Here is a 144,179-nt window from a genome sequence, read left to right on the forward strand (position 1 = left end):
CTGGCTCCCCCACCCCCATGCCCCCCAAAAATAAACTCCCACATTTTGTCTGTCTTGTTCTCACTGTATCCCCAGACCAGGCACTGTGGCTGAATGGATGGATGAGTGAGTGAATGAATGAATGAACGAATGAGCGAACGCCTGAGGAATGGGCTGTCTGTCATTGAGACTGATCCAGTAGGGGGGCATCTTTTACCAGACTGCTAAGTTCCCAGGCCTTTGGAATTACAGCATCTGGCTCTGCACATTCAGGAGAATTGTAGATGGCCTCTTGCTTTCTGGGAGAAAGCAGTGGAAAGAAAGAAAAGAGAAAGAGACAAAAGGAGAGAGAGAGAGAAGGAAATGGTTGCTGGATTTGAATGTGCACTGGGCCACCTGAAAGGCAAAGGAGGCTTCAGCCACTGTTCTTCTCCCCAGCTTCTCCCACTCCTGGAAAGAAAGGAGGCTGGGAAAGTGTCCCTTCCGGTGGCCATATTTGCTGAAAAACAATAAGCCACGTTTCACAGCTGATGCACCAGAAAGGAACAAATACCCCTCTGAGCCTAGGACTTGAGAATCCCCTGAAGATGTTAAGGGAGTTTAATATTTCCCAGCCGAAAGTGCTTTTGGAGAAAGGAAACAGGGAGGGAGGGAAGCATTTTCCTGTATCCTTTTTGGTCTTAACAAACCAGGACTGTTCCTCCGGAGAATGCTTTGCTTTTTTTTCTGCAGTTTATTCTCAAAACCTGTTCAGTGTTGCTCAAAGGCCGTCTTTCCTCCAGAACCAGGCAGAGAACTTATTAACCTGAGATAGCTGTTTGTTTCTAATATTTTTTACTGTGATAAGTTTGGAAAATACCAAAAAGCAGAATTTTAAGGAAATTAAAACAATCTATATTCCCAGCAGTCAGAGGCAAACCTCCAGGCTTTTGCTTCTCTCATATATGCTTATGAAATTTGGGAACATGTCATATATACTGCTTTCTCATTTGACAATATGTCATAAACCATCATGAACATTCTTACTGAAGAGAAATTGTTTTTGCTTTCTTATTACAAAATAATACACTTTTGCTATAGAGATCTAAAAAAATAAAATGAAATGAACAAAAAAACCCAGATAGCACAGAGACATTGTAAAAATCTGTAATTTCACAATTCAGAGGTAATCACTATACAATATGTACCTAACTATTCTTTAAAAGCATATTCCTAATATATATAAAATATAATTATATCTAAAAGTTATTCTTAAAAGGATAAAAATTGAGCCATGTTGTACGTTCAGTGAGGTCAGGGAAATAGTCTCTCATAATATGACCATTTAAAATCAAGTACATTTCATATACAACATGATTATTATGTGATGGAATATGGCAGTAGCTCCAGTGAAACTTAGTTAAGTCACCTTCTCCCTTGCTTTTCTCTACTATGGAGCCTAAAAAGTGAAAAATACTCAGTTTTCCTTGTTGCTGAGGGTGGTCATGTTATTTATTCTGATCAATAGGACAAAGGCAGTTACCTGAGAAAGACTTCTCTTCCCCAATAAAAAGACAATAACTTAAGAAGAGAAGACTTTTTGCCATTTACACTACCATTTCTTTTTTTCTTTTTACACTACCATTTCTTTTTCCTTCTTGGAATGTCGATGTGATGCCTAGAATGCAGCAGCCATTTTGAAAATACGAGGACAAAATCCACAAGCAAAGGACAGTATAGCAGGAAAATAGTAGAAACTGTTGATGATTTTCCTGATAACTTCTCTAGCTCTGAACTGGAGTGAGAAAAATATGCTCCATACTTGTTTAAACCACTATTTGTGAGTTTTACTGTTAACTATCTGTGATTGCTCTCCTAACTGATTTGAGATGTGTATAAAATCCAGCATTATACAAGTCTGCCCTTTATCTCTCCATGCTCCATGCAAAATGACCAACTCTCATATTCGAACTTGGTGGGGCCATGTTCACAATAATATGCTTAATCCAGGAAGGTACCTATTTCAACTGTTCATTTCAGTGGGAGTTCATAACATCTGGCTATCTTCACTCAATTATTTTTATGTAGCTTTGTAATTTTTCTGTCTTCAAACCCCCTTCAGTGACCAACTTACCAACCCAAGTCAAGAGCTGAGCTGTATATTTCTGTGTACCAACCCATAGCACAGTGCTTTGTGAAAGGGAGGTACTCAATAAATGAGTGGTTTGATTGTCTGATTTTAATTCTCTGATTTCTTGGTTATAGAATGTGTAAGGATTGCTAAGACTATTGATTTAGACATCTTTACAGAATGCAGGAACACAAAACGATGCTTGTTTTTTAAAATGCTAAGCAGAGTGGTCAAAATGACCCTACTGTACTCTTTTGTTTAAGGAATATTTCCAGCTGCCCATCATCCATCATTTAATTATTGTTACCAGCAATATATCTCAGTCCAGTGGTAAGATTAACCTTTTGAACGAAAGGTTCTGTTTGAAAAGATCTGGAACTGATTGGTGAGGCAGCTATGGCACTGCTCATGTCTTCTCCTGATAACAGATGGGAGGTGGTCAATTAGTTGAGCTACGCTCGGTCATATGGTCTCTTGTAATTGAGGGTCTGGTGTTCTTGCCTGTCTGAGCAGGCGGTGGGGTCAGCAGGGAGCCTCACGGCAAGGCAGACAAAGAGGGAAGAGGGTAGTGTGGTTGCCCAATAAGTCTTCAGGACAAATTGATCCGAGCTGTTTGTGGTTCCAAAAGTCACCATGTAGCTGTCTTTGGTGTGTCATTGGGCAATGGTTGGGGGTGGGGTGGGAACCTTGACCTCTGCCTGTCCGCTTGCAGCAGAGGATGAGTGCCAACTGTTCAATGAGTATCTTCAGTTCATGTCTTGTTTGCCTGGCTCAATCCATCTTCTTCAGCCATGGGGACCAGCACAACAAGGAAGAAATCACTTGAGAGGTTAGTCTTGTTGGCTTCTCCCTGGTGGGAGGCCAGAGAGCTAAAAGCCAAGGCCACCTGGGGACTGTAGGAGCCGAAGGGGCTTTGGCCTCACAGCCCATTAGGTGAATCAATTGAGCAAGAGAAGAACAAGGACAGCCAATGGCTGGGATCCAGGAAGGCGAGGTGCCAGGGGAGGGTGAAGCAGGAGAGAGGCCTCAGGGCTTAGTTGGAAAGCACAGAACAGAGAAACAAATTCTGTTATGCTCCTTCATCCCCCGAACCAGTTGTCCTTAAGAAGTAAAAGTTCATGTTTAACGGACTCTCCTTCATGCAGAGACCACATTTACGGAAACACCCTAAGTCATTTTCTTATAGAGGCATCAGGAGAGGGTCCACAAGAAGTGAAGGAGGAAGATGCTGGCTGGGTTAGAAAGGATCATGGATGTCTGCACATAGAGGGATTTGGAGGTCATTTAGGCTTCCAACTGCCTTTTATGGAAACGCTCAAGGGAGGGAGAGTGGCGTGCCCAAGGTCATATGGGTTCAGGGTGCAACCTGGTTTTTTTATGCCGGGCCTGGTAATCCTTTTCCACATATCTTCCAAGCCTTCTTTTATATTTCCAGTGGGAAACGGCTCCCCACTCCCCTTCAGCCTCTGGGTTCTAATTCCTGCGCTCTGCAAATCCCTTTTCCTTCCCCTCCCATCCTCTGCCCATTGATGACCTTCATTAATAAGGGAAAAGGAAATAAGTATAGAGCCCAGAGGTGGCTTGGTGCCTGGGGATTGGGTGAGTGGTTATACAAGCAGAGCATTTACAGGGAAATGAACATCATCTAAGATTCAGTTTGCTGACCATGACACCCCAGACAGGAGTGTCTCCATCTTGGGCCTAGAAATTTATTTCAACATAAGGAAGATCTTATTAGCCTCATTTAAAGAATAAAGAAAATAAGGCACCATGAAGGAAAACGCTTTGCTCAAGGTCACAATGGTCATATGTAACTGAACAGGGGGCCCTGATTGACTCTACTGTAGCTTGGGGCTTCAGCATAGAAGAGAACAGCTTAGTGTGGTGCAGAATTTATTTACATTGCTTCCAATGTAAACTGGGAGATCAGTAGCATCTTTTTCATGTGTAAGGAAGTATGGAAGTCCCTGGGCGTTGGTGGAGCTCAGGCACTTTAATTGTTGGGGTCCTCGGAGAAACAGGTGCTAAAGGAGTAGATGTGGACGAGATTTATCGGGGGTGATGCTTCCGAAGGATAAAGGGAGAGTGAGCAGAAGTGTAGGCAGGCCTTGGACCAGGATGCAGGTCTGAATCCTGTGAAAGGAGAGAGGGAAGGGAGCATTGGGTAGGAAGAGCCTCAGACCACAGTGCAGCTCTGGAACGTCTCTGCTGGACTGATGGAAGAATGTCCCGGGGGGCAGGAAAGGACTGGCTCTAGGGCCCCCGTTGTGCCCAGCCACTAGCCAGCAGCAGCCTGGGGGAAGTGTGGCCTTGGTGGGAATGTGCAGTGGTCCAAAGGGGCGCACCTAGAGGCTGTCAGTCAACCATGCTCCTGCAGCAGGTTCTCTTGAAGGTGAAGCTGAGCTGTGCACCTCTGTGGCTGCCACAACGTGCAATGTTTGCCTGCACACCCTGTGTCAGGTTCCATGCTCGGCCTGGAGGCTACAGAGGTCTGAGGAACATTGTTCCCATCCCTCAGGGAGCTCATGATCTAGCTGGGAAGACCAAACATGCACACCTGAGTGAGGGAATGTGTGTTAAATAATGACAAAGGTAATAATAACAGGTGAGTGATGGAGCAGTTTGAAATTGAGGGGAGCGATGTGTGCTGGTGGTTCAAAGAGGGATCCCTGGAGGAAAGCTTGGGATGTTCCCATTAGGCAATATGATAGGCGTGTGTGCCAGGTGTTCTGCATCATTTCAGCCTTCCCCATGCCCATGTGATGCCTCCATCCATTCGACATTCACCAAGTACCTACCAACCATGAAGCTCCATGTCAGGAACAGTAATCATGTGGGTCATCAACAAGCTTACAGTATTGAAGGGCCTTGTAGTCTGATGAGTCATTTCAAAAAACAAACCTGTAGAAGTATGTGTGACTTTGTGTGGGGCTCCTAACAACGGAAGTCCTGCTTATATCCATGGTGAGGCACAACAACGGCAAAGCCATTCACTTCATTACCATATATCTGTTAAGCTCTGTAAAGCACGATGTGGTAGTAGGAAGTCTTTTCTTTCCATTCATCATAAAAAAAATAGAAAAAACATGAAAAAAATAGAAAAACAAATCATATAATAGACCATGAACACACACATCAACCAGCTTCAACAATTATCGGCTCACGGCAAATATTGTTTCACCTTTAGCCTCATCTAGCTCCACCATCTTGTATTATTTTGGAGCAAATCCCCAACATCACATAATTTCACTGGTGAGTATTTTAGTATATGTCTCTGAAGAACAAGGATGCTGTTCTTCTTTTAAAACATATCCACAATACTAGTATCATGCATTTAAATTTCCTGAACCTCAATTTTCTTATCTGTCAAATGGGCATAATGATATCTATCCTGCAGGGCTGTTAGAGTTTTATATAGAGTGCTTAGTCTAGTAGCTAACCACAGTCATGTTCATATTATAATGTGTATGATCTTTGCTAGGCAATGTGGAGGAAAATAAAAGAACCCCAAAGCATGATTTCTGACCCCAGACTTTCCAGTCTAATTAGAAAAACTAAGAAACATATTAGTTGTGTGTGTTAGTTCTGCTTTCATAGGACACTTTGCACGGGAAATGATATTTAGTGATTTGGTTTTCTGCCATGAAATGCAGTGACATTTTCATATGTTCAGGATCTATATCAAGGGAGAAATGCTTACTTAAATAATTAGTCTCGGTGACAAAGGACCAAACAGAATCCCAATTCTTGAATTGCCCAATTATTCTTCTTTTGAATAGAATTAAATTACATTACCTGAATTTTTTAACACTTAACACATATATTCTTTCTTTCTTACACAATCTACACATAACATCACACAAACATATAAAATCTGTCTTGCACACACACAGGTCTTGCATCTTTTTTTATACACTTTTGACTTGGTGGTGTGGTAGCTTTTATAATTTCCAATTACTGACCTTTTGAGTTGAATTTCGTCAGTCTTATCAGTTCATATTATTACTAATGGTCTTTATGTCTCAAGATCTGTATTAATTCCCTCAGAGTACTGGCCATTCATATAAATTACCTGGACGATTATTCAGCAGCAGGGAGTGTTTTTATTCTGGTCGCAAACACTATTTCATGCTAATCCCCTTGTGTCCCAGGGTTTGTACAAGTGCAAAGAAGAAAAGGCACTGAATTCAATAGCTTGGCCTTTCCTTTTATTTTCTGTCAGCAATTTTCAGTTGGTTTTTTCCTTGTAAGCCATTTGGAAAATGAGCAATTTTTATTTTCTGAATGATACCAAGCTCCAAATAATATAAATTACAGGGGTCAGTGCTTAGGAATCGTGATGAAAACTCAACAACAAAAAAACAAACAACCTGATTTTAAAATGGGCAAAGGGCTTGAATAGACATTTCTCCCAAGAAGATGTACAAATGGCCAATAAGCACATGAATGGATGCCCAGCATTGCTAATCGTTAGGACAATGCAAATCAAAACCACAATGAGACACCATCTCTTACCCATCAGGATGGCTACTATGAAAAAAATCAAAACAAAACAGACAAACAAAAAAATCCCAGAAAATAACAAGTGTTTGGGAGAATGTAGAGAAATTGGAACCCTTGAACGCTGTTAGTGGGGATGTAAAATGGTACGGAAAACAGTATGGTAGTTCCTCGAAAAATTAAACACAGAATTATGACATGATCCAGCAATTCCACTTCTGGGTATATTCCCAAAAGAACTGAAATCAGGGACTCAGTGAGATGTTGTATGCCCATGTTCATAGCAACATTATTCACAACAGCCAAAAGATGGAAGCAATCCAAGTGTCCATGGATGGATAAATGTATAAACACAATGTGGTATATACATACAATATTGTACAGCCTTAAAAAGGAAGGAAATTCTGACACAGGCTACAACATGAATGCACCTTGAAGACATTAAAGGTAAGGGAAATAAGCCAGTTACAAAAGAACAAATACTGTACAATTCCACTTACATGAGGTACCTAGAGTAGTCAAACTCACAGAGACAGAAAGTAGCACAATGGTTTCTAGGGCCTGGGAGGCGGGGAAATGAGGAGCTGTTGTTTAATGGGTACAGAGTTTGAATTTTGCAAGATGGAAAATGTTCTGTGGAGGGATGGTGGTGATGTTTGCACAATAATGTGAATGTACGTAATGCCACTGAACTGTACACTTAAAAATGATGATGATGATAAATGCTGGAGAGGGTGTGGAGAAAAGGGAACCCTCCTGCACTGTTGGTGGGAATGTAAATTGATACAGCAACTATGGAGAACAGTATGGAGGTTCCTTAAAAAACTAAAAATAGAACTACCATATGACCCAGCAATCCCACTACTGGGCAAATACCCTGAGAAAATCATAATTCAAAAAGAGACATGTTCATTGCAGCACTATTTACAATAGCCAGGACGTGGAAGCAGCCTAAATGTCCATTGACAGATGAATGGATAAAGAAGATGTGGCACATATATTCAATGGAATATTACTCAGCCATAAAAAGGAATGAAATTGAGTTATTTGTAGTGAGGTGGATGTCTGTCACACAGAGTGAAGTAAGTCAGAAAGAGAAAAACAAATACCAGATGCTAACACATATATATGGAATCTAGAAAAATAGTACTGATGAACCAAGTGGCAGGGTAGGAATAAAGACGCAGATGTAGAGAACGGACTTGAGGACACAGTGGGGGGAAGGGGAGGCTGGGACAAAGAGAGAGAGAGTAGCATTGACATATATACACTACCAAATGTAAAATAGATAGCTAGTGGGAAGCAGCTACATAGCACAGGAAGATCAGCTCTGTGCTTTGTGACCACCTAGAGGGGTGGGATGGGGGGTTGGGAGGGAGATGCAAGAGGGAGGGGATATGGGGATGTATGTATACATATAGCTGATTCACTTTGTTATACAGCAGAAACTAACACAATATTGTAAAGCAATTATACTTCAACAAAGATGTAAAAAAACCAACAAAAAACCCCTCCCAAAAAAACAAATAAACAAAAAAATGATGATGATGAAGGGAAAGGGGGAGGGGCAATATAAGGGTAGGAGATTAAGAGGTACAAACTATTATGTTTAAAATAAGCTATAAGGATATATTGTACAATGCAGGGAATATAGCCAATATTTTATAATAACTATAAATTGTGAATTATATATGGTATACCTATAACTTATGTAATATTGTGCATCAACTATATTTCAATAAAATTTTTTTTAAACAGTAATAATGGTAAATGTTATACTATATGTATTTTACCGTAATTAAAATTTTTAAAAATCTGTAGTAAAAATGAGTCATGATGATAATACTAATATAGACTTTAATATACCAGGATCTGGTTTTTAGTTTTGGGTTTTTTTGTTTGTTCGTTTGTTTTATTGGGTCTTAGTTGTGGCACTCAGGATCTTACTTGTGGCATGCAGGCTCCTTAGTCGCGGCATGCATGCGGGATCTAGTTCCCAGACCAGGGATGGAACCCAGGCCTCCTGCATTGGGAGCATGGAGTCTTACTCACTGGACCACCAGGGAAGTCCCATCCAGGAGCTGTTTTTAGAACTTTACGTAAGTTAACTCATTTGATCCTCACAATGACCGTATGAGCACCATTATTATCCCCATTTTACAGATGAGAAAGCTAAGGCACAAAACGGTAGAGTGATGTGACCATGGTCACATAGCCTATAAGTGGCAGAGCTGCGATTTGAAGACAGGCCATCTGGCTCCAGAGTCTGTGGTTTCAGGGACCTAATCCCAGTACACAGACACACTGAGGAGGCACTGAAAGTTCATATTCAAGGGAGGATTGCCTTGAATATTCAACGATCAACTGTTGAAATGAGAAGAGGCTAAGATCATACAGCACACTCGCTTGTGTGAACAAAAAGCCTGGACCGACCACTACTAGATGGATCGTCTTGAGAAGCGGGGAGGCAGGGCTTGAAGCTCTGTGGGCCGCAGGGTTGTCGGGCACCCCCAGTGGACACCAGGACTGAGAGGGTATATTGCCAACATTTATTGTGAGCTTGGCATGTGCCGCGCTCTGTTCTAAGAGTTTACATATCTTAACACAGCCAATGCTTAGAGCAACCCTACGGAGCACTTCTGTTTTAACGACGAGGAGATAGGGGAATTCTCTGGTGGTCCAGTGGTAAGGACCCTGCACTTTCACTGCTGTGGGCCCAGGTTCGATCCCTGGTTGGGAAACTAAGATTTCGCAAGCCGCACCATGCAGGCCAAAAATAAATAAACAAATAAAGATGAGTAGAAGGGTGGAGTGCTTAAGGGACCGGCCCAAGACCACACAGCTGATGGTGGTACAGAAATCAGGAGCGTCATATCCAAGCAAGATTGCTGGAGTTTTAATCCCTTTATGTGAAATGGAGTTGACGATTGCTGGCTCTGAAAGGTTTGTCACGATGAAAATAAATATGAGAGGACTTTGGAAAGCAGGTAGAACCATTCCAAAGTGCACCAGCATTTGCCTTTTGCTGGTTCTAGGTTTGGGCCACAATTCTCTGATCTCCTCTTACTTGTTGAAAATTCTATTTTTGAGAATCTTAAGCCTGAGCGTCCCGTTCAGGGACACTTAGGAAAGCCCCCTTCCAGGACCAGGTCCTCAGAAGATGCCTGCAGTAGGGAAATAACCCTGGTCACAGGAGCCAAATTCTCTGCTCAGTAGCTGACACACAATCGATGCCATCAACCATCTCAGGACAGACAGCCTCAAGGAAGTTAAAAGCAACGGCACTTGTACCCTTCTTTGAAGGCAACAGAACACACGTACATAAAAGCAAGGAGGCTTACATGTGAATATATGTAAACAGATATGTATTCTCACAGATATGTAGGAGCACGAACCTAGATGCATACATGTTATATATGCACACATGCACACAAATGATTTTGGGAGTGCTAGAAAAATCACTGAAGGAAGAATGGGAATAAGTGGCAGCTTGTCAGAAACAGAAAAAAATGAATCTAAGAAGAAAGTGGTAACGTGAAATAACAGAAAGGTCATGGGCTTTGGAGTCAGATGATCTTAGCCTCAAGTTCCTGCTCTGCCACATATTAACTGCGTGACCTCAAACGAGCTGGTTAACCTCTCTGACTTCTACTCTTTCATCCCGTGAAATGGGTATAAGTATTCCTACCCTACAGGTTTTTGTGAAGAGAAAATGTGACAGGGAAGGCAACTGTCCGGGACCTGGTCACCTATCTGGTAGGTGCCAAAAAATATTGTATTTTTTTCCACTAAGATGAACGTACTGATAAGTGCTTGCCTTGTTCTGTATCCTGGTGCCCAATCCCTGGTGCTCTGATGCAGGAGGAGATCTAAAGAGAGCCTTTCATTTTCCAGAAGTGGATCTTATAGATGGCTCAGATCTTATAGATGGCCTAACCTTAGAGAGATTTTCTAACTGAATTTTTCTGACAGTGTTTTGCCTGCTGTGTACTGAATTCTACAAGTAACGGGCCCAAGGAAACCCAATAAAGTTGGCATGGTCTTGGTGCAATGAATCAAGAGCCATGAGACACCTGGCTGGTTCCAGATCTCCGGCATGCCCACACTCCTGCTGTTCACGCTGTGATCCCTACTCCCAGGTAAGAAGTACTTTGCCCTGGAATCTCCACCTGGGAGGTGAGCTGTGTCTGTGCCCATCTCCTGTGCTCACCTGGCCTGCTTGGCCTCATCTCCCCCCATGGAGATCTTTGTCCTCCTGCTTCTGGGAGGATCCCTCTCCCGTGGTACAGGACTGTGCTCTTTGGTTGGGTCTGGACAGGTGATAAGAAGCTGGATGGATTCTCTAGCTCTGTCTCTGGTTGATATCTTTCCCACACCATTCCACTCAGAACATCTGTTCATATTGTTTGTCAAGTGACCGTAAGGGTTTCGATGAAACATTCCTGGCCACGGGACAACCTGGGGACTTGGCCAGCCTTTCAGCTGGACTCTCCCCACATTCTCTGTTTCTTTCCTCCTGCTCTTGTCTTCATAGCTGTCTCTGCATCTTCAGACTCACATGTTCCCTTATCCCCTTCCACACCCCATGCTGTGGGTGGCATCTTCTTCACCCAGGCCCACCCTCATCTGCAGTGCCCCCTCCAAAGCTACCCTTCCTTCCATCTGAACAGCCATGTTACTGCTCTTGGTTAGATATTAGGAAGAAAGCAAGGTGATCTAGCCTGTGTTTGGGGATCACCTAGCTGCCTTTAAGTCAGCAATGACTGGCTCACTAGCTCTGTGCCTTATAAGATATTTAACCTTTCTGAGCCTTAAGTACAAATTTTTAAATTGCAGACAGTAACAACTATTTGTTGGCCTAATTGCCACTTTCTCCATAAATAATGTCAAATCTCTTTTTCTTTCTTTCTTCTTCTTCTTTTTCTTTCCCTTGGACTACGCTTCCTGGAAGCCAAGTCTGAGTATGTAAGAGAAGAATAAAGCCGTTTTGTGTGTGAAGAGCTGCAGTACAAAGAACGCAGAACCTAATTCTGGCTCAGTTCTTGGCTGGGTGACTTCTGGCCAGTTACCCAAACTTTCTTATTCTTTATGATCTTATCTTTAAAATGGCAATAAAAATAATACCTCCCTCATCCCTAGGCTTGAGGGGAGGATTACACGAGAGGGAATGTATGACAGTGCTTTACGTGTTGTGAAAATTTGTGCAAATATCACGCGCAGCTACTGTTGTGATATTCTCTCTTCTGGCTAGAGAGATGTCCTTCAAAAGCTACTTCTCTCACCTGCTTTGTTTCCTTCTTATTTCCCTGCTATGAGATTGTGAATTTGTGGATAAAAGGGAGTGGAGAATGTCCATAGCAGCATTATTTGTAACAGCAAAAAAGTGGAAACCATCCAAATGTCCATCAGTGGATGAATGGAAAAACAAATTGTTGTATATTCTTACAGTGGAATATTATTGAGCAATAAAAAGCAATGAATGAACCTTGAAAACATTATGGCAAGTGAAAGAAGCCAGTCACAAAAGTCAAATAGTGTATGATTCCATTTATGTGAAATGTTCAGAGCAGGCAAGTCGTGGGAGACAAAGTAGATTGGTGGTTGCCAAGAGCTGGCAGAGGTGGGAATGGAGGGCAGGGGATGCGGAATGACTGCTAATGAGAAGGAGTTTCTTTGTGGGGTGATGAAATGTTCTGGAATTCATTCTGTACAGCTGTGTGAATACACTAGCAATCACTGAGTGGTGTACTTTCAATGGGAGAATTGTATGGTATGGGAATTAATCTTCATGAGGCTGTTACATTTTTTTTTAAAAGGAGTGGTGATACAAGTCTGCTTTTCCTCTTTTATCCCCTGGTCTGATACCCGTAGGGAGTTCCCTTGGGGAAAGTTTGGCTACACTTGGCCCCCCGACTTGAGTCCATTTCCCGCGCGCCGTTGCTGGTTTCTCCCTTGTCCCCTTTGGACGGGACCAAATCCCCCGTGACAAAGCCCCCTTCACTGTCCTGCCTCCATGCACTGAGGACTCTAATAAAACTCCTGCCTCCTGTGCTGTAACATTGTTTCGTGAGGGTGGGGAACTCACCTTGGTGCTCCCCCAGTGAGAGACGCCAAATAAATATTGTTGAGTGAATGGCTGATGGGGAGGTTGGGGTATGGGGAGGGGGAATGACTGCTAACAGGCGGGGGTGATGAAATGCCCTAAAATGGATTCTGCCGATGCTTAGTGCTATTCACCTAACAAAGGGGTTCTCCTTAAGTTCCTTCAGATATTGACCTCTAATATATCAATACCTCTTAAGGGTTTGTTTACACCTCCTCAGGGCCCGTAACAACCTCACGGGAAGTGGCAGAGTTCTCTCATTTAATCCTTGCAGCAACGAGGGAGGGGCTAAGAGGCGTGTTCAGGGCTGGAGAGATGGAGGGTCATTATTCACTCCCAGGCCTGCTAAGCTTCCAGAACCCACCCTCTTTATGATACCTCTGTGGCCTAATAGAGCACTGATAGCGTTGGAAGGGGAGGGTGATTGGGAAGGCTGAAGAATAAAGAAAAGCTCGAAGTCACCGCTAATCAAGGACCCCTAGGAAATGCATGAGAAGCATCTCCAACATGTGAGGGCGAGTCACTGGGGCCTCCACCACCTCTTCAGGGTCACAGTCAATGAGTTGCACAGCTGGTGTCAAATATGCTCACCCCCTGCTGACCCAAGCCTGCTTCCCAGCAGCAGCAAGGGTCCTCTTGGTGATGTGGAAGCATCTGTGGAGCTGGGCGCCACGTGATCGCTCAGGGTCCTCAGCTGCAGCCCCTGGGCCAGGTGCTTCCACTGACAACGAGGTTCCTGAGCTTGGGGCTTCACTTCCCAGTCAGAAAATCCCGCCAGGCAAAGCCAAGAAGACACCAGCGGCAGCATCATTAAATTATAACAAGCCCTGAAACTCAGACTCAGCCCTGGGTCTGTTTGCCTTTGCGGGTCAGGAGGAAGCGTGTGATTGGCTGGCTGAGCTCGGCCTAGAAGGCCTTATCTCTGACTGGTTATTATTTGATTAAAGAGGGCTTCCTCCTCCTGTGGTGTTTCGAAACTGTGCTGGGAGAGTTGCTGCTGCCTGGGGACTTTTTCTGAGGTTACTACCGAGCACCCAAAGTCCTTCAGTCTTTGGCCGTACAAACAAGCACCCCGAAGAGATTTTCATTCAGCCCCACACTCAGGCTGGGGCTGTTTTCTCCAGAGTCTCCATCAGCTTTGCTAATCAACTGGTTGGAAATAATTCCTCAAACAGCACAAAGTCAAGGATACAGGTATTAAAAAAATTTGTTTTTCTGGGGCTGTTGGTCTAATTTCTTAGGATGTCAAGACATTAGAAATGGGGGTGGGGAAAGGGCTGGGGCAGTAAAATGGAAAGCGGGAAAGGCAGAGAAAGTGGAGGAAGGGAGTGGAAGGAAAGAGAACTCAGAGCCTTGGAATTCTACAGAACGGCAGAGCCAAGGAATGAGCTGTCTGCAGCTGGAGAGAGCTGTAAGCGCGATCGTGAGGTATCGTTCGGGTCTGCGTGTTTTGCCCCCATGAAATCCTTCCCCAGGTCTAGCTGCCCCCTTGGCCTCCTTGTCATCCTTCCCGCTGGCTCAGAACCCCGAAGTCCTGAGAGGGTTCTGCACACTTTATGAGAAATCCAGTTACTTCAGCTTGAAACGTTGTCACATCTGATCCTCAAAGTCCTACTTGGTGGTACCAATCCTCGTGATGTTGGCATCAGAGAAGGAAGAGTGGGACCAAGCTCCTTGTTTAGGAGAATTTGTCTCCCACGTTGTCTGGGATCTGCACCTGATGTGTCTTGTCCATTCTCATCCTCATTATAGTCCCACCTCGGTGGTGTTTCTTGAGCTTGAGGTGGGCAGACAGAGCTTGACGTCAAAGGACGTCCTTGCTACGGATGGAAGCTGGGCTCCTTGCAGTGCCAGCAGGGACTTAGTCACTTGGAATGAAGGTGAAAGGGAGATGACAGTATGGATTCCGTCCTCTCTAATTGTTAGGTTTAGCTGGAGGTGGTTGAGGAGGGGAGGATATGATACAAAAATAAGAAAAACGATTTTATTTTGGCATTAACTGGAAAAGAATACTTTTATGCTGAATGGCTATGCTTAAAACTGATTTTTCCCTATGCATTTTAGGTTAAGAGATAGCCATGCCAACTGCGTTTCCTTTCTCTAGTCTTGGTGGCTGTCTTAATCTCCAAATGTTTCCATCTGTGTTGTCTTAACTCTTGAGTGTTTGTATACGGATTGTCCCTGCTTTGTTAGCTGCGGCAGGATGCTGTCAAGGCTTGGTCTCAAAACTGCTCCACAGGATGGAAGGTGGTTCTTCTTGCTGACTGCTTCGTGGTTCCCAGGGAGTTTTCTCTACTGAGGCCCTATGGTATTTCTTGAGACTCTTCAGAGTAATTGGTCTGAGAAGTTCATCAAAGTGAATCCTGCTTCCCCCTCATAATTTCAAGAGAAATATCAAGAGGTAGAGGATAAGCCCAGTACACAGGGTTATGCTTCCTGGACCCTGATCGAGCACCAGGCTTGGTAAGACCGGGCACCTGCCCGGGGACACAGCTCTGAGCTGTCCTCTGTTCTAGAGCCATCCCTCTCCTGTTCCTCCTCTCTCCCAGATGTCTTGGGCATCTGGTTCTAGAACATCACAGCCCCCAAAACCTAAGCCAAAGCCCGCAGGTTAAGGGGATCTCCCCAGTCTGCTAATCTTGGTTAGAAGAGTAGTGCAGCATGGGGGAAGGGTCATTCAGATCCATTGCTGGAGTTTGGTTTTTCAACTTGTTATTTAAATTGTCTAAGCCCCAAGTTCCTCATCTGTAAAATAGGTATAATACTTCTCTCATGGGGTTACTTTGCGAATAGAGATTCTGCTTTCATTAATAGCGGTGTGTGCCTACTGTGCGCGAGGCGTTGGGATATAGTGGAGAATGAGGCAGAGAAAGCTCCCTGCTCTCCTGGAGGTTACAGGTAAACGGGGTGGGAGGTGATAGGCAGTAAAAATATCACACAAATAAATAGGTCATCCCCATCTGTGATGAGAAAAAGAACAAAGGACCTGATCTGGATGGGGGTGGAAAGCTAGTCAAGAAAGCCCTCTTTGAAGAACTGAATGATTCCTAAGACTGAGTCGCTGCTCGCTGGTGTTTTATGATTCCTTGACCCACCGCAGGATAGAGCCAGGTCAAACGGGAGCCTCCTGACTCCCTGTCCAGTGCTCTTCTACCCAGAGGCCTCCACTGCTGGAGAGAGGCTGGGCCCAAACTCAGGGAGAGTAGGAGGAAGAATTGGCCGATTCTGTCTCCTAGAATCCCTTTTCTGCAGCACCTCCTTCCTACTCCCCAGCTGGAGCCCAGTATCCTCACTCCCCTGGGAACTTTTCTATCAGATGAAAATCCCTAACCCCTTCCCAGGGATGCTGGGGTGGGAGGGGCCAGATAAGAGGCTCTCTGTGTCTTTCTCCCCCAGGTTCCTACACGTCCATCCTGGATGACTAACCCACCTGGGGTGGTCATCTCTGGTGGTGAAATTCCATGCACAAGCAGGCTGGGAGGAGAGCAGGGAGCTGAGGATTTGGGGGTGGGCCCATCATCTTCTCTGGCTGCCCATGAGTGTGCCCAAGGCTGCCCCCTTCCTCACCCACTCAGCCTCCGAGGAGCACCGTGTTCCTTTCGCGCTGTACACGGTGTCTATTGTGAGCCTTCTGGCAGGGGCTTCAGTGACGGCTCTTGTAAGGAGCTGGTTAGCATTTTTTCCAGACAAAGCCAGTTCTGGGAGGTGCTGGGGAGGCTAAACCTGCAGAGAGTGATGAAAGGAAATGGTCAGTCTCAGGCTCCTGAAAGAACAGCGTCAGCATCTTCAATTCTCTCCCACCTTCCCCGTGGGGAACCCTGTCCCCGTGACCCTCAGAGGCATATCAATTCTCCCTTCGTCTCCTCTTCCTTAGCTGGGGCCTCACTCTTTTGCCTTCAGCTGTCTGCTAGCCAGCCCCCACCTGTTGCTTGCTTGCCACAGTAAGGCTTAGTAGGACCTCCCAGGGTCATCGGTGTTTTAGCCAGTGATGCCTGAAGGGAGCAGTCATGGTGGGAAGACAGGCAGTAGGATTGATACCTCAAGGCACGTAACTGTCTTCAGCTGAATTCAGGATTTAAAATCCTCTGTTTGGTGGGAGAGTCACAGAGGATTGGATGGTGAGAAAGGAACAGAGATGCCATGCCGTAAATAATACGCTACACAAGACCATTTCCAACAAGACTTTTTTTTTTGCGGTACGCGGGCCTCTCGCATTGCAGAGCACAGGCTCCAGACGCGCAGGCTCAGTGGCCGTGGCTCACGGGCCCAGCTGCTCCGCGGCATGTGGGATCTTCCCGGACCGGGGCACGAACCCGCGTCCCCTGTATTGGCAGGCGGACTCTCAACCGCTGCGCCACCAGGGAAGCCCTCCAACAAGACTTTGAATAGTGAGTAGTACCCCAAAGCAAATTCTCCCCAATAGGTCGTAAGAGGAAAATGGCAGGATATTTGCAATGGGAAACTCACTCTCACCGTTCAGTTCCCAGAACCCACAGCCTTGCTAATCCCACCAAGGTGGAGCTCAGTTCTCCACCTGCCGAGCTGCATTTCAGATGTTTAGTGGGGCTCTGGTTGTCACACTGAGCTGGCTAATGGAAACGCTCCATCATCACCCCTGGGCTCCCGAGTCCTCTCCCCACCCCATCCTCCCCTTGCCTCAGCGCACCTGCTTGGTAAGCTTTGCATTTGGCCTCCACCCAGTGCCCGGTGGGGATGGCAGGATGTCTAGCTGAGGTTTGCTCTGTCTATTGTGCTTCAACATCCTGCCAAAAATCAGATTGGCTCAAGAAAAAAAAAAGACACCCAAAATGAGTCTTGAAAGAAAGCAACATCCAGTTCCCCGTGGGCTGGACTTTCTCTGCAGGGAAGGGGTACTTGTTGTGGAACTGAAGCCTGGTGTCTCCTGGTAACTGTGTCGGTGATGTTTTCTTTGAGTCAATTCCAGAAAGTGATTATAAGGAACGAGGGCCTGGGGAAAGTGAAAACCTCGGGACTGAGAACTCTCCTCAGACTTGGCAATGGGGAAACGGGAAGATCAGGCAGCAGGCGGGCCGGAGGCTGGCTGCCCCACACCCTCGGCCCTGCTTCTGTTCAGACAGCTGCTCAGACGCAGGCAGCAGAGCTGAGCCTTCGCTCAGCGGTCCCCTGACACCTTCCTGGGGCAGCAACAGTCCGAGCTCCCATCAAGCTCCCCTTGGGGCGCATTTTAATTATCTTGTGGGCTGATGCTCAGGGTGAGCCTGCCAGGTAGGATGGAGGTGGCCCCCTTCCACTACACTAGGCAGAAACTGCATGCGTGATTAGAGAATAGAAAATGTGCCTTCTAATCCTCAGATCATGTGGGTCCTGGAAGCAGCACCGTGTGTCCCTTGTGCTTTGCCATTGCTCCTTCAAAGGCCCGCTTGCTATACTACCACATCTAATTAGCTCTGTGACTCAGGGCAACGAGGTACAGACACTACTCTCAAGGAACTTAAAGCACAGTGGAAGAGACGGGTGATTAAACAAGCAACGTCCTGTAGCATTACAGCGTGGAGGGTGCCTCCACAGAGCGGTAGTTTATTCTCAGGGCAACTCCTGTGCCCCCATTTCTACCCCTCCCCCGTCCCTATCCTTGGCCTGGGATATCTTCTCCATTCAAGCTGGGTCTCAAGTCTCATTCTTCTCCACACAACTCCAGTGGCTACTCACAGTACCCAGATTCCACACCGCAGAGTGGTGCTGGTCTATGAGGTTTTTCCAGTCTCTGGTGACATACGAACTAAGGACAAAGCAGCACGTCTTTAAGATGGCTGTGGGTATTCAACTTGAGAAACTTCCCCTTGCTCTGAGAGTCTGTCCATCCTGCTTGTTGGGTTGTTAAAACATTCTTTCTTTATTAAATGATGTTGTTTGTAGATTGTCAACTTCTGTTCAGTTTAATTTTAATATTATGACTGGGCAGAATAAAAAAGTGATAGCTCAAGGTCTGGGAATCATTGCCCTTCAAGCTGCTCCTCCCTGAAATTAGCACCCATGTCCAGACCCAAGCAGGAGCCCCTGGGGTGTCTTTCTTAGTATCTGATTTTCCAGTCTGCAGCAGAGTGGCAGAGCTGATATATTCAAATTCCACTCACTTCCCCAAGACACTTAACTGCCTGTGGCAGCCAAATCGTTAAATAGACACTACTGTTTTCTTGGCATCCCAGGCTCCTGTATGTTTAATGCCTTGAATATCCGATTTCTGGGCCAAACTCATGAAAATCTAAAGGGGAATTATCTGTCTCAGAAAGCAGTTGCAATGGAAATAAAAGCCATTAGTACTCAGTGTAACCAGGATGTTTAATTTTTCATTGAAATTTCAAGATAAAAGTCCATCTTCAGAGTTGTGTTAACTGAGATCTCCAGCTTCCACTGAGAGGCAGCTTAGAGACTGCTGGAGAAGATGCCAGTACCCTGGCTCAGGGTAGCCTTTTGGGGGCCCTCTGTCTACCTTCCTAGGTTAGGGGACCTCGAGGTCAAAGCATCTCCTCTGGTTAAGTGAAGTCCATATTGCATCTGGCTACCCTGTCATTCTAGGTGTGATCTAGGGCATTGGAAGTTCCCCATGAAGCTTGATGGATAGAAGAAAATGTCCCCCAGGCAAACCAAATCCCGATGACACAAGTGGTAAAGTCCAAATTCTTGGGCTGAAGTTGAGTGTTTGTGTTAAAAGTTGTTTAAAATGAGGGAATCATACTGGGCTTCGCTATTTAGCTGTAAGTAGGGTTTTGTTTTACCCATTTTGCAATGTTGGCTTTGCTCTGTGAAGGCGGTTGCAAAGGAGACCCTCATGTTTGCACTGAGTACTTCTTGGGGTCAAGGATATAACTTACGTGTGATGTTAGTGGACACCTCTTCTCCTTCTGCCCATCTCTCCCCTGGGACCCAACACATCTCTTGGCACATAAGAGGCCAAAAAATTGTTGGTGGCGACAATGACAATGCAAAGGACTCATATGTTTTAGAGAGAATCAGTTTCTGGCAATATCTACTTGACCTCATACGACCACCCAATCATTAATATTTTTATCTTGCCTATTTAATTATTAAAAGAAAATTCTTTCTTGGACTTGATCCTTGTGTTTGGTTTGCAACCCTAAGGAAAGGAGGGAGTGGGAGTGTGACGCTGGTGGCAGCAAAGGCCTCTAGGTGAGCACTCTGTGTTCTGAGTCTTGGTCTCCTAGTTCCAGAACCTCCCTTGGCTGCTTATTCAGGGGATGATCCAGACGGAAGAGCGACAGTCTTGGTCCTTTTGAACCTGTGGAATTGTGTTTGGTTTGCCTGAGCCATTATGCCAACATGGTCTTTCCTTCCCACTGAACCCATCCCTCTTATGGCAGGCAGCCTTCTGGCTGGCTAGCCTTGAGGTCTGGCAAGAACCGTTGTAGAAGGCTCCAGGGGATGTCATCAACCAGTTGTTGATGTGTGAACCTGGGCAAGTCTCCTTATCTCTCTGGGTCATGGCTTCCTCGTGAAACATGCTGGATTAGATCAGAATTTCTCGACCTCAGCACATTGTGGCTCATAATTCTTTGTTGTGGTGCTGTCCTGTGCATCGTACAATGATTAACAGCATCCTGGCCTCTACCCACTGGATACCAGTGGCACTCCTCCCCTTTTGTGACAACAAAGCATTTCTCCAGACATTTCCAAATGTCCCCCGGGGAGCAAAATCACCCCCAGTTGAGAGCTGTTGGATCCGAGGATATCTATGTTTGAGAAACCACATTAGGAGTTGTTCGTTTATCCTGTTTTATTGCGCTCCCACTATGCGTGGTGCACTATATTAGGTTTTACAGCCTAAATATTTTTTACAGATATTCTATTGAGAAAGTACCATCTACTTCATGAAAAGCTGAATTAGAGCAGGACGGTATCTACACAGGCATTGAGGCAAAGCGTGGAAAGAAGAGCTAGAATTCCTGTTTGGCTTCTCGCTGGCGTCATCTGTAAAACAGCAACGTTATACATTGTTGTGAGGACCTAATGCTCAGTGTATATAAAAGCGCATAGATCATAGTAGACACTCAGTAATTAAACTCATTCCCCCTTTCTCTCCCCCAACCCTGAGAGAATCAGATCTGCACAAACCAGTTACTTTGCCAGCCTTGCTCTGCTGTGTCTGGGAATCTAACCTTATCCCACCATGTGCCCACAACCTCCTCCCTGTCAAGCCAACACTGATATGTCATCTCAAAAACAAATCTTCAACTGTTTGTTTCGAGGAGAGCCCCAAATCTCTTGTACCACCAGATTGTTGAATTGGTCCATCCTTAAAGGGACTGTCTCTCGCTAGCAAAGAAAAAGATTCTCCAATAAGCAGAGATTTGTAGATGCCACTGTTTCATGTTGGCTTGAGCACAAAAATGACAATAAGGAATTGAGGCTGAGGGAACCCCCACTTTGTGTGTTCTCAGCACTGCTCCTCCTGGGGCATGGATTGGGCTGTGGGTTTTATCATCTCTCCTGGGTTCTAAGTGTCTCAAGGGCAAAGACCATGCATTGAACATCCATGGCAGGTCCTACACTATCTCCTCCAGGCAAAACATCTTGGTATTTTGTAGCCTGACCCAGTGAAAACCATAATGGTATAGTAATAAAAAGATAGGGCAGGGACTTCCCTGGTGGCACAGTGGTTAAGAATCCGCCTGCCAGGGCTTCCCTGGTGGCGCAGTGGTTGAGCGTCCGCCTGCCGATGCAGGGGACACGGGTTCATGCCCTGGTCCAGGAGGATCCCACATGCCGCAGAGCGGCTGGGCCCGTGAGTCATGGCCGCTGAGCCTGCGCATCCGGAGCCTGCGCTCCGCAACGGGAGAGGCCACAACAGTGAGAGGCCCGCGTATCACAAAAAAAAAAAAAAAAAAAAGAATACGCCTGCCAATGCAGGGAACCCAGGTTCGAGCCCTGGTCCACGGAGATCCCACATGCCGTGGAGCAACTAAGCCTGCGAGCCACAACTACTGAAGCCTGCGTGCCACAACTACTGAAGCCCACGTGCCTAGAGACTGTGGTCCGCAACAAGAGAAGCCACCACAATGAGAAGCCTGAACACTGCAACGAAGAGTAGCCCCTGCTGACAGCAACTAGAGAAATCCTGCATGTAGCAATGAAGACCCGACACAGCCAAAAATAAATAAATAAATAAATATTAAAAAAAGAAGTTAGGGCAAGGGAGTTTGTTTGTTTGTTTGTTTTTTGCGGTATGCAGGCCTCTCACTGTTGTGGCCTCTCCCGTTGCGGCGCGCAGGCTCAGTGGCCATGGCTCACGGGCCCAGCCGCTCCGTGGCATGTGGGATCTTCCCGGACCGGGGAACAAACCCATGTCCCCTACATAGGAAGGCAGACTCTCAACCACTGTGCCACCAGGGAAGCCCAGGGCAAGGGAGTTTGAATCTGTATTTTCCTCTCTGGTCAGACTCTGACCAGGGGCTACAGGGCTCATGAAGGCAGTGTAGTTCTCAGAAAAAAAAAAAAAAAGAAAAAAAGGTTCAGGCTCAAATCCCAGCTTTGCCATTTACTCTCTGATTGACCTTGGGAAATATATGTCACCTCCCTGAACTTCAGCTGTCATATCTGTGAGTCTGCAATCACAAGGGTTCCTCCTCATGAGGAATTAAATATTAGAACACATGGAAAGCACATGGCACAATTCTGGTAAATACTAAATGTTCCATAGAAATCAATTTTTATTAATATAAATGATCTGAAATAGTGGCTATTAAAAACAATAAATATAGTAGATGTTAAACAGACAACAAAAAGATGGACTTCTGGGTGGATGAAAAGGTATGAAATTGACTCATTGTGTTACTGATAGGAAAATAGGCTCAGAAAAAGGAAGCGAGTGGCAAGGGGTACCCAGGACATCATTGCTGGTTGATGCAGAGCTGGGTCAGATGTTGCATCTCTAGATGCTGGTTCTACCATGCTGGGGCTGCCTTCCTGTGTTAGAGGGGAAAAAAATAACACTTGTTAAAGGTAGCAAGGCAGGCTTTACTTGGGACCACTGAGATAAATATAGGGACCACTGCAATGGGATTTTACAGTGGGGGTGAGAGATTGGGCTCAACTCCAAGTACAGCCTGGGCAAGTGAGGATTTACGGCTAAGGGGCAGGTTGGGGGTCAGTGGGTGGAAAATTACCAAGAAGAAACATCATGGGTGAGGGGGATTCTCGGTAAACTGACCCAACAGGATTCTTTGCTGTAGTCTCGGGTGTCAGATATCACCTGGGGGATGGCAGAGGATAAGGAACCCAATCAGATATCAAAGATGGGGGCTCTGGTGAAACTGACTTAGCAGCGTTCTTAGAAAAACTGGATTTTACAAGAAAGTGCACACACGGGCCTCGGAAAAGCTTCAGGAGCCTGACTAAGGTTTGAGTGTTTGTCACTATTCAAACATTTAAAGCCCATGTTCAGAAAATTGCATACAGATTGAGGAAAATGCACCTCTTGGTTTAAGAGCCACGTGCTGTTTCTAGAGGGACACTTCTTCAGGGTAAGAGAGAAATGAGTATTTTGTCTACAGTGTTTCTAATGCCCTAGGGCTGCCTGAGAGAAAAACAGGGCAGAGAGGAGGCCTTGCCCCCAAGGCTCCGGCATAGCCAAGCGCTATAGAAACCACCTTTGTCCCTACCTCCCATCTTCCCAAGTTCAGCCCTTACCCTGCAGCCCAGGCTCAAGGGACTGGTGAGTTGGTCTTTCGCGTTAATGCTGATATTCAGTCTCGAGAGCCACTCTGATTAAACCCCTGGGCACCAATATGTTCACCTTCTCAATGAGGCTGCGGGAGATTTCTCTGGGCTGGCTCTGACCTGTGATTCATATCTTGTCTTTCACCTTTTGCCAACAAACTCATACCTTTGCTTGAGAAGAAAAGACTGAAGTTTTCAGGCTCAGTGGTTGAGAGAGGAAGAGTTTTAATCGTCACAGTGCCTCGGGATACTTTATCCTTCAATCTTGCCTATCTTGGGCCTGCTTGGGATGGAGGGTATGTGTGGTCTATTAGGGTGCTGGCCGGTGAAATCACGGATAATTACAATATGAATGGAAACTTGGTGCAAACAGAATACCGTATTTGCGTCAAACTCTCCTGTGGTCTCAGTGATGGTTATAAGTTAGTTGAGAAGTTGAAGTAGAGTCATAACTCTTACCAGAACTCCATCGCCTATTTTGCCTTTTTAAACTTAGTTTATCCACCTGCTGTCTTTCTTATTTGAAGGGCACGCATTTTAATGCTTTTCTTTTACTTCCCTCCTCCTCTTTTGTTTAACCCCCTTCTAGCAAAGCACAGATAGAATGATGATTTAAAGGCGGGATCTGTAAATCATGGTCCCTGGGCCAAATCCTGCCCACGGCTTGTAAATAGAGTTGTACTGGCACACTGCCACGCCCCTTTGTATATGTATAGTCCTGGTTGCTTTCTGCAATGGAGGTGAGGAGTTGCAACGGAGACCATATGGCTCAGAAAGCCTTAAATATTTACTCTCTGGCCCTTTATGGAAAAAAGCGCGCTGACTCCTGATTTAGAGTGTAACGCGGGAGTTAAACATACCTCGGTTCAAATCAGGTCTTAGTTACTTGCTTGCTTTGACATTGGAAAAGCCACATAAACTCTCTGAAACCTAATCTGTACCGTGGGGTAAGAAATACGTACCTTGGAGGGTTGCTGTGAGAATTCAGTGAGAGAGTATTTGCTGCCCTGTGCCTGGTACAGAGGAAAAGCTCAATAAATGTAGCTATTACGATGATCATTCATTCCTTTAACCACCAAATGTATTTCTAGTGCTTTCTCTCTGCTAAGCCTGGGGGGCTGCAGCAGTGATCAAGACATAGACGATCCCCGCTCTCATGGAGCTCACAGTCTAATGGGGAAGACTGACAATATGAAGAAAATAAATCGAGAGATTACTTTCAGACAGTGATAAGCGCTATAAATAAAATAGGACAGTATGAAGGAAAGTGCCAAAGCAGGGGACAGAAAGTTGCTAACTGAGCTCAGACTGAAACATGAGAATGAGTCAGCCATGCAAATATCTAGAGAAGGAATGTCCCTGGCAGAGAGGACAATAAATACAGAAGCCCTGAGCCAGGGGTGAGCTTGGGATGGTCCAAGAACAAAGAGATGGCCTTGGGGACTGGGGCAAAGTGGAGGTTTTGGGGTAAGGGAGACGTAGAAGACAAGGCAACAGAGGTCAGCACAGGTAAGAGCATGTCATCACTCACAGGTCCTGAGAAGATGCTTTCAGAGGCAGGGATGCAATCTAAGGTCATAATGGGGCAGAAATGTAAGTGGGTCCTTGGCCTCATTCTATGACCTTTGTTGTAAATATATGATTCTTCCTCTTTGGTCTCTGGCATTCATCACTGTCAGAAATAGGAGATGAGTAGGGGCTCTAGTGAGCCCTAGTCAAAGTGCCAAGCCCATCACGTGGCCCCAGCAGGACACATCCACCTCACTTGGGCTTTCTCCTTACAGTACCCCTGACTCACCAAAAACAAAGTCTTCTGGCCAATGCCATCACCTCTTTGAAATCATTCCTTATCAGGAGACTTTAATGCTTCTACAGGTGGAGCACTTAAGGTAAAAATCAGTTAATGTAATCTTAAAACCCCCTAATAAATTTCCCCGCAACTTAAGACAACCAGATAATCATTTTGTCCCTAGGGTCACTCAAAATTCACAGCTCAATTCCCATAATTAGCATTTCTTTTGTATCTCAGTCACTGAACAGGGGGTGAAGAGCCCCAGTGGTAATATTTTACCTGTTTGAGGTTTAAAAGAAAGCTCTGATACAATCAGATAAACTGCCTCCAGAGTTGCCAATAATTACAGCCATACAGTAGTTCCAGTTCCAAGCGGTGTGCATACTTGGCTCGCTTAAAGGTAGAAGTGTACATTTAGTTTATCAACTTTGATCCATTTGGGGTGACTCTCCCTCCCCCTCGTGTTCTCCTCTTCATTCTCCTCCTCTTTCATCACCTTTATCCTCACCAGAACCCCTTATTTATCAACCCCCTTGGCTAACAGTAGTTAATACTTCCTTTACAATGTGCAAGTATGTGTTTCTGTCTCATTTTGTTTCAGACATCCCTAAAAGAACAAGATCCAAAGGTGGCTCTCTTCCAAGCCATGCTTTCGGACACTGATTCTTAATCTGGGGTCCATGAATGATCATGGCGGGGGGCGGTTATGAGCCCCCTGAAATGGAATGCAAACTTTTACATGTCCTTTTTTTTTAAATCAGGAGGAAGTCTAGAGTTTCATTACACTCTCAAAGTGTTCCCTGATTCTAAAAAGTTAGGAAATACTGCTTTAAAGACTTTACTGACTCAATCTATAACATGGTTATCAAAGGAAAATTCTAGAAATTTTCTATCTGCAAAAGGAACATTTGTTGAGTTGGAGCTGGGCAAGCCTGCGATTCTCAAAGACCACATTTATCACTTATGACCTGTGGAAGCAAGGGAGATTGATGGTTGTTGGGTCAAATGCAGCCTTCCTTTTAGAGGACTACACATTCTCCTGGGGATTCTTAGCATGACTGCAAACATTATATAGTTCCCACTGTGCACCAGGCACTGTCCTAGAGCCTTATATATTTTAACTCTTAATCCTCACATTAACCCTATAAAGTATGTACTATTATTAGACTTGTTTTGCAGATGAGGAAAATAGGGCACACACAGATTAAAACCATAGAATGAGCTTTATACTCAACATTCCAAGACCCTTCACAGGTCTGCATAATACAGTTTGCCCAGCTGTAATTAATGGCTCAGAATAATGATCATTTTGGATGTGTCTGAATGGCAGCCATGTTGTAAAACTATGAAGCACATGCCTGATTAATAACAGGATTCCTATTTGTGCCACCTTTGGTTTTGTGAATAAGAACCGATTGCATGTCACATGCAGAGGAGAGCCAGCTGACTACTCTGCTTAATTTGAATTTGGCTAAGAGTCACCGTGGTTTATAAAGTGAGGTTATTGACCAAGTAGATAATTTTATTATTGTAATTATTATTTTTTTAACATCTTTATTGGAGTATAATTGCTTTACAATGGTGTGTTACTTTCTGCTTTATAACAAAGTGAATCAGCTATACATATACATATATCCCCATATCTCCTCCCTCTTGCGTCTCCCTCCCCCCCTCCCTATCCCACCCCTCTAGGTGGACACAAAGCACCAAGCTGATCTCCCTGTGCGATGCGGCTGCTTCCCACTAGCTATCTATTTTACGTTTGGTAGTGTATATATGTTCATGCCACTCTCTCACTTCATTCCAGCTTACCCTTCCCCCTCCCCATGTCCTCAAGTCCATTCTCTACATCTGCATCTTTATTTCTGTCCTGCCCCTAGGTTCTTCAGAACCATTTTTTTGTTTGTTGTTTTTTAGATTCCATATATATGTGTTAGCATACGTTGTTTTTCTCTTTCTGACTTACTTCACTCTGTATGACAGACTCTAGGTCCATCCACACAATTTCTTTTAAGAGTATTTTTTGGGGGGGCTGGCTGGGTAGGAGGCTTTATTCTTTTGGCAGATCCTCTCAGTCATTATAGATATTGCTGCACTGTTAATAAAAAATATGTGCTTCTCTGTAAAGCATTAAAAAAAAGAAATCCAAGGATGAGATGGCTGAGGTCTCAGCTCAAGTATCTCCAAATACATTGTTGTCCATTCCCTGACCTTTCCATGTGTTATAGCTGATTCACTTTGTTATAAAGCAGAAACTAACACACCATTGTAAAGCAATTATACTCCAATAAAGATGTTAAACCAAATAAACAAACAAAAAATCAAATTGTGACGGGCAATGAAAAGTGGATACTGTACAATAATGTGGAACGGAAGAGATTGTGGGGCAAGCAAAATGAACCACCACCAACCATACCAAAGGCTCGTCTTCATCCACAAATGGTGATGTTGTGTATATGTTGGGACGGAAAGGGAGTCCTCTATTATGAGCTCCTTCCAGAAAACCAAACGATTAATTCCAACAAGTAGCACTCCCAATTAGACCAACTGAAAGCGGCACTCGATGAAAAGCATCCAGAATTAGTCAACAGAAAACGCACGATCTTCCATCAGGATAATGCAAGACCGCATTTTTCTTTGATGACCAGGCAATAGCTGTTACAGCTTGCCTGGGAAGTTCTGATTCATCTGCCGTATTCACCAGACATTGTACCTTTGGATTTCCATTTATTTCAGTCTTTACCAAATTCTCTTAATGGAAAAAAATTCCATTCCCTGGAAGACTGTAAAAGGTACCTGGAACAGTTCTTTGCTCAAAAAAGATAAAAAATTTTGGGAAGGTGGAATTATGAAGTTGCCTGAAAAGTGGCAGAAGGTGGTGGAACAAAAGGGTGAATATGTTGTTCAATAAAGTTCTTGGTGAAAAGGAAAAATGTGTCTTTTATTTTTACTTAAAAACCGAAGGCACTTTTTGGACAACCCAATATCATCAGCAGTTAGTGAGCAGGTGGCCTAGAAATTTAGACAGACTATTCTCGAAGAAAATCACTTATAAATAATCTATAGAAAAACCAACATTGTGGGTATTAAGGTTTGTGTAATCCCACCCGTAGCCTATACTGGTTACTAGGAATTCTACAATTCATGTATGTGGGCTAAATTTATAGATAGAGGTGAAGTAGGAACCCTGGACCGGAACTGAAAGCCTCTGGAAAAAGTAACCGTAAAATAATTTGATGAAGGGGAAGATGTTTTGCCATCTCCTAAGCAGATTGGATATGCAACAGGTACAGGTGAGGTGTCAGTCATCCTAACTGAGTGAAGGGTCAGACTTAATCCCCTCCCAAGACAGCGGAATAACAAAGCGGGGCTGGGAGAGAGGATTGCACCCTGTGACCCTCAGTTATGGAAAGCCTGTTTTCTAATATCTTACCTTCATGTTGGAGGTCATCCTTGTAATAAATTTCAAATATTTTAAGGAATAATATGATGATGACCGTCAGAGAATATCTGGTTAAAACCGCAGTCAGCTGCATCATGCTTATTCAGGTTTCACTTTATATCAGGCAATTTAGATCATTGGAAACTGGGTTGATAACACTCTTTACTTTGGAAAAATGTTCTTTTGGGAAATCTGTAAGTTAAAAGCCAGACACAGTTTTAAGGAGTATGTTTAGAATACCCAGGAGAATAATTTTCCAGAAGAAAATCTTAGAGCTTCTATGTCCCCAAAAGTAATGAAAGTAAATTTATTTAAAAGTATTCTAAAAATGAGCCTCAGCTGAACTTCAATTGATCTTCCTTTCAATTAGACTTAATAAGTAAGTTTCTAGCTTACTTTGAACTCATTAGAAAAAGAATAAACGCAGAGTAGTCCTGTTTCTCCTTGTCCCCTTCATGAAAATTTTTTTCTTTTTTGACAAAGACTGATTCTGAGGGAAGAAAAATAAAAATTAGTCTGTCTCCAGCCACGTCTAGCTTTCCTCTCAAGTATTTTCAAATTCCTTCCTTCAAGTGTATTGGGCACTAGTGTGCTTTGCCTTGTTCTTTCTTTCTTTCTTTTTTTTTTTTTGTGGTACGCGGGGCTCTCACTGTTGTGGCCTCTCCCGTTGCGGAGCACAGGCTCTGGACGCGCAGGCTCAGCGGCCATGGCTCACAGGCCCAGCCGCACCGCGGTATATGGGATCCTCCCGGACCGGGTCACGAACCCGTGTCCCCCGCATCGGCAGGCGGACTCCCAACGACTGCGCCATCAGGGAAGCCCTGCCCTGTACTTAATTGTGGTGTTCTTATCCATTGTGGACCACCTCCCACTGTGTTGCTGGTTACCACTGGAGAGTTGGGCCCCTGTTCTCCCTTGTATTATGTTCTTCCGCCTACTCTGGCTCAGGAAGTTGGGGTGGGAGAGGAATGGGAAATCTGCTTCCTATCTCCCTGTCAAGCTTGGATACATGCCTTCCCCAAGACCCGTGAGTCCTGAGCCCCCAAAATTCTAGGTTCATATATCTCTCCTTGAATACTCCTGTTCCTAGAGCTACCCTTGTCTAGGACTCTTGACAGTTGTCATAGCCATTCACACCTTCCTTTGTTAGTAGGTAATTAACCATGTTGTATTTAGATATTTGACAAATAGATCTTAAGAATCTGTATTGTACAAGGTACTGTTAGGTGCTAGGAATACAAAGGAAAGGAATGGGAGAAATCAAGACGGACATTCAAGAGGGAGAGACAGATCTTAAATGGCTAATTCTACAATTAATTAATATTCAATTATAATTGTGATAAGTCCCTTGGGGAAGAAGCATATGATATGGGGCCTGCCTTAGTCTGAGGGTCAAAAAGTTTTTCATGAGGAGGTGAGATCTGAGCTATGTTATGAAGCATGAGTTGGAGAGAAAAAAGGGTTGTGCTCTCTCTGCCGGCAGAGAAAGCAGTTTGTGCAATGGAAGAGTAAAGCCCGTTTTTCCTGGGAACTGAAAGAAAGAAAGGGTGACTGAAGTTGGAGAAAAAGAGGGCAAGTGGGAGGAGATGAGGGTGGTGAGATTAACAACGGTGTAATGTGCCAGGCATTGGCAGTTCTAAAAACTATAAGGAATAATTGAAAAGATTTTAATCAGTTGGAGTGGGGATCAGGCAGAGAAATGGGGGTGTTTGACATCGTCAGTGTTGTACTTTCAAATGTTCATCCTGGCTGATATGTGGGGTGTTTGGGAGGGTGGTGTATAGAAAGCAGACATGAGGAGTCCAGGTAGTAAGCTGCTGTGCCGCCCAGGGAAGATGGTGGTGGCCTGGAATAAGACAGTTCCAGTAGAGAGGAAGATAAAAAGATGATGAGCTTAAAGCTATCTAGAAGGTAAAGTTGCCAGAAGTTAGTATTCGATTGGATGTGGGAAGCAGTTAAGAATGACTCCTAGGTTCCTGGTCTGCTAAGGACAGAGTGTGGAATGAGAGTGAAGGAGGGCTTTGAACCAGCAAAAGATGCCAAGAAAGAACACTCAGGCAGGTAGAAAGAAATCCAGCAGGACATGGGGTTGTGAAAGCTGAGGAAAGGCTTACACCCAGAGCTTGAACTTGCTCCACGAGCCATCAGTACGCAATAATCTGACATCAGGTTATACAACAGTGGAAGAAAGGTCCCGGGTAAGTCTGGGCATGAAGAATCTAGCCTACATTAGGCTCCCTCTCCCAGAAGACAAGATGCTTTGCTTACAGTCAGCATCTCAGCTCCACAAACCATGTTGGATCATATGTTCCAAGAACCAACAATGGTTTTCAGAGAAGTGGTTTTAAGCAATATTTAGGAAGAAAAGTTTTTCCTAAAAGACAACGTCTTCGGAGATGCAATTCTAGGCACAACAAGGACAAACTTTTGTGATGTCATCTAGGGTAGTCTGGCCTGTTAGAGGCTCCTGAATCCCTTCATTCCAGATTGGGGCCTTTGCTTTATCCAGCCCAACCAGAAGTTTCACTGAGGCTGTTCTGATAGTCATTAGGGTTGTTCATAAATGTTTAGTTACCTTGTTTTGGGCACATGGTGGGATTACACCACCTCTTGCTTCACGTGATGTTTTAGCTAATGAAATGGGAACAGAAGTGATGTGTGGATTAAGAGCCAGTGCATGGTTCCCTATACTCTCTGGTCCCAGCCCCAGCAATCAAGGAAGCAAGTGTCAAGGTGGAGCCTCCCTTAGTGACCTTATAAGCAGAGCCCCTGTAATAACCTGCAGTCTCCATGTAGCATAGGCAAATAAACTTTGTTGTCTCAAGACTCTGAGACATTTGTTACTGAATCATAACCTAGCCCATCCTGACTGATACAGAGACATTCTTCCCAGAACAAAGTAAACTTAATGGTCGATATGAGTTCCAAAGATTTTAGGATAAATTCTTCACTAGGATTCAAGCTCAAAGGAATAGGACCTCTCTTTTGTCTTCAGAGTCTATGCAAGAGGAGACTAACAACAATCATAATAATAGCTACTATCTAGTAAATCTCACCATCTGGCAGGCAATATGCTAATTATCTGTATACATTATTCCATTTTACCTTAAAATAACCCAGTAAGTGAACATTAGCAAATCCACTTTTAAAATGAGAGAATTTGGGGGCTCAGAGAGGTTAAATAACTTTCTCAGGGTCACACAGCTGGTAGATGGCAGACCACGATTGGAACCCAGGTTGTCAGGCTCCAAAGCCCTGTCACAAACTCTCGGACATTCTGCTGGAAGGACTCAGGGTTAGTCCACTTATGTCCCAACTAGCAGCAGCTCAGTTTTTAAGCCAACCACCTCTTAGTATCACTACCCTCAGCTCCTTCATGGAGTGGGGTTTAACATAAAGATAAGCTTTTCAGACCTGGGATCTGGTGGCCCAGTCCTAACTCCCAGGCTCTCACCTATGCTGGCTGAGTAGTGCTATCAGTTACATGTTTGGGCTCTAGAATCAGATGGATCTGAATTCAAATCAGGGTTCTTCCACATACCAAATTCACCTAACCTCTCCCTGTGCCTCAGTTTTCCCATATGGAAAATCAGGGTAATAACAGTTCCTAGCTCATGGGGCTGCTGGGACGATGGGTACCTTATTTGCCTATTTGCTCTCAGATCCAATCCCCATCCTTCTCTGCTCTACTTTATGTCTGGGGAGGGGCTGGGTGGGTGGGTGAGGTAGCCCCCTGCAAATTCATTCCTTAGATTCCCCTGCAGTTTGCTTCAGCCAGTAGGAGGGCTGGCAGACGAGGCCAGAAAGAGGTAAAAGCCAGGGAGGGTATCCCCCTCTTTCTCAGGGGGCATCTCCAGCGGTGGCAGCTCTGTGATTTCGGCTCCCCCTAGGCAGCCCCTCTCTCCTTGGTCCCAGCTGTTGCCTAGGGGCTGTGTTAGCACCTGGCTTTGTCACTCCAGCCCTAGGGAGGGTAGTGATCTTCCATTGTTGCTAATCTCTAGGCTGCCTCACTATCCCCTTTTGTCCTTTCAGTTCTTCTAAGACCTTTCTAAGTAGAATTCTGTATTAAAGTCCACTAGCGGCTGTCTAGCACGGGCTATTTTTCACACAGCACCATGCCTGATACAAAGGATTGCTTGAGATAATGCCTATGGAGTGCTAGAACAGTGCCTGGCACATAGTAAGTGCCCAATAAGTGGTAGCTTACAAAATGTACTTACCTCTTGCCTAGGTTCTCTGAGGCCAGTTTGCAGCAGGTAGGCCCCTGCCCACATCATAGCTCCTGAACCAATGCCCATTTCTCCTCCTTCTGGGCTGTCCAGGTCCACAGACCTGGGTTTGTTTTGATGCATTCTTTTCTAATCTTTATAAGGTAAAGGGCATGTGGATTCCGCCACGACATGTATGACATGTCACCATTTTATTTCTCATTTTTCAAACTTCTTACTACGGCTTAAAAAGCCCTGCTCTATCTGGCCCCTTCTGTCTTCCCAACCCCTCCCTCTGCCACATCCCCTTCACTCCCTCCAGCCTGCACTGGCCTTTGTTCACTTCTGTCTGCCAAGCTCTGTCCTCCTTCAGGGCTTTGGCAGGTATAGTTCCCTCTTTTTGGAAAGATCTTTTCTGGTCTCCTTTCATATCCTTCTCACACCCCAGCCTCAAGGTAGCTGCTCCCCCCTTAGAGAGGCCCTTCCCATCACCTTACCTAATGTTGGTCACCTCTGTTATTCTCTGTGACAGATGCTGTTGGATCTTCATTGCAGTTTCCAAAACTTGTCATGATTTTATTTGTTTGCTTGTTTATTACTCTCCCTACTGTCTCCCTCCCAACGTTCCATAGGCTGTTAGACTATTAATTCCATGAGGGCAGGATCTATGTGTGACAGCCTCATCTGTGTATCCTCGGTGCCTGAAAAAGATGCTTGGCACACAGTGGGCTCTCAGTCAATGTGTTATGCATGAATTGATGTTGAATTAATCTGTCTCCAAACTGCTCGTGTCAACAGTCCCTAGAAGTCCAATGGTGATCAGTGTTGGGACTCCCCTCCTCTCCCTTTCCCTGGCACATGTGTTGTGAGCCAGAGGCCCTGGTTCTGTTCAGGCTGGCCCTCTTCACCACTGTTCCCTGCCTACACCCTGCACGGTGCATGGAGCTCTGTTTTCCCAACGTGCTCAGCCACCGGGACCTTCACCGAGGCTCCCAAGACTCTCTATTCTCTCCATAGTGCTTCCACTTTCACCCTCCTTCTGAAGATCTGCCACCTCTAGGGCCTACATTGGAGCCATCTCCAATCAGATCCATGAGCGGAGTCCTCCATCCTGAGCCCCTTCTCAGCACCTGGGCCTTCCTGGCCTCTACTGCCTCAGATAACCTCTCCCTGTCACACAGTCCAGCTTGATTCCACAGAGGAAGTGAAGGCCCGTTCAGGTTTTGTCGCCTCTGGTGACCAAAGACAGTCAATAGTTTCTCATTTTTTGTCTTTCAGTAACAAAAAGGCTGCTAATGGCCATGACTTAGCCTCTTTCAACAGAACCTCAGGACTTAAACCACAGAGCCTGGCTACACTCCTGGGAGAAGGAAAAATAACTTTCCTTTTTAAGAATAAATTAACAGTTGTAAACAAAAGAAATTGACTTGGAAGCTAATTTCTTAATTACTGCTCTAGTAGTTACTGATTCAGTGCCCTGCTTCCAACTCTAGAGCTGGTGCCCTGCCCTGAGGCCCTGCTTGTGGCTGAAAGCCTGGAACCCTACCTAGTTCCCACTGGCCTTGTTTCCTGGGGTGGGTGCATCAGCTTCGTCATGCAGCCCACACAGTAGAAGATGCCAAGCCAGCTCTCCCAGAAGCATGACTGCCTCCTGCTTGGCTTATTTGAAGTTTTTGGCTTAATCTACTATGAAGCAGTTTTCAGTCAAATTGAAGTACCTGTTCTGTCACACACGTGGTAAAAGTGAGTCAGAGGGGATGCCATTCTCTTCTGACCTAAGGTACGTTCTAAATGGCAGGCTCCCAGGTCACGTCCATTGCCATCCCCCAGCGTGATATACTGGCAGGGACTATTTCTCAATGCTCTTTTCCTCCCATATGTTTGAGTTATTCTAGCAGCTGGAATCAGTGTGCTTAAAAATTAAATATGAGTCAGGAATGCAATTTGTCTGTGAGTAACAGAAAAAACGATTTCAGTGGCTTAAAATCCAGAGGTGTGTGATTCGTAATGTGGGGTTTGGACATTAAATTACACAGCAAATGGGGGAAAAAAGTGAAAAAGAAGCAGGGCCAGCTGTATCTGTTCCCTTTTACTAGGAAAGAAACACTTCTCCAGAAATCCTCAAGTTTGATTTTCTCTTAGGTGTCACTGCCCAGAACTGGGTCATAAGACCATCTTGGCTGCAGGGGACAGTTAGACTATTAGAGAACAAGATTATCATAATTAACTCAGATACTTTGATTCACTCTTTTCTCGGGGCTGGGCAAGAGATCACTCCGAATAAAATCAGGCTTCTAATAGCCAGGACCCCACAAGGAATGGGTATTGGACAGACAGTTCTCATTGCCTGCCCCAAATCAACTGAGTTGTAGAAGCCACAGGCTACTGAACTTGAGGCTGAGTTTTGAATCTTTTGGGACACAATTATCAAACAGTTGTGTGTAAGTCTCCTAGGCTATCTTATCCTATGCTGCCTGGTGGGCGGTAGGTGTTCTATACATATTTATTAAATAAATGAATGAAGAAAACAAATCTAGAGGAAAGTGGATGATGAGAACAGCATAGATTCAGTAAGAGTAAGTCAGGCCAAACTTTATATCCTTTAAAAGTTTTTGATGGAGTAATTGTTGTATTTGAGATCAGGGCGTGTCACAGATATTTTGTCATTGGATTTCGGCAAGTCAGTTGACACTGTTCCTCATAACATTCTTGCAGAGAAAAAAGCGCACACGTCACAATTTGACGGATGTAGCTGAAGCAAAACTTAGTGAGAAGTTTATAGCACTAATATATTTGTATTAGAAAAGAAGACAGGTCTCAACTCAAATCACTGATCTCAGGGTGGTATTTCAAGGTGTTGAGTCCCAGCCTTTATAAGGTGTGTTTTCACCATCATTCAGTTCAGAGTACTTTCTAATTTTCATTCCGATTTATTTATTCTTTAAACGGTGGGGTGTTTATTCTGTTTGTTTTTGTTTTTTAGAAGCATGTTAGTTTCCAAATATTTGGGGATTTTCCAGATACCTCTAAGTTAATGATTTCTAATTTCCATTGTAGTCAGAGTATGTTTTATGTGATTTGAATCCTTATAAATCTATTGAGACTTGTTTTATGGCAGGTTTTACCAAGACACGTTCCGTATTCACTTGAAAAAATGATATTCTATCTATGCGTGTAGTGTTCTATAAATGTCAATTAGGCCACGTTGGTTGACAGTATTGTACAAGCCTTGTATATCTTTACTGATTTTTCTGCCTAATTGCTCAGTTATGGAAACAGAGGTGCTGAAATTACTGTTTATAATCATGGATTTTTCTATTTCTCCTTGAAAGTCTGTCCGTTTTTGATTCATATATTTGGAAGCTTTGTACTAGATGCATGAATATTTAGAATTGTTTCTTCCCCTTGATGGATTGACTCCTTTATCATTATGAAATGATCCTCTTTATTTCTGGTAATATTCTTTGTATTGAAATCTACTTTGTATGATATTAATATAACCACCCATATTTCTTCTGATTATCATTAGCATGGTACATTGTTTTTCAATCGTTTAACTTATTTGTCTTTATATTTAGAGTGATTTTTTTTTCTTTTTATAGATGGCATACAGTTGGTTCTTGCTTTTTTCTCCAGTCTGACAATCTTTGCCTTTTAACTGGGGTGATTACTTATATGCATGAATTTAAATCTACCATCTTGCTATGTGTTTCTTCTTTCTCAATCCATTTTCCTTTCCTTTCTCCTCATTTACTGCCTTCTTTTGGATTCGAGTGACTTTTTTTTTTTTAATGATTCTGCTTTATTTTCTTCGTTGATGTATTAGCTACAACTCTTTGTTTTACTTTTACGGCAGTTGTTTTAAGAGTTGGAGTATACATCTTTACCTTCAAGTATATTACACCACGTTATGCTTCGTATAAGAATATTACAACAACAGATACTTCCCCCTTTCTGGATGTTGTGCTGTCATCATACATTTTATTTCTACATATATTATAACTCCCCCAAATATTGTTTTTATTTTTGCATTAAGCTATTATCTTTTAAAAGAGTTTTAAAAGGGAAAAAAATTATTTACCTACAGATTTATGATTTCTTGAGCTCTTAATTCCTTTATGTAGATGCAAATTTCCATCTGGCTGTATTTTCTACCTGAAGGAGTTTCTTTTAACATTGCTTGTAGTGTCTGCTGGTGGTGAATTCTTTCAGCTTTTGTGTGTCAGATATGTCTTTATTTTGTCTTGTGTCTGAGATACATGTTTGGGGAAAGAATCCTAAACTGACAGTTTTCTTTCTGAGTACTTTAAAAATGCTGCTTCACTATCTTCTCATTTGCATATTCCTGATGAGAAGTCTCCTGACATTCTGATCTTTGTTCCTCTGCACTGTAATGTGTCTTTTTTCCTCTGTTTTTAAGATTTTTCACTTTATCACTGGTTGTAAGCAATTTAATTGAGATGTTCTTTGGTATAGTTTTCTTCTTGTTTCTACTTAGAGTTTGCTGAGCTTCTTGGATTTGTGAATTTATAGTTTTAATCAAATATGGTAAGTTTTCAGCCATTATTTTTTCAAATATGTATTTCTGATATTTCTCCTTTTCTTCAGGGATGCCAGTTGCATATATATTAAGCTCACTGATACTCTGTTCATTTCTAGTTTCAGTCTTTACTTTTTTCTATTTGTGTTTCATTTTGGATAGTTTCTATTGCAACATTTTCTGGTTCTTTTTTTTTTTTCCAGTAACGTCTAACCTGCTGTTCATCCTGTACAAGTGATGTGTGCATGTGTGTGTGTTAAAAATCTCAGACAATGGTTTTATAATATCTAATGTTTGATTTGGGTCTTTTTTAAGTTTTCCACATCTCTGCTTAACTCAATCTTGCCTCTACTTTCTTGGACTTACAGAATATAGTTGTAAGTATGTTTTAGTGTCCTTATTTACCAATTCTATCATCTCTGTCATTTCTGGGACTCTTTCAGTTAATTAATTTTTCTCCTCATTGTGGTTCATTCTTTCCTGCTTCCTTTTGCATCCCTGATGATTTTTTTTTTTTTTTTTTTTTTGCGGTATGCACACCTCTCACTGTTGTGGCCTCTCCTGTTGTGGAGCACAAGCTCCAGACGCGCAGGCTCAGCGGCCATGGCTCACGGGCCCAGCCGCTCTGCGGCATGTGGGATCTTCCCGGACCAGGGCACGAACCCGTGTCCCCTGCATCGGCAGGCAGACTCTCAACCACTGTGCCACCAGGGAAGCCCATCCCTGATGATTTTTGATTGGAAGAGTAACATTGTGAATTTTACATTGTTGGGTGCTAGATATTTTTGATATCCTTTAAGTATTCTTGTACTTTGTTTTGGGATATTTTGTTCTTGTGAAGTTTGATCCTTTGGGGGCTGCCTTTTAAGATTTGTTAGGTAGGTCCAGAGAAGTTTTACTCTACAGTTAATTTTACCCCACTACTGAGGCAAGACTTTTTGAGTTGCGAATTATGGGATTTTCCAGGCCTTATTCCTGGTCCCATATGTTCACTGGTTATCTTTTCACTCTGCCTTGTGGGAAGAGGCACACCTCTCTGGTACTCTACTCCCAATTCCAGCTGTTTTGGCCTTCCTGGTCTCCCAGTTCTAGCTTCTCAACTCAGAAAGTCTACCTAGCTCTCCCTGGATTACCCCTGTCTGCACTATAGCCTGGCAACTCTTTCTAGACAGTAGGCTGAGGCAATCATAGTGCTTAACCTCATTCACTTCCTTTCCCTTATGGACCACAGTCCTGCACTGCTTGCTGTTTTATATATTTTGCTTTTTAAAAAAAATTTTTTTTATTGTTGTTGTCATCTTAGCAGGAGAGTAAATTCAATCCTTCAGTCCTTGTTGCTCCACCTTGGCTGACTAGATTGGATCTGGATTACTATAAGTTATTGTGGTTCTGTGGATAAAAGACTGCCAAGGGTGTCACTTGCTTCCAAAACAGTTCTCATTTAGTAATCTGTGCACTGCAGTCCACATCTCCTCCAAGTACTGTAAACTCTTGTGCAGTGGGTGTTGCAGAAGAGTTGCCTACAAATGAAGTTTATATAAGAACCTAATTTTCCCCTCTGGCTTACACTTTAATTCCTGTGGTGCTCTACATCATTTCTCATTACTTTCTCTTTAACAGTGACTTCAAATCCTGTGACTTTCCTGTATTTTCTCCCCTCCTTTTCTTTTTCTTTCTTTCTTTCTTTCTTTTTTTTTTAATGTCAGGGGTCAGTAATCTGTACACAAATTTCATGATATTTTGGGATGAGAATTCATCTTATTCTAGTCATCATAGGCCTTAAATACTTAGGTGTGTGCTTAGAGCTAAGGTGTGTGAGGGGGCGTTGAATAAAGACAGGGTCCTTGACTTCAAGAAGCTCAAAATCTTTTTTTAAATGAATAACAATTCCTGCTGTTTTGAATTGTCTTGGGATGGATTTACAAACAGAAGTAGGAAGTGCCAGAGAAAGAACTCTTGTTTTACTTCTTGTTCCTTAGCTTCAACAAGTAGTTACTGTGTTTACTGTTATGTATTTACTATAACAAAGTATCATAGTGTTACCTAAGAAACAGGCACTGGGACTTCTCTGGCCGTCCAGTGGTTAAGGTTTTGCCTTCCAATGCAGGGGGTGTGGGTTGGATCCCTGGTGGGGGAGCTAAGATCCCATGTGCCTTGTGGTCCCAAACCCAAAATGTAAAACAGAAGCGATATTGTAACAAATTTAGTAAAGACTTAAATGACAGTGTGTTTATGGAGGGCTGGAGACATCAGGGAAGGCTCGGAGTCCTAGTTCAACACAGAACTTGTCAAATTTAGCTGAGAGAGGTGTGAGCACAGTTAGGAGTATGAGGGCCCAGGGCTTGACAAGGGACGATGGGAGAGGCTGAAGCAGGGGCTCTTGATGGAGAACAGTGGGAAAAGTAGAGGCCTCTCTGTGTAAGCCTTAGATGCCAGGCTCAGGCATTTGGACTGTGGGAGCTGTGGATGGTTTTTGATGGATGGACATGGGCAGAGATTGTTTGGAAGAGAGGGTTAGGGTTCATGTGTGCAGAGGAGATGAGGACTGGTGGCAGAGGCGTGACGGCAGGGATTATGCCTTAACGATCTTTGTACCGTCTGCTAGTTCATAGTTAATGCTTGTTGCTTAAGTGCATGTAAAAGGTTATCTTTTCCCTTCTAAATTGCTAATCTCTTGATAACCACTGGCCTTGTCAATGGTACGACAAATACTGTGAAAGAAACTCTTTGTGCCCCTTGTTAATTTGTTTCAAGGACCAAAGGCAGAGAAATTTGGACTCGGGCTCGTCCAAGCCTTATTTCTCTCTCTTTTAATTCCTTATATTCTTCCTTTAGGAAAAGGCACTCAGCCACTGTTTGGAAAACTACACAACAGGGTCATTCCCAATCCCTACCTCCCTCATGCCCAATAAATTCTGCAGTCTTACAAATCTCATAAAAAGACAGCCCACGTGCAGGCTCCCAGGAAAGCCGGGCGGAGATACAAACTTCTAGAGGAACAGAGCTCACGCAACGCAGATGCACCCACACTCACGTGACTCAGCGCCCAGGCAGAATCACCGCGCGTTTAGGCAGCACACGCCGTACCTGGCCACACAAACACACTCGCGGGCACACCTTCTACTCTCGGACCTATCCCCAGTGCCCGAGGCCACGAGCCCCGCAGAGCCCCGGCCGCTGGGCCCTGGCGCCTAGCCCCAGCCCTGGCCCTCCCGGAAGTGGCTGGCCCTCGGCTGCGCTCGTCACCCCAGGCGCCGGTTGCGTCATCATGGCGCGACGTTGCTGCAGCGCCGGCGGAGGCTTGAAGTGCGGGCGGCTTTAGAGGAGAAGCCGGCGGAGCCGAGGGTGCGAGCGGCCAGGGCGGGAGCGGGCTGCGGGAGGCTGCTCGCGCCGGGAGCGCCGGGACAGGTGCGTGGTCGCCCTCTCACCGGGCCCGGCGCTACTCCAGCAAGCTGCCGGGCGGTCCGCTCCCCCCGGCCCTCTCCCTCGAGCTCCCGGCTTCCCCCTGAGAGATGGGCCCGGCTCGTGCCGGCGTGGGGGTCGGGCTTTTTCTCTCCCCGGGAGACCGGGCTGCGGCAGGTTTCCCCTGGGCGAGAGGGAAGTCCCTGTGAGCTCAGTCCCCCGCGCACCCGAAGGGCACGTGGAGTCATTGGCTTTGGCGTTGAGGCAGCAAGGGTGCTCTGGGAGCAGCTGGTGCTGGGGACAGTCCGTTGACAGATGACCACTGATTGAACTGAGCACTCACTGTGCGTCAGACACTGTGCCAGGCGTCTTAGGGGTATTATCCAGTCCTCCCAGCAACCCAGGAGGTAAGATTTATCAGATCATGCCCATTTTCCAGATGGGGAAACCAAGGCATGGAAGTTAACCAACTCGTCCAAAGTCACACAGATGGTAAGCAGGGGGGATTCGAACTCTGATCTGTTTGGCTTCAGAGCTGGCCCTCCTGCCTCTGTCGCTTTTAAAACCCACAGTTGGCTCCCCTCAGCCCACAGCCTGGCGCCTCCAGGATTCTCTTTTTTTTTTTACGGGGGGGTGGTGTACTTTTCAACCTTGGACAAACGTGGGGGGGGGGGTGTGAAGCGTGGACTTCCTATTGGCACAAGACTGTTTCCACCTCTCATCCTGCCCTCGTCACAGGGGCCAGACGAGTCTTCATTTTCCCAGGCAGCAGCTGGCTCCGCCGGTTGTAGTTACATTCTGCACCTGAAACTGATAGCTGAGTTTTATATTATAATACAGAAGAGCTTTCATGCCAGGTGCATTGCTTTACTATTCCCTCCCCTCGCCTGTTATGGTAGATTGTTACTCACATAAAATTGTTAAGACTGTGTATAGTCATGCTGAGGATAACAGTTACCACTGTAAATCCACATGGGGATTGTAAAGAAACCGGCATCTGCCCTCCAAGGAACACTGTTAACTTGGACATGACCTTTCAAGGTTTTAAAGGACTAATTTAAGGTCAGGTGAGAAATAGTCAAATGCTAAAATAATTTGGGAATTACGTTAGAAAATTCTTATATTTTAAGTTAATATCTATTTTCTTTAGCAGGTCACTGTTAGTGAACATTTTTTCCTAGGGTAGGAAAAGGCTTATTGAAAAGATATGAAAACTTATAAATCAGATATTTTGGAACAGTGTACTTTTGTCTTAGAGCTGTGTAGATGTATTAAAATTGCAAACATCATTTCATTTAAGGCAGCACAAGAAAATTCAGAGCTTAATTCAGTTGAAGTGGGAAACTTGAGAGGTGCTCTCATTACCGTTACCCATTTTACATTGCACAGTGTGTATGACGAAGAATTCCCAGCACATAATTTTTCAAAATTATCTACTTGTGTGCATACATGTAACTTTAATTTAATAAATGCGTATCTTCATACTTCCAGGAACTATTCAGTTACACAGGTGAAATAATTATTTGTCACATACCTGAAATCAGCTGTTATTTACCCTCGTGAATTCATAGCTGTTTTGTTCATGAAGTCCAAAGATAAAGAATGTTGTTTTTTGTTTTTTTTTAAAATCAGGATGGCCTGGATTCATATATACACATCAAAGTCCTTTTTTACACATTGACTAAACACGGGGAAGTCCTCCATAGTTCATTTGACATCCTATCATGGGGCAAAATAATACAGAAATCAGAATTTTGAGTTCTAGTATTTGCTCTCTGGATCCCTCATTAACTTATATGGTATACATTTTTTTTATAGCGCATGATTTGGGAGTTACGCTTTGTGACATGGATGAATCTGCACTGACCCTTGGCATGATAGATGTTTCTTATTTGCCAAATTCATCTGAATACAGTATTGGTCGATGTAAGCATGCAAGCGAGGAATGGGTAAGTTTAAGATACAGGTTAAAAGCATTCAGCCTAAAGATGTTCATTTCAGTGTGTATGAAGGTGGAAACACTGGAAGCAACAGAAATTGAAATAGAGGTTAATAGCTACAGAAACTACCTCCAGCTGTTAGAAGATTTGTTTATGAAGTCTAATATTTAAAACTTCTTATGGTATTATGTTATTGGGAAGAGAAAATTGGGTAGGAAATTTAAGTACAGTGATTATGTTAAAAAGCAATAGGAAAAAAAACCTATTAGTTGTTTTGGGTGGTGTAATTATAAAGAGATTTTTTTTTTTCTTTTCGTATCTGTTTTCCATGATTGCATTTCACAAGTGTGAATTTTGTAATGGAAGTAAACTTTATTTCAAAAATTGAAAATAGGAGATTTTAGTATGTGTCTCAATCCAAAGGGCATGCCTTTTTTTTTTTTTGTATTTTCCCTATGTCAATATAACATGGCATGTTTTAAATGTTTCCCGAGCACTATCTGCTTTAGATAAAAAATGATGTTGGAGTTTTGGGTGGTTTTTTGGTTTATTTTTGAGAATGTGATATCAGTGGGATTTGAGCAACTGATGAACTCAAAGTTAAGAGAAAATTATTTAAAACAGAAGAGCAGAGTTTGACCCTAATTGGATAGTATGGCTATAATTTAAATTCCAGACTTTAAACTCTATTGTTAGGATGAAGGAATATTATATAAGTTTACCTTGGTTTTCATTTAAAGTAAAATATTTTAAACCGTATTATAACAAGTTGTTTACTCTCTGAGTAAGGCCTTTGTCGTTCTTTTGTGGGAGCGTGTGATTTAAGAGGGAGTGAGGTGAATTGTTAGCATAGGGCTCCCGGAGTCTGACTTTATTCCTTCTGCGACTGTCAGAAGGCTAGCTGACCTTTTATAACTTAGTTTTTAAACCTTTGAATGCTGCTTTGAGTGTTGCCAGCTATTGCTGTTCTTAGGTGCTCAATTTTTGCTTATGTTTGCAGTGTTGGTCATAGAGGGAGCACCTTGAATGAAAAATCACTCTGAGAAACACATGCCACCAAAAAGAAGATATGTCAGAAGTTTCTCTTCTATCTGAAATAGCTTAGAGATCAAGTGGACAAGTATAATTTTCTTGTTACTGACACACTATTTTTTCTTAATATTTATTAGGGTGAGTGTCGTTTCAGACCGACTGTCTTCAGATCTGCAACCTTGAAGTGGAAAGAAAGCCTAATGAGCCGGAAAAGGCCCTTTGTAGGAAGATGTTGTTATTCCTGTACTCCCCAGAGCTGGGTAAGAATGCTGCCTTTAATACCTTTGTTGACCTTTAATAAACAGAGTGAAATATGTGACACAGGTTTCCAACTTTGTGTGAATTTTATTATTGTGTAGTCTTAATGGACTTAATGCATTTTTAGAACTTAGGCCCATCTTTATAAACCAAATATTCCAAGTAAAGATGTTGACTCAGTTTTTCTTTCCATTCATTTATTCAGTGAATGTTGGTCTAACAGTTGATGCCAGGCTATATTTTGTTTTGTTTTTTCATTTTAATATGACTTTAGAGGGAGAGTAGATCTTACTTTAAGATAACCCTTCCAAAGAGTTGGTGGGAACCTTCATGTAACTTCAAGATGTTGCAATTTAGCACTGAAAGTTAAAATCCTAGCAAGATGGATGAGAGAGAGAGAGAGAGAGAGTGCGCGCGCCCGCGAGAGAGAGCTCACACATGAGCGTGGAGCAGGACAGAATAAGAAATTAAAGCAGTGGCTTTGCCCTTTTGCTAAGTGTCTGTTCCTGCGGTGGAGGGAGTGAGGGGTTTCGGTTGACTCTGTCATAGGGAAGGATGGTTACTAGAATGTTATGATGAAGATTTAAGAAGGAGTGTGCATGCGCTTGTTGTTCGTATTTGATGGAAAAAACAAGCCATACAAAATCTTCCACATTAGAGTGCAGTGTTTGGGAAGAGTCGATTGGATGAGAAGTATGCTTCTGAGGGCATTTTGCCAGAGGGATGAGTTAGCACAGGAATGTAGACTCTAATGTGGCTGTGTTCTAAGGCAGTAGACTTACCTTTTAAAACGTATAACTGGATGGTAAGCTCTCTCTGGGATGGGCCAGTTACCAGGACATTTAAGTGCCATTTATTAACCCTGCAATTTATAGAAGTTGCTTATAACCTGTGTGAATAGCTAACAGTGCTGTGAGAATTCTCCACTCAGGTTTGGCTTGGCAGAAAGTCTTGTATAAGGAATTTACTAATCTGAGAGAGATTTGTGTGATACCCAAGCAGTTTATGTTAAATATTCAGGTCTGCTCAAGAGTATCCTGATAGAAATATTGTTCCTCTTAAATCACAAGTGCCTTGTTGCAAGATTATGGTGGAAGTGAAGGATCATGGACATTTTCTAGTCTAGGAGTAAGGCCACTTCAGATTAATAGGCCAGTAGAAATAAAGATTTAAATAGATCATGTGGCTTTTCTTTTTAGATCTGGCATCTCATCTAATTCTAATTTTGAATGCTTAAAAGATCAAAACAATACCTTAACTCTAATGTGTTCTTCAGTCAGAAGAGAGTGTAAGAAATTATTTGGTGGTGGTGATGGTCTGGGGTGGGGATAGGTGAGTAGTATAACAGATAATTGATTTTTGCCTACGTATAGTACCTGATAGAGCTAAACTTGATCTTATATTCTTCCATGGCATGTTTTTCTAAAATAATTTTTGTTTGACAGTATTTTTGTAGTAATTTTTTGACATTTGCTACCCTTTCTATGAAATCCTATTTTCCTTTTCTCTAAGGAGATATCACTTAAGTATTTTGACATCTTTTATTGAGGGTACATTGTGCTTTCTCAGCATTTATTTGTGGAAAGTTTACCTTTTTGCCCCCATTGTTAAAGTTATGGCCTTTCTCTTTTTAGCAGAGCTATTTCTGGATTATCTTTCAAGATTACCTGTAAAGAGGGTGACCTTTAGCCATATGTTGTCTCATTAAGTAGACAGTCATTTTAGGGGAATAGACCACATTCTTTGAAGCAAGATCTGGGATTGAATCCTAAACTTCTGCAAGCCTCAGTTTTCCTATCTATAAAATGGGGATAATAATTCTTATGTGTCAGGATTATTGGGAGATTTAGTAATCTCACAATAACTACATGATACTTAGCATAGTATTTTTGTATTTTGAAAACACTGAAATCTCCAGTATTCCTGTCAATGACTTAAGCTGTCTCTGGCTTTAACTCTTTTTGGTTGGGGGTGGGGAGTAGGGCAGGAAAGTGAGAAACAGTAGTTCCTTTGAAAGCTGCTGATGATTAGTTTTGAGTTTGTGACCTTCTTAGAAGGCTAAAAAGTAGTTTTCAATAAAACACCATTTTTCTTCATCTCAGATTTTTGAAGCAATGCCTTACTTTATGCTTGAATTATAAAAGTCCTCAAGAACTAATAATGTGAGTCCTTCACCAGCAATCCAGTCATATATTTATGTCTAATTTTATTTTGTTTTATGTAGGATAAATTTTTCAACCCCAGTATCCCATCTTTGGGTTTGCGGAATGTTATTTATATCAATGAAACTCACACAAGGTAAAAAGACATTTCTTATACTTCTAATGCATGTCAAGAGAAAAATTCCATAATAACCAGTTAACACACTTTAAGATGAATCTCTTTATTTATTTTTTTTAGAGTTAATAAGATACTAACTTCTGACACAAAAGGCTTTATCTAAAAATTAGAACCTGAGAAGACCTATTGCTATTTCCTGCTGTAATTATATAATATTTTCATGAGTATGTATATATCACTTCTGGCTTTCTTTACCTTATTCAGATATTGATGCTGCAGCTGAAATGTGCCAAAATGTGACAGAGATATGTGTGAGGAGAGGTGTAGGTTTGAATGTCTTATGATCTATTATTATTTTATACCTCAAAGAAAGTGTAACTTTTTGAAATCTGCCTATCTACAGAGATTTAGAAGATATTTTTCTCTATTGAACAGATGTTCTTTGATTTATTATTAGCTTAAGACTTTTCTTAGAATTCTTACTTCTAAATTCCAGGCATATGGGGATAGGCTGTTAGGCATCAGAGTGGGAGAAAAGAGGCTTTGTTCTAAGTGAATTTAGTCTAGGGGATGAGGAAAGAGAGGGAATGTCTGCGAGACAAGAGAGAAACGGCAGCCAAAAATGCTACCAGTCCTTATAATTCTAAGATTAAATGCCTGTAGTAGGTAAGTAGTAGGCTCAGGTGATGAGAAATACACAAAATTCCATAAAAAAAACTGATCCAAGAAGTCAAATACTTAAATTTTAAGTCTTTCTGATTTTACTACTCATATTTTGATGATGATATTATAAATGAGCATGATAATATTTGGGTATAAAGTTTTTTTTAAAATAGAACTAAAGTCAAGGGATGTGTTTTTTCCAATTTCCATGCTACCCTTTCTTCTCTCTCTCTCTTGCTCTCAAGTTTAAAGGAAAGAGGAGAAATTTTTTTTTCCTTTGGTTGACATGATTAAGATCCTAAGCAAAAGAATCCCATTGAGTCTTTTCTTTATGTAAGTAGATATTTTACATACAAAACCGAGGAGTTCATTTGTGGTCCTCAGTTGGAGGCAGTTAAGAAAAAAAAGCATATGAGATACACATACACACACACACACATTTTTTAGCGTATGTTGTATTGACCAGGCAGTGTGGAACTATTCAGTGTAATAAGCTACCTGTGCAAGTGAGTTGGCTATTTAGCTCTTCTGTGTGTTGCATGAAGCATAGCCTAAACATTTTTACACACACACACACACACACACACACACACACACACACACACACACTCTGCTTTCAGTCCATTGTGAAGGGATTTCATCAAGAGTTTGGACTTTGTACATTCCAGTAATAATTTTGAAAATATTCACTGATAGAAGAGTTTAGAATTAAACACTTAACATATTGGGCTAAGTTTTCAGAGAAATGAGACAAAGGAAAGGAGGAAGAAAAAGAATGTCAGGAAGGAGAGATGAAGGAACTTTTTTTTTTTTTTGCGGTACACGGGCCTCTCACCACCGTGGCCTTTGCCGTTGCGGAGCACAGGCTCCGGACGCGCAGGCTCAGCGGCCATGGCTCATGGGTCCAGCCGCTCCGTGGCATGTGGGATCTTCCCGGACCAGGGCACAAACCCGTGTCCCCTGCATCAGCAGGCGGACTCTCAACCACTGCGCCACAAGGGAAGCCCCCTCAAATTACTTTTCCTCAATTGAAGCCTTTTTGGATCTTTCCAGAATTACTTTATTATTGAAATCTTCTAGTGTTTATATGCTTATCATTATGGAGGACATGATAATGAGGCATTATATAATCATTACAAATGGTTTCAAATCACCACATAATGGAAGTTTGTAGCATTCTTATTCTAGATCCCTGTCCTTAACCCCCATACACATAACACATAGTCACTGTCCCTGATGGGAGTATGTCCTGTTCCCTAGGTATGCTGAATGTGTTTTCAAAAAAGCTACCCAAACAGTAAGAACTCCTGGCTTCATAAGCGCAGAGCACAAATATTCAGACCACTGTCTAGTTTCCTTGACTTCTCTCAACTGATCAACTTTGTCAATTCAATTTGACAGTCAGTGATCACCTTAGAAGAATTACTGTAATAACAACAAAAAAAGTAGCCCTTCATGGTAGGAAAAGACTCCCAAATTATTTTTTATGGCCCACAGCTATAGATATAAGCTATATAGCTTATATATAAGGCATTCAACATATTTGGTTTTTCAAATGGTGTTAAAGTAAGATGCTTGTATTTCTTTTGTTTTTATATTTGGATTATTAGTTTGCGGAGTAACACTATTCAAGCATTAATACATAAATTCCAAGTTTAAGTTTTAGCTGAGAGTACATGAAGGAAATTAGAAATAAAACTGTCTGCATAGCATCCTGAACTACTTACTAAGGAGAATTTGCTACAGGAGAACCCTAAATCTCTGGAATAGATGAAATGAGGATTTGTTTTTACAGGAGGAGAACCTGTGTAGTTTAAGCAACTTGTTTTAGGTATTCCTAGAGTACTTCTCTGCTAAATCATTTTCACGTTGCAGGCATCGAGGATGGCTTGCAAGACGTCTTTCTTACGTGCTTTTTGTTCAAGAGCGAGATGTCCATAAAGGCATGTTTGCCACCAACGTGACTGAAAACGTACTGAACAGCAGTAGGTAAGGGTGGGACGCTGCTGTAAAGGGGAAATGTAGGGATGGGCAGTGGGTGTGGGGAAGTAATTTCCTTTATCAACCTTTAGTTTCTCTGGGACTCTGTCTCAAGAGGTGTTTGTGTTTCCAAACGTTCAATGTTCAAGCTCCAGAAGAAAGCAAGGAAAGGCAAGAGAACAGATGGTTTTGGTGCCATGTGGGAATAGCAGTCTTGTTTCATGCATTAATAATTGAATGGGCTTCTAATAAATGAAAGGCGAGTTGGAGTTCAGATATGCACATATTTCCAGAGTTCTCTGTTAAGTGTTCTGTAATATGAATGTTTGGGATGATGCATTTCCTATTTTATAGCCAGAAGAGAAGCGAGTTTGATATTTCTGTCAAATAATTGTTAAGTACCTGGGCACAAATTCTTGTATTAGAAAGTCATTATTAGAAATTTTAAGAGAATGGGATAAGTGTCCTTGCCCTCAGAGGATCTTGCTTAAAAATGAAAGAGACTGACTTGAACTCAAAAGGATTGGGGAAATCGTTATGAAGCTCAGCCATTAGACTATGGGAGTTTGGGTGAAGGTTGGTTTCTATTCCACCTCATTGTTGTGGCCTGTGTTAGACACCTACCTGGATTTGGGAAGCTGGAGACCAGAGTGGATTGAAAGATGCTTAGAAATGCAAGCCCAGTGGTATGGTTGTTCAGGGCTGAACAGTAGTGGCGCGTAGTAGGTACTTTTATATTTATTGGATAAATGAGTGAATAGTTGATAATGGAGATATAATAATTACATGAATTACTTGCGAAAACATTCCTGGCTGTATTGAAATAAATGCTATTCATGGAATAGAATTAGGGATGGTGCATAAGTGTCATGTGGAATTGATCTTTCTGTAGTAACGAATGATGGGGCTCTGTGGAGTTTTGCTGTACGCTAGCCTAAAATCAGCAACACTGGGAGAAAAAACAATTACTTGAAACTCCCTTGGATTATTATATATTCTGTTTTCTAGGTAAAGCCCCTCAAGTATGTTTCATTCCATCCAGATATTTTGAGTAATAACTAGGATTTTAGAAGTGATTTAAGGAGGTTTAAACCTCATTCGTTCTTCCCTAAGTCATGTGGAAGATTTACAAGACTGGGTTAAATCTTCCCTTTTACCTTACTGCTTACTGGTCTGTGATATTTAAATCTAGAGCTGTGCCTTTTTAAAATTACTGGTTTGATTTGGAAAATACTTGTAAATATTTATGTCCACCTTTGATCCCTCCTAGAGAGTTTTACAAGTAGTTCCACTAATAAGCCACAATGTAAATGAATAATAAGTTTGGTATTCAAAAGAAAAATCACTCATTACTTGGGCAAGTGGGCTTGGGATACCTCTGAATTATATGCCTAAAGGGATAATCTTCCTTTTCTTCCTTTCTGCCACAGTGTAACTTTGTGCCCCTCACAGCATAACTGGAACATTCAAATTCACATAGTTGCTACCCAGTGAATTTGAATTAAATTTTCAAATCTGCCTTCCAGCTTCCTCAGGAATTCATTGATTTAGGAATATAATATCCTTAATATTTAATAGACAGCCAAGGAAAGCACTTCTAACTTGAGCTTATTCTCTTGTGTTATCACATAAAAGAGAAAGTATATTTTGTTTTGTGATTTGTTATCTGTAGTTTAGAAAATAATACAGAATGTAGCATAGAGCCAGTTACATTGTCTGTCTTTCCACTTTGAAATCAGAGTACAAGAGGCAATTGCCGAAGTGGCTGCTGAATTAAACCCTGATGGTTCTGCTCAGCAGCAATCAAAAGCTGTCAATAAAGTGAAAAAGAAAGCCAGAAAGATCCTTCAAGAAATGGTTGCCACTGTCTCACCGGCCCTGATCAGGTATAAAAAGCAAAGCAGAAAACTTTCAGCAAGAGTCATCCTGTTTTGAGCAGACAGGACTGAACCGTTGCACTTTCCTAGCACAATGCTCTTGGTCCAAAAGAGGTTTTATCATATTCTGATGTTAAAAACCAACTCCTCTTTTTATTCTTTTTTTTTTTTTTTTTTTTTTTTTGCGGTGCACGGGCCTCTCACTGCTGTGGCCTCTCCCGTTGCGGAGCACAGGCTCCAGACGCGCAGGCTCAGCGGCCATGGCTCACGGGCCCAGCCGCTCCGCGGCATGTGGGATCTTCCCGGGCCGGGGCACGAACCCGTGTCCCCTGCATCGGCAGGTGGACTCTCAACCACTGCGCCACCAGGGAAGCCCTTTTTATTCTTTAACTGTCATGAGAAGTAGCACTTGGGAGGCTTCAAGGTGCATTAATCTCTGTCAGCTGTTACCAGCCATTGTAGTACTGCTGACATCTTCTAGCCTAGTTGTGAGCTGGGTTTCACGTGCCCATGTCTTTTTGTTTTCTTTCAGTTTTATTGAGATATAACTGACATACAGCACTGTATAAATTGAAGGTGTACAGCATAATGATTTGACTTACATATGTCATGAAATGATTACCACAATGAGTTTACTGAACATTCATCATCTCATATAGATACAAAATCAAAGATATAGAATGAAATTTTTTTTTTCTTGTGGTGAGAACTCTTAGGATTTACTCTTAACAGTTTTCATATATAACATACAGCAGTGTTAATTATATTTATTGTGTTGTATGTTACATCCCTAGCACTTATTTATCTTATAACTGGAAGTCTGTATCTTTTGACTACCTTCATCCAATTCCCCCTTCCCCCACCACCTCTGGTAACCACAAATCTGATCTCTTTTTTTGAGTTTGTTTGTTTTAGAAGTATAATTGATCTACAACACTATGTTAGTTCCTGTTATATGACATAGTGATTCAATATTTCTGTACATTTCAAAATGATCACCACTATAAGTTTAGTTATGATCTGTCAACATACGAAGATATTACATAGTTATGAACTGTATTCCCCATGTTACATTTCATACTTGTGACTCATTTATTTTACAACTGAAGTTTGTACCTCTTAATCTCCCTCACCTATTTCTTACATTCCCACCTGCCTCTCCTCTAGCGACCACCTGTTTTTTTTCTGTATCTATAACTGTTTTATTATTTATTGTTTTGATTTTTTATTTATTTTTAATTATTTATTTTATTTTGATTGTTTATTTATTGTTTTGATTTTTAGATTCCATACTGTATAAGTGAAATCATACAGTATTTGTCTTTCTCTGTCTGACTTTTTTCACTTAGCATAATGTCCTCTAGGTCCATCCATGTTGTCACATATGGCAAAATTTCATTCTTTTTTTATGGCTGAGTAATATTCCATTGTGTGTTTTTGGGTATATGTGTGTACATACCACATCTTCTTTATCCATTCATCTATTGATGGGCACTTAGGTTGCTTCCATATCTTAGCTATTATAAATCATGCTGCAGTGAACATAGGGGTGCATATATGGCTTCTAATTAGTGTTTTCATTTTCTTCAGATAAATACCCAGGAGTGGAATTGTTGCATTATATGGTAGTTGTATTTTTAATTTTTTGAGGAATCTCCATATTCTTTTCCATAGTGGTTACCCTAATGTACATTCCCACCAACAATGTACAAGGGTTCCCTTTCCTCTACACTCTCCGCAACACTTGTTATTTGTTGTCTTTTTGATAATAGCTATTCTGAGATCATATCTCAGGGGTGAGATCATATCTCATTATGGTTTTTCTTTAATACAGCAGGTTTTTATAGTTATCCATTTTATACATATTAGTGTATACATGTCAATCCCAATCTCCCAATTCATCACACCACCACCCCCCCGCCACTTTCCCCCCTTGGTGTCCATACGTTTGTTCTCTACATCTGTGTCTCAATTTCTGCCCTGCAGACCAGTTCATCTCTACCATTTTTCTAGGTTCCACATATATGCGTTAATATACGATATTTGTTTTTCTCTTTCTGACTGACTTCACTCTGTGTGACAGTCTCTAGATCCATCTACATCTCCACAGATTACCCAATTTCATTCCTTTTTATGGCTGAGTAACATTCCATTGTATATATGTACCATATCTTCTTTATCCATTCATCTGTCGATGGGCATTTAGGTTGCTTCCATTTCCTGGCTATTGTAAATAGTGCTGCAGTTCACATTGGGGTGCATGTCTCTTTTTGAATTATGGTTTTCTCAGGGTATATGCCCTGTAATGGGATTGCTGGATCATATGGTAATTCTATTTTTAGTTCTTTAAAGAACCTCCATACTGTTCTCCGTAGTGGCTGTATCAATTTACATTCCCACCAACAGTGCAGGAGGGTTCGCTTTTCTCAATACCCTCTCCAGCATTTGTTGTTTGTAGATTTTCTGATGATGGCCATTCTAACTGGTGTGAGGTGATACCTCATTGTAGTTTTGATTTGCATTTCTCTAACAGTTAGTGATGTTGACCAGCTTTTCATGTGCTGCTTGGCCATCTGTATGTTTTCTTTGGAGAAATGTTTATTTAGGTCTTCTGCCCATTTTTGGATTGGGTTTTTCTTTTTTTTAATATTGAGCTGCATGAGCTGTTTATATATTTTGAAGATTAATCCTTTGTCCATTGATTCATTTGCAAATATTTTATCCCATTCTGAGGGTAGTCTTTTCATCTTGTTTGTAGTTTACTTTGCTTTGCAAAAGCTTTTAAGTTTCATTAGGTCCCATTTGTTCATTTTTGTTTTTATTTCCATTTCTCTAGGAGGTGGGTCAAAAACGATCTGGCTGTGATTTATGTCATAGAGTGTTCTGCCTGTGTTTTCCTCTAAGAGTTTTATAGTGTCTGGTCTTAGATTTAGGTCTGTAATCCATTTTGAGGTTATTTTTGTGTATGGTGTTAGGGAATGTTCTACTTTCATTCTTTTACATGTAGCTGTCCAGTTTTCCCAGCACCACTTATTGAAGAGACTGTCTTTTCTCCATTGTATATCCTTGCCTCCTTTGTCATAGATTAGTTGACCATAGGTGTGTGGGTTTATCTCTGGGCTTTCTGTCCTGTTCTGTTGATCTATATTTCTCTTTTTATGCAAGTACCATGTTGTCTTGATTACTGTAGCTTTGTAGTATAGTCTGAAGTCTGGGAGCCTGATTCCTCCAGCTCCATTTTTTTCCCTCAAGACCGCTTTGGCTATTCGGGGTCTTTTGTGTCTCCATACAAATCTTAAGATTTTTTGTTCTAGTTCTGTAAAAAATGCCATTGGTAAGTATTGCACTGAATAGATTGCTTTGGATACTATAGTCATTTTCACAATATTGATTCTTCCAATCCAAAAACATGCTATATCTCTCCATCTGTTTATATCATCTTTAATTTCTTTCAGCAGTGTCTTATAGTTTTCTGTATACAGGTCTTTTGTCTCCCTAGGTAGGTTTATTCCTAGGTATTTTATTCTTTTTGTTGCAGTGGTAAATGGGAGTGTTTCCTTAATTTCTCTTCCAGATTTTTCATCATTAGGGTATAGGAATTCAAGAGAGTTCTGTGCATTAATTTTGTATCCTGCAACTTTACCAAATTCATTGATTAGCTCTAGTAGTTTTCTGGTGGCATCTTTAGGATTCTCTATGTATAGTATGATGTCGTCTGCAAACAGTGATAGTTTTACTTCTTGTCTATTTGGATTCCTTTTATTTCTTTTTCTTCTTTGATTGCTGTGGCTACAACTTCCAAAACTATGTTGAATAAGAGTGGTGAGAGTCGACATCCTTGTCTTGTTCCTGATCTTAGAGGAAATGCTTTCAGCTTTTCAACATTGAGAATGATGTTTGCTCTGGGCTTGTCGTATATGGCCTTTATTATGTTGAGGTAGGTTCCCTCTATGCCCACTGTCTGAGAGTTTTTATAATAAATGGGTGTTGAATTTTGTCAAAAACTTTTTCTGCATTTATTGAGATGATCATATGGTTTTTCTTCTTCTATTTGTTAATATGGTGTACACATTGATTTGTGTATATTGAAGAATCCTTGCATCACTGGGATAAATCCCACTTGATCATGGTATATGATCCTTTCAATGTGTTGGATTCTGTTTGCTACTATTTTGTTGAGGATTTTTGCATCTATATTCATCAGTGATATTGGTCTGTAATTTTCTTTTTTCGTAGTATCTTTGTCTGGTTTTGGTATCAGGGTTATGGTGGCCTCATAGAATGAGTTTGGGAGTGTTCCTTCCTCTGCAATTTTTTGGAAGAGTTTGAGAAGGATGGGTGTTCGCTCTTCCCTAAATGTTTGATAGAATTTGTTAGAATTCATCCGTGAAGCCATCTGGTCCTGGACTTTTGTTTGTTGGAAGATTTTTAATCACAGTTTCAATTTCATTACTTGTGATTGGTCTGTTCATATTTTCTATTTCTTCCTGGTTCAGTCTTGGAAGGTTATACCTTTCTAAGAGTTTGTCCATTTCTTCCAGGTTGTCCATTTTATTGGCATAGAGTTGCTTGTAGTAATCTCTTAGGATACTTTGTACTTCTGTGGTGTCTGTTGTAACTTCTCCTTTTTCATTTCTAATTTTATTGATTTGAGTCCTCTCCCTCTTTTTCTTGATGAGTCTGGCTAATGGTTTATCAATTTTGTTTATCTTCTCAAAGAACCAGCTTTTAGTTTTAATGATCTTTGCTATTGTGTTCTTTGCTTCTATTTCATTTATTTCTGCTCTTATCTTTATGATTGCTTTCCTTCTACTAACTTTGGGTTTTGTTCTTCTTTCTGTAGTTCCTTTAGGTGTAAGGTTAGGTTGTTTATTTGAGATGTTTGTTGTTTCTTGAGATAGGATTGTATTGCTATAAACTTCCCTCTTAGAGCTGCTTTTGCTGCATCCCATAGGTTTTGGATTGTTGTGTTTTCATTGTCATTTGTCTCTAGGTATTTTTTGATTTCCTTAGTGATCTCTTGGTTATTTAGTAACGTATTGTTTAGCCTCCATGTGTTTGTGTTTTTTACGTTTTTTTCCCTGTAATAGATTTCTAATCTCATAGTGTTGTGGTCAGAAAAGATCCTTGATATGATTTCAGTTTTCTTAAGTTTACTGAGGCTTGATTTGTGACCCAAGATGTGATCTATCCTGTGCGCATTTGAGCAGAAAGTGTAATCTGCTGGTTTTGAATGGAATGTCCTATAAATATCAATTGAATCTACTTGGTCTATTGTGTCATTTAAAGCTTGTCTTTCTTAATTTTCTGTTTGGATGATCTGTCCATTGGTGTAAGTGAGGTGTTAAAGTCCCCCACTATTATTGTGTTACTGTGGATTTCATCTTTTATAGCTGTTAGCAGTTGCCTTATGTATTGAGGTGCTCCTATGTTGGGTGCATATATATTTATAATTGTTATATCTTCTTCTTGGATTGATCCCTTGATCATTATGTAGTGTCCTTCCTTGTCTCTTGTAACATTCTTTATTTTAAAGTCTATTTTATCTGATATGAGTATTGCTACTCCAGCTTTCTTTTGATTTCCATTTGCATGGAATATCTTTTTCCATCCCCTCACTTTCAGTTTGTATGTGTCCCTAGGTCTGAAGTGGGTCTCTTGTAGACAGCATATATATGGGTCTTGTTTTTGTATCCATTCAGTGAGTCTGTGTCTTTTGGTTGGAGCATTTAATCCATTTATGTTTAAGGTAATCATCTATATGTATGTTCCTATTATCATTTTCTTAATTGTTTTGGGTTTGTTTTTGTAGGTCCTTTTCTTCTCTTATGTTTCCCAGTTAGAGAAGTTCCTTTAACATTTGTTGTAGAACTGGTTTGGTGGTGCTGAATTCTCTTAGCTTTTGCTTGTCTGTAAAGGTTTTGATTTCTCCATCAAATCTGAATGAGATCCTTGCCAGGTAGATCTTGGCTGTAGATTTTCCCCTGGCATCACTTTAAATATGTCATGCCACTCCCTTCCAGCTTGTAGTTTCTGCTGAGAAATCAGCTGTTAACCTTATGGGAGTTGCCTTGTACATTATCTGTCGTTTTTCCCTTGCTGATTTCAATAATTTTTCTTTGTCTTTAATTTTTGCCAATTTGATTACTATGTGTCTCGGTGTGTTTCTCCTTCGTTTTATCCTGTATGGGACTCTCTGTGCTTCCTGGACTTGGGTGGCTATTTCCTTTCTCATGTTAGGGAAGTTTTCGACTATAATCTCTTCACATATTTTCTCGGGTCCTTTCTCTCTTCTCTTTCTGGGACCCCTATAATGCGAATACTGTTGTGTTTAATGTTGTCCCAGAGGTCTCTTAGGCTGTCTATATTTCTTTTCATTCTTCTTTCTTTATTCTGTTCTGCAGCAGTGAATTCCACCATTCTGTCTTCCAGGTCACTTATCCGTTCCTCTGCCTCAGTTATTCTGCTATTGATTCCTTCTAGTGTAGTTTTCATTTCAGTGATTGTATTGTTCAGCTCTGTTTGTTTGTAGTTTAATTCTTCAAGGTCTTTGTTAAACATTTCTTGCATCTTCTCGATCTTTGCCTCCATTCTTTTTCCGAGGTCTTGGATCATCTTCACTATCATTATTCTGAATTCTTTTTCTGGAAGGTCACCTATTTCCACTTCATTTAGTTGCTTTTCCTGGGGTTTTATCTTGTTTCTTCATCTGGTACATAGCTCTCTGCCTTTTCATCTTGTCTGTCTTTCCGTGAATGTGGTTTTTGTTCCACAGGCTGCAGGATTGTATTTCTTCTTGCTTCTGCTGTCTGCCGTCTGGTGGATGAGGCTATCTAAGAGGCTTGTGCAAGTTTCCTGATGGGAGGGACTGGTGGTGGGTAGAGCGGGCTGTTGCTCTGGTGGGCAGAGCTCAGTAAAACTTTAATCCACTTGTCTGCTGATGGGCGGGGCTGGGTTCCCTCCCTGTTGGTTGTTTGGCCTGAGGCGACCCAACACTGGAACCTACCTGGGCTCTTTGGTGGGGGTAATGGCAGACTCTTCCCAGAACTTCTGCTGCCAGTGTCCTTGTCCTCATTGGTGAGACACAGCCACCCCCCGCCTCTGCAGTAGACCCTCCAACACTAGCAGGTAGGTCTGGTTCAGTCTCCCATGGGGTCACTGTTCCTTCCCCTGCATCCTGATGTGCACACTACTTTGTGTGTGCCCTCCAAGAGTGGAGTCTCTGTTTCCCCCAGTCCTGTCAAAGTCCTGCAATCAAATCCCGCTAGCCTCCATGTCTGATTCTCTAGGAATTCCTCCTCCCATTGCCGGACTCCCAGGTAGGGAAACCTGACGTGGGGCTCAGAACCTTCACTCCAGTCGGTGGACTTCTGTGGTGTAAGTGTTCTCCAGTTTGTGAGTCACCCACCCAGCAGTCATGGGGTTTGATTTTATTGTGATTGCACCCCTCCTACCGTCTCATTGTGGCTTTTCCTTTGTCTTTGGATGTGGGGTATCTTTTTTGGTGAACTCCAGTGTCTTCCTGTCGATGATCGTTCAGCAGTTAGTTGTGATTCCTGGGCTCTCGCAAGAGGGAGTGAGAGCATGTCCTTCTACTCTGTCATCTTGAACCAGTGCAGTCATTGTGGTTTTGATTTGTGTTCCCACAATGATTTGTGATGTGGAGCATCTTTTCATGTGCCTGTTGGCCATCTGTATGTCTTCTTTGGAAAAAATGTCTATTCAGATACTCTGCGCATTTTTTTTTTTTTTTTTTTTTTTTGCTGTACAGGGGCCTCTCACTGTTGTGGCCTCTCCATTGCGGAGCACAGGCTCCGGACGCGCAGGCTCAGCGGCCATGGCTCACGGGCCTAGCTGCTCCGCGGCATGTGGGATCTTCCCAGACTGGGGCATGAACCCGTGTTCCCTGCATCAGCAGGCGGACTCTCAACCACTGCGCCACCAGGGAAGCCCCCTCTGCGCATTTTTTAATTGGATTGTTTGTTTTTTGATGTTGACTTGTTTGAGTTTTTTGTATATTTAGGGTATAAGCCCCTTATCAGATATATCCTTTTCAAACATCTTCTCCCATTCAGTAGGTGGCCTTTTTGTTTTGTTGATAGTTTCTTCAGTCTGAAAAAGCTTTTTAATTTGATTTAGTCCCATTTGTTTATTTTTGCTCTTGTTTCCCTTACCTGAGGAGACATATCCAAAAAAAATATTACTAAGACTGATGTCAAAGTGTATATTGCCCATGTTTTCTTCTAGAAGTTTTATGGTTTCAGGTCTTAGATTTAAGTCTTTAATCCATTTTGAATTTATTTTCATGCATGGTGTGAGAGAGTAGTCCAGTTTGAGTTTTTTGCATATAGCTGTCCAGTTTTCTCAGCACCATTTATTATAGAGACTCTTTTCCCCATGTGTATACTTGCCTCCATTGTCATAGATTAATTGCCCTTATAAGTGTGGGTTCCTTTCTGGGTTCTCTGTTCCGTTCCACTGATCTATGTGTCTGTTTTTGTGCCAGTACATGCTGTCTTGATTACTGTAGCTTTGTAAGATAATTTGAAATTGGGGAGCGTGATACCTCCACCTTTGTTCTTCTTAAGATTGTTTTGGCTATTTGGGGTCTTGTGTTTCCATACAAATTTTAGAATTATTTATTCTAATTCTGTGAAAAATGCCATTGGTATTTTATAGGGATTACATTGAATCTGTAGATTATCTTGGGTATATGGTCATTTTAACAATATTAATTCTTCCAGTTCATGAACACAGTATATCCTTCCATCTGCTTGTGTCATCTTCAGTTTCTTTCATGAGTGTCTTAACATTTTTCCAAGTACAGGTATTTTACTTGCTTATGTAGATTTATTCCTAGGTATTTTATTCTTTTTGATGCATTTATAAATGAAATTCTTTTCTTAATTTCCCTTCAGATAGTTCATTGTTAGTGTATAGAAATGCATCTGATTTCTGTATATTAATTTTGTATCTTGCAACTTTACCAGATTCATTGATGAGTTCTAGTAGTTTTTGATGACCTCTTTAGGATTTTCTAAGTATAGTATCATGTCATGTATATACAGTGACAGTTTCACTTTTTCATTTCCACTTTGGATTCTTCTTATTTCTTTTTCTTGTCTGTTTGCTGTGGTGAGGACTTTCAATTCTGTGTTTAATAAAAGTGGCAAGAAAGGGCATCCTTGACATGTTCCTGATCTTAGAGGAAATGCTTTTAGCTTTTCACCATTGAGTCTGATGTTAGCTGTGGGTTTGTCATTTATGGCCTTTCTTATGTTTAGGTATGTTCCCTCTATATTCACTTTGTTGAGAGTTTTTATCATAAATGGATGTTGGATTTTGTCAAGAGCTTTTCCTGCATCTTTTGAGAGGATCATATCATTTTTATTCTTCAATTTGTTAATGTGATGTATCACATTGATTGATTTATGGATATTGAACTATCTTTGCATCCTGGGATAAATTCCACTTGATCATGGTGCATGATACTTTTAATGTACTGTATTGTTGAATTTGGTTTGCTAATATTTTGTTAAGGATTTTTGCATCTATGTTCAACAATGATACTGGCTTGTGATTTTCTTTTTTTGTGATGTCTTTGGTTTTGCTATCAGGGTGATGCTGGCCTCGTAAGATGAGCAGAATGCAGAAGTGTTCCCTCCTCTGCAATTTTTTGGAATGGTTTGAGAAGATATGTGTTAACTCTTCGCCAAATATTTGGTAGAGTTCACCTGTGAAGCCATCTGGTTCTGGACTTTGTTTGCTAGGAGTTTATTTTTTTTATTACTGACTCAGTTTCATTACTGGTAATTGGTCTGTTCATATTTTCTATTTCTTCCTGGTTCAGTCTTGGGAGATTGTACATTTCTAGGAATTTGTCCATTTCTTCTAGGTTATCCATTTTATTTGCATGTAATTGTTTGTAGTAATCTCGTATGAACCTTTGTATTTCTGTAGTATTGGCTGTAACTTCTCCTTTTCGTTTCTGATTTTATCTATTTGGGCCCTCTCTCTCTCTCTCTTTTTCTTGATGAATCTGCACATGCCCGTGTCGTGGAGTGATTTGTATGCAGGAGAGGGATCACTACTCACCTAAATATTTGCTCGATCATTAGCTTCTGAAGTGTAAAGTGTGCAGTTAGAATGAAATGTAAGATTTTAGTACATCATAAATGGATGCTTCTATAAGTAGTATGTGTAAGGTCAGTTATTTAAGTTCACAATTCAGATGTACACATACACACACATACATGCACACGTGCTCATAAAAAGTCAATTACAATCACTCACGTTGTAGGTTCAAAACTTTAGGTAGACAAATGTCAAATATATATGTTTATATATATAAATATATGTATATACATTAAAAAATTTTTTTAACTTCCTTTCAGACTGACCGGATGGGTGCTGCTAAAACTGTTCAACAGCTTCTTTTGGAATATTCAGATTCACAAGGGTCAACTTGAGATGGTCAAAGCTGCAGCTGAGGCAAGAGCTGTGTGAATCTGTCGTTCTGTGTTCTCCACATTTGCAGAGTGATTTTGGAATTCTTTTTCAAATGTGTTCTTGTATACTGTTGTGCATTCCTACACATTTGCAAGATTTCCCCCCGTGTGAGATAACTACAGTAGTTATGTATTTGTGGGAGATAAGTGGGGTAAAGGAGCACCTTCCAGCAATATGCAGGATTCCTTCTGTAAGTTATCTTGCAATAACTCTGAAAACCAGGTAGAACAATCCTTATTTTATACATGAGGAAGTAAAGGCACATGTAGATTAAGAAATTGTCCCAAGTCACAGCCAGTGAGTCACTTGCCCAGGATTTCAAACCAAACCAAGCTTGTGGCCAAAAACTATGTTCTTTTTATATGATTAGGGCTTCCTTTCAGAAGATATATAGTCAACTTGAACTCTTGATTGTTCTCCTCCTTCCCTGATTCTTTTCTGTTGGTGTAGTTGTTTTTAGCTAGATGATATTAAATTGAAAGAAGTTCTTATTACAGAAAAATGTTTTTAAAGAATGAGTCACTAAGTAGCTAGTGTTTGAATGACTTTAACCAAATGTGAAGTTGCAAACTGTAATTGAACTTTCCATCTGAATTTTAAATTTGGTGTTTTTCCTTTTGCTAGATGAATTTGCCACTTATATTTCTACCAGTTCATAGATCACATATTGACTATCTCCTGCTCACTTTCATTCTCTTCTGCCATAACATCAAAGCGCCATACATTGCTTCAGGCAATAATCTCAACATCCCCATCTTCAGGTAAGATCAGCTTATTTTGAAAGTTAAGGTATGAAGATTATATTTTGAATTTTTCTTTTTTTATTATACCTTTTGATACATTTATTGTAATGAGGACATTAACTTTTTTATTTTTATTATAAAAGTAATGCATGCTTATTGCAGAAAATTTGGAAAGTACAAAAAAGCATTAAGACCATCATCATTTGAACTTATTTGCAAAGCAGAAATAGAGACACAGAGGTAGAGAACAGACGGGGGAAGGGGTGGGTGGGATGAATTGGGATGAATTGGGATGAATTGGGATTGACATATATACACTGCTATGTATAAAATAGATAACTAATGAGAACTGACTGTATAGCACAGGGAACTCCACCCAGTGCTCTGTCGTGACCTAAATGGGAAGGAAATACAAAGGGGATATATTTATACATGTGGCTGATTCACCCTGCTGTACAGCAGAAACTAACACAAGATTGTAAAGCAACCATACTCCAATAAAACAACAACAACAAAAGACTATCATCATCATTTCTGTGTTTTATATGGGATATATGGTGAACTGTGAATAGCTAAACTTATCAGCAGTATTTATCAAACATATAAAAGGCAATTAGAAAGATAAGATAGCAAATTACTGTATCTGACTTGGCAGTGCGCAGGTGGGGTCAGGGTGGTGGTAGGCAGGTGGTAGTGGTATAAAGGTAAGAAAGAACCTTACCTGTTACTTTGACCTCATAATTTAGTAGAGCTAGAAACATAATAATTACAGCATAACATAAAAGGTATGTTTTAGAGGTTTTCAGGGGAATGCAGTGCATTCCATTCAGAGGGAATAGTATGTGAAAAGACAGAGTGATTTAAAAGCATGATATGGTCATGAACCAGCAGACAATTCTTAGTCTCTAGGGTTAGAATGTAGGGTGCGTTAGCAGGGTTCAGAGGCTGGAGGTGGTGACTGCATAGGTGGTGAGAGTTAGGTCAAAACAATTTCTAAGCCAAGAGTTTAGAGTGTATCCCATACTTGAGAAATGATACGTTCAGATTCGCATTTTGAAAAGTCATTCTGGATTAGAGGGAGTTAGATCAATTCTGACTCTATTGCAGTAGTTCAGATAAAAGATAATGAAGGCTTAAATAAAAGTATAATAGTGCTCTTGGAGAAGAGGTCACAGATTTGAAAAGTATTTAGTTTCATACTTCAAAGTACAAAGCATCTCTCAGGTCAGCTCTGTGAGTAGTAGAGAGCACGAGGAGGACGAATGTGGAGCGACTGGAAGGGAAGCAGGCTGTGCAGGTGGCGCTTCACAAGGGGGCAGTCACTGCTTTGCGTGCCATGAAACCTGATCCTCAGCCTCGCAGTACGAGGAGCTCCTTCCTAATCCCTTGGCTCAGAGTTCTGTAGCTAATCTGATGCATGTGGATGACTGAAGAGGAGCCATTCATTCATGCAGTAAGCCAGTACTTACCCAAATGTGCTCTAGACAAGGGAGAACAAGATACATAGTCCTTACTTTCAAATAGCTCATAAAATAATGGGGAATGTAGGCAAACAGCTAGCTCTAATCCAGCGTGATTTGACCCTACAGGGCAGACATGCTTTTCCAAGTATCAGAATATCTATGTTTTCTCTCATGGGTACCTCTTCCCAGTGTCAAGGAACCTGGAAAGTTGAATTAGAAAGTCATCAGAAAGGTACTTAGGCGTGAAGAAGACTGTTTCAGCTGGGCTCTTAGAGAAGCCTTGCCCCATAATAGTTTGCCTCTTCTGTAATCAGAACAACTCATGTACTCATTCCCTCCAGGTTGGATTGGTTCTCAAGGTGGATCTCTGGGGAAGTACTTAATAAACATGGATAACTTCTCATAAGCCAACTTCCCTTTTCACCACCTCTATGCCAGTCATTGCTCAGCTTATCACTCCTTCAGACACGACAGACTCTCGATAGCCTGGCCTGTTTATTTGCAGTGTTCTTTTGTTACATGCCAGTCTGTACATTCACAAACCACTTTTCAAGGGGGCTTATTTTTGTGGATGGTTCATCTCATTTATTAAGAATTTATTCTGCAGAGTTTTACTTTCAAAGAGTGACATTAAGTTCTGGATATATCTTACTGTGGCCTCCTTATGCTGACTGTAGAAGATTCCAAAACTATAAATTAATATTTATATTAATATCACTCTGTTTGAACAGAATAGGAGGAGGCTCTGAGTTTGGAAAAGTTGACTTAAGTTTTGGAAAGTTTCAACCTCATATCAAAGTAATTCATCAGTGCTGTAGACAGAGGTGTGGGGTTGTGCAAATTGTTTTATTCTATGTATGTGTAAATGAAGCAAATTTTGGTTTCATGTTTTGGGAGGATGGTTATGCTTGGTTCCAGTTTGATAAAGTTACTCTTGTCTTACTGGGATACTCTCTAAGAAATACTTACTTGAGAAGGTTTCCCCAAAGGAGCTTTTGTAACATCACATTCATCTTGTAGTAAATGTGCCGTAGGAAAATTTTGGTATGTCTAAAGGTCAGTGTCTTAAGACCCTGGACAGGGTTTTTAAATTTAGCAGTATTCTATAATCCTCTTAAAGTCTGTACCAGCACCTTTGCGGGATAATATATCATGTAAACTCCTTTTGGCTTAGAACAGATGTAACAGAGCTTCATTATACACAGTGATATTCTGAAGGCTAATGAATGATGTAAATGACTGAAACACGTCAATATATGGAAAATGGAAAAATGTCCACATTTTCACAATCAGCAACTCAAACAATACATGAGGTTTATATCCAAATGACACGTTTCGAATAACTTGGAATTTGAGTACTCTTTTTAAATTTTTCTTTTTAAAAAATTAATGCGTTCTTAAATTTATAGTACCCTGATCCATAAGCTTGGGGGCTTTTTCATACGACGGAGGCTAGATGAGACGCCAGACGGACGGAAAGATATTCTCTATAGAGCTTTGCTCCACGGGGTACGTGTGATCTCTAATTACTCTTAAAGTCGTTATGGTAGCTATCACAGTAGAAGAAAATGAGACTTGATTCAGACTTTTTTTTTTTTTCGGTACGCGGGCCTCTCACTGTTGTGGCCTCTCCCGTTGCGGAGCACAGGCTCCGGACGCGCAGGCTCAACAGCCATGGCTCAAGGGCCCAGCCGCTCCGCGGCATGTGGGATCTTCCTGGACCGGGGCACAAACCCGTGTCCCCTGCATCGGCAGGCAGACTCTCAACCCCTGCGCTGCCAGGGAAGCCCCTTGATTGAGATTGTTAGAAAACAGTTGTCTGAGTAATTATTTTAGTGATTATTGCTTGGATATGGGTTTGATGATTACTTTTTATTATCACCAAAATATAACATTGGAGAAGCTCTTTTGATACCATCTGTGTGAGCAAAATATTTTGTCAGAAGTTATAGGTTTTGTTTGTTTGTTTGTTTTGTTTTTTTAGGTTTAACTTTGCTGAGCTTATTCTAAGTTGGGTGATCTTGAGTTCATGAGTTCATATTTTACTTTCTCCTTATATTCCAGCATATAGTTGAACTACTTCGACAGCAGCAGTTCTTGGAGATTTTTCTGGAAGGCACACGCTCTAGGAGTGGAAAAATCTCCTGTGCTCGGGCAGGACTTTTGTCAGTTGTAGTAGATACTCTGTCTACCAATACCATCCCAGACATCTTGATAATACCTGTTGGGATCTCCTACGATCGTATTATTGAGGGTCATTACAATGGCGAACAACTGGTAAGAGGACCACCTGCACAAAAGTCATCTTTGCTTTTCCAGTCTTTTGCTTTTAGATAAGTGCTTTTAGAATTAGTTGAGAATATTTTTGTTACTCTCTAATTTTATAACACTGTAGGAGACTTGGTAGGGTGGGCTTTCATCCCGTATGGCAGCCTGATTGGTAGTGATGATGTGGTAATTTCCTGCATTTGGAGGAAGTGGCATGATTAGATTAATCATGCCTTGGTCGTGGGGTCGGGAAGTGGAAGAATACTTGGTACTGAGTTGCCACCTCTGCCCTGGGGAGGGTATACATGGCTCGGTCTCCCCAGGGCCTATTGCTTATGTGTAGAGTTTAAGTTACACCTGAAGAACTGGTGGGATCATGTTGGCAAAGCAACTGCAAATTAATTTTGAGATGGCAGTAATTTTTTTAGTGAACTTTTTTACTGAAGTAAATAGTTACAGAAGAATGCACCTATCATACGCATATAGCTTGAATTAGCACAAAATGAATACACCTACATAACCAGGACCCAGGTCAAGGACCCTAGAAACCTCCCTTATCCCTCTCATTGTTTTCCCCTCAAGGGTAACCACCTATCTTGACTTCTTACCGAATAGATTAGTTTGCCCATTTTTGAACATGATATAAAATGGAATAATGTAGTGTGTGGACTTTTTATCTCTGGTTTCCTTTGCACAAGCAGCACCTGTTTGTTGTTACAGGTAGTTACAATTTGTTCATTGTCATAGTTGTACAGTATTGCAGTGTATGAATATACAGTTTGTCTATTCTACTGCTGAAAAAAAGTTTGGTTTCCTGGTTTCAGCTGTGATCATTCTTGTACATTTCTCTTGATGACCATATGTGTGCATTTTGTTGGGTATGTGCCTGGGAGTGGAATCAGTGGATCATAAAGTATATGTACGTTCAGCTTTGTAGATGCTGCCAAACAGTCCTCCAAAATGGTTTTACCAACTTGCTCTTCCTCCCAGCAGTGTGCCAGTTCCAGAGGAGTTTAGTTTTGTTCTTATTTAGTGTGGAAGTCTTGGTCATGGTACTTGTTTCAAGCTTATTGCCCAAAACATATCAGAAGCTCAAGGACTCCTAATAATTGGAGGCTTTAGAAATAAAGTGATAGACCTGGATTATTATTATTATCTCTTGTGAGACCCCTCCTTGTGTTGCCTGTGTCAATTCTGAACATATGCTCCACTCACCCTGACTGCGTCTTATGACGTCATATCTGAGTCCTGTGTCCCTTATACAGCTGACATTGTGCCTTATGTGTATTAAATATTCAGGAAACACTTACTGAATGGATAATTGGCTCAAAGGCCACTCTGGGGCTGAATTTGGCATTTGGTTGCCTAATGTTACATACTTGGACCATCGTGTTCATCAGACCACAATAAGGTGGCTTCTTCGACATCTTACTTTTATCTGAGAACTGCAGAACAGTTTTTCAGGCTGTTACATCATTTTTGTCCTTCAGTAGTTTGCAGTTCTATTTTTGTGAATGATGTAAACAATGCACTAAATGAAGCTGTGTTAAATGTTTCCTTTTTCAATGGCCAAATTACCTCCCCGGTGACGTGATTACATCTTTTAGCATCTTGGAGTGCTAAACATTTTCTGACAGGTCTCAGTCAATGAATACTTATTTTCCTTCATTCGTTATTATCTTTTTCCAGACAAATCATCGGTTTCCATAAAAAAATTAATAAACTTTATTCTTTGGATAATGATGTTTGTGTATTTGTTAGCTTTATTTCTTACCATGCTATTCTTTCAAAATTGCAAATTAGGGAAAACCTAAGAAGAATGAGAGCCTCTGGAGCATAGCAAGAGGTGTTATCAGAATGTTACGAAAAAACTATGGATGTGTCAGAGTGGATTTTGCACAACCATTTTCCTTAAAGGTGAGTGTCTGTTGAAATGAAGCTGTGTCAGCCTTGGTGTAGCTCAGTGTCACAAGATTTGGGCTCTAGTCCGGCCTCTGATGCCTCCTCTCCATGTGAGTTTGGGCCTCACTTTCTTCCCTTATAGAATGGGGACTCTGACAAGGATAGTGTTTCCTAAATTATTCCACCGAAATGTGCCTGTTGACAAAGGAGCCTAAATGTCTATGTTTGGGAGATATCAGTCTCAAAATATATTGCTATTTTTTTTAATTCATGAGAATTTTGCATGTTGCTTTATCTATATCAGTATTTTATATGATTTTATTTTTCTTTTTTTTTTTTTGTGGTACGCGGGCCTCTCACTGTTGTGGCCTCTCCCATTGCGGAGCACAGGCTCCAGACACGCAGCCTCAGCGGCCATGGCTCACGGGCCCAGCTGCTTCGCAGCATGTGGGATCTTCCCGGACCGGGGCACGAACCCGCGTCCTCTGCGTTGGCAGGCAGACTCTCAACCACTGTGCCACCAGGGAAGCCCTATATGATGTTTTAAAATTGCCCTTAAGAGAAATTTTTCAAAACGTATCTCACAGCTGGGTAACATTGATACTCTAGGATGATGCCGTATTCTACTGAGTGGAGTCTAATACCTACAGAGTCAGAGGAATAGTGCCATCCTCATGGAGAAGCCTGGGGCTGGTGGGTCCCTGAGGTCCTGCAGTTTTAAATTCTTAAGATTTTCAGATTGGTAAAGGAGAAGAGAAGGATAGGGACTTGGGAACCTAAATATAAGGTGCAAAGATGTCCTGCTTCTCCTTCTGTTCCACGTTTTGGTTTTACTTTGAAAGAGTCAAACTGCTATGCTAGGTGCATGCTTTCTGGCCTTAAGTGCTTTTGACTTTTAGGGACCTCATCATTTCTTATCACTTTTTTTGTTGTTGTTGTTAATATTGCACAGCTTCTCTTGTTTATGATTTGCTTTTGAATTGAGGTTCTTTTGAGTATAACGTGACCTTCAGGTTGTCAGATTTCCTTTAGAAGGTATGGTTGATGACTTACCACTATTAGTAATACTGGGAATGCCAAATAATTTCATGAAGATATGAGAAAAGTTAAATTTTCCCCTTAATTTTTAAATGATTTTACTTAAGCATCATCCGTTTTTTGGAGTTTCTGTTCTTAGATTTCATGCTTAACAACATTCTATGAGTTATTCTGCAGTTCTGAAGACAGTTTAGGATATAGAAAGTATTTCTCATGTTATACGGCTCATTTTATTAACATCTCCCTTTTTACTTTTTGAAGGTGAAATTATATTTTATATATGTTTATGAAAGTGAGACAGTGGGAGTAAATGATAATATTTTATTTTATTTTTCCAGGAATATTTAGAAAGCCAAAGTCAGAAACCTGTTTCTTCTCCACTTTCTCTGGAGCAAGCGTTGTTACCAGCTATACTTCCTTCAAGGTAAGGTTCATGGAAATTTTTTATACTGACCCGTCAAATATCTGTTATTTCTTCTATTGCATGGAAGAATTTGTTAACTTTATTAAGGGCATTCATGTTCTTGTGTTTACTTCCTCACTTGAGTAACTTTTCTCTTGGTCTGATAAAGGATCTTGAAACTGTGTTTCCACATTAGTTTGAAGGTTTTTGATTACTTGCATCATCAAATCTTTTTGATTTTGTGAATCATGTAAGAGTTCTTATTTGATTTATATTTTTGAATGTTTGAAATGTTCTTTTTGGTAGTAACTTAGGCTATGCATATTGCATGTTCATGCAACATATGAAAGAGTTTTCCTATGTGAATTTTCCAGAATTCAAACCGAATTGTCACTTAGAGAAATAGAATATTAAGCCCTTCCTTTAAAATATGTTCAAGTATTGAATTTTTGAAAATGTTTTAAATGAGGCATCTTGCTTTATGCATTCTTTCTGCCGGTGAGTTCTGGAAGTGATGTACCAACAGACTATTTAGTCATAATTAAGTAACACGTTTTGGTCAGGAGAGTGTATTAAACTTAATAAGGTATATTATGGAGTAAAACAACGCATAGAAATAATCTATCTGTGGCTTAAATTTAGAATATGTAGAAATTTAAAGTGTCTAATACATTGTATCTTAAGCCCATGTAGTATGCTTTGTGAAAGAGTGGGGTTATAGAAGTCTAATTAAAAAAACAAAAACAAAACCTTTTTAGACCCAATGATGCTGCTGCTGAAGGTACAGACACATCCATTAACGAGTCCAGAAATGCAACAGATGAATCCTTCCGAAGAAGACTGATTGCAAATCTGGCTGAGCACATTCTCTTCAGTAAGTAGAATTCCAGTCTTTAATTCCATAATTCAGATACGGTGTGATGCAGTACGAACCATACAGGTTTTGGAATCTGCCAAAGTTAGATTCCACTTCTGGTTCTAGTACTAATACACAGGGGGTGATAGGTAAGTTATTAGAAAGAAAGTGGTGCTGAGAGGATTTGAGGTAACCCAGTGAAACATCTCACACCGTGCCTGATAATTAGCAGGTACTCATGTGGTAGTTCTTAGGCATTTAAAAAAATTGCCAAAATGATTTGTTGCTTCTTTTGCTTATGAATTAGTCTCTTTGAACTAACTTGTGGTACAGCATCTAGGCTTACAGTTGCATGTCCCTTTCCCCTGTGACCCTGTGATCATTTTTATTTGGCAAATATTTTGCGGCTGTTATGTGTAAATTTTTGTTTTAGCTGTGGGGAATACACATTGAGTAATGGTTCTGTACTTAAAGACGTATGCTCTTAGTGGGATAGTTGTACACAAACAATGCAAATGGGCGCAACTCAGAGTGGAGTGAGTTACCTGCAGAATTAGCTGTCCTGAAGTTCCGAATGGCAGCATGGTGTCATGTTGTAGAGGCTGCTCTAAGACTGCAGAGCAGCAGCAGCGTGGGGCCCTCGGGGTGCCACCCAGGCGTGCTCTCCTCGCCATCCCTGTGCCTCCTCCCCGTCAGGTCAGACTCTCAGCATTTCCTGCCGACACCAGTGTGGAGGCTTCCTCACCTCTCCCGCTCCTTTCACTCTAGCTGCCTCTACTCCTGCTTTACGCCGGGCCAGGGTAGTCTTTCTGGAGCACATTTGATTGTGTCTCTCCCTTGCTTAAATTCTGGATGCTAAAAATAATTCATCCTTAAATGTTGTAAAGTTGTAAAATAAAGGTAAAACTCACTACCCAAATAACCAGATGTGTTGCTGTCTAGTCTATAAAAATATTTTTTTACCGTTTTCTATTGTGCTATTTTCCATTTATAACACAAATAATTTAAAAATACCTTTTAAATATCCTTTTTAAAGGCCAAATCTATATGGTACTCGGTACTTTTTTGTTTCTTAAACACTGGAGACAACATCAATTGTGAATGAAGTATTTATTCATGAATTCATTATCATCTTAGAAAACCCACAGATGGTATCTTATTTTAGATTATTCCATAGATGTTCTCATATTTGATTCGTATGATTAATAATTTTCTACAAATTTAGAATATTGAGTTATGGACTATAGTCATTCTCAAATGTATTTCTGTCCCCTTCCTTCCTACCTCTGACCTGCCTCTGGGCCAGGTTGAAAAGAGGAAATTAAAATGTATTGAGCACCCATTACTATGCGTCCTGTGCCAGGTCAGTCATCTCGTGCTTACACAGCCCAGTGAACCAGGTGGATGCTCATGTACCAAAGGGAAGCTGAGGCTTGGGAATTTAAGACGTTTCCCCCAAGTCATGAACTTAGTGTAGAAGTTAGGATTTGACCCCAGATTCCTGACTTTAACTACCTGTCCCCAGCTCCTTCCACCCCCGCCCTGACTTTGTTGTAATGTGGTGGTGAATACCTGCAGGAGGAGTGAAGTAGAGTTGCAGGTGTAGTAGACTGAGGCCAGGAACAAGTCAAGAAACGCTGAAGCAGGATATCCTGTAGAGCTCTTAGAATAGGCTCATGCTTTGGGTCTTGGTATTTCCATAAAGATGTCTCTTGGTCACTGAGTAACAAACTTCCATTGGTTTGGACTGAGAGTGGACCTGTCTTAGACTGAATTCTATTATGTGATGAATAATGATCTCTAATGAGGTTCCATTGGCCCAGAACATGGTATAATGTTGTAATTTCCCTTCGGTAAATGGGTTATAGGAAATGTGGCAGAGGACTTTTATAATTTTAAATACTCCTGATTAAGATTTAGGTACTTTTAAAAAATTTTAGCTATATTAAAAAAAAGTGCAACTAAAGATCTGTGTTTGCCTTCCAGCCGCTAGCAAGTCCTGTGCCATTATGTCAACACACATCGTGGCCTGCCTGCTCCTCTACAGACACAGGCAGGTATGTCTGCAGTGTCACCTGGAGTTCAATAGAAAGCATGAAAATGCTTTGTCAGCTCTTCAAATACTTGTCCGCTGATAGATTTGGCCCCCTTCCAGCTAGTCCTGTGAGATAAACAGTAAAATAAGCTAAGGACTCTGCCGACAGGTGCTTACACCTGACGGAGGAAGAAATCTACATAAAAAAACCTCAGAGACTGTTTTATGTGACAGTAAGACATTCTTTGAGTAATACGGTTAGTGGAAATAAGGCGTGTCTCATCAGCATGCGGAAAGTATTCTGATAGCTAATGGTTTCCAAGCTATTTGATTTGTATTTTGGACCTGCGCTCTGCCTTCCCACAATACACTTGTCTAAGCCCTGTGATGGGAAAGACTGTGTCTGTCTGTCTGTCTGTCTCTCTCACAGTCATGTTCTCAACACCAAACCTAGTGCCGGTATATAGACACCAAATAAATATTTGTCAGATAAATATTTAGAATGAGGGAAATTCTTGCTAAAAAATAAGTACTTCTCACTTTCAGATGGTGGCTTCTCCCTTTTGTGATCTTACGTACTCGTATCCCATGTTGTGGCTAGAGTAGTCTCTGGATGTGGAGTACCTTGACATTCCTGGGGGACAGGTTTTTAACCAGTCTTCTGACTTTCTTTACACGGTGTTTTGGCTCTTTTTCTGTATGTGCCAACAGCAAGCTGCAGGAAAGCCAAGGCAAGAAAAAAATCCTTGGAACGGTCTCTTCATCTTTTGGGAAGGAGTTTTTCTGTTCTCAAGAGACCACTTCTGTCTGTTTCTCTAGGGAATTGATCTCTCCACACTGGTGGAGGACTTCTTTGTGATGAAGGAGGAAGTCCTGGCTCGCGATTTTGACCTGGGTTTCTCAGGAAATTCAGAAGATGTAGTCATGCATGCCATACAGCTGCTGGGAAATTGCATCACTATCACACACACCAGCAGGAACGATGAATTTTTTATTACTCCCAGCACAACTGTCCCATCAGTCTTTGAACTCAACTTCTACAGCAATGGGCTGCTCCACGTCTTTATCATGGAGGCCATCATAGGTATGTCGGACCCTGAAATATTTTCGTGGCAAGTAAAATGGCCAAAAGCACATGGTGGTGTCTCCTTCAGTTTGGATGATAGCCCCTTGTTTGAGGGAATGTGTTGCTATAGTTTTAGTTTTCAAACAAAAGTGTCATCTGCTATGTCACTGTTTATCGCTTATTCTTACATTTATTGTTCAACAAGTAGTGACTGGATTACTGTATGCATAGTATTACACGTTTTACTAGGGAGGAGAGGTAAGATGTCTTGCTGTTCATGAGCTGAAAATCTAAGTGAGATGAGACATACACGACAGTGAAGTGAGTGGAGGCAACAGAGGAGACGGAGAGCGGACGGGATGGAAGCTTCTGAGGAAGGTTTGATAGGGTTGGGATCACATGGAATCACAAGAAGTAAATTCTGAAGGGATTTACTTAAATTTCTCCAGTGAATGCAGATAATTATCTTTGATGTATTAATAATCTGTTGAGGTGATCCAGCTAATCTGAGCCAGTTGAAGTTGTTCTTGGAGACCCAAGGCTGCCGGCTTCATTGAGCTTTTACTTCTCAGCCTGCAGCCTTTACGCAGTTCTGAAGAAGAGGGGCCCGGGAGCGCCTGTGTCTCCCAGCTTGATCAGCCAGGAACAGCTGGTGCGCAAGGCCGCCAGCCTGTGCTACCTGCTCTCCAACGAAGGCACCATCTCGCTCGTAAGTGAAGACTCTTTAGTGTTGCCTCTTCTCTTTTTCTTGAGCGTCTTTGTGAAATCATAAAATGCTTTCCTTTTAGAGAGCTTTTGGCCCATTATTGAAGCTTTATATCCTGCTCCTGGGTCTCAATGACCACCAAACCATTATGTCGTTACTATCTTGGTTTGCTATTGGGGTCAGTGCTCCAGCGAACCCCTCGCGTGCTGTGAGGTGTGATAGGACAGATGGCTCAGCGTTCTCTATCACTGCGATCCAGAGTTATTGAGCTCTTACTGTGCTTAAGCCACTGGGTCAGGGCTTTGTAAATAATTAACATGCCCACTCGTGGATGATAGAACTGTAGAAGATAAGAGTCAGAAGCAGTCTTAAAAACTCATCTGCTCAACCCCTTCTCCTTTACAAATGGGGAAAGCAAGGCCCAGCAGAACTAATGAGCATTTATATTATATTTAAATACTTCTAGACATTTATAATGAGGCATACATATTAAGCAGTAGAGAGATTTTTTCCTCAAAATCATCAACAAATAGAATTTATATTTTAAAGTCTGTTCTTTTCCACTTATATGAATGTGCCCTGGGACATTTATGAGCACAGGTATTGTGAGTACAGCTCTCCTCCACCGCGTTCTTTATATATGTTATGTTTGTGGTCCTGTTGGGGAATCTGTTTTGCATGAATCTTGTGGGCAGGGCGGGAGGGGACAGGGTAGATAAGGTTCTCAAGTTTGACCTTGTCTTTCACTTGGGTCTTTTTTGAGTTATTTGAATACATATTGTGTTTCCTCATCCACCACCTTTGTGTACAACATTTACTGTAAGATAGCTTTTGCAGAGAAATTGTCTTACAAAGGAAGAAACAGGTGTAGGGTCCTGACAAGCAGCCCTTCTAAGGCCTTGCTCCACTCGGGGAGACACAGCTCAGGAGCCCCCTCTGCAGGTGGTGCTGCATTGGGTGCTCTGCCAGTCAGGTTACAAGATCTCTTCTTTTGTCCACGACATGCACTCATCAAGAGGGCGGGCACCGGAACTCTTAGGGCTTGCCCAGTGGAGGGAGGCAGGTGATACTGTGGAAGTATCCAGCAGCTACCTTGTATGCTATTTTCTGTCTTTAAAAAAATAAGTGGAGGACAGTGACATTTACATTGAAATGCCTTTTCTTTTTAGCCCTGCCAGACGTTTTACCAAATTTGCCATGAAACAGTAGGCAGGTTTATCCAGTATGGCATTCTTACAGTGGCGGAGGTAAGAGCACATGCTTGCCTTTGTTTGCCTTTATTTAGTTTCTTGCTCTTCAGTATCTTTCCTACCAGCCACCTGAACCAATAATTCCACTTGATATATAGTCAAGTCCAGATGAGATGAAGAGAAAAATAAGAATGGGGAGAATAAATGTCCTTTGGGACTGCTTAATATTTTGGCTCCTTTTGTGTAATGGGTGTTGTGCAAGACGTATCTTGACTAGATTCCCTGACATCCAGAAGTCTGCCTTCCAAGATCAGCTCTTCTGCATATCTGTGTGCTTGTAGCTTGCACATGTGCATTTTTCTTTTTTGAGATTTTGTTTTAATTTTGGCACCTTTAGTATAGAGGGTATGGCCTGAGAAAATAGGTACCAATTTAGGAGAGGGAAGGGTATTTTATTTGATCTGTCTGGTAGCTTTCGCCCTCACTCTTTCTTTTTTCCCTCCCCTGCTGTCTTCCGAGTGATTTTGAGTTTGGAGAGGGCAGTGGATTGATGTTGTGAGTGGCTAAACAGAGCAGAGTAGGGGAGGGGATGAGAGAGGACTGCCTCGTCTGGGGTCCAGCGGGCAGGTGTTTGCGTGCCTGTGCATGTTTATTTACTCTTGGTGATCTCCCTGGCATAGCCAGATGATCAGGAGGATATTAGTCCTGGTGTTGCTGAGCAGCAGTGGGACAAGAAGCTTCCTGAACCTATGTCTTGGAGAAGTGATGAAGAAGATGAAGACAGCGATTTTGGTGAGGAGCAGCGAGATTGCTACCTGAAGGTACTTGGGTGAGGAGTTCTGGTGGACGTGACAGTGATGAGTTGAGGCTTATGTTGCCACAAGTTGTAAGGTTCTTTTTTTTTTTTTTTGCGGTACGTGGGCCTCTCACTGCTGTGGCCTCTCCCGTTGCGGAGCACGGGCTCCGGACGCGCAGGCTCAGTGGCCATGGCTCACAGGCCCAGCCACTCTGCGGCATGTGGGATCTTCGTGGACTGGGGCACGAACCCATGTCCCCTGCATTGGCAGGCGGACTCTGAACTACTGCGCCACCAGGGAAGTCCTATGAGGTTCTTATAAACTGGGACTCTGGTGACTAATTCACGTTCAGAGCACCCACAAACTATCTGGGGTGCTTACTGTTCGGTTAGGATACTGAAACTGTTTGAATTGAATTAATACCTTAAATTGTTCAGTTTGGGTATAGATAAATGGAAAAAGAGACAAGAGTCTGAAAATTCGGGAAGATGAACGTCATAGGTGATACCTTTCATGACCCTCTCATCAGAATGCACAGGTGCACACCTGTTTACCCACACCTGCACTCACTCCTAAAGAGGCAGAGTGGTTTTGTTCAGTCATCACTGAAGCAAGGCAGGACCGTACCAGGTATGGGAGAGAATTAATATTCAGCTGCCACTGGCCTGGGTGCTCTTTTTGAGCCATGCTCAGTCTTGCCATCTCTCCCAGAATTTCCTACATCAAGCTCTTTGCCTTCAATTAAGACAAATCCTATCACAGGAGAAAATTTGATTTTTAAAAGATTGTCCCTGCTTTAGAAAAAGCAATTTTGTCTAATTTGTAATTTTAGAAATTAGTAATAATGACCCTTCTTTTCTGAATACCCTAAGTGGATTACTCTCTTTGCAGCGGGATAATACCCCTAGTTTACACACACACACAGGAGAGTCCAAATGACTTTTGGAGGTTTTCCATGTTGGGTATTATTAGTTTCGAGATGGGGCAGTGATCTTGCTTCCACACTCCGGAGAGTCTCGTCTGAACGTGCATGTTTTGGGGGAGGGGTGCAATGAGAGCGCCTACTGCCCAAAGCACCCCGTCATCACCACCACCATTCCCTGCTGTGCCGGACTGTGGGCCCGAAGCCACGTGGGGATGGCAGGCAGTGAGGGATGGGAGGGACTGAGATGGTCTCAGAGGTCTCGGCATGTGGCCTTTTTGCGCGCTTGAGTGACCGTCGAGCCAGGCTTCAAAATCTGGAGGGTCCGGTCTCGGGAGCAGCTGTTTTCAGTGATGACAGTGTGGCATAATTTCTCAAGTATGACAATTTCTCCTAGGCAGCTGTTCAATGAACGCAAACCTCAAGTACTTTGAATGTCAGTGGTTACAATAAAGAACGCATGTCAAAACCAGTAGTCATTTCCAGGGGCGATTCTGCGCACACGGAGCAGTAGGCCGCTTCTGTGTGGAGGCAGTGAGAGGCCGTCTTCTTGAGCCGCTGGTGCTCTGAGGAGGTTCCTTTGTCCCCCAGTGACTGGGTCTCCCGCCCTTCCCCTCCCAGGTGAGCCAGTCCAAGGAGCACCAGCAGTTCATCACCTTCCTGCAGAGGCTCCTTGGGCCTTTGCTGGAGGCCTACAGCTCTGCTGCCATCTTCATTCACAACTTCAGTGGTCCTGTTCCAGAGCCTGAGTATCTGCAGAAGCTGCACAAATACCTGATAACCAGGACAGAAAGAAGCATTGCAGTGTATGGTATGTGGGACCCTGTTTTGGCTTCTTTTAAAAGCTACACATTTTTCGATTATAGGAATCTGCTCATTGTAGATAATTGGGAAAAAGAATGCAAAATTATCCTGACCTCTAACTCCATAGATTACTACTACTACCTGTTTGGGTGTGTTATATAAATTGAATGATACAGATAGATATTCTTATGTCTGGCTTTTTAAATTTAACTTTGTAAGTGAGATTCATACATGTCGTTGCATGTAGTTGTTTGTCTATTCTTGTTGCTTTGTAGTATTCCACTGTATAAGTATTTACCACATTTTATTTATTCACATCCATCATTGATGGATATTTGGGTGTTGCAGTTCAGAGCTACTCTGAATAGTGCTGCTGTGAACATGTTTGAATGTGCCTTTGGGTGAACACAGGGACTCATTTATGCTGGGCTGTATAGGAGAATTGCCTAGTCACAGGGTGTGGTGGGTTCAGCTTTAGTGGGTACTGCCGCGCAGTTCTTAAGTGCTGAACCAGTTTGCACACCTAGTAGCAGTGGGTGTTTCATTTGCCCCCCATACTGGCCGGCACTTGGTACTGTCTGCTACAGAAGAGGTGTGATTGGGGTGGGAGTAGCATTTTATACAGTTACGGTTTAGGACTGAAACTACTTTGAATCAATAATTTTTAGAGCCATGAGGGATCTAGAGATAATCTATCTAGAGATATCTAGTTATAGTTATTAGAGATATCTAGATCTCTCTTTCTATAGATAGATAGATAGATGTGTACATATATCCCTAGATATATCTCTAGATCGCTATCTAGAGCTAGAATCACCTCACTTTATAGATGAGGACACTATTCCAGATCACATAGCTAGTTAAAGGGCAACCTGCATTTAGAATTCTTTTTTCCCGACCTCTAGACTTGTGCTCTTTCTGGTCCCACTGGTGTAGTAGTCATGTATGCATCACTGTACAGTTTAAAAGAATTTCTACACACTGTCTTGAGTCTTACAAAAGTCCTTCAAGATGGATGTTTTGGGTGTTTCTCTTTCCCTTCTTCTTCTCTCTGTCCTTCCCTGCCTCCATCTCTTCTTCCCTCCCTGTTTCTCTCCTTATCCCTCTCTCCTCTTTTTTCCTTAAAAGATGACAAAGTAGCTTTAAAGAAACGGCAAATCCTTTGAGGCCTCACAGGTTGCCAGTAGCGAAAGGGAGCTTGACCCAGTCCTGGGACTTGCTCTGACCCTCTCCCTAGCCTCCCGCGCTCTGACTGTGGGTATTGGGGTTTACTTTGTTGCTGGGCCTAAACGTTTCACAGGGGCTTTTTCTTTCTTCACAGCTGAGAGTGCCACCTATTGTCTTGTGAAGAATGCTGTGAAAATGTTTAAGGATATTGGGGTGAGTGTCCCCTGCTTATGGTATAAAAGAGTGTGTTCACGTCTGTCTTCTTTCCATTTAGATCTAGTCTATGTGAGGCACCTTTGTGTTGGGCTGAAGCCTGGGAGAAGCAGTTTCTGCTGGATTAATCATGCAGGCATTTCTGGGGGTTGGGAGAAGAAGGGGCACGTTGAAGGTGAGGTCCATCAGCACAGATTTATTTGAATGTTTCAGAATGTTCCTGGTTTTCCTCTTCATTCCAAACGAAGGTGTCAGTGTGTTTCAAAATCCTCCTGCGGTTTTGGTGGGGTGTTAGTTATGCCGTGTGGTTTTCAGTTCTTTTCCTGGCTGCGCCGTGCGGCATGCGGGACCTTAGCTCCCCAACCAGGGATTCGAACCCATGCCCCCTGCATTGGGAGTGTGGAGTCTTAACCACTGGACCGCCAGGGAAGTCCCTTCAGTTATTTTCTTGTGCTTTTACCAATATTTCTAGAAGTATCCTCATGTATCCCTTATCTTCACATATCATTTGGAACATGAGTTCCATGAAGGTACTAGTGATCTTTGTAAGGGAATATTTGTGACTTTATTCCAACATAAATTTAAAAATATAGTACACTGGTTGAACTCCACCCCCAAAACCCCACACCTGCCCCCATAACCTCCCCACCCCACACTCGCACACGCCTACATGGACATTTACTTAAAGCCTGCATATGGCTCTGCGTGCCTTACTGCATTTTCTGGTCTAGGACACAGAGCAGGGTTGGTGATAGAAATTCCGCCCCCTCCCCCGCCCCGACCCTTTTTGGTTTGTCTTTAATTTAATCTAAACTTTCTCTCTAGGTTTTCAAAGAGACCAAACAAAAGAGAGTGTCTGTTTTAGAACTCAGCAGCACTTTTCTACCTCAGTGCAACCGGCAAAAACTCCTAGAATATATTCTGAGTTTTGTGGTGCTGTAGGTAACTCCTGGCACATCTGGCCAGTGACGAGTGTGGGACGAGTCCCTCGTAGGCTCCTGCCTGTGGCTCGAGAGTGGAAGGTGCCATCATGTGGTCGGGCCTGACCTGTCCTGATGTGACCTCCTGGAAGACAAGTGCCTTCTCCCCTCCATGATCTGTGATCGTCGGACTCTGAGGTGACACAGCCGCCTACAGATCACACTTCGGGGGCCCTCAGCCTCCGTTCACAGTTCATAATCAGTAGATTACAAAATGAAATTGCAAACGATTATTTTGGAGTTTATTAAAGATTTACATTTTAAGTATAACTGTTAAGGACTAATTACTGTGATGGACACAAAAATGTAGTTGATTCTAGAACTGAATCTTGTATAGATAGTATACTTAATGCTGTCAGGTAATTTGTTGGCATATTTTCTGATTAATGGTTAATGCTTCCTTTAAAAATAATTGCGTCATCCATTCCCTGGATTTTTTTTTGTTGGTTTTTGTTTTTTGGGTTTTATCCTTGTCAATCGTAGCTAAATTTTAAGTGGGAACACTTTTCATCTTAAAGTGCTTTACAAATGAGTGGGCTAATGTACATCACACCCAGATATCACTGTGCTGTCTGTTGCAGTCAGATGCAGAAAGTGTTTTAAGAGCTAAGTGAAGACACAGTATTAGTTTAGGTCAGGAATAGAGATAATGTGACCAAACAGCTAACACCAGGAAATAAATTTGGCTGGCGAAATTCAAGATAAACCTGGCCAGAAAACTGACTTTGAAAACGTTTCTTCATGTGAAAAAGTGCCATTGAATTTTAAATGACCAGCAAGTATTTAGGAACAACTCCTATTTTATGTCTGTATACCTTCCCACCCCTCAGGTAGTACCTGCCTATCACAGGTACAGCTGTTTCTTAGAGCAACTGTACTAACTTATTAGCTTGGCCTGATAGCCTGTGTTAAAGTGCCCTGGCTTCAGGCTACTGACCCAGTCCTCTCATGCCATTCAGACAGGTCGTGCACTGCACGTCTTCTGGGTGGCTGGTACCCACTCACGTTGGGCAGAGTACAACCTGGACAGTATATGTGATAGCCCTGCGGACTGGCAAATGGTCGGAGGCATTTATAGGTTTTTTAGCTTTGAGGAAGAAAAAAACCATGGTTCTTTAAAAACGTGTGTGGGTTATTTTCCTAAACCCCGATGCCACATAGTGGCAAATAATTATGAAAAATTGTTCATAACATGTAGGTGCCTTTTTGTGAGCAGGGATCATAATCGTTAGCTAATTGTGGTAATTATAGTGATTTAAAAATCATGTGATATTAAACATTTTCTAACAACTTACTGTTCCTTCTCTTCTCTCCATGGTATTATGGAATAGGAATTTTCCATGATGAGTATTGCAGGTAATCTTTGAATTTAACCGAAAAGTTCTGAGAATTAAGTTTGTGCTTTCATCAGCTTGGATTTTAAACACTAATAATATCTCATGAATATTCTGTGTGCGTTGCGAGAAGGAAAGGTACTAATTGGTATTTCACATTGTATGAAGCTTTTGAAACTCAGAGCAATAATGCCATGCTTTTGTGATTTTCTTCCACTCTTCTCAAATTCCGCATTTAAAATATATGTTTTCTTTTTAGGCGTTCACGTACTATTAAGCAGTTGTCAGTGTTGCAGCGTCTCTGGTGTGAAGTGGGGTCTTCCCCGTGTAGCATTCCTTTTTCCTAAGTAGGATGGAGCTCTGTGTTTGGGGGAACAGCCAGGGAGGCTTATTTATCCCCTTGTGTGTTCCTTGTCTAGGCGAGCAAATATTTCACTAGTCTCTTTTACTCATCCACTAAATTATAGACCAAGGATTACTCAGACCCTTTAAGTCAAGGTTGGGACTGACCTCCCAGTGGATTCTGCTGCCCCGCCTGTGACTTCTGCTAAGAGCTACTGCTGCACCAGCCTAAGCAGGGAACAATGGCTTCTCTGGCTTTATTTTTCCCTTTCAGTTGGTTTGTTTTCTAGAAATCTATGCAGATGCTTTGGGGAATGCAATATATGATTTGCTAGCTCTCTCGCCACTTAACTCACTGTGAGAATAAATATGCATGCTTTCTGTAATTAACTGGTGCTTTGAAAACCTTTTTTAAGGAAGACAAATCTCAACCAAAGTTCTGCTCATCCAGACAAGCTCACCCTCGAGTTAATTTTAGCACAGCTCATTCTTGAGTGCCTCGTTACTGAACGAACATCCATCATCCCAATAAGGCTTCCAGATAGCACTGTCTTGCTCGAAGATTTATTCTTGTTTTCCAAAAGCGAATGGCTTTCATGTAAGATTAAACAAACTAGGTGCTTGTAAATAATTTACTACAGTTTACTCTATTGCATTTCTATAAAACTGAAATGCATGTCCTCCAGGGGAAGACAAGCTGTGACTCAAGTTAAAAAGCAAACAAAAAGACCCAATAATAAGCAATGTGAAATTGCACTCTTTGAAAATGAGAAAATCCTAAGAAATTCAAAAGAGGAGAAGGAATTTTCACTCTCAAAATTTAAAGAAAAACAAAGGGAAAGAACTAGCATGAAGTGTGTAGAACTAGTAACAGTACTGTGAGTCTTCTCAGATCTATTCAGATTAAGTCTCACAAAGCCACAAGAGTGAGTGGAGGAAACATCAGGGATTGCAATGAATATAAGATTGTGGAATTTCCAATCTGAAGGGGAAAAGCATTTCCCAAAGTTCTCCATGTATATGAGTGCTCTGTGAGATGTTCATAGGTGTTTTGTATATAGAAAAAGTGTTGCTGGTAAAATAAATTTGCACACGGACCCTCTTTCCTAGAAACTCACAGTGCACTTTAGTGCAGTAAGGGCTCAGGGCCTGCCAGTACCAAGCCTGTTTAACCCAGCATTTCCCAATCTGTGTGATCCCAGGGCCTTTTCCCCCTTTGGGACACCTATGGACCTCTCCTTAGGGTCATAGAAGACATTTTGGGAAACACTAAGGTAGTTCTGTAAGGGGTCAAAACAAGAACTGCCATGTGGCACAGAGGCAGAATTTGCATGCATTTTGTATAATCAAATGTTGCATTTAATGGATGTATATTTCCTCCCCTGGAGACAATGAGCACAGAAAACTATAGTATAGGTGGTCAGAGCTCTTTTCTTGGATGAAAGACCAACCCTTAATGTATCTGGGTTTTTCACTGAAAGTAGCAAAGTTAACACTAGGATTAATTGGGATAAAAAGTTAAGATTCTCATTCAAACCTAGAAGAAAATATTGCACAATCGAATGTAGCTTTTTATCCACAAATAGTTCTAGTGTTTAGAAACGATAGGACTTACCACTGAGGTTTATAAGATTTAATTTGGATGTAAATCTGTTTTTGAAAACACATTTTAGGAACTTGAGACTTAGCATCTGGCATTTCAGTTTAATACAAACTAATGATTGAATTTGAAAGAGACTTTTGACTTTATTTCTAAACGTCTAACGTTCTGAAAAGCCTTGAGGGAAGATGTTAAACTATTTGCCCATTGTACAGAGAAGTGTCAGATTGTTATAAAAAGATTTATTATAAAGTACCATGTGACACTGTGGGTGAAACATTTGGAAACATTGATTGATTTTTATGCTTGTCAATATATTGTAAGAAGCACAGAAGTGTAGTTTTGTTTTAATAAACCAAAAAGTGAATATATTCTTGATGTCTTGCATTTGTAGTTAAAAGTTCCCTACATAATTCATTGTACAAACGGTTCTTGTTTGACTTCACATAGGCCTTTATTAAAATGCTTATAAGAAATAATCTTACATAAATTTGTGAACCTGCAGTGCGTGATTTTATTATTGACCCAGAGCTCTTGAAATTTGATCAGGCGTTTGGGGATGTAGATATCTACCGCTTGGCTACTGCCCTTCTCAGTAAATATTCACATCACAGAGAGATTCTTTGGGTTTCTGTAAATATTCCTTTAAACGTGGTGCTTCTGATGTATTTTAATATGTTTAAGTTTATAAAAGCGTGAACTGAAGTCTTAGGTTTTTCCCACTAGTTCATGATAGTTGCTCGAAATAGTTTACTTTTTTTGACAAGTAAGACAAGTATTTTACTAGAGCACAGTTTTCTGTGGATGATTTGAAACCGCTCAAATGCAGCCTTCTCTCCAAAGTGTGCCCCCGGAAAGGGTGTTAAACAGGTGCCTGGTGGTGCCATCCATGCCCTTTGGGTGCATGACAGTGCGTGACAGGGCTGTGGACCTGGTCAACACCCAGGATCATCCCGTGTGTTCTGCTCCAGCTTCTCGATCTGAACTTTGTACTTCAGCGCCTTTGATTTCCTCTGGGATGCTGTTGCCACGACTGTGCCCTCACCCTTTGGTGTATTCCTTCTTTCCTTTGCATTAGCAACTTTCTTGCTCCTGCACTGTGGACTTAACCTTGCCTTCCGTTCATCAAGGCAAAATTCTAACTTTTACAACCACTCGTTTTTAAGTGGATATTAATTTTGAAATCTAGGCTTTTAATGTTTAGTCCTATATTCACTAATTGTAGTCCCAGTTATGCCCCTTTTAAACACCTTACAGTCTGTCTGGCACACACCTAACTAGCAAAATTCTAATGTACAAATAGGCATTTTCTGAATTGTCCACAGCATCTGTGATGTCCGCGCAACGGCCACTGCTTAGCCGTCTCTAGATGCCAGCGTAGCTCCTGCATTGTGTGACTTGTACCACAAAGCTTGGCATCAGGATGCTTCTCAGCCCTCAATCTAGGAAAAGGAAGCCTCATCCAAGTTGTGTTCTGTGTGTGGATTTTATATAGCCTTTCAAATCTGTTGTTATTATTTTTAAGGAAAGGAATATAGCAGAGAGAGCATGGGGTTTGAGGAGCAAAAAACTTAAGATTGAGTCTGGCTCTCTTGTGCACATGCTGGAAGACATTGAGCTGGTCACCTCACCCCAGTGAACATACATGGGTGTCCTCTGTGTTGTATGGGGACAACAGTGGATTTTTGAAGATGAAATAAGGTGGGATGAATGCAGAAGTGTTTTGTAAGCTTAAGAGTGTTACAACTGTGTGGTATTTGGTTTTCTCGATTTCCTACTTAGGAAAGAAAATGTAGCGCTGAAAGGGAAATTAGGAGTCACCTGGTATTTGGCGCCCAAGTTTTACAGAAGAGGACATCACCGGTGCTTGCACAGTAAGTGATGATAGAATCTAGAACAGAAGCAGCATCGTTGGACCCTCAATCCCACCCCACTTCAATCCCACTTCAATGACCACCAGCCAAATGGAAGGTGAACAAGAAAGCAAAATGATCAAGTCCCATCCCGTGAAGTAGGGACCATCCTTGTGTTCGGTGTCGAACTTGGCAAATTATAGGTACATAAGGTTGTGAAACTGGAAGGAAGTTTATTGGCTCCAGCAAAACAATGCGCTTGACATGCTGGTACCTGGGACTTCTTTGTGGGTACAGAGTTGGGCACTGCGCTAAGGACTTTCTGTGCATCACCTCAGTCCTCCGGGGGTAGGTACAATACCATTAGCCCCATCTTACCACTGATGAAACAGGGCTGAAGCAGTTTGCTGAAGGCTTCTGCCAAGGCAGAGTGCAAATTTGCTCTCCATCATAGTGACACACTTTTCTCTGGGTTTGCAAGTTCTGCCCTTGTCCTGGAACAACTGACAGGCACAGAGGAATAAGGCAGAAAGCAGTATGTCTCATCAGGACAGGCGGAAAAGGACGTAAGGATTCTTTCCCTTCACCTAATTTCCTCTTGAAAAGTCCACTGTTAAGGGTGTCCTTGTACGATTCAGAGGGCAACCATGTCACTAAGGTGATGTATCCGGCTCGCAGGATTTCTCAGAAGCCCTCCTACACTGTGCCCTTTGCACAGAGTTAAGCAGAAGGAGAGCTTTGGAGGTTGAAGACGGCTAGAATTCGTCGCCACTAACTGTGGATTTGTCATGATGCAGAGCCCAAATTCAGCAATGATTAGCGTATGTGTTGGAGGGGATCACGGAGAGGAAGTGACCATTGGTTGACTGGAGAGTTGGACCCGGGCAGCAGGAGACTCCTCACCCCCTCCTCTGTCCTTGGAATGTACGTGCTGCTTACTATTCCCATGCTGACAGCCATGTCAAGGATGCAGCCTTGAGCGAGTTAGGTGTTGCCGAGACCAACTCGACTGAATACGTGATTGAACCCAGTTAAGGCCTCTATATAGACTTTTGAGATTCTAGCTGATGGGGGCAGAGATCTACCGTCTTGCACCGCCCAAGACAATCCTCGTAGGTAAGTTCCCTTGCTTATTAAACCTGCCACCTACCAATCTGGAACAGTCTGCCTCTTCCTCTGGTTCTCCTTGCCCTCTGTGGACAGGGGCCAGTTTGCAAACCAACAATGTAATAGTATTTTTATGAACGTGTGTGCCGGGCACCACGCTGATCATGAGGTAGGGGTCCTAAAGACCCTAAGAGGAAACTGAGTGTAAGCTATTTCTCACGGTCATCTTGCTGGCAGGCAGTGGGGCTGGTTTCCAAACTTGATCTTCAACACTGCATTTTACAAGGGTTCATTGGAGGCACTCAGCCTCCCCAGTGGGTCATGTCTGGAAGAGAGAACAAATAACACTGGAACAGAGTTTGGAGGTGGCGTTTACTTGGGAGTGGTTTTGAGCACAAGGCAGGCTTCGGCTGGGCTTGCTCTGAAGTCTTCCACTGTGTTCACTGAGTTGGAAAAGTCTCTGCCTCTTGTGAAGAAAGAAAAGGGGGCAGTTCCACCCTGGCTTCCCACACTGCAGGCTGCAGTCCTGGCCCCTCCACTTGGGGTCAGGAGATAGCCCTTCCCTCCAAGGCACTGCATAAATCACTTCTAAATCTGCAATCCTGAGACAGTAATGGTATCAACAGGGCCACAGTTTTATAACGCTTTAAAGGCTCTAAACTGCAAATCTTTTTTTTTTTTTTACATCTTAATTGGGGTATAATTGCTTTACAATGGTGTGTTAGTTTCTGCTTTATAACAAAGTGAATCAGCTATACATATACATATGTTCCCATATCTCTTGCGTCTCCCTCCCTCCCACCCTCCCTATCCCACCCCTCCAGGCGGTCACAAAGCACCCAGCTGATCTCCCTGTGCTATGCGGCTGCTTCCCACTAGCTATCTACCTTACGTTTGGTAGTGTATATATGTCCATGCCACTCTCTCGCTTTGTCACAGCTTACCCTTCCCCCTCCCCGTGTCCTCAAGTCCATTCTCTAGTAGGTCTGTGTCTTTATTCCTGTCTTACCCCTAGGTTCTTCATGACATTTTTTTTTCTTAAATTCCATATATAGGTGTTAGCATACGGTATTTGTCTTTCTCTTTCTGACTCACTTCACTCTGTATGACAGACTCTAGGTCTATCCACCTCATTACAAGTAGCTCAATTTCGTTTCTTTTTGTGGCTGAGTAATATTCCATTGTGTGTATGTGCCACATCTTCTTTATCCATTCATCCGATGATGGGCACTTAGGTTGTTTCCATCTCCGGGCTATTGTAAATAGAGCTGCAATGAACATTTTGGTACATGACTCTTTTTGAATTATGGTTTTCTCACGGTATATGCCCAGTAGTGGGATTGCTGGGTCATATGGTAGTTCTATTTGTAGTTTTTTAAGGAACCTCCATACTGTTCTCCACAGTGGCTGTATCAATTTACATTCCCACCAGCAGTGCAAGAGTGTTCCCTTTTCTCCACACCCTCTCCAGCATTTATTGTTTCTAGATTTTTTGATGATGGCCATTCTGACTGGTGTGAGATGATATCTAATTGTAGTTTTGATTTGCATTTCTCTAATGATTAATGATGTTGAGCATTCTTTCATGTGTTTGTTGGCAGTCTGTATATCTTCTTTGGAGAAATGTCTATTTAGGTCTTCTGCCCATTTTTGGATTGGGTCGTTTGTTTTTTTGTTATTGAACTGCATGAGCAGCTTATAAATTTTGGAGATTAATCCTTTGTCAGTTGCTTCATTTGCAAATATTTTCTCCCATTCTGAGGGTTGTCTTTTGGTCTTGTTTATGGTTTCCTTTGCTGTGCAAAAGCTCTGAAGTTTCATTAGGTCCCATTTGTTTATTTTTGGTTTTATTTCCATTCCTCTAGGAGGGGGGTCACAAAGGATCTTGCTGTGATTTATATCAGAGTGTTCTGCCTATGTTTTCCTCTAAGAGTTTGATAGTTTCTGGCCTTGCATTTAGGTCTTTAATCCATTTTGAGCTTATTTTTGTGTATGGTGTTAGGAAATGATCTAATCTCATACTTTTACATGTACCTGTCCAGTTTTCCCAGCACCACTTATTGAAGAGGCTGTCCTTTCTCTACTGTACATTCCTGCCTCATTTTTTTTTTTTTCTTTACATAAAGTTTGCTTCCATCTCTGGATTGGGAATTTTTACAAAATCTCTTTTGTTGAAGTCTTGCAGCCTCATTCACTTTTCCCCATAGACGTTCCCTCCCAATAGTCGACTGAAATAACAGCCCACAACATGAGAGCTGTGAGTTTCAGTTTTTTGTGGGGACTTACTGAGGATTATAGCCCAGAAGACAGCCTCTCAGATAGCTCTGAGGAACTACTCCAAAGAGGTGGAGAGAGGTCAGCATGAAAGTGATTTTGGAGAAGGGGTAGGTGTAATCAGGCACACATCTCCGCAGAAGGTTGTTGCTAGTCACGAGAAACAGGTATCTCAGTTAATGACTTTAGTGCTTGTATGAGAAGATGCAAGAAATTGGGTTCATAAAATTTTCTCCTGAAAATATCTAACTCTCTGAAGGCCTGTTCTGCCAGTTTTCCCAGAGCACAGAGTGCCTCATTCCTGATCTTCGCCCCAATCTCCTTTCAGGGTATCGGTATGTTAAAGGTCAGCAACAGCGGTGGCTAATGACTTAATCCTTGTAGAGCCAGATGGCGAATGACATTCTTTTCGTTGGCACAATGCAGGCATAAAGCAGGCAGATTAATTTGGAAAGTATGTCTAAGTTGGGTGATAGAACACAGCCATTGTCTTTGATTAGGATGAAACTTAAGTTCGTTGGCAACAACGTGCATTTAGGTCGTTCTTGATGAAAATTCATTGTGCTTCCCTAAGCTGCTGACCCAAGAGGTAGGTTTGCATGGTGTATGCATGGTTCCTGCTTTACGTCAATTTAATTAACAGTAGAGTCTTGTCAGTGCCCAGAAAATAACTTTACATAAATAAAGGTAAAATGCAGAGGTTGAAAGAGTAATTGTCCGAAAGGGCGTTTGAGTCTCAGGACGCTGCGAGGGGCCAGAAAGTTGCAGACACTGAATATGGGAGTCACTGCAGCAAAGCCCACCACACAAGCACACAAAGACAGACAGCACCAAGAATCAGATGAATTCCCCAAAAGCCGTTAGGAAATCAATTTTTAAAACTGCAAAATAATTTTAAAGGATTACATGCTTTGCTATTTAAAGTAACCCCGCTGGCAAGGTCTTTAGTTATAAGAAGTTCGTCAAGTCTGCAAATGAGAGTTAGTGACTGATTATATGACTTTGGGCAAACACTTGATTTCTCCCATTCGTAAGTTAGGGCAAAAAATAATGTCCCCACATCTAGCAGGTCTATCACGGGAGTGTTGGGAAAACCACCTGAGCCAGTGGGTGATGCCTTGAAAGTGTAATTCATTCTCTAAACGTAAAGACTGGCTTCTGTTCTGGTGCTGGGTTTTCCTGAGGCAGAGTTCTTGCAGTAGATCCTGTAGGACCCTACCTGTGTGCCCGTGGCCACCACCGGGTCACCTGTGGACATTCCTGCACCTTTGTCTGCCTGGATCTCCCTGCTGAGGGCCGTCCCTGACTTGGGAGTGCGTGGAGCCACCAGAGCCTGCTGGAAGTTGCTGGTGAGTCAATACCCCAGCAGTCATGGTCATCCACTGGGGTTTGGGTTTGTGGAACTAGAAGATAAACAGCCCCTCATTGGAACAATTCAGAGGGTCCTCAGTGGGGTTAAGCTCCAGTTGGCCATAGCAGTGACCCACTCATTATTCCCTTTTCTTGGGGTGTGATCATTCCTTCTCCCCCTTCCATGTCTCCCTTTGCCTGTCCGTTACTGGTGCTTCCTGACATCAGCTCACACGTCAAGGACTGGCCGCCGAATCCTGTCTCAGGAGCTGTTTTCAGGGGAACCCAAACGGAGGCAGAGTCCTCACGACTTTTCATTGACTAGATGTTGAGCACAGTGATGTCAAGAGCTAGTGTTTCCAAAGTCTGTTAAGTTGGACTCACCCATGTGCTGTCGACACAGGATAAGTAGAGCCAGAGAGAACGTGGCATTTCTAATTCCCGGTTTGACGTCCATGTTTAAAGATGGTGATGAGTGGGTCTGTAGACGCTGTCCTGCCTCCTTTGCTGGTTGCCAGTGAGAAGGATCAACATGGTGGTTAGAGAGATTAGAATTCAGGGTGGTAAAGATTCGGGGAGTGTAACCAACATTGACACAGTCTAAAGGTAGGCAGGGGAGAGGAGGCCATGTGTAAAGCAAGTGCTCACCTGGGAGCAGCGCACTGTCTCCTAGGGGACCCAGCACCTTACGCAAGAAAGGTTAGCTAATAATATTGTAGTTGGTCGAGGCAAAGACAGAACTTGCTGTGTGAGATCTGGGTGGTGACAGGGGGCACATGGCAGAGTCAGTCTTTAATTGGGCCTGGAAAGAAGGGCAAGAGCCAGACCGTGGGAACACGAGTCCTTTCAAAACCTCACCTGATAATTAAATTTGAGTAAACTTAATATTAAAGTTCATGTGCAAGACCTGTGTACATAGCCTTAATTCATCCTGCAGACTTGCCTAGTTTGGTAATTTCGAAACGTCAAACAAATGGAGTCAAAGTTCAAGATATCAGATTTCTCTAAAATTGTAGCAAAATTCTAGCTTGTGTTAAACCTCTTAGAAGATCTGGCACTGGGTCTGTACTCCACATGGAACAATGGGTTAATAATGAATAGAGGTCATTTACATGGGGTATGCTTGTTATATTTCCGCCTCCTGGATTGGCTGCTGCACGGAGGTCAGGGGTCATTGAATCATTGGGCTTGTGCAGTTTATTTTTCCAAAGCAAAGAGCGGAGTCTCTAAATGCGCGTCTTTATTTAAAATGAAAAAAAGAAAGCCCTTTGAGTGTGAGGAGAATAAAGTAATGCGTATTGAGCATAAGCGAATTGCCAGTCGCTGCACTAACAGCTTTACAGGCACGACTAGCTTCTCCCCATTTTACACGCCCGGAAGTGGAGGCGCGGAAGTCTTGGGAAGCGCTTCAGGCATCTTAAGGGCATCTTAAGGGAATCATGGCCAACCTGCCGCTCAAACCCGTGTTCTTTCTATGGTACCCGGGAGTTTCCTTGACCTTGAGCTTCTTCCTGTTTGGATTTCATGATCTGGGTGTGATAAGTCCCCACTGTGACCACATTTGGGGGTAGGTTAGGGATGAGGGTGGTGGGAGGGAAAAGGAGGGTGAGGCACTAAGATGTGGGGCTTTATGATTTCCCCATAATTTAAAGCCCGCCTCCCAGGACCCACACGTTTGCCTTGGGAGTTAAACGTGCCCAATCCAGGACAAAGAGGCCACAGCTGTTTGAGGAGGGGAATAGAGGGCTGGCGTTGAACGTGATGCGCCGGCCAATCGCAGGTGTGGGGCTTCTCGGGGGTGAAAAGGCGGCCATGACCGCGAAGTCTCGGGCGAGTCCGTTTTCACGGCTTTCTTGGGGATACAGAGCTCCGACCCGCCAACCAACTGGAGTTCTGAACAGGTGGGATCCCCGCGCAGTAGTCTGGGGGCTTCCGGGTTATCTCTGTGATGTGCCTGCGGTCGAAGCGTTTATAACTTTGGGATTCTGTGCCCAGAATCTGGCGAAGGCTCCCTGGGTTCGGATCCCAGTTCCGCGCTCACCAGCCCCGCGACCTGGCGCCTGTTTCTTGATTAACCGTCTCCACTTAACGGGGTTTACGAGGAAGTAATGAATATTCACGAAGCATTGAATACCAAGCCTGGCACACACATAGTAAATGCTTTATGTTAACCCTGTTAAAGGTCTCCCCTTTTCTGATGACTCAGAAAATTTTCCCTGGGAGCCCCTGCTTTCTCTACCTCCACCTGCCCTCTCGCTCCCTCAGCCAGCGTTCGCAGAATATTCGGGTAGACGCTGTGCAAGCCACCCGTGGTCCTGACCCTAGTGCTCTGTGCTTCCCCAGACTCCAGCCTTCCTGAGGTCGGGAAGTTTCAGAGGCGACTTTACTTGAATCTGGGACGCAGGGATGCAGGGTGTGGCCGCGCCACGCATTCCAGTTCCGTCCACGAGGTGGCGCTGGAACTTCATCTTGGGCTCCTAACCCGGGGCTGAAAGAAGGACGCCGCCGTCCAGACCCTGGGACTGGACTGTGTGCTTCCTGGGAGGTGGGCTTTAGGTGCTCCTTAGCAATGGGGCTTCTCACCGATTGCCGCAAATGAGACTCCGGGATGGATCCTCCAAGTGGAGGAAAGGGACAGGAAGAGACAGGAACGGGGACGGTGGGGTATAAGGGGCAGCAGCGGGCGTGGTTCCTGCAGCCCCAGCTCTCCGTCTATGGCCTTGTCTCTGCCAGTTGCTCTGTGCTAGTCCAGGCTCTGGACACTTTGTCACTCTCTCCGGTCCCCTGCCCACCTCTGCCTTGCAGTTCATCTTCCATGCGCCTTTCTGCTCCTCTTTTAATACCCCCGGAGCTCTCCAAGACCACCTCTCCTTTCTTTACCCTCGCTATTCACTACAGTCAAACCCAACCCGTCCTTCCCCTCCTCCACGCCTTTGCTTCTGAGTTTCTTTGTCACCACCTCTGCGTGTTCAAATCTTATTTTCCCCCCTTGGGTCACCTGGAAGTGATTGTTCCTTCTTCTGAACCCTCGATGCATCTCTCCTATGGCACTGGACCCTTTCATTCATTCATTCCAGTCCTCATGGAGCACGTACTGTATGCAACAAGGTACTGGGGATGCAGTGGTGAACAATACCGACATCTCCGCCCTCATGGAGCTCACATTCTCCTTGGAGAGATAGGTCTAAAAGGAGTAAACAGAGGTGTAAATAAAATGCAGATTGTAATGAGCGCAGTGAATGAAACCATTGGGGTGCTGTGGGAGAGTGTAATTGTGGGGTGTGGGCTCGGGGAGTGTCCTCTGAGCAAGCTGACATTTAAGCTGAGAGCCTTAAGGCTGAGAAAGAGCCGGTTTTGCAAAGGGGGCTTAGGGGTGGGTCGTTCCCGCAGAGGGAACAGCATAAGCAGAGCCCTACTGGACCACAGAGAAGCTGGGAGAGGCTGGGCAGCCCCTGAGCCACGAGGCTGCCAGAGCAGGGAAGCCACTGGAGGGGAACTTCAAGGTTCAAGCCCTTTAAAGAGTATTGTTGCTGCTCTGTGTACATGACCTGGGGAAAGGGGAGGAAATGAAACCACAGGTGCAGCGAGAGAGGATGGCATCTGGCACTGGTGGATTTGGGGACGCTCTGGAGATTGATGGGCAGGTGTGCCCTGTCACAAAGGCATGGGACCTAGGCTCAAGTTGAATACCAGCTCTGGTGGCCGGGGCTGGGGTCGGGGGTGGGGGGCGGGGGTGGTCACTGCCTCCCAAGCACTGTGAGGGAGGGGCTCCGAGCACGTGCAGTCTGGGCAGCAGAGTGACGTGACTGAGCAGCCAGCTCTAGGGAGGTGCAGGGGGCCACGACGCGGCAGGGACAGTGGATCTGACATTTGATGAATGGACTCAAAACTCCCTGAGGGCAGGAAGTGCGCTTGATTAATTGTTGCGACCATGAGAAGCATTTCCTGGGTGGCCTCCCTTTGGTAGAACAAGCAAAAAGATTTGATATTGTTGGAGACGCTGGTGTCAAGGGGACTGAAGCAGGGCCCCGTTTGCTGCCTGCCACCCACTGTCTTGGGAGCACTGAGGATGCCTGGTGTGGCTACAGAGTGACGGGGCCAGGGCGGGCTTTTCTCCTTGGCTCTGTGCCTGGGACTCCAAGCCCTCTCGGGCCCTCGCTGCTATTGCTTAAGCAAGTGAGCTCCAATCCCTCTTCCTCCCCCTTCAGGGTCCACCTGCATACTTCTCCTCTGAAAAGTGGGGTGCTGATGGTTTCAGGAGTCCTGTAGTCTGGCTTGCCTTGCCGAAGGGGAGAGTGGGTGCCTCCCATGCTTCCCAGAAATGCCTCCTGGATGCCTGAATCATATCGGAACTTCACTCCTAACAAAGACTTTGCCGGCTCTAAACTGACTTCACAGTCAGTCCTACAGTGTAAAGTTTGCACCGTCGTAAAATTGAGATCCACATAGCACGCTGGGAAGGGCCGTAGGGAGAAGGCACACTGTGTCCGGGACCAGTGGGAAGACGGGGAGACGCTGAGGAGGGGCAAGGGGAGCAATGCTGAGGCTGGAAAGCGGGTGTCCTGTGCATCACAGTTTTGCCCTGGGCCGGCACCTGTCTGGGAATCTTCACTTTCTTCCCGGGGTCAGGGAAGAAGGTCCAGGTGGAGCCCGGCCCCTCCATCCACTAGAGGGCGCCAGCACCCTGCAGCTGCTGGTGCAGCTTCAAAGGCCACTGATTGTGGGAGAGGTTTCGGGTGTCTCAGGGCCCTCAGAGATGCCATCGTGCCTGGAACTGCGACCTTGTATCCCCTGTGCCCTCTGTTCCTATCTGCTGCTCAGATGTGGCTGCTGTTTGCTTGGGCATCTCACAGATCAGCTCTGGCCACACCATTGCCAACATGAGCCCCGGGGAGTGGGGACCCCTGGCCGGTGCCTGGGGCCTTTGGGCTGCTGTGGCGAACCTCAGAGGGGCTCCCGGAGCTGGCCCCCGTGTGCGCAGTTGGGTCTGCCTGTCCAAGAGCCTGGGGGTGCCTGCGGCCTCCTCCCTGTGGGGTGACTCTCCTGGGAAAGAGACTGTCTTTGGAGTGTTCCTCTGCCTGTTCCTCTGCCCTTCAGGGCCTAGCTGGGTCCTGCCCTCCGTAGGAACTCATCACATCCACTGGCCCCGGGTGCCTACTGGGTGTTGGCTTCCGGCGAGCAGCTGCCTGGGAGACAGTGAGTGGGTGGGAAGGTGGTGGTCCTGCAGGATGGGGCTCAGAAGCAGCTGAAAGGCTGGGGTACCCAGTGAGGGGGGAGGGGGAGGGAAAACAGCAGGCAGAAGAGGAGGGGGGAGGGGGAGGGGGGCGGAAGAGGGCAGTGAGCTGCTCTTGGAAGCCGGGCGAGCGTTCCGACCTCCAGGGGGGTCTCCATCCAGAGGAGGTTTGGCGCAGTGGACACGCCAGCTGCTTCTGTTTAAGAATCTGTAAACCAACTCGTGAAGCTGGCTTCCAGAGCCTTCTAACCTCCAGGCTGCTCTGGGCCAGGGAACCAAGTGGGGATGTTATCCTTATTTTGCTCTGGACTTCAACCATGGGGCCGAGCTCTCTGGAGGAGCCAGGGAGACGGACTGTCCTGGGCCACTGGGGCCTGTGTGCCCCACGGGTTCCACAGAGGCCCCGAGGGCTGCAGGTGCGGGCGTCACGTCTGCAGAGGTGTCAGTTGGTGCGGTTCTCATCGCCGGCATCTCTGAGCATCGCAGGCCGTGGGGCTGCACCGAGTTCTTGCGTGGGTTTCCTGCTTTAATAGCGTGGGTTATAGGCACGCTGGCCAGGCTGCAGTTTCTTCTCCCAGTGGGTACAGCTTCTGCTCTGCAGCTGGAGGACCCTGCTTATTTGCTGGTCTCCAGCAGCCCTTTCTCCGGTCTGAAAGTAATCCCTCCTGGGGCCAGTAGTATAATGGGCTTGTGATGCTAATTTTAAAAATGGTTGGCAGATGATTTCCATCATAATGAGAGTCTTAGTGAAAGCAATTGTCCGGAGCCGAGGACTCCTGCAGAGCCCTTGTGGAACACGAGGGGATCCGATGAAAGGGAGGACCGGAGGGTTGGAGATGGTGATGCTTCTGAAGGCGAGGATGATAGGGGGTCGCGTTATGAATGCAGGTTCCGGGAGGAAACAAGAGGCAGTGGGCAGTAGCCAGATTTACATCCATTCTGTAAGGCAGTGTGACTGTAAGTATGACTTTATAGATGAGGAGAGGCTCAGAGAGGTTGAGATTCTTGCCCAGGGCCATACAGCAAAGCAGAGACAGAGCAAGGCTCGGAAGGCAGATTTCTGCCTCCTGAAAAGTTCACACACGCACACGAGTGGAGAGAGTAGCGAACAAGCCCCGCGCTCCCATCACTTACGTTCAACAACCACCAACCCCAGGGCCGGTTCCATTTCATCTGTATCCTTTCTGCTCTCCCACCTGTGGATTATTTCAAAGCAGATCCCTGACATCGTATCATTTCATCCATAAGTATTTCGGCAGGCAGGCAGCTCTAAAGGCTAACGATTCCCTTTTAAAACCGTAATCACAATGTCATGATCACACCTGATATCAGGTGTGTCCTTATCACTCTAGTCAGCGTTCAGTTGCCTCAGTTTTTTTAAACTGGTGGTCAGGATCCAAGTAAGAGCCACGCATGGCAAGCAAAGTCTTTTCAGTTTCTTTTGAGCTGCAGTTTTTCTCTCCCTCTCTTTTTTCCCCTGCAGCGTACTTGTTTAAGCAATCTGGTCAGTTATTCTGTGGCTCCCCACACCTGGCTTTGCTGTTGGCATCTTTGAGGTCCTGTACAACCTGTTCCTCTGTCCTCTGTCCCCCATATTTCCTGTAATCTGGAACTTAGATCTGGAGGCTTGATCTGATTTAGGTTCAATTTTCGTAGCACCAGCATTCTCAAAGCAGAAGATCGAAAGGCAGGCTGCTGAGCAGTGTGTGTGTGTGTGTGTGTGTGTGCGCGCGCGCGTGTGCATGTGTACACGTGCCGGTACCCATGGGCTGTTATCTCCCTTCCACCACCTCCTAGAAGCCACTGCTCTCCCATGGCCACAGCCTCCTCTCCAAGCTACAAAACTGCTTCAAGTCTACTTGTCAAGGAACAAATACAAAGTGTTCCCTTTCTCAAAGCTGGTCCCCTGGGATGCTGCCTCAGAGAAGTCGTCTTCACTGGAGACAGAATTTATTTTGATGGCTGGGTACTGGTTTCCTCCTGCCGCCTCCTTCCGTTGCCCATATTTTGACTCAGGGTCTTTCCTGTCAGGGACCCTACAAGGTCTGAGAACCCAGCATCCTCTTCCCACCCCCTCCCCCTGTTCAGCCCCAGCTCTCTGCCGAAGCTGAGAAGTTAGACGCGAACCTCTGCTTCTACCCCGGAGGTCCTGTGGGCTGATGGGGCAGACTGACATGGAAACTGCAGCGACAACCGTCACCCAAACGCCCATCCAGATGTCCCTGGGGTTGCCCTGGAAACCGAGGAGGAGAGCTGGGGAGGGTCAGGAAGCACAGGTCTGCTCTCCTACGGGGTGAAAACCACCATCCAGGCGGAAGACTGAGCTGGAGGTGTCAGCTGCAGAGTGGAGAAAGAGGCCTTGTGCTCAGCTTCTAAGATGCCTGTCCTGGCATCTGAAATGCTTGCTCTGGGAGCCATCCATCAACGCAAGAGTATTTCCAAAGCACCTCTTCTGTGCTGGGGGAGAAAAGGGTCATCTCAACATGCCTATGGTCCGATGGCCAGCTGATGACCAAGAGTACAAAGAACAGGGAGGCATTCTTTTTTTTTTTTTTTTTTTTTTTTTTTGCGGTGCGCGGGCCTCTCACTGTTGTGGCCTCTCCCGTTGCGGAGCACAAGCTCCGGACGCGCAGGCTCAGTGGCCATGGCTCACGGGCCCAGCCGCTCCGCGGCATGTGGGATCTTCCCGGACCGGGGCACGAACCCGCGTCCCCTGCATTGGCAGGCGGACTCTCAACCACTGCACCACCAGGGAAGCCCCAGGGAGGCATTCTTGACCCCTCTTGTTTGTCCCTCACATCCAATCCATGGCTGTGTCAGCTCAACCTTTAAAACAGATTTTATTTTATTTTTTATTTTTTGTCCGTGCTGCACAGCTTGTGGTATCTTAGTTTCCCAACCAGGGATTGAACCCAGGCCCTCGGCAGTGAAAGCGTGGAGTCCTAACCACTGGACCAGGGAAGTCCCCTGAACAGACTTTAAATTGGTGCTCTTCTCTCCATCATCTCCCCACTGCTTCCCATCAACTCCTGCCTTCTCTCTTTCTCACTTTAATCCATTCTTACACTGCAGCCAGCGTCATATTTTTGTAACATAAATCCCATAATAATCCTCCTCCAGCTAAAATGCTGTAGAGGGTTGAATAGTGCCCCCCCAAATTCATGTCTATCTGGAACCTCAAAATGTGACCTTACTTAGAAATAAGTTATTTGCAGATGTAATTAAAATGAGGTTACACTAGATTAAGGTGGGCCTTAAACCCAGTGACTGGTGTCCTTATGAGAAGACACAGAGAGAAGAAAGCCACGTGAAGGCAGAGGCGGGCCGCAGTGATGCATGGAAGCCAAGGAAGGCCAAGGATCGCCAGCAGGCAGGAGAGGCTGGGAGGAAGCATGGAAGGGCTCTTCCCTGGAGCCTTCAGGGTGTGCACGGCCCCTGCCAACACCTTGATTTCAGATTTTACCTTCTGGAGCTGTGAGAGAATAAATTTTTGTAGTTTTAAGCCATGCAGTTTGTTATGGCTGCCCTAGGAAACCAAACCCTTAATAAATGCATTCAAAATTATACCTAGAATAAAATCCAAAACACGTCCCACCAGGCCCGGCAAGGCCTGGGCCCCTCTGTCCTGCCACCCAGGGCCTGTGCTCTTCTCACACCTCATGTTTCCCTGTCTCCCTGATATTCTGTTTTTAACTTCCATCATAGCACTTTTTACAAGTTGTCATTTTGAATAGACTGCGATGCTGTTTCCTTACCAGACTGTGGGCTCCTGGTGGGCATGTGTGTCCGTCTTGTTGGTCCTGGATTCCCAGTTCTTTATACTGTGTGCCTGGCACATCGTAGGTGCTTCATAAATATTTGCTGAATAAATGAGCCCAACACGTACAAGTGAAAATATTTCGTGGGATGAGACTGTACGGAGGGTCAGATCAGGGTCAGTGGGACATGGAGAGGAGGAGAGGCCTGTGAGTTTGAGGGAGATCAGAAATGATTTCCAAATGATCCAATCCACAGTCCCCAGGGAAGACACTGATGAAAGAGGGCCCGTGTCAGCTTTCTGCCTCATCGTAAACTCGGGGAGGCTCATCCCTACGTGCCAGGCCCTCTGCCAAGTGGACAGAAGTTGGCGTTGCTTGCTGGTGAGGCATGGCCCGGTCTGAGGAGCAACGGCCTTTCAGCTCTCTGGGCTGTGATTTATGGGCCCCAGACAGAGGGCAGGTGATCATGATTTACACGAGCCTCAGACCATTTGGGCCAAGAGACTGTGGGCAATTACATCACCCGACAGAGGAGCTTTACGGCACAGGCAGGACACCGGGGCCTCGGGGAGCCTCTGCTCCATCTCCAAGTTTATAGATGGATCCACCGAGGCCCCGAGAGGGCGCATGACTAGCCCGGCATCAAACGCAGGTGTCCTCTCTGGGGCAGCGCAGGACTGGAACCCAGGGCTCCCTAGGCTGGTCCTTCCTCCCCATGGCCTTTCCTTTTAAAATAAACCAGTAAAAACCAAGCAGAGAATCCCTCCTTAGGCTCTCTGGAGGGCTGGCATTTAAATCACTTGAACTGGCCCAGGTTTTACTTAAAGATAATAAAGGTAGGGCTTCCCTGGTGGCGCAGTGGTTGAGAGTCCGCCTGCCGATGCAGGGGACACGGGTTCGTGCCCCGGTCCGGGAAGATCCCACATGCTGCGGAGCGGCTGGGCCCGTGAGCCATGGCCGCTGAGCCTGCGCGTCCAGAGCCTGTGCTCCACAACGGGAGAGGCACAACAGTGAGAGGCCCGCGTACCGCAAAAAAAAAAAAAAAAAAAAAAAAAAAGATATTAAAGGTAACAGTTCTGTTTTATTTAAAAGTTAAACTTTTTAAAACTTCTTAGCTTTTCCACCAACGTAGCCAGTGCTGACAGGTCACTCCTGTCCTCCTGCAGCCTCTGCTTCTGGCTTCGCTGCCCTTTTGATTCTTTGATGTCCAGGAACCTGAGATGGACGGGGGTGGAGGGAGCAGAGAGGCACAGGCCAGAGGAGGCCTGTGGTCTCGTTTCCTTGTCCTGGCAGCAGCCCACCTCATCCAAGTGGAGCCTAAAAACCCAGCTTTGTGCTGGGCACGCAGTTGGTGCTTAATTAAGATTGACTGAGGCCATGAACAGCCCTGAGTACTGGTAGCTGAGATGATCGTTTTGGTGACTACCCATCCGCTGCATCATCATGGTCTCCCTCATTTATAGAAATGCAGCATCTCAGAGCTAAGAGGACCATGCAGTGCATCCCCACCTCCACCACATGTGTCCAGGTCAGAGACCTAGCAGTCATCGTTGAGCCTTTCCCTTCCTCCCTTCCACGTGCACCCCACCCACTGGCGCTGTGGCTTTATCTCCGCACTGCATCTCCAATGCCCCTCTGCTCTCCATCACCAAGGCCCCACCGTCATCTTGCTCCGGGAGAAGCCTTTTCACTGGTGCTTCCTGCTACCCGTGTCTCCCATACCTTCCATGTTTCACAGAGCAGCTTTAAAAGGGGCGATGCTTTTAGGAGGAAAGTCACTCAAATTATGTCAGTTCTTTGCTTAAAGCTGTCCATGGCATTTTTTGCACTTGGAATAAAATTCCCACTCCTTTCACAGCCCACAGATAGGGTCCCTGGCGATGCCTACAGCCTTGCAGCTCCTGACCAGCCTCGACCCGCTGTCTCACTGCCAGGCCTCCCCTACTCTCACCCCGCCCCTGCCATGGGCTCCCCTGCCCGAGGCGCTCCCCTCAATTCCTGTGGCTGCTTTTCCTCAAGACCCTGCAGGTCTACCCTCTACCCCCCAGGCACAGTACTCAGGGGTCACCAAACTCCGTGGGTCAAATCTGACGGCAGCCTGCTTTTGTAAATGATGCTTATTGGATCACGGCCCCGGCCGTTCCTTCACCTGTTGACTCTGGCTGCATTGGGGTTACAATAGCAGAGCCAAGTTGTTGCGACACAGACCATATGGACCACAAAACATAAAATATTTACCATCTGGTCCCTTCTAGGAAAAGTTTGCCGACTCCTGTTGTAGCTCAGCCTTTTATTTGCTTTCTTGATATCATTTTTCACATATAAGAATCAATGTATGGGCTTCCCTGGTGGCGCAGTGGATAAGAATCTGCCTGCCAATGCAGGGGACACAGGTTCGATCCCTGGTCTGGGAAGATCCCACATGCCACAGAGCAACTAAGCCCGTGAGCCACAACCACTGAAGCCCATGAGCCTAGAGCCTGTGCACCACAACGAAGAGTAGCCCCCGCTCTCTGCAACTAGAGAAAACCCGCGCACAGCAACAAAGACCCAATGCAGCCAAAAATAAATAAACAAAATAAAATCTAAAATTTTTTTTTAAAAATTTAAAAAAACCATTAAAAAAAAGAATCAATGTATATATTTTCATGTTTACTTTTATTTTTGATCTGTCTTCCCATAAAAATGTACATTCTCAGAGCATAGAGGCCTTATAGGACATATTCACACCTGTATGTCTGAGCATGGGGTTGGGCATATAGGAAGAATTCAATTATTTGTTCACCAAAAAAAAAAAAAAAAAATGATGACATGGCCCAGTAGTTTCCTAGGACTAATCGAGTAATTAGTTACTGGTCAGATCAGTGTTCTTGGATTATCTTTAGCCTACTTACCGCAAACACACGGACATAAGCCCTGGAGGGCAGATGAGCACCGACTGTGTGTTTATATCACCTCTTGCTCATGGTAGTTGCACCTGGACACAAGCTCTTCCATTTCTCTTCCAAACCTGTTGGCCTCCTGGATAATTTGGGGGAATAAATTGGCTACAACTTATTAAAAATGGATAAAACTTTTCCCTTGCCAGGAGTAGACAGGATGGAGGAGAGACAGGCTAGCTTCTGGAAGAAGGAGCCCTGAGCATCATGTTCTAGCCTTGACGCCGCGAACTTGTCACGAATGGCCTCCATTTTTTTGGACAGAGGTAGATTGTAAATGACAACTAACTGTGAGAGCCTGTTCTCTCTGGGCCTTAGTGTCTTCATCTGGAAAATGATTTCCAAAGAGTACAGAATTACTGCTGAACCCTTTCCTGGGGCTCTTGTTAAAGTCAGATTCTCTGTGTGAGACCAGGTGATTCTGACTCACAGCTGGACCCACTGCATTAAAGGTGTCTGAATTCTCATATCTCATCTTTTCGATGCTAATTTCTGGTTCAGGTTCCTCCACACGCATGTGTTCTGTGTCTTTGGGCAATAGGCCTGATGTCTCTGAGACTATATCACCCTATGACAGGCTCACATTTTGAAAATATTAACTGTTATTTCCTTTTCCGTCTTGGCCCTTCCATTCACTGGTGCGTCTTCTCTTTCCCCATATCCCTCCCTGTGACAGCAGTCAGGGGAAGGAAAAGGAACCCTCTTCCTGGCTTTCAAGTTTCAATAGCCTAGACCCTTTGAGGACCAGAAAGGACTCATTTCAGAGGAAAAATATTTTGGAGGAAATAAGGCATACGGAAGGAAGAGCCTCTCCATTTCTATCTCTGACCAGAAGAAGACTCTCAGGGCTGCAGGCAGAGAGGCCACTTGGAGGGGAGGCAGGGATGGTGTAGACATGGAGAGACCCCATGGGGCTTGGGGTGAGCCCTGGAGAAGCAACCATACAGATGTGTTTGTGGGAGCCGAGGGCAGAGGAGACTCCTGCCCGAGCCCGCAGGACCTCAGAGAAGAAACGGTTTCCTGAGGAGTTTTTTTTTTTTACAGTCCTTAATGTCCTAGCCATTATTTTATTTTTTTTTAACATCTTTATTGGGGTATAATTGCTTTACAATGGTGTGTTAGTTTCTGCTTTATAACAAAGTGAATCAGTCATACATAAACATATGTTCCCATATGTCTTCCCTCTTGCGTCTCCCTCCCTCCCACTCCTGAGGAGTTTTGATAAGCAATGTCCTGATAGCTTCAGAGTATCCTCAACCTAAAATGAAAAAGGAGCAGTGGATGATTCTAGGGGGTCACGAGGCCAAGGGCAGCTTCAGGGGTAGGGGTGGAGATGACTCTGCAGTGTCCTGCATGGGCAGATGACGGCAACATCCAGGTGGCCTTTCTTCTCCCTCCCCCACCGAACCTCAGCGTTGCGTAGGCCTTCCTGAACCTTCTGTGCAATCTCAGGGAATAAGGAGGGTGGGCCTGAATTAGCTGAACGTATTCCACCAGCTTGCTCAAACCAAAAGGAGTATTTTCACCTACCTTGTGCAAATCTGGGCTTGAAGACAAGCACCAAATGGGATGAAGTGAGGTATGGTGTTTTAAAGTGCTGAGAAACTTGGTTTGGAAGAAAAATGCAGAGAGGGAGGGGGAGGGAGAGAGAGATTGAAAAATCAATCCCCAAGCTGACAGCAGCCCAGATGGTGGGCACCAGATGGGAAAACGATGATCTACAGATCAGGTCCTGTTAACGAGACTGATGGCAGCCATAAGAAACCACCTGCAGCTGGCTTGGCGGAAAATCTGGCACCCGAGCATGCGGCTTCGAGTAATCCATCTCGGGAACCACTGAGCCATGAACTTGTTGAACGGTAGCCGCTGGAGACCTGCTCAGCTCACGCTCAGCTGCAGACGGTGGCAGAATCTCTGTCGCTGGAAGGCCAGATGGCGCAAGAGGCGGTGGTGGTCCCAGGGTCCCAATGCAGTGAGCGCACGCTGCGGCAGATGCCGGGGTTGACAGCTCCCGGGTCAGCCGATCTCACGTTGCCGGAGCTCCCGGAGCATTTGAGAGGCGCATCTGTTCGCTCTGTGGGTCCATTTTCTTCCTTCCTCTTCTTTTCCTCTGACCAGCCTCTGCTTTTGGCTCTGATGGAGCCCGGTGCTTCTGCTTGCCTCCACCTGCGAGGACCAGGCTGGTCCTGATTAGCAACTGAGAGTGTTGCAATGAGGAGAGATGGACGGTGGAGCATAGTGGGTGCCAGAGCTCTGGATCCCAGTCCCGCTCACCCCTACGTGCGGGTCCATGAGCAAGTGACTAAACCCCTTTAAGCCTCGGTTTCCTCCTCTGTCAAAAGGGGTTACCTACCTCATGGGGTGGATGCGAGTATTAAATGGGGTCATATAAACAGAGTGCTTAGTTCAGTACCTGGCACCTAGTCCCTAGCCCCTACTCAGGACGTGTAACTTCAAGACACAACCAACCACACCCACGCACAACCCCGGACATAGCAACGGTCCCTGGAGCATCGGCACAACACGAAGTCCCCACAGCACAGGAGCCCAACACTTGGCTTTCCTGGTGGGACCATAACTCTTCCAGACCTCAATGATCTTGTCTTTATGCCTGGTTTTCCTGCTTCCGGAATGTGCTCTCTTTTCCTTCTCCGCAGGGCAGGCCTTGTGAGAGTCTCAGCTGCACGTGATGGTGGAAGCTGACTCTTCCCAGGCAGAATTGTATTAGAGATTTCCATTTCCTGAAACCCTGCCCATCGGATGCAGCCTGTTTCCAATTACTGTACCTACCAGTAATTAGATGAGAACAAACTGAAAAATGGCTTTCATGGGAGCCACTGGCGCTGGATTGGCTTCGAAGCTTTTAACCTCATTATTAATAATAAATGTTTTGGTGATGAACTTTTGACCATGCACTCATCAAACATCCTTCCTCATAAGTACGTTTCACTGGAGAGGCAGTGTGTGTGGCGGAAGGGGGCTGCCTAGGAAATCGGAAGAGTGGAGTCCAGATCCTTCGTTATGCTTCAAAACTCAATTCCTCTCTCTGTGCCTCAGTTTACTCATTTATAAAATGAGAGGGTTAGACCCTGTGACCTCTGGGATTTCTTTTACTGAGTTATTAAACTTGAACACTTGCAGGAAAAAAAAAAATTAAAGCACCAAGGTCTAGAATCATTAGCTCAAAGTGGCCGTGACCAATCAGAGCCCTTGATTTTTAGAATTACTTCTCTGGGAATGAACCTCTAGTGAGGGATGACGCTCAGGGAAGCTTTAGGAGGGAGAAGTTGAAAAGTGACTCCCTGTGTTGACATGACTTTTGTAAGAATGTTTTTTGTGGGGTTTTGTTGTTGTTGTTGTTTTTTAATCCAGGGCCATTCTGGATTGGATGGAATCATGTCTTTCTAAGTAGTTCTTGACTTTTGATTTTCATTGGAGCTGTCTGGGGAGTTTTCAAAATTTCTACGCCCAGGTCACACCTGGGAACAATCCCAGTGGAATCTCTGGGAGTGAGTTTCGGCATCGATAACTTTGTACAAATGGCCCGTGTGATTCCAACATGTGGGTGAGGTTGGGAATCACTGGGCCATGACAGTACATTCCAAACTTTCATGAATCACTGGTGATTTTGCTGAAATGCAGATTCGGATTCAGTAGGCTGCAGTGGGACCTGAGAAGCTACATGTCTCACAAGCTCCCAGGTGGTGCTGCTGGTTCTGGGACCACACATTGTGTTGCAAGACCTGGAAGTCTCAGCCGTCTGGCTCTGCCGTCAGAAGCTACACATCCATGAGAAACTCAGGCTGCAGACATCCATCCGGGAAACCTCTCTGCCTGCCCTCATCAGTAGAATGAGACTGGAAAGTGTGGGTGCCCTCGTCAGGCTGAAAACTAGACCCTTCTTCAAATGGATAGTCTAAATATTTGTTCATCATATTTTTTTTTAGTAGGGTTGTCATTGGTGTTGGCAAGGATTTTTAAAAACTGTGTCTTGGGGCTTCTCTGGTGGCGCAGTGGTTGGGAGTCCGCCTGCCGATGCAGGAGACACGGGTTCGTGCCCCGGTCCGGGAAGATCCCACATGCCGCGGAGCGGCTGGGCCCGTGAGCCATGGCCGCTGAGCCTGCGCGTCCGGAGCCTGTGCTCTGCAATGGGAGAGGCCAGGACAGTGAGAGGCCCGCGTACCGCAAAAAAAAAAAAAACCCAAAACTGTGTCTTGAATGTTCTGTCTGCCTCAAGGAGAGTGTGCATTCACAACGTTTAGAGCTGGACGGCATCCTAAGCTCCTTCTTCTGCTTTGTGACTCTCCCACTGTGCATCTCAGTAGGCAGCCCTGCTGCCATTCACGCGGGCTGACTCAGCCAGATGATATCCCGCCCCAGGGCAGCCTGGGAAGGGCCTTGGTCTTAGCTTGGAAAATTGGATGCTTCTGCTTAAGTTTTTGACTCGAGCAGGGAAGTGCCTCAGAGGCGCAAGAACAGTTAGAGTTGATTGAGGCAGCAGTGAGTATGTCCGGATCCGGGGGTGGTGGTGACGACCATGGTGACCCATGCCCAGCACTGGTGGCAGTTGTTCTTAGCCAGTTCCTGCCTGTGGTTTGACCAAGGCTGCGATTCTGACCTTCCAGGCTTGCTTTGTGAGCTACTCAGTACCCCTCCAATAAATGTATTTTTGGCCTGAATAGGCTTCATTTCTATTGGTGAAATCAAGATGCCCAGTTGGTACATAGGGTTGTTGCTAGATGAAATGGGATAATCCATGTAGAGAGCTTAGAGTTCCACCCAACGCACAGGAGACAACCAATCAACGTTAGTTATGTTGATGAAGAAGAGGAAGGCGTCAGGGGGTGGGGGGTGGGAGGAGGAGAGAATAAGAAGGATGCGGAGAGGGTCAGCACTGAAGGGACTTGCTTCCGAGAGAGATCAAGAAGACCTGGCTCAGGACATGCCATAAAAGTTCAGACCTGAAAAATGAAAGGGAGCCAACCATGTGAAAAGCATTTGAAGGAGGCCACAGCCTGTGCACAGCCCTGAGGAGGTAATGAGACTCAGATATTCCAGAAATCGTTGCAAGGTCAATGAGGTGGGGGTGTGGTGACTGAAGGGCCACGCATGAGTTGCAGCATGGAGTCGCGGGTTTTCTGAGTCATAGTAAGGAATTAGTATTGAACATTTAATCCTCAGAGCATTGTCAAAGCGTTGCCAACCTCTGTCCCTCCTTCCAGCCGTGGATTCCCTCTGGTTGATATCCAAACCTGGCCTGCCGTAGCACTTGCCATGTTTGAGGTGGAGCCTCAGGAGAGGGGATGGGCAGCCCCTCTGCAAACTTAGGACATGTGTGAAGTTCGTCTTGGGGGTGGAGCGTCCACCTCCTTGGATGGGTTGCCCTTCGTGCAGGCTTGAACGTTCACTGCATTCATACCCCTGGCTGTGGAAGTCTTTCTTGGGAAGACAACTCTGTTAGTCGGTAGGGGATGGGCTGTGCCGTGGTAACCAATGCTGTCCAAATCTCAGTGACTTAACACAGCAGACGTGGGTCTAGCAGCTCTCCAGGGCAGCTGTCCTTCGTGCAGTAACTCAGTGATTCTGACTGCTTTGATCTTGCGGTGCAGAGGTGCTTCACCTCTTCGTGAAGCTTCTGGGTCACTGGGGCAAGAGATGAGAGAGATGGAGCGTCAAACACCAGATCTGCAATGTTGGTCACCGCTCATTGCCCAGGACTGGTTATATAGCCTCACTTAAATGCAGGTGGGCTGGGAAACATAGGCGAGTACATGGAATGTTTAAGGAACATGATTATTCCTGCCACAGCCTCTAATCTAATCTAGTTGAGTTTCTTACCTAAGAGAAACCAGCATTAAAGGCCAGCACTTTCTGTTTGTTGCTACATCTTGATTAAACCCCCAAACCATATAAGATTAAAAATGATATTGTCTCCATTATAATATGAAGAAACACAGGCTTGGAGGGTGTATTACTGAGGACCCGTGGTTGCAAATGTTAAGAAACCAGTTTTAATTGGTGTAAGGCAAATAGAGAGGAATTTATTCATGTAAGTAGAAATTCTAAGGCTTCAGGCATAGCTGGATCTAGGGTCTTCGTGATGTCATCAGGGCTCCATTTCACGGTCCTGGTTCTACTTTCTGCTGTGTTGGTGGGCTTACTTGGTGTGACAGCCTCAGAAACTTCAGGTTTATGACTTCTCAGTTTCAAATATAGTAAAAAGAGAGATTTCCTTCTCAGAGGTCCCAACTCCAAATCCCAGGATTGAATCACCTTGGTCTAACTTGGGTCGTAGGTCCTGCTGATTCAATCCATGTGGCTGAGAGGCTGGAATATGCTGACTGACCTCTCGGGCTACATGCCCACCTCTAGAGCTAGGGATGGCGTAGTTTGATACCTTCTACCTGAAGGAAAATGATGGTTCTATTACCTGGAGAAGAAGAAAGAGACAATGCATGGGCAAACCAAGAAATGAAGAAAGTAAGCATGTGCTTCAGTACATTTCAATAATGTGCATACATTTTACAGCTCTTAAGTGACAGTGAGAGGTTTTGAACTAGATTCTACTTGACCCCAGAGCCCATGTTCTCCCAGTTGTGCTCTGAGCACTGGGTGAACACTTCTGCCATGTACCCTCCTGGCACCCAGTCAACCTGGTGAAGCCAGGGTTCCTTCAGAGACAGGGAAATTCCTCTCCCAACAGCCCGTTCCACGTTGGCAGGGTGCTCCTGTGGAGTGAGACAGGGCTTCTTCCTCTGAAGGGGAGCCAAATATTCCCATCCATGAGGAGGACCACAGTGTAATCCTGGCTCCAGCCATGGCATTCCAGGATGGCGCCCCCCTTTGAAGGAATTTGTGGCAGAGAATGTGGGGAGCAGAGGTCAAGGACGTGGGAATCCTTGAGGCCCTGAGGTTTATAGCAGGTCAGTACCTCCTTACTGTGCCAGGGGTAGGAGGCTCTGGGGCTCGCCCAGGGTCCAGACCGGGGGCAGGAAGGCTGCTCTAGGCCCGGAGGGGCAGACACAAATGAAGGTGGTCCCTTTAACACACACACTGACCACACACTGACCCCACTAATGTCGTAGCCGACTTTGCTTCATGTGGCTTTGTCCGTGTTCATGGGGGCTGCATCTGCCCTCTTCCCAGATTACAGTCCCTTGAGGGCAGGGACTGTGATGTCTATTTCCAGTAGGCCATACGGATCGCTTAGTAGAGATGCCATTTCTGAAAGTTCTTTGAGCAGATAGGCTTGAAGGAGGGAAAAAGTAGGTTTGCTGTCCATGTGCTGTCTTTACTAAGACTGCGTGTGTGTGTGTGTGTATGTGTATCTTAGGTATACATGTGTATATGAGTGTGTGTATGTGTGTCTGTGTCTCTGTGTGTATATATGTCTATTGTGTATATGTGTGCTTGTGTGTCTGTGTATATGTATTTGTGACTCTCAGTGTGTGTCTCTGTGTGTGTGTATACATATGTGTCTCTCTGTGTGCACGTATATGTGTGTGCATGTGTGTGTCTCTGTGTGTATATATATGTCTTTGTTGTGTGCATATGTGTGTGTTCACATGTGTGTCTGTGTGTATGTATGTGCAGAACATAAAGTTTTTCCCTGGATGGTGGTCTTGCTGAATAAAAAGCATGTGAAAGATGTTTGCCTTTTTTTTTTTTTTTAACATCTTTATTGGGGTATAATTTCTTTACAAGATGTTTGCCTTTTTATGTGATGATCCAAGGCTGATAATACTCTTGCTTTTCCTTTGGTAAAAGGAAGGAGAGAAAAACATGGCCAGTGATATTTTCCTGGTGGTTCATAGCTGATGGCCTCGTCAGCACCTCAGGCCCCACACTGTGCAGGGGCCACAGCTACTTTGCGATGGCAGAGGGAGGGGTCAAGCGCTTACCGTTTACGCTGGCTGGGAGCTCGGAGCCTGAAATCTCTTCCCTTGCTGCCTCCGCTTCCATTACTGAAAAACTCACATTATTCTCACCTTTCCAACTACCAGTCCCGTCACTTTCCACCTCCAGCCATGCAGCTTTTCCTCCTCCACTTCCGTTTTATATGATTTTGATTAAAATGGAGAAAAAAATAGGAAAAAAACCAAACAGTGACCCACTCTGGAATTTAACCAAGTATGGATTTTTTTTTTCCCTTAATGATGTCAGTTTTCTTCTTTGAAAAAGAAGGGGTTGGACTGGTGATCTCACTGGTCCCTTCCGACTTTCAAGTCAGTTACATCCCCTGCCCTGACTCACCACCCCCAGCACATTCTGGAACCCGGTAGAGAGATGTGTCGGTACCTAAAGCAGCTTTCAGTGTTAATTCTCTGCAATCTTCCTAAATGAGTCAGGAAAACAGCGAGAGAGAAGCAGGATTTTCGGTCTGGGAGTGTCCACAAAGACTGGCATGATGTGTGGAAGGAATCCCATGAAACCCTGGTCCTCCTGCCCCAGAGGGTCTAACGAGTAGGTCTGGGGTTCAGCTTCAAAATCTGCATTTCTAACCCATACTCCAAGCTAATTCTGGTGCAGGTAACCCACGAACCAAACTTCAAGAGATGTAGCCATAGACCAGAGTTACGTAACCTTGGTATCACTGACATGTGGGCTGATGATTCTTAGTTGTGGGGAGCTATCCTGTAGGGTGGTCATCAAAAATGTCCCCAGACGCTGTCAGTTGAGCCCCAGGGTGAGAACCAGTGCCATAGACAGTGCTTCTCCTTGAGACCTATAGGCATACATTTGGAGATAACTGGACGCTGAGAGCATTTGTACACCATGAGCACCAGGACCCACCAGGCTTCTTCATCAATTGGAAAGAGCATCCCACTAGCGAACGTCCCTCTAGCGTTTGCTCCAGGCTGAGCGCTGTGCTGAGTGCTTTGTGTCCATTATCGTTTTTGATCTTCCCAGCAACCTTATGGTGCTACTTCTATTATTATCTCTATTAAACAAGAAAAGTGTGTTAAATCTTCTGTACAAATGGTTGACCTGGGATTTACACTCGGGCAATCTGACTCCAGAGGCCACCTTGTAAACCACTGTGCTGTGTGTATATGCATGTCTCTCTACATTTCCTGAAAAATAGACTTCAGTCTTGCCCAAACACCAGGAAGATGTGATGTGAGGTGAAATCACATTATAATAAAAATTAAGGGATGCGTTTCTTTTTTGTTTTTGTTTTTTTTTGAGGGATGCCTTTTGAACTAAGCCTCGCTGACCGGGGACCAGGATACATCAGCCTGGGGGGCAGCATAGGGATAAAGCCCCACCCAGGGCGCGTGGCCAGCCACTTCTGTCTGTGTTCCTCCCTGCTTGAAACGTTTTGGAGTGTCAGGGAGCAAAGAGAAGCAGTGGGGGCGGGGAGGGGACATGCAAGAGGACGTTGAGTGGGGTTTGGCACATCTGTCTTCTCCACTGGGAGGTTTTAGGTAAAGTTCTTTGTAAATTTTTACAAATACCACCAGAAAAACCCAGTGGGATAATAGGGACTTTGGTTGGGTGGTGCTGTGAGGATTCCCACGGTGCCTGGCTTTATTCCCTACAGATTAGCAAGTAGGGAGAAAGTGACAGCATCATTTAGAATGGTTATTGCATCTGCTAATGAGCATATTGCTATAATAGTTAAAATCCTTCATGTCTGTGTGGACTGGAAATAAGAAAAGCAAGGAGAAGTGGACCGGGAGATGAGCGTGACCCCAGAGCCCTGGTGAGCTGGGAATGCCTTTGAGGTGTGCCGAACTGTGACCAGTGTGTCAAGTTTATTGTCCTGGAGCTGAAGATGCATTTGAGTGGATGGTTGAGGAGCAGCAAGATGGTGAGTGGATGGTTGAGGAGCAGCAAGATGGTGAGTGGAGCAGATCCTTGCTGGGGGTGGGTCAGAGTACAGATTGTTACAGGACAGAGGAGGAGGCATCACGAAGGGCAAGCCGGTGGCAAAGAGAGTTGGCCTGTGTACTGGCACATGAAAGGGATTTGCCTTGTCCGTACATACGGAGAGTGTGGTCCAGGCACAAGCAGTTGTGTCGAAACAGCGGCCCGGGTGCTAAAGGGGGTCCACGTGGATAGGATAGTGATTGCTGAAAACAAACAAATTCTGAGTCCTGTGTCCATTGAGATCTTTGTTTGCAAGTGACTGAAACCCGATTTAAACTGATATAAGTTAAAAAAAGCAGAAAACAAACAAAACTGTCTATGTGCAGAGGGGGAGGGTCATTAATTCACTTAATGGAAAATTCCAGAGGTAATTCACTTCAGGCACAAGTGTATCGAGAAACTCAAATGATGTCAGTAGTGCTTTGTGTCTCTTTGTCTTTTGGCATCACTGTCTTCTGTCGGCCACGCCCATAAGCAGATTTTCCTGCACGATGGTCCCCAAGTGTACCTCACTTCAAGTCCAGTAGAAAGAGAAGTCTTCTCTTTGTCACTGGTTCCAGCTACGGGCCCTGATTGTAGTCTCATTGGCCAGTACTGGGCTCTGTGCTTTCCCCGAACTGGGGGTTTAGGTCAGGCCCACCCAAACCACGTGGCCAGAGGGGGAGAAACCTCATGGGCTTCTTTCTGATGGATTCAGATGGGCAACTTGATCTTTTCTGCTCCACGTTGAACAGTGACCTACAGCCACAAGCTTGCTGATCCTATGGGCTTCACACAAACAATTCCTGTCCCTAAATTTCCCTTTCTGTTTTGAGCTTGGGCTAGCAATTTGATTTCGGATTAGCTAAATCAGATTGCATTAGGATGCTAACTGGTGACTATTGATTTAAAAAAAAAAAGTAAAATCCAGAGTTGGGTTTACTGATAAACACCACATGAATCACAGAGATGAACATAAAACATCTTTCTTTTCCTCCTCCCTCCCTCCCTTCCTTCCTCCTTCTCTCTGTCTCGGTCTTTCCTCTAATTTTTAACGTGTGAGCTTCTTAAAGGCAGGCCAGGTCTTTGTGTCTCTCCTAAGCCTTCGGACGCCCAACCCAGTGGCTCCGACAATTTCTTGTAACGCAAGCTGATTCACACAACCGTCAGGAACAGAAAAGCCTTGCCATCCTGCGGTGAGACCACCAGACAGCAGAGGGGAGGGGAGGTGGGCGCATGAGCATTTAGTTTATTTAATGGTGGCCTTGACCACAGCTGTGGTGACAACTGGTTTCCAGTCCAAGAAGTTTCTGATTGAAAGGCTCAGTTCAGCCTCCGCACTTTGGGTTTTACATCCCAGGACTATCTTCTTATGATCCTCGCTTTGGTCCAAATCCCCTTTAGGATCAAAACAAGGTCTTTAAGAGGATCTGTGCCAGCCCCACCTCCCAGACTCCAAGCCAGATCTTTCCCCGAGGCCAGTCAGCAAGACCACGTGCGGCTGCACCCCAAGTTCTCACTTCTTTTGTTGGGTTCTGACCTTTGCCTCATTCACCGAGGACATGACTAGAGCAAAGGTGTGGTGATGCTCAGTGTAGCCTCAGCTGGGGCCTCCCTGCTTAGTGGAGGCTGATGGGACCCTTGGTTCCCTTCTCTTTGGAGGCCCAAGAACATGAACACTTTCTTTCTTTTTTTTTTTTTTACATCATTATTGGAGTATAATTGCTTTACAATGGTGTGTTAGTTTCTGCTTTATAACAAAGTGAATCAGTTATACATATACATATGTCCCCATATCTCTTCCCTCTTGCATCTCCCTCCCTCCCACCCCTCTAGGTGGTCACAAAGCACCGAGTTGATCTCCCTGTGCTGTGCAGCTGCTTCCCACTAGCTATCTACCTTACGTTTGGTAGTGTATATATGTCCATGCCTCTCTCTTGCTTTGTCACAGCTTACCCTTCCCCCTCCCCATATCCTCAAGTCCGTTCTCTAGTAGATCTGTGTCTTTATTCCTGCGTTACCCCTAGGTTCTTCATGACATTTTTTTTTCTTAAATTCCATATATAGGTGTTAGCATACGGTATTTGTCTTTCTCTTTCTGACTTACTTCACTCTGTATGACAGACTCTAGGTCTATCCACCTCATTACAAGTAGCTCAATTTCGTTTCTTTTTATGGCTGAGTAATATTCCATTGTATATATGTGCCACATCTTCTTTATCCATTCATCCGATGATGGGCACTTAGGTTGTTTCCATCTCCGGGCTATTGTAAATAGAGCTGCAATGAACATTTTGGTACATGACTCTTTTTGAATTATGGTTTTCTCAGGGTATATGCCCAGTAGTGGGATTGCTGGGTCATATGGTAGTTCTATTTGTAGTTTTTTAAGGAACCTCCATGCTGTTCTCCACAGTGGCTGTATCAATTTACATTCCCACCAGCAGTGCAAGAGTGTTCCATTTTCTCCACACCCTCTCCAGCATTTATTGTTTCTAGATTTTTTGATGATGGCCATTCTGACTGGTGTGAGATGATATCTCACTGTAGTTTTGATTTGCATTTCTCTAATGATTAATGATAAGAACATGAACACTTTTTACCCACAATTTATCTTCACTGCATATTCCCTCGTCTCTCCTGAAATCACTGATGGCACTCTTAGGTTCTAATGATATTATCAGGGTCTTATAGATCCCATGGCTTTATATGGTCCTTATATTCTCAGAAGACAGCTTTTCATTTTAATGTTGGGGGGCAGGAGGTCTAAATCCTATTCCAGAACTTTAGGCTTCAAAAAGCCATGGACATCATTAGTCATTAAGAAAATGCAAATCAAAACCACAAAATCCCATTTCATCCTTACTAGGATGACCATAATAAAAAAGATGGACGTTAGTAAGTGTTGGCAAGGAGGTGGAGAAATTAGATCCTTCAAATACTTCTGGTGGGAATTTAAAATGGTGCCGTGATCTGGAAAATAGTCTTGCTGTTCCTCAAAATGTTAAACATAGAATCACCGTGTGGCCAAGGAATTCCACTCCTAGCTGTACATTAAAGAGAAATGAAGACATATCCATGCAAATACTTGTACATGAATGTTCATGGCAACTTTATTTATAGTAACCAAAAAGTGGAAACAATCCAAATGTCCATCAACTATGAATGGATAAACAAAATGTGGTTTATCCATGCAATGGAATATTATTTAGCAATAAAAAGGAATGAAGTACTGATATATGCTACAACAGGGATGAACCATAAAAACATCATGCTAGGGCTTCCCTGGTGGCACAGTGGTTAAGAATCCTCCTGCCAATGCAGGGGACACGGGTTCAAGCCCTGGTCCAGGAAGATCCCACATGCCGCGGAGCAACTAAGCCCGCGTGCCACAACTACTGAGTCTGCGAGCCACAACTACTGAAGCCCGCGTGCCTAGAGTCCGTGCTCCGCAACAAGAGAAGCCACCACAATGAGAAGCCCGTGCACCACAACAAAGAGTAGCCCCCGCTTGCTGCAACTAGAGAAAGCCCACACACAGCAACAAAGACCCGACACAGCCAAAAAAAAAAAAAAAAAAAAAAAATCATGCTAACTGAAAGAAGCTAGTCACAAAAGACCACATATCACATAATTTCATTTCTATAAAATGTCCAGAATAGGCAAATCCACAGGAAAAAAGTAGATTAGTGGTTTCCAGCAGCTGGAGGGAATGCGGAACGACTGCTTTATGTATGGTGTTTCTTTTGGGGGTGACGAAAAGGTTCTGAAATTAGATAGTGGTTATGGTTGTGCAACTCAGTGAATATACCAAAGACCATGGAATTGCACACTTTAAATGGGTGAAAATTGGATCTCAATAAAATGGATCTCTATCTATCTATATATATATATACATGTATCTATCTGTATAGAGAGAGATGACGGTAGACATTAGCTGAAGAAAAAATTCAGGGTTGAAGTTACTTCATAAATAATAATGGTACAATGTCCTTTTGTTCTCGCCCCAAGCTAATCACTTCTGATCATGTGTTAGGTCTGTAATTCTTTATACTAATTTATAACAGTTCTTGTTATTGAACAGAAAGATTTAAAATCCTCAATTTTAAGAACAAATATGTAACCTAGTTGCAGGACAGGAATAAAGAGGTAGACATAGAAAATGGACTTGAGGACATGGGGTGGGAGCGTGAAGCTGGGGCAAAGTGAGAGTAGCATCGACACATATACACTACCGAATGTAAAATAGTTGGCTGGTGGGAAGCAGCTGCATAGCACAGGGAGATCGGCTGGGTGCTCTGCGATGACCTCAGGGGAGGGATAGGGAGGGTGGGAGGGAGGCTCAAGAGGGAGGGGATATGGGGACGTGTGTATGCATATGGCTGATTCACTTTGTTGTGCAACAGAAACTAATGCAGTATGTGAAGCAATTATACTCCAATGAAGATCTATTAAAAAATTAGATAACTAATAAGGACCCACTGTATAGCACAGGGAACTCGGTACTGTGTAATGGCCTATAGGGAAAAGAACCTAAAAAAGAGTGGATATATGTAATGTATAATTGATTCACTTTGCTGTACAGCAGAAACTAACAACATTGTAAAGCAACTATACTCCAATAAAAATTTTTTAAATTAAAAAAAAAGAACAAATATGTAAATCTTAACTTTGATGGTGTCAGTCCATGAGGCTATGTTTGTTGTGGGAAAGGGACAGTGCCTTTTGATTATGAAGTATTAGGGAAGCATCTCACAGCTCAGAATGAAAGAGGATAAATAAAACTCTTAAAGAAGTGTCATTTCTCTCTCAAGAATCAACAATGTTATCATTTATAAGAGAAATTCCAGGTGTTTTATTATCCTCAGGCCTTGCCTAGTGTGATGACTTATGGGGCCTCCTTTCTCCCCAGGCTCTGCTGTCTTGTTTTTAGTGTCAGGGTCAGACCTAGGGGCGGCACTTTGGAGGCTGGTGCAGGGGCACCAGAGGAAGCTTCTTTTCAACAGAGTCAGAGTCAATGTCCTTAGCTGACCAAGAGGACAATATTGGAGCCACAGTTGGCTGTAAGCAACTTGATGTCAGGGACCGGGGTCTCAGCCAACTGGGTATCCTTAGGACCCAGCATTGCCTCTGGCACACGGTAGGCATTTAATATTAGTTTCTTGAACAGTAAATGTTAACTAGAAGGACACAATGGGTGACACAAACAGTCACAGACCCTGGCAGAAATAGTAAGGAAGACGTTAATCAAATAATCACATACAGATGCAATTATAAACTGTAAAGTGCTTTAAGGGAGAAATATGCGGGGGCATGTGGAATTATTGATGACTGAATGGCCGCATGAAATCCCCATAAACTTCACCTCTGGAATACTTTTGGTCCCTGTGAGGGGATGTGTTTAGACACAGGAGAAATTAGTTCACCTCACCTGTCACCAGGGCTCAGATGGTCAGGACTAATGTAGTGAAAGGAAGACCGCTGGTCCCAGCCTGCCTCCCTGTTGAAGGTGGGAAGGGCAAATGGATAGGGCCTCCTTGGGAACCATCTTTATTATGTGGAACATTGGTGTCCTGTATCACCAAGTAGGGCCCGAATGCAGCCAAGACGCAGGAGAGCAACTGGCCTCCAGTGAAGAGGAGACTCTGTTCTGCCCTCATGTGTTGAAAGTGGAGCATGCTTTCCTCCACCCCCGCCGCTGCCTCTGAGGTTTCGGTGTTCTTTATGTATATGCCATGGACCATGGTCTGTACTGGCCCATTAGGGAGCCCATGGTGTCCTTTTCCATTGCTTATTACCTTTATTGTTTTGAGGTGTGCTTGTTGTAATGCGTTCTGACTCCATGTCCATCAGCCTACTGGATATGTCTCCGCTTAGCAGCTCCATAGAAACCTGGTATTTGAAATATCCACAGATGAGGTCATTACCTTGTGCTCCTCTATCTCCCCAGCTGTGTCCTTTTCTGTAGTCTCTGACCTGGTAAATGGCATCACTCAGTGCCCTGGGCTGGAAATCTGAGTGGCTTCCACACTACCTCCCTCTCCCTCTCTTCCCAGGGCTAATCAATCCCATTCCTATTCACCACACTCTATATATTCCACTGAATTCATCCTCTTTTCTATCCCCAGTGCTGCCATGTGAGTGATTTTACCCCACAACTAATGCGATGGCTTCTTACCAGCTCTTTTTGCCTTCCCTCTGGTCTCCCCCTAACCCATCTTCCACTGTGTCCCCAGATCATTCTAAAACGCTAGTATGACCACATTAATGTTCCTGCTTAAAAGCCTTTGGTGGCCCCCGGTGCTTGTGGATCAAGTCCACACTCCTTAGCGTGGATTTAAGGTTCTGCACTGCCTGGCCCCGTGGATGTCTCCAGTGTATTGCTTGTCACCTCTCCAAACCTTGCCCTGAAACTCCCCTGAGGGCTAAGATGTTTGCACCTCTGTCTTGCTCACGCAGCCCACTGCGCGAGCTGCCTACCTGTGTTATACCCTCATCTTTTAGACTCGGCTCAAGAGTCACCTCCTCTATGAAGCCTTTCATGATTTCTTCTTTCAGACCCCCATCCAAGATGAGACTCACCACTTCCAATTTGCAGGATTATATTGCAGAGAAATCAAGAGCAGAGGGTTTGGGGGCAGAAAATCCCAGTCCACACTTTGGTACCATCATTTATTCTCTGTGTGACCCAGAGCAGCTTTACTGAACCTCTCTAGGCCTCAGTTTCTCCCTCTTTAAAATGTGGAGATCATGGTACCCTGCTCAGTTCTGGGTTAAATGAAATAATCCATGTAAAGTTCCTGGCACATGGGAAGCCCTCAGTAAATGTTTCCTATGATTTGAAGCCCCAGATATTCTAAGCAAGTCCCCACCCTAGGAAGGTAATGCCTTCCCATGTCCTTATTTATATCTGTGAACCCATAGCTAGACCAGATCTGATGAAGACAGGTTGATGTTGTTTCCTTAGTTCTAGAATGGTGCTGAGGAAAGAAGAGACTTTGAACAGTAGACTTTTAGTCACTTTAGTTTAAGGAGTAAGTGGAAATACAATTGTAAAGGAAGGTGGGAATAATTTCATAGCTTCCTGTTGTGTCTCAGTGTGTCTTAGGAAATCAGTTAGCTACAGTTCATCGATGGTATGTCTGACAGTGGACCTTGCACGTGGAGATCTGGGCCTCAGGACAAAGAGGAAGATGAAAACACAGCAAGTCCTGTGTGCTCCCTAATTCTCCACTCCTCAGCCTGACATGTCAGATGTAGCCTTGTTTTTTTCTGACATACAGGGGCATCTCTCAAATAATGAAACTGTATACTTACGAAGAACCAAACCTTTAAAAAATTAAGTTGCTTGGTCAAGAAATACATAGAGAGTATATGGGCTTGTTCTTTTATTGAAAGTTTATCACTTGATTTGCTGTTTGTCCGAGTAATTGTTCTTGTCCATGGCAAAAACTTTCCTAAATGTGAGGGACATTGGCCTCTTTGGTGGGAAGTGGGGCTCCTTCCAGGAACATTACCAGTTATCTGCTTCATTTGGCTGTAAATAAAATGTAAACGAAACGACTCCACCATCTAGTCATTTTCTGATAGAGCTATACATTTAATCAAAAAAGACAAAATACTTGTCTGGAAATTATAGTGTGTGCCTTCTGTAAATGTCATCTGCAGCTTTAAGTTGAGAGGAATATGTATTACAAGGTAAAGCAAACAGTGCAAATGCACATCTTACAGAAAAAATCCATAATTAAATGGAGTTTTCCCGGTTAATGCTTCAAGTCACAGTTTGTCTTATAAATCCAAAACTCCTTGTGTATCACTCACCATTAATCAACTGATTGACTGGGAAAAAAAACAAAATAAGCAATTCTTATGAAATACTTATGTTTTTTTCTTTCCTGGAGAAAATTCTATTTAGTTTGTGATATCATAATCTGTGATCCTGATAGGAATTTGACCCTTTCTAATTCTCAAGTGTGTGTTGTTGGAATAGGTAGTGAAATTTATATCACTAGAGGAGTTTGGCTTATAAATGGGTACAGATCACTGGATTACTAAAGGGTTTAAAGGGTCCCTACTGTTTTATTTTACAAATAATTGGAATAAAAAGTAAGAACCGGCCTCTCTTTTGGTCAAAATATTCCAAATTTCTTAGTATCTCGGTTGCCTGGGTACTCTCCTTTGCTCTATTTCCCTTAATCTTAGATATCTGTTGTTGTAGAATCATAGAATGTTAGCTCAGTATAGTACTTCGAAGGCATCCCCAGTTGGAAGCTTCTGGAAAGATTCTCAGTCCATTTTGGTCTTCTGTGTTCAAAGCTGAAGGTACTTGGGCCTGACTTTGGCCCAAGAAGCCAAATGCCTTCTTTTCTTCTTTTCCTTTGCCCCTTTCCCCACCATCCTTATATAAGCTGCACCAAAGGAATTATTGGTCACCTTTCCCTCATTTTGCCAGTTGCTGAGACCAGGAGTCACGGTCATGAACTCCACTGAGGCACGCGATAGTTCCCAGGTGTCTCTAATAATCAGTGCTCTGTGTGTGTGATCAACCGAAGCAAATGAATTATCTGCTGGTATAAAGCTGGCATCATGGAACTAGTTTTGTTTAATTGAGTTAGTTGTACTGTTTGGTCTAATAAGTTGTGTGAAAAACTTCCCATGTCTCTGCCTGCCTTTATTAGTTTAAAACTTGGGTCTATTTTACTGTTGGTGCTTAGAATAGGTTTTACTGTGATTTGCAATGATCTCTGTCAGGTCCACTGTGCTTTAGTCCCTACTTTGTACTGTAATGGGGTAAGTCAGTGGAAGACCACGCCCTTTGCTTGAGCATACCACATGAAAGTATCTCGTGTAACTTCATAAATTATTTGTAATTCCAGACAATGTTGAAACTTCAAACTTTAGAAACAAATTCCATCCCTACTCCCCTTGAAATTACTTAAAAACCTAACATCTCTCTGCATGACTGGAGAGTCTGCTGTTCGGTTCAACCTTTCTTTCTCCCTCTTTTACGGTTGCTTGCCTGCATCATGTAAACCTGCTTTCTGCCTCAGCATTTGCATCTTCTGAATACAGCAGACCCTTGACATTTGCAGATTTCCCAACTCATGGGATTAACTATATTCTAGAGGCCCTGATGTTGTTTGTAGTTTTGTAAAGACAAGAATTAGAATTGTGTCCGCCATAGGCTGGTAAGCTAGAGCGAGGCCCTCTGCTAATAAGGCCACCTTCCCGACCCCAAAACTTTGCATAGAATTGCTTCTCCATCCATGGAAGGTGCTAGCTGCCTCTAGGTAACTTCATCTTTGTTCATCCTCAGGCATGTATTAAAGGACTAAATGATGGATTGCAGAGAAATATATGAATGTGGGGTTTGTGATAGTTTAGAGCGCTGTTTCTCAACCTTTTAAAAAATGACCGATGCCTGGGAAACACCCCTAGAAATTCTGATTCATTTGGTCTGGGGTGGGGCCTGAAGATGTGTATTTTTAAAGGGCTCCCCCGGGTTTTTCTCATGTGTAAACACGGTTAGGAACTGATGGACAAGGAGATACCTCAATCCTTCATAACCCCCAGCTCCAGTTTCAAAGACTTGAATGATTGCCCATCGCTGTTAAGAGAAAGACCCACACTTTGAACCTTCCCTAAGCCAAAGCTTCTCATGACCTCGACTCTGCATCCCCTCCCCAGCCTCTTCTGATACCACCCTCATTTTCTCTGTCCTCCTTTCAGCCCCTTGTATGTGCCACACTCCTTCCCCCAATGACCTTCGGGTGCACTCTTTCCTTTGCCTCGAGCGCGCTTTTCATTTCTCTCGCTCCAGTGAACCCCTAGGCATCCCACAAATCTTAGCCCGACCACCATTTTCTCAGGGAGGCTTCTCCTGACATCCCCCGTCCCCTGACACACACACACACACACACACACACACACACACACACACACACACACACACACACACACACACCCCTAGGTGAAATCCCACCATCACTCACTCTCACACTTCCTTATAGCACTTACAGTTGCAATTTCACGCTCCTTTCGGTGATTTTTTGCCTAGTACCCATCTCTCCAACAACACTGTCAGCTCCATGAGGACAGGAACCACGTCTTCTTTGCTCTGAACCCCTCTTCCCAGCATGATGCTTGCTTAGAGTTGGAATTTCAGACAGACATTGAGTGAATGAACAAAAGGTTTGTGGCGACTGTAACTGTCACATTGACTACTCCATCATCAGAATAAAGAAGGATTTTCATTCAGTTAGAACTAAAAGAAGTTTACTAATTGCTGATTAAATACAGTGCAGAACATCGTTCTAAGCCAGAGGTTCTCGCCCTGGGCATAACTAACATTTCGGGTTGGATAATTCTTTTGGGGGAGGGGGTGCTGTGATGTGCATCAGAGGAGTTTGAGGAGTATCCCTGACCTCTACCCACTGGAGAGCAGTAGAACCCCTGCCCCAAGTTATACCAAACTAAACCAAACCAGAATGTCTCCAGACACTGCCAAACGTCCCCTGGGGTCAAAAATCAACTTCAGCTTTTCTAGGTGACCTAGGGAGAGAGACCAGGATCAGAAGTTATAATGATGACCTATAGTGATGAGACTCCGTCACAATGATCTATCACTCTTTGAACCACTGGAAAGGAGGAACTTGGTCGTTGCCTAACTCATCATGGACTAATTCCTGGGGAAGAAAGACTTGAGAATGTTGAGTTCTGTGAGGAGGGCTTTCTTCTACGTGCCCCTGGAAATTCAGGATTTAAGATAAAAAAAATTAAGGGTGGTGGCAACTGAAAATGATGTGGTTTTGTGCGCCACCAGGGTCCTCATAATAAAGTCTGGGGGCAGTGGTAGGTGCATGGGGTGCCTCCCAGAGCCCTTCCACATCAGAGTCTCTGTTTTGTGTCTTTTTGGCAATGTCTGGTTCCCCAAAGGTTTTCTACTTCACTTGTTTCTAAGCCTGGCCAATCATCAAAATGCTAAGGAGAGCCTTCTAAAAGCAGACATGCCCAGCCCTCTCCTCTGGGAACTCTGATGAGTCAGGACAGGAATCTGAGCTTGTGAGGGGCTCTCTCAGTCAGTGATGGTGATGACGCTCTGCATTTGGGGACACTCACCTGAGCCACAGGTGAGTGCAGAGCCCTCAGCCAGTCCTTGGGCACCTAAGCCCGTTAACCTTGGGAAGTAATCAGGGGTTGAAGGGTCAGGGTGTAGGTGTGTGTGGCTATCTAAAGGCTGTGGGATGGGCCAGCAGGCTGTAAGAAGGAGAGGTTGTCTGTGCAAGCGGAAGCACATGCTGGCCTCAAGTAGAGAAGGAATGAGGAGAACGTTTAGATCAGGGACAATGCCTGTAGCACCAGAAAGTTCAAATCCTTTATTACCGAAATCCATTTGAACTCTTTTGGCTGCCAAGTGGGGTTCTCATTTTGAGTCTCTCTTTCTCAATGAAATAAATCTCCCGGTATTTTCTTAATATTTTTATTTGGGAGAAAGAGAAGGAAGATGTGAGAAAGATGATCTTGACATTTTGCTCCAGGCAAAATTTCCATCTACCTTGAAAATGAGAAAAAGTCTAGGAACCACTCACCAAATAACATCTCCATCTGGGCCTCTTGGAGCCATGAGGGTGAGGGCAGGGGTGTGTGCAGTGCTCTGGGCATGTCCAGCTTTGCCCAGGAACTTCAATGTGGTCAAAGACAACGGGGGGCAGAGTAGGGACGAGAGCTCATGTTCTCAGTGAGCTACCAGCTTCAGGCAGTAAGATTTCCTCACATACTCCAAGCAGCACTTGTAGACTGTGTAACAAGTTCGGTTTGTAAGAATCTGTTTAAAAGGTGTCAACACACACGTCCAAAAAAAAAAAAAAAAAATTCTTGCAGGGAAAGAGTTAGTCATGTTTCCTATTGCAGACAATTTGGAGGGATGGAGTTTGGATTACAGGACATGAGTGCAATACAAATGTAATTGTTTGGAGGTAATTTGAAGAAACATGAAGTGTGCTCGTACTGGGAGTTCAAGGACATCAAACAGTCTTTACATTGATGGAGTTTGGGGTAAAAGCTGTCTTGGAAATTACAGTCTGAGTCCTGAGCTGTCAGTCTAGGGACTGGGTTCTTCATTTGGGGTGAGCTCTCTGCTCTCACCAAGAGGAAAGCAGCTCTTCTGAAACTCCTCCACCGTTCGCTGATTTCTCTTGCAGTTCATGTAAATGGACCCTTGATTTCCTAGCCCTTAGTCTGACCACAGCACAGAATCCTGTGGATGTTGCTTGTGATATGGTTGGTTCTTGGGGTTTTTAGCAGTGGCAATGCTTAGTTGGGTAGAATTGAGATTGGCTTTAAAAAGATTTCTATATTTCCCCCTTCTGTTAATTCCAGTTTTTGGAATGGCTGACTAAGGTGCAAATTACTGCTTATAGAGGTGGCATTGAACATATGTTTGCATAATATCTAGGAAGTTTAACTTGGAAGGAGCATACGTGGGGAACTTAAAGCAGAGCTGTAGAATCTGGGTATCTGGGAGTGCGAACACTTACTGGGTTATGCAGTGGGTAGAGTTCAGGGCCTGAATCCACACTGCCCAGATTCCAATCTAGTTCCATTACTTTTAGCCGTGGAAGATTAATAGGTTCCCCAAATCCATGCCCTTCGCAATGTGTCTTTGCTCCTCCCATTAAGGGACGGAGTCTATTTCCCTATTCTGTAAATCTGGGCTAGCCCTGTGACCTGCTCCAGTGGACAGAATGCAGGGAAAATGATACTGTGTCAATTCCAAGGCTACACCTTAGTTTAAGGGTCCTTACGTACTTGTACTTTCACTCAGAACACTGTTTCTGCCCTGTGCACTTGGGAATACTGTTTCTGCCCTGTGCACTTGCCAGAGCTAGCCTGCTAGAGCACGACAGACCATGTGGAGGATAACAGAGGCACCTCAGCCAACAGCCAGCCAACAGCCAGAAAAGAGATGCCTAGAAACAGGCAGAAACATCAACTTGCAGGTGACGGCAAAAGCAGAAGCATCATAGCCAAGAAGAAAAAAATGCATAATTGAGCCAAGCTTGAATTTTCAGGAAGTTTTGGGAATTTTTGTAATTCTGCAATAGCAGAAGAAAAAAATGCATAATTGAGCCAAGCTTGAATTTTCAGGAAGTTTTGGGAATTTTTGTAATTCTGCAATAGCTAACTGACACATTAGTGAAGTCACCATGGGACATGTTGCTTCGTTTTTTGGTTCCTGTTCCCTTGACTGAAGAATGGGTATAGAACTGTTACCTCAGAGCAATGCTTGAAGCTCTCAGCCCAGTGCCTTGTGCAGAATAAGTGGTAACAGGTGTCAGTCGTTATTCACACGGAGGATTTACGGTCAGGCTCAGCCCGAGCTAGTTTTGGAATAGCTGTAGAGAGCTCCAGCCTCTGTGTCCCTCTGGGAGGGAGGGGAAATATGAATAGGTAGGTAGAGGTTTTTCAGGGCTTTTTCTACTGGTTCTAGGAAAATGGGAGGAGGGAGAGAGGCAGTTCTTATCTTTGGAGGGAAATCTGTGCCAGTTCCTGGGGCCCGCAGGGTAGGGATGCAGGTGTTCCGAGTCCGGGCTGTTTGCTCTCTGCAGCCCAGGCTCTGCTATCACTGAATCCACAGAATTTGAGCTTTAAGCATCAAGTAAAGCAATCATTTATTTTATGGAATTGGATGCTTCAGAATAAAGGAACACCAGATTGGTGTTTATTCCTATGTTAGTTAGCGGCAATATTGGTGAATCTCACTCTCTCAGGTTTCAGCAGACACAGACATAGAAAAAGATCTGCCCAGACACAACCAGAAAATTCCCCAGGCACTGGAAGTCCGAGGGGTTGAATGGTGAAGGCACAGAGAAGCAAGGTGGGTGTCAGGCAGTGAAGGGCACCTGGGGACCCAAGGACACAGACATCTAGTGGCGAGCTGCCTCTGACCCCTCTTCCCAAGCCCCTGCTACCGGTCACGACTAATCTCCTTCTAACACGGAGCTCGGTTTTTCCTGTGCGAGAAAATATACCTCCAGAGATGAGCCCAGGTTACCTGCTTTATAGATTATTATTTTCCAGTTATGGAGGAGCCTGTTTGCACACTAGGCTCTGTGTTTGGTGCTTACAGGGACGACAGATATCGGAAGGATGTAGTTTCTATCCTCTGGAAGCTTAAATTCCTGACGTGGTCTGTCACTCTATGTCAGAATCACTTGAGAGCTTAAGAGAGCGATGTCTGGGTTCCACCACAGTCTGATAAACCAGAATCTCTGGGGTGGGGCAGGGAACTGGGGCACTGGTATGTTCCAAGTGTTCCCCAGCTTTTCCTAATGTGCAGCAGGGGTTGAGACTTGCTGACTTGAATGGCAGGCACTTTTCACATCTCAATAGTAAAAAGAGCAGAGTGCTTGCAGGGTTGGTTAATTTATGGCTCAATTATTTCAAGAACTCACGTTATGTTCACATTTCTTCTCTGCCGTTTTGTTTTGTTTTGTTTTGTTTTTTTGTGGTACGCGGGCTTCTCACTGTCGTGACCTCTCCCATTGCGGAGCACAGGCTCTGGACGCGCAGACTCAGCAGCCATGGCTCACGGTCCCAGCCGCTCTGCGGCATGTGGGATCTTCCCGGACCGGGGCACGAACCCGTGTCCCCTGCATCAGCAGGCGGACTCTCAACCACTGCACCACCAGGGAAGCCCTTCTCTGCCGTTTTTACCCTGTTGGCTTTTGCCTCAGCTTCACGGTTGCAAGATGGCTGCAGTGGTGCCAAGCATCACCTCCTGATGAGTTGCATCTTGAAACATAACAGGGATGACTTCTCCACATAGATTTCTTTCTAAGAGTGAATAAAGCCTTTCCCAGAATTCCCCCAGGAGATTTCCCTTTTAACCCCTTGCCCAGAATAGGATCACATGTCCAAGCCTTAACCAACCTCTGGCAAGGCAAGTAAAACCATTGTTATCTGCTGGATCAATTCGTGGTTCACTCTCCTTGGGCTGGAGAGGCAGTCACTTACTCTGAGCCTGTGGCCAAGCAGAGGGTGAACCACGAACAATATTGGGACTTTGTCAGGAGGGAATGAGGGGGTAGGAATGGCTGGTGGATAGTATCTGGCAAGAGAGGGTAGGCTGTGCTGTGGTGACATGTAAAACCCAGCATCCCTGTGGTTTAGCACAACCAGAGTTTACTTTGGGCTTCCCTGGTGGCGCAGTGGTTGAGAGTCCGCCTGTTGATGCAAGGGACACGTGTTCGTGCCCCGGTCTGGGAAGATCCCACATGCCGCGGAGCGGCTGGGCCCGTGAGCCATGGCCGCTGAGCCTGCGCGTCCGGAGCCTGTGCTCCGCAACGGGAGAGGCCCCAACAGTGAGAGGCCCGCGTACCGCAAAAAAAAAAAAAAAAAAAGTTTCCTTCACAAGCACAAAGTCTGACTCAGGTTAGACAGAGTTCTCCATCTGGTGAATTGGTGCAATGCTCCCATATTCCTCCATCTTGTGAGGCCCCCGTCTCACCACGTGGCCTCCGAGATTTCTGCAACAGGGGAGAGAGTGATAGCAGAGGCATCGCTTTTAACTTCAACCCGGAAGTGGCACACTTCACTTCTGCTCATTTTCCGTTGAATGGATCGAGTCAGTGGGTCCTGACCTAACTCTAAGGGTGTCTGGGAAGTGTGGGGGAACACGTGGAGAATTTCATGGGAACTAGCAGTCTTTTCCATAGCAGGCAGCTAAATGAGAAATAGAGGCATAATTCAGAGGAAGAAGAGGGTGCTGGGTCCAAACATGCTTGTTGGTTGTGTGACCAGCTTTTGCTTCCAATCTCTTTGGACTCCCATCTTCTCTGCTTCTGGGATGGAATACCAGTTGCCACTTGCACTGGTGCGTTATGGAGATTTTTGTTTATATCTTTTTAAAAAAATGTTTATTGGAGTATAGTTGATTTACAAAGTTGTGTTAGTTTCTGCTGTACAGCAAAGTGAATCAGTTATACATATACATGTATCCACTCTTTTTTAGATTCTTTTCCCATATACGTCACCGCAGGGCATTGAGTAGAGTTTCCTGTGCTCTACAGCAGGTCCTTATTAGTTATCTATTTTATATATAGTAGTGTGTATACGTCAATCCCAATCTCCCAGTTTATCTGTCCCCCACTTCTCTTGGCCACTCCCTTAGGCAGATTTTCCTGCACATGGTCTTCAAGTGTGACTTGCTTCAAATCCAGTAGAAAGAGAATTCTTCTCTGGTAGCCATAAGATTGTTTTATCTTTAAAAAACATTTGTAAAGAGGCTCTGAGCACCTCGGGGGCAGGAAACATGTAAATGTTTGGTGTCATTACCACGCTGTTTGTTGGTACCAGAAGCTCCAGTCATTACTCAGCTGTGTGTCTGCAACCTGACGTGGCAAAAAGTGATAATATTTACATTTAGAGAGAAAAATGATGCCCTACAGCCTTGCTCAGCTTCCTCTTGCCTTGATTCCGTAGCCGTAAAGACTCCTTTCTTAACACAATGAGTCATTTTCCACTAAGTGCTTGAATTACTTTCAGAGAGCTGTTATACTGACTCATCTGCTTTTCCAAGAGAAGGTGGGTCATGTTTGTTCACAAATGCAAGTGTGTTTGTACAATTGTGGGGATCTGAATTGAATGTTGGAGTTCCAAACCTTTTGATATAAACATCTTATCCTTCAGAGAGACTATAAGCTTTCCCAGAGCAAAAAAAGTTCTGACTTATCCTTTCCATAGTACCTAGCACGGTCCTGGGTTTACAACGGGAGCTCTGTAAATCCAATTTGATAGGGAATGGATGGCCTGTTTTATCTCTAGGGCTGGAATGTGCTCAATTCTTAGAAGATTTTTGGGTGATGTACAAAAAAGGTCAATTTTACTTTGTCAGTGTGGGTTATCTATTTCATGGTCTCTTCTAGGCAAAGTATTTATCTCAGAATGGAATCTTTCCCCTAGGCTGACCCTACGAAAAAGCAGTTTACAGATGCCTAGAAAACACTAAGTACTTCAAAACAAGGTTGCATCATTTAGCTGAAGGTCATGAATCTGGTGATAATCAACGTCAAAATGCAGCTAAGACACAGGAAGTAAGCAACAAAAGACCTTTGGAGCAGATGGAAGGCGTAAGAAAACTCTTGTGTTAACTTTCCTCATATCAGAATTCCTAGATTTTACTTACAGTTCAACGACCCCTGTTGAACCCAGAGTTCTGAGAGAAATGATCCTCTGGTCTCATTGAATGTTATAGCAACAGTCAGTACAGTTAAAGAAATTATGCTTTCCATGCAATGCAATGAAGTCATTTAGAACGATAATATAGCTCTATCTTGATTGACACAGAAGTATGCTCACTGTCATTGAGAAACAAGGCCGTTTACAGTTTATGCAGAGTTGTCCCTTGCTTAAAGAGACAGCGGGTGTGTGCTAGGCACTTATGACAGCAGTGGATTGGATAGAACTGGCTCTTGCCCTCATGGAGCTTACAGTCTGGTGGGAGAAAGGGAAGAATCAGTAGTAACTGTATTAGGACAGGGTCAACAGTCCTGTGATTGGTGCTTTGAGAGTACAAGGCAGACCAACCACCCCGGCCCTGGGGAGTCAGGGAGGGCTTCCTGGAGGCAATTATATCCAATAATTATTATATTATATTGTGTTGCCGTGTGCTTTGCTGTATTTTATTGCATGGTATCACATAATCAATGACATAATTAATAATTAATTATTGTCAGTAATAATGTCTAATCTAGCACCAGGGAAGGAGGTTGAAGGCAGGGGTTTGGAGGGATGAGAAAACTCTTTTGGACAAAGGGGTCTCCATGTAGGAAGGCTTGAGAGAGGCCTTGATTGGAGGAACTGAATAAAACTCAGCTTGGCTTGCAATTTAAAAAAAAATAGCACTGGTACTTTTGGGTGTTGAAATTTCGAGTTTTATTTACTTTCTTCTTTAGGAATATCTATTTTTGAATATACATATAATGAACATATTTTATTGTCCAATGGGAAAAGTTCTATACATTTATTTTTGCTTAAAAAAAAAAGACAATGTTTGCTGTCTAGAATATTTACTTAGGTGGCTTAGAGCTTTGGTTCTGAAAATGGCATGTAAATCTTACCAAAGTTCTATGAATTGAGCATAATAAGGAAATTGTGCAATTATCCAAGGCTTTATTTAGATTGCCAAGGGAAGATGATTCTCTGTATTGTGTGTTAGTTTGGACTGGCCACAGGAATGCTCCATTTTACTCTCAAGAAGGACCCTGCAAAGGACCGATTGCATAGATTCACTCTGCCTTTTCCCTTTCATGAAAATACAAGCTCTGAACTGTTCTTCAAGGAACTTTTTTTATCCCCTTGGTGGAAGCAGATGGGTTTTAGAAATTCATGGGAGGCCTCTGGATCCCAAACCCTTAAGGAAGAAATGTTGCTAAATATTCTTTTAATTTCTTCCTAACAGTGGGGACAACTCCAGTCCCTCAATCAGTAAAGCAGGCTTCTCATATCCTTCCCAAATAATGACAAGGGTGGGCAGTGGGATGAACTGAAGAATTGGATGGAAAGTGCCTTTGTGTGTCCTGTAGCCTCACGAGGCATCTGTAGACTCATCCCAAAGAACCAGGCAAGAAGGAGAGTGTTATCTGGGGACTATTGTCTCTACATGTCATGTGTGAGCACAACTCACTTGAATCAATTTTTCCTGCCTTCTTGCTCTGTGATATATTCTAGGATTCACTGAAAATGAGCAAATACAATATGGTGTGATTGAATGCTAAAATTGGGGAATAATAAGGGGCGACGAGAATATCCAAGAGGGAAACCAAGTCCAGACCAGTGGTGGTCATGGAAGGTGCTTGGGGGGACAGATGGTTAGGATGAGGCATGAAAATAAGGAAGAGTTAGGGAAAGGGGGATCCAGAAAGGCTGGTGGTGATTAGGCAGGATCTAGCATGTTCTACAAGATAGGGTGTGCTAAGCAGAAGATGAGTGAGATACACAGGGGCCAGCTCCTGAAGCACCCTTTATACTATGGTCATGAATTGAGATTTTTCCCAAGGCCAGTGGGGGACTGGGAAAGTCACAATCAGACTTGCATTTTAGAACGTCCATTCTTATTGCAGGAGGACAAGAAACTGGAGGAGACAGGGAGGCTGGTAACAGATGGGGAGAGTGAGGCGGTGACCCAGCCTTGGAGATGCAGGCTCAAGTCCTTCTAAGAAAAGGAAGAGTCAACCTTAATTTATTTGCTCCTTTCTCTTAAGGAATTGCAGTTAAACAGACCAGATTTAAGAGTGAGTGGTTCAGAAAAATGTAGACAGGACTTTTTAAATTTTTGCTTGTTATATTTGTTTGTTTTATTTTTTAGATTCCACGTACAAGTGAACTCATACAGTAATTGTTTTGCTTTGTCTGAATGATTTCACTAAGCATAATACCCTGCAGGTCCATCCGTGTTGTGGCAAATGGCAAAATTTCATTCTTTTTCATGGCTGAGTAATATTCCATTGTATATATATACCCCATCTTTTTATCCATTCATCTGCTCATGGACACTTAGCTTGTTTCCATATCTTGGCTATTGTAAATAATGTTGCTATGAACATTGGAATGCGTATATCTCTTCGAATTAGTGTTTTTGTTTTCTTCAGATAAATACCCAGGAGTGGAATTGCTGGATCATATGGTAGTTCTCGTTTTAATTTTTTAAGGAACCCATACTGTTTTCCATAGTGGCTGCATCAGTTTACGTTTCTGCCAGAAGTGTACGAGGGTTCCTCAAGGTGCTTCTTTTAGATACCACAGGTTACCTGGTGGTGGTTGAGCAGCTCTAGGGCTGCGGCTGGTGGTGGATGCAAGAGAATTGTGACATTTATGTACAAAAAACTGGTACAAAACAGCTGCTGAGTTCCCATTACCCCTGCTCCTATAAGGCAGTGGTTCCTCTGGGGCTCTGGTGTGACTGCAGTGGCCTCTGGAATCCATTTATGCCTCAAGCATTGCCATAGGCTGAGTAAACAAACGTTTACTATGCAGATGTGAATCTTCAAATTCATGTGATAAACACAATATGAATTCATTTCTAAGTGGGATGAATTCAGAGTAGTTTTCTTTGTGGATTTTCGCCATCTAACAAAGCTACAAGGCAAATTACTATTAGGTGGGGCTCTGAGAAGTATTTTGTCATTAAAAATGTCCTCCTATTTAAAGGTTGAGAACCACTCAACCTTTTGGAGGGAAGCATGAAACGTAGTCTCAGACCCCACCTATTACCGGGCCCTGATTGATTACTGGGTACAGGTCTGGATACAACCCAAACAGGTGCTTTTAAGTGGACTTCCATGAAGAACCGCGACACGGGGGTGGATTTAACTGAAGTCCTCATGTCTTCTTCCTTTGATTCCTCCTGCTTCTCCGTTTCTGATTTAGCACTGGCATCCCTTCTCCTTGCAAACTGCAGTCCTTACAGATCGCATGTGTGACCTCATCCAAACAGGACTTCAGCTTGGGCTGCAGACACCGGATGCAGTTTCACAGCATGCCCATGAAATCTCCTGATTTGATTTGATGGTGATATTAACAACCATAACTAACATAAAAACACGGTGAATAACAAGAAGCTTGACATTTATGGAGCCTTTGAAAATGAGCCTTGCCAAGCCTGGCCAGTCCATTCTGCAGGGGCTGAACAAGCAGAGTAAGGGCAGGTGTCCATGTGCAGGGAAGCAAGACAGGTGGGGAGGAGGAAGCGGATACAGCCCTGTCTCGGAGCAAAACCGCAGGACTCCGCATTTTAAAATACAGGTGTCCAGGTCCCAGCTAGGCTGGACCCAATCAGAATCTTTGGAGTGGAGAGTGAGCCTCTGAACTCCTAGTGTAGTCGCCTTAATGGGCATGAGTGTCCCCAGAGGGCTTGTTCAAACACCGGAGGAGGGGCCCAGAGTATCTGATTCAGTAGGTCTGGGTGGCGCCTGAGAATATGCATTTCTAGAAAGTTCTTGGGTGGAGCTGTTGCTGCTGCTCTTCCGGAGACCACACTTTGAGATCCATTGCTCTAAGCTCTTAGGATACTGGTGCCAGATGCATTTGCGCCTCTAACCTTGTTCTGTGAGGGCCTCAAGTCTTTCCTTCCACCATGCCTGGAAGAACTTCGAAGACAAATCAGATTAGTAGTATGTTTTCCTTGGACAGCCTTAGCTCCAGAAACAGTTTTAGAAAGTCACAAATGGTTTGGTCTACAGTCCTTCATTGCTTAGTGAGGGGCCATGACAAGATTGTCATAATTCTTTTCCTATGTGAACTCCACTGCATAAGTTTATCTTACAGTGCTCGTGTGGGCAAGTACAAACGTAGCTACAACACTGGGCGGGTGGTCACTTGACTGTGGGCATTTCTAAACTTTCAGCCCTCACCTGTGTGCCAGCTGGGTTCAAGGGATGGGGTTATGGGACTGTTGACTTAGTGTCAGAGCTGCCATGGTGCATATTGCTTAATATAGCTGGATGAGTCAGGCTGGGACCAGGCAAGACCACACCCCTGAGTGGGGACAGGCACTCGAGGCAGTATCTAGAAGAAATGTCAGTAAATAAGGGGTGGCTGGGATTACCCCGGTGGTCCAGTGGTTAAGAATCCACCGTCCAATGCAGGGGACGCGGGTTCGATCCCCGGTCAGGGAACTAAGATCCTACATGCCGCGGGGCAACTGAGCCCGCGCGCCCTAGAGCCATGAACCCCAACTAGAGAGAAGCCCACGCATCCCAACGAAGAGCCCGAGCGCTGCAACAGAAGATCCCGCGTGCTGCAACTAAGACCCGATGCAGCCAAATAAATCATACAGAGTGAAGTAAGTCAGAAAGAGAAAGACAAATACCGCATGCTAACACATATATATGGAATTTAAGAAAAAAAAAATGTCATGAAGAACCTAGGGGTAAGACAAGAATAAAGGCAGACCTACTAGAGAATGGACTTGAGGACACGGGGAGGGGGAAGGGTGAGCTGTGACAGTGAGAGCGAGGCATGGACATATATACACTACCAAACGTAAGGTAGATAGCTAGTGGGAAGCAGCCGCATAGCACAGGGAGATCAGCTCGGTGCTTTGTGACCGCCTGGAGGGATGGGATAGGGAGGGTGGGAGGGAGGAGACACCAGAGGGGGGAGAGATGGGAACATATGTATATGTATAACTGATTCACTTTGTTATAAAGCAGAAGCTGGCACACCATTGTAAAGCAATTATACCCCAATAAAGATGTAAAAAAATAAATAAATAAAAATAAATAAATATTAAAAAGAAATAAAAAGAGGTGGCGTCTCTGATGGTTAGCACCAAGCGGACCATGCTGCAGTGTTGGGGTGGAGCAGGGCAATGGGGAATTCAGGGGCAGGTGATGCTTGGAGACCTAGGTGGATGGTACCAGTAAGGGTATGAGTTCTCTGTGATTGGGCTGAGATGTCTATCAGGGTCTGAGAGAGGACAGATGAGAATAAGGTTGAGCTTCAGTGCTCTGGGGATGGAGGTCCAAGTCTGGAATTGAAGCATGGAGAAAGAGGCAAGCTTCTATGAATGAGGCACTGAGTTTTAGGAGCAAGACAGAGACCAGTTACTCAAATTGGGTTCAAAGTTAGGGCCAGAACACCCAGGAAGTGGGTAAATGTGATGCCGGAGTCGCCCAAGTGCCTCCTGCCTGAAAACAGGCTTGTGTCAAGAGAACAGGCAAGGTGGAGCCTTAAGACAGAGGCTAGCTGGCCTCTGCTCTGGAGAGAGGTATTTTATACAGGTTTGATCTCAGCAAGGTCTGATACATTGGGGTAAACCTGCCCACAGTGTGAACCTTATATGCATTTCTCTTACCTAAACATCAGTCGAGCTGTGTTAAAATGGTTGCGTGAAACATCGTGCCACTGCCTGAATATTCTTCAGTGGCTCATGCTAGAACCTGCTCGCCCAGGTGGCCAGCATGTACTTCCGATCTCGTGTCCTACCATGAGGGAGACGTGCCCTGAGCAGAGGCAGTGGATTATAGTAGCTTCCTAGGGATCTTCACATAGAGATGGGCTTAGTAGGTTAGAGTAGCTACTCTGTTTCGTTTACATAAAAGATTTTCCCAAGTTTCTTCCTCTGGAAACAGACTTTGCCCTTCTGGCTAGAGGATGAGCCCGTGAGCGAGGCATGGCTAATTGTAATCAACAATGATACCTCTAAGGGGTGGGCAGGTAAGCATTGCAAGATCAACCAGAGTCCTTCTCTGTGATTGAGATATGAACACAGAGAAGAAGTTTCTCTCCCCTTCTGCTGGGTTTGCTAGGTTGAATTTGCTGGCAGCCATGTTCCCAACGTATAGAAATGGCGACACGTAAGGCAATGCAGAAATGAACATGGATAAGAAAAAGATACAGGGCTTCCCTGGTGGTGCAGTGGTTGAGAGTCCACCTGCCGATGCAGGGGACACGGGTTCGTGCCCCGGTCCGGGAAGATCCCACATGCCGCGGAGCGGCTGGACCCGTGAGCCATGGCTGCTGGGCCTGAGCGTCCGGAGCCTGTGCTCCGCAGCGGGAGAGGCCACAGCAGTGAGAGGCCCGCGTTCCGCAAAAAAAAAAAAAAAAAGCTACACACGCCCAGTACATACCGAGTAGTGATGAACATCTGGCTCTGGTTCGTGCATCTTGTTCTTCAGTTTTTTGAGCGGTTTTCCCGATGGTGAAGGCTAATAAATTCACCCTTAAATTTGATTGAGTTTGATTAATAACAGATCCCTAATTAATACAGTGTGTGGATGGGGAATCTCAGAGGGCAGAGAAGGAGCCCAGAGGACTAAACGTGAAGATTAGTAAAAGCTGCCAGTGAGCTCTCCTGGAAGGGTGGACCAGTGAGAAGTCACCCCCTGGAGGATGCTGAATTGGAAACCTAGAGAACAGAATCCTGGCCCTGCTCTGTCCCTGGCTGGTTATATGAACTTCAATTTCTTTATCTTTAGAATGAGTGAGTTGAGGAACTAGCTTTGATCAAGGTCCTTTCCAGGTCTAGCCAGTAGAGCTGCTTACCCTCCTTTTCTTTGAGGTATTGGGAGCGGTGCTTACTCCCCTTTACATTATGAGCTGAAATCTGGGCTCCAGCTCTTCCTTTCCCTGCCTCTGCCTCTAACATCTGCCTTCTCCAGTTCCTCTTTACTCTGCTGCTGCCGCTGCATTGAAAGAGCCCAGCTCTTGTCACGGTGAAACCCTGCAGTGATGCCCCATCAGCTTCAGAGAGTAGCTCCTGTGTCCTATCTTGACGTCGAAGGCTCTCCAGTTCTAGGCTCAGCAGCCCTCTTTCCAGTCTCATGGAATTACAAAGCTGCAGAGACTCTAGAAATCAGTTAGTCTAACTCCTTTACTCTGATGGAAAACTGAGACTCAGGTTGTGACTTCCACAAGCGCAGGACCGGCTCCACCATCGCCCCGTCCTTGGCATATGCCCCAAGCTGCCAGCTTCGGAGAGCTCACCTTCCCCTAGTGGGTCAAGTCCACTCATCTCTGGGCCTTTGCTCCCACCATCCCCTTGCCCAGCACACCCTCTTTTCACATTCAAGCTCTTGGAAATACTGTGGCTTCCCAAGGCTCATCTTCAGAACCACCTTCTGTGTCCCAGGCTCCCTCAGCCAGGATGAACTGGCCTCTCCTTGGTCCTCTCCTAGTGCTCTGTGTCACTTCAGGAATCTTTAGTTCTTTTTTCTTTGGGTTTTAGGTTTGTTTCTTTTTCTTTAACACAGGGAGCTTGCTTGAGAAAAGAGGTCTTGTGTCCGCCATGTCTGAAACGTTCTGTGTGTCCAGCACAGTGCACCTACTCAAGAAAGAATTGCTGGGTAGAATCCATAAGATTTGGTGATGGTAGTCATGAGAGGGTCCCTGTCAAAGTGCCCAGATCCTGATACCGAATGCATCTCCCACAGGAGGCCTCTCTGGAGCACAGGGTGGTTGGAATGAACTCTTGTAAGGATGCTAATAATTTTGGCTCATTTAGTCTTGTCCGGGGCAATAACATGTTTGAAACCCATCAAACCTTGGAAAGTACAGTGTGTTGAAATGAGGTGATTTAATTAGCCTTTACAGGCTAATGAAATACATTCTGGTGACACATAGTTTTATCTTTTGGGGAGGCGGCTGGGAGAGGGTATGGAGTGGGGTGAGGGATGATTCGTGCCAGAAGCCTTAGATGCTTATAAGGTCATATCATACATTTCAGAACAGAGAACAGGGACAGCACTGCACATATTTTCACTGTGTCTTCTCCTCCACCTGAACTAGGACTGTGCTCTAAGCAGTTATATTTACCTTGAAATTAGGCCATAAGATAAGAGATTGCGGAAACCAGAGGCTCAATTTCCCTGAAATGTGGTGGGGCTGCACTCTTTGTGTTTGGGGCTTGCAGGGGGGAGGTGGGCTGGTGGGCGCAGCAGGCACATGCCTTGGCCACCAGGGCTATGCTGAGGGCTCCGTGACAGACCACCTACACTCCCAGTATGTCTAGACTTCTGCACTTCGAGGCTGGCCTGTTGAGCATGTCCTGTCACTGCAAACGGGAGCATGAGTGAGACAGACATTTTCCCGTCTACTGCATGCATCTTCATTACTAAGATGAAAGCTGGGTGCCCCGGTGTGAGAGCACACGTTCACGCCCCTCCCATCCATCACCCTTGCCTCCTGCCACAAAGCCTACCCTACATCCTAATCCAGCTACCTGCTCCCCGGGGAATCGGTTTGCAGGGTATAGGGGACAATCTCTGCTTTTGCTTTCCATGTTGGGGCTCCCAAGCGTTGTCGTGTTGGAAAGTGAAGTGGAGACGGCCGAGAGAGACAAGCAGTGAGGTGAATTGAGATGAATTACTTCGTCTGGAGGTCAGTGCCCTGCGGTGGGGAGAGGAATGGAGAAGCAGGCGGCAGCCAGGCCAGAGGCCAGAGGCTATCAGCTCAGAAGCCTGGGCAGGTTATTTCTCACTTTGTAAAGCCAACGGCCAGGCTTTAAGATGTGATTGTTCCTGTTTTCCATCATTAAACAACGTACCGCAGAGAAATTTCCATTTAAAATAAAATTAGCCAGGGCATAAACCTATTTTGGTCCTGCCAATGCTCCCTGCTTAGTGATGGTCAAAGAAATTCCACAAGGTTCCTTTGAGGTTGGAAGGTTGGATGAGATGGAAAAAGAAGTTTTTTATTTCTTTTTCCCAAACAAGTAGTTTGACTTTCTTAATTATTTTAGGTCTGCTTCGCTAAGGTACCTCCTCACCTGCTCTATCTCCTTTTATGACAAACCTACTCCAAGTCTCTGCTCAAACGGGAACCCAGAAAACTGAAAGTGGTAAATAATTATGTGGGAGCCCAATCAGCCTCCAAAAATATGGGGTGTGTGTAATCTTGGCATTGGGCATGAATGGGGCAGCAGGAGTGGTTTCTTTCCATAAAGGATGGAGGGAAAGGGTTTAGTTAGAGCAAGAGGGATTCACGTAAGACATTTGGAAGTCAAACTTACAAATCATCTTATTTTACAAAATACGTGTCCTAAAAATCCAATTAGAAACTCAAGGAACTGCAGATTAGCTAATCCAATCTTTTCCATAAGATTTATAACAAAAAGAGGCAGTCTTGTGTCACACTTGTCTCCACCTCTGACCCTCATTCCAGAGGCAATGACAATTGGTACTTTACCGGTTACATGCCTCCCACAAAAACTTTCATATTTCTCAGTACCATGCATATATACTGTTATTTTTAATTTTTCAATGTCAGGTATTATCCATTGATTTCCTTGTATTGAAGATAATGATTTACTTTCTTATCATGACATTTTCTCTCTACTCTGCCTCTCAGTGGTTAAAATTTTTTGTTAATTCGACGTCCAGTGTTTACGTTATTGTGAATATATGTAGTCCTAACTGAGAAGACGTACACACACACACACATGTGTACAGACTCCGTCATTCTGGGATCTCCCTCCTTCACCATTTCAGTGGTTCCCTTTGCCTGTTTTCCATACCGGAGCCCCCATTTCCCAGCTCCTCTGTTTCCCATTTGTTATTTATTTTTATTTTGTTGTCTGGGTGAGGACTGTTCTCCTGTAGCTTCCTGGGAAAGGGTGCATGGTCAATATACCTTTGAAAACATGTGTGACTGAAGATGTTATGCTGTCTTCACATTTGATCAGTAGTGTGACTTGGTATAGAATTCTGGGTAGTAAATCATTTCCTTCAGGATTTTAAAGACTTTTCCTTTTACCTTGTTATCCCCTTCATGGTCACCCTTGAGGAATGTGATTCCATTCTGATTCTCAGTCGTGTGACCGGCCTGCTTTTCGCCTTTGGAAGTGTGTAGTATCCACACTCTGTCCACAACGTTGTGAACCATCATGATGATGGTCTTGGTGTGAGTCACTTTTTCTTTCTTTGAACTGTACTTGGTGGGCCTTTTAAATTTGGAACTCAAACCTCTGGTTCGGAAACGTTTCTTTAATTAATTTTTTGGTAATTTCCTCTGTTCCTGTCTTCCTGCTTTCTCTTTCTGGAATTCCTGTTAGTTGGTTTTCCTGGATCTATGCTAATTGTCTTATCTTTTCTCCTCCCCTCTTATTTCCCACCTTTTTTGGACTTACTCTGTGGGAGATTTCCTTAACCTCATTTTCTAGACCTTCATTGAATTTTTCACTTCTGCTATCGTATTTTTAAATGTTCAATAAATTTTTCATATCTGCATGTTCCTTTTTAAAAGATAACATCAGGCTTCCCTGGTGGCGCAGTGGTTGAGAGTCCGCCTGCCAATGCAGAGGACACCGGTTCGTGCCCCGGTCCGGGAGGATCCCACATGCCGCGGAGCGGCTGGGCCCGTGAGCCGTGGCCGCTGGGCCTGCGCGTCCGGAGCCTCTGCTCCGCAACGGGAGAGGCCACAACAGGGAGAGGCCCGCGTACCACAAAAAAATAAATAAATAAATAAAAGATAACATCCTGTTCTTCTTTCATGGTTGCAATATCTTTTCGTATCCCTCTGAGAATATTAACTACAGCTTCCGTTGGGTTTCTTTCTCCTCTGCTCCCTACATATTCTACTTCCTCTGAGTTTCTTTTTCTGTTTATTATTTCGATTTCTACCTTTCCTAGTAGACACTTTTCTCAAATGTTTGAGGATCCTTGGCTTTCTGCTCAGCTTTTTTGGTTTTTAATTGGAGCAGATAAGAATGTTTGGAAGCTAGGTACAGTGGTGGGCTCCACCTTGGGTGACCAGGGAGCTCTGTTTCAATGGGAAACTTCCAACTGTTTCAGTATCCATAGGTCATTGCTCTTGGGCTTTTGACTTTTCCCAGAGAAAAATTTTCCAATTTTCTCTCTGCAGACTGTAAACCTGCCTGAGCCTGTGTAGAGTAAATTGGGAAACAGGAACCCGAGATTGTCACTATGTTCTTTTTTTTTGGAGCTCTCTTCCTGGCTTTTTTTTTTTGGATTTTATTTTATTTATTATTTTATACAGCAGGTTCTTATTAGTTATCCATTTTATACATATTAGTGTATATATGTCAATCCCACTCTCCCAATTCATCCCACCACCACCACCCCCACCACTTCCCCCCCTTGGTGTCCATATGATTGTTCTCTGCATCTGTGTCTCAATTTCTGCCCTGAAAACTGGTTCATCTGTACCATTTTTCTAGGTTCCACATATGTGCATTAATATACGATATTCATTTTTCTCTTTCTGACTTACTTCACTCTGTATGACAGTCTCAAGATCCATCCACGTCTCTACAAATGACCCAATTTCGTTCCTTTCTATGGCTGAGTAATATTCCATCGTATATATGTACCACATCTTCTTTATCCATTCATCTGTCGATGGGCCTTCAGATTGCTTCCATGTTTGGGCTATTGTAAATAGTGCTGCAATGAACATTGAGGTACATGTGTCTTTTTGAATTATGGTTTTCTCTGGGTGTATGCCCAGTACTGGGATTGCTGGGTCATATGGTAGTTCTATTTTTAGTTTTTTGTTTTTTTTTTTTGCGGTACGCAGGCCTCTCACTGTCATGGCCTCTCCCGTTGCGGAGCACAGGCTCTGGACGCGCAGGCTCAGCAGCCATGGCTCATGGGCCCAGCCTCTCTGCGGCATGTGGGATCTTCCCAGACTGGGGCACAAACCCATGTCACCTGCATCGGCAGGCGGACTCTCAACCACTGTGCCACCAGGGAAGCCCTATTTTTAGTTTTATAAGGAACCTCCTTACTGTTCTCCATAGTGGCTGTATCAATTTACATTCCCACCAACAGTGCAAGAGGGTTCCCTTTTCTCCACACCCTCTCCAGCATTTGTTGTTTGTAGATTTTCTGTTGATGGCCATTCTGACTGGTGTGAGGTGATACCTCATTGTAGTTTTGATTTGCATTTCTCTAATAGTTAGTGATGTTGAGCAGTTTTTCATGTGCTTCTTGGCCATCTGTATGTCTTCTTTGGAGAAATGTCTATGTAGGTCTTCTACCCATTTTTGGATTGGGTTGTTTGTTTTTTTAATATTGAGCTGCATGAGCTGTTTATAAATTTTGGAGATTAATCCTTTGTCCATTGATTCGCTTGCAAATGTTTTCTCCCATTCTGAGGGTTGTCTTTTCGTCTTGTTTGTAGTTTCCTTTGCTGTGCAAAAACTTTGCAGTTTCATTAGGTCTCATTTGTTTATTTTTGTTTTTATTTCCATTACTCTAGAAGGTGGATCAAAAAAGATTTTGCTGTGATTTATGTCAAAGAGTGTTCTTCCTATGTTTTCCTCTAAGAGTTTTATAGTGTCCGGTCTTACATTTAGGTCTCTAATCCATTTTGAGGTTATTTTTGTGTATGGTGTTAGGGAGTGTTCTAATTTCATTCTTTTACATGTAGCTGTCCAGTTCTTCCAGCACCACTTATTGAAAAGACTGTCTTTTCTCCATTGTATATCCTTGCCTCCTTTGTCATAGATTAGTTGACCATAGGTGTGTGGGTTTACCTCTGAGCTTTCTATCCTGTTCCATTGATCTATATTTCTGTTTTTGTGCCAGTACCATACTGTCTTGATTACTGTAGCTTTGTAGTATAGTCTGAAGTCAGGGAGCCTGATTCCTCCAGCTCTTTTTTTTTCCCCTCAAGACTGCTTTGGCTATTCGGGGTCTTTTGTGTCTCCATACAGATTTTAAGATTTTTTGTTCTAGTTCTGTAAAAAATGCCTTTGGTAATTTGATAGGGATTGAATTGAATCTGTAGATTGCTTTGGGTAGTATAGTCATTTTTACAATATTGATTCTTCCAATCCAAGAACATGGTATATCTCTCTATCTGTTGGTATCATCTTTAGTTTCTTTCAGCAGTGTCTTACAGTTTTCTGCATACAGGTCTTTTGTCTCCCTAAGTAGGTTTATTCCTAGGTATTTTATTCTTTTTGTTGCAATAGTAAATGGGAGTGTTTCCTTAATTTCTCTTTCAGATTTTTCATCATTAGTATATAGGAATGCAAGAGATTTCTGTGCATTAATTTTGTATCCTGCAACTTTACCAAATTCATTGATTAGCTCTAGTAGTTTTCTGGTGGCATCCTTAGGATTCTCTGTGTATAGTATCATGTCATCTGCAAAGAGTGAGAGCTTTACTTCTTCTTTTCCTATGTGGATTCCTTTTATTTCTTTTTCTTCTTTGACTGCCATGGCTAGGACTTCCAAAACTGTGTTGAATAATAGTGGTGAGAATAGACATCCTTGTCTTGTTCCTGATCTTAGAGGAAATGCCTTCAGTTTTTCACCATTGAGAATGATGTTTGCTGTGGGTTTGTCGTTTATGGCCTTTATTATGTTGAGGTAGGTTCCCTCTATGCCCACTTTCTGGAGTGTTTTTATCATAAATGGGTGTTGAATTTTGTCAAAAGCTTTTTCTGCATCTATTGAGATGATCATATGGTTTTTCTTCTTCAATTTGTTAATATGGTGTATCACATTGATTGATTTGCATATACTGAAGAATCCTTGCATCCCTGGGATAAATCCCACTTGATCATGTTGTATGATCCTTTCAATGTGTTTTTGGATTCTTTTTGTTAGCATTTTGCTGAGGATTTTTGCATCTATATTCATCAGTGATATTGGTCTATAATTTTCTTTTTTTGTAGTATCTTTGTCTGGTTTTGGTATCAGGGTGATGGTGGCCTCGTAGAATGAGTTTGGGAGTGTTCCTTCCTCTGCAACTTTTTGGAAGAGTTTGAGAAGGATGGGTGTTGGCTCTTCTCTAAATGTTTGATAGAATTCACCCGTGAAGCCATCTGGTCCTGGACTTTTGTTTGTTGGAAGATTTTAATCACAGTTTCAATTTCATTACTTGTGATTGGTCTTTTCATATTTTCTATTTCTTCCTGGTTCAGTCTTGGAAGGTTATACCTTCTAAGAATTTGTCCATTTCTTCCACATTGTCCATTTTGTTGGCATAGTGTTTCTTGTAGTAGTCTTTTAGCATGCTTTGTATTTCTGCAGTGTCTGTTGTAACTTCTCCTTTTTTATTTCTAATTTTATTGATTTGAGTCCTCTCCCTCTTTTTCTTGATGAGTCTGGCTAATGGTTTATCAATTTTGTTTATCTTCTCAAAGAACCAGCTTTTAGTTTTATTGATTTTTGCTATTTTCTTTGTTTCTATTTCATTTATTTCTGCTCTTATCTTTATGATTTCTTTCCTTCTACTAACTTTGGGTTTTGTTTGTTCTTCTTTCTCTAGTTCTTTTAGGTGTAAGGTTAGGTTGTTTATTTGAGATGTTTGTTGTTTCTTGAGGTAGGATTATATTGCTATAAACTTCCTTCTTAGAACTGCTTTTGCTGCATCCCATAGGTTTTGGATCATTGTGTTTGCATTGTCATTTGTCTCTAGGTATTTTTTGATTTCCTCTTTGATTTCTTCAGTGATCTCTTGGTTATTTAGTAATGTATTGTTTAGCCTCCATGTGTTTCTGTTTTTTATGTTTTTTTCCCTATAATTGATTTCTATTTTCATAGTGTTGTGGTCAGAAAAGATGCTTGATATGATTTCAATTTTCTTAAATTTACTGAGGCTTGATTTGTGACCCAAGATGTGATCTATCCTGGAGAATGTTGTGTGCACACTTGAGAAGAAAATGTAACCTGCTGTTTTTGGATGGATTGTCCTATAAATATCAATTAAATCTATCTGGTCTATTGTGTCATTTAAAGCTTGTGTTTCCTTCTTAATTTTCTGTTTGGATGATCTGTCCATTGGTGTAAGTGAGATGTTACAGTCCCCCACTATTATTGTGTTACTGTCGATTTCCTCTTTTACAGCTGTTAGCAGGTGCTCCTATGTTGGGTGCATATATATTTATAATTGTTATATCTTCTTCTTGGATTGATCCCTTGATCATTATGTAGTGTCCTTCCTTGTCTCTTGTAACATTCTTTATTTTAAAGTCTATTTTATCTGATATGAGTATTGCTACTCCAGCTTTCTTTTGATTTCCATTTGCATGGAATATCTTTTTCCATCCCCTCACTTTCAGTCTGTATGTGTCCCTGGGTCTGAAATGGATCTCTTGTAGACAGCATATATGTGGGTCTTGTTTTTGTATCCATTCAGCAAGCCTTTGTCTTTTGGTTGGAGCATTTAATCCATTCACGTT

General features: G+C 43.7%; 1 protein-coding gene across 1 annotated transcript; it reads left to right on the top strand.

The window, feature by feature from the left end:
- The first annotated feature begins 13,672 nt into the window (after nt 1–13,672).
- GPAM (glycerol-3-phosphate acyltransferase, mitochondrial) lies at nt 13,673–81,178 on the top strand. The gene is made up of 23 exons (XM_082854452.1): nt 13,673–13,886; nt 25,193–25,297; nt 41,232–41,284; nt 42,611–42,741; nt 43,902–44,024; nt 46,247–46,320; nt 48,841–48,954; nt 50,685–50,831; nt 61,217–61,313; nt 61,956–62,092; nt 64,947–65,046; nt 65,602–65,814; nt 67,609–67,722; nt 69,084–69,169; nt 69,907–70,022; nt 71,991–72,061; nt 72,859–73,123; nt 73,678–73,814; nt 74,981–75,058; nt 75,682–75,822; nt 77,342–77,531; nt 78,846–78,904; nt 79,730–81,178. The coding sequence occupies exons 2-23, from the start codon at nt 25,272–25,274 to the stop codon at nt 79,844–79,846; spliced, it is 2,589 nt and encodes an 862-aa protein (XP_082710578.1). The 5' UTR covers nt 13,673–13,886; nt 25,193–25,271; the 3' UTR covers nt 79,847–81,178.
- The last annotated feature ends 63,001 nt before the right edge of the window (nt 81,179–144,179 follow it).

Source organism: Leucopleurus acutus (genome assembly GCF_964270905.1).
Source record: "Leucopleurus acutus genome assembly, chromosome: 14".
In the NCBI taxonomy this organism is placed as follows: domain Eukaryota; kingdom Metazoa; phylum Chordata; class Mammalia; order Artiodactyla; family Delphinidae; genus Leucopleurus; species Leucopleurus acutus.

What these genes read in the sequence shown, in the direction of transcription:
- GPAM (XM_082854452.1), top strand. Translation starts at nt 25,272, where the DNA reads ATGCTTCTACAGGTGGAGCACTTAAG. An exon ending in CCAGCTATACTTCCTTCAAG is followed by an intron (nt 69,170 to 69,906) that starts GTAAGGTTCATG and finishes AAACCTTTTTAG; the next exon opens with ACCCAATGATGCTGCTGCTG. An exon ending in TCCTCTACAGACACAGGCAG is followed by an intron (nt 72,062 to 72,858) that starts GTATGTCTGCAG and finishes CTGTTTCTCTAG; the next exon opens with GGAATTGATCTCTCCACACT.